Source organism: Pinus tabuliformis, chromosome 6 (genome assembly GCF_031772625.1).
Source record: "Pinus tabuliformis cultivar Carrire ecotype Pingquan chromosome 6, CPIR1, whole genome shotgun sequence".
Taxonomy (NCBI): domain Eukaryota; kingdom Viridiplantae; phylum Streptophyta; class Pinopsida; order Pinales; family Pinaceae; genus Pinus; species Pinus tabuliformis.
In genome coordinates, this window is record NC_142292.1 from 491,396,648 (window position 1) to 491,540,826 (window position 144,179).

Sequence of the window (144,179 nt, forward strand, 5' to 3'; positions counted from 1 at the left end):
AGGTCACCAATCATTTTGGTGAAAAAGAAAGATGGCTCGTGGAGAATGTGCATTGATTACTGAGCACTGAATAAAATAACGATAAAAAGTCGTTATCCCCTTCCTCGCATAGATGATCTTTTAGATCAATTGAAGGAAGCTGTTTATTTCACCACGCTGGATTTGCACAGTGGATACCATCAGGTCAGAGTTGCAGAACAAGATGCATGGAAGACTGCTTTCAAAACAAAGCAGGGATTGTATGAATGGCTGGTAATGCCTTTTGGCTTGACCAATGCCCCTGCTACTTTCATGAGATTAATGAATGATGTACTCAGACCTTTTCTTGATGATTTTGTTATTGTGTATCTGGTTGACATTCTGATTTTTAGTAAAACGTGGGAAGAACATTTAAAGCATGTTAAGCAGACATTAGATGTTTTGGAAAGAGAAAAACTTTATGTTAAACTCTCAAAATGTGAATTTGGCTAAACCTCGCTAAATTATTTGGGTAATATAGTAGGGGGAGGTGAATTGAAAATAGATCCCTCTAAAGTGGCAGTCATTGTAAACTGGCATAAACCCAAGTCTGCTATAGAAGTGAGAAGCTTCTTAGGAGCAACACAGTATTGGAGGAAGTTCATTTCAAACTTTTCCTCAATTGCAGCTCCCTTATATGCTTTGACAGGATTGAACAAGGTGTTTCAGTCGGGAGGCAAACAACAAAAAGCCTTCGACACCTTGAAAGACAAAATTAATACAACACCTGTACTAGCACTGCCAGATCTACAAAGACCATTTGAGATACAAACTGATGCCAATGACTATGCCATGGGAGCAGTGTTGACACGGCACGGTAAACCCATATGTTATCATTCTAAGACTTTTAATCTTGTAGTAGTTAACTATCCTACCTATGATAAAGAATTGTATGCATTAGTTCAGAGTGTGAAAAAGTGGAAACATTATTTAATGGGCAAAGAAACAGTAATACATACTGATCATCAGCCACTTCAATATCTACACTCCCAAACTAAGTTGCAACAATCAAGACATTATAGATGGATGGGTTTTCTACAATAGTTTCATTTAGTCATCAGATATAAAAAGGGCATACATAACAAGGTTGCAGACATGTTATCTAGACCCATTATAAATGCATCTACCATCCTTAAGCATAATTCTGTACTACATGAAAGCTACATAGAACAATATGCTCAAGACGTGGACTTTAAAGATGTATATGCAACTTTGAGTCAAGGCAAGAGAGTAGAAGAATTGGACTATCATGTGAAGGACTGACTCTTATATCATTGTGGGAAACTCTGCATTCCACAAACTGAGAGAGCAAAGATAATTAGGGAAGCACACACTTCTCTGATATCAGGTCACTTTGGGATAAGTAAAACAGTTGCACATCTGTAAAGGTTCTGTTATTGGCCAAAGATGAATGAGACAGTTTCTAGATATGTAAAGGGGTGTGCTATGTGTGCTAAAGCAAGCCTAGCAACAGAAAACTAGGCTTGTACACTCCATTGCCAGTGCCCTCTCACCCTTGGGAGAGCATTTCCATGGATTTTGTTGGAGCACTGCCCAAATCTAGGAAAGGTCATGATTATCTATATGTTATTGTGGATAGGTTCAGCAAAATGTGTATTTTGATACCCTGTAGTAAATAGATTATAGCTGAACAAACTAAAAAATTATTCTTTGAACATGTATGGGTTCATTTTGGATTACCCACTTCTATTATATCTGATCGAGACACCCGATTTGTGGGGAAGTTTTGGTCCAGTCTGTGGGAACTAATGGAAACCAAATTAAAGAAACGCACAACTTTTCATCCACAAACAGATGGCCAGACAGAAGTAGTAAATAGGACAGTGATCCAGTTACTGAGAGGATATTGCAGCAAACATCCTAAGCTTTGGAATGAGCACTTGTGCTAAGTGCAGCATGCTTACAATAGAGCCAAACACTCTTCTACACAGAGATCTCCTTTTGAGACCTGCTTTGGTTTCATACCAAGGTCTCCCTTGGATTTTGTCTTTGGTAAAGATACCATGGTTGATGGACATAGTGGTGTGGACAAAGCAACTAGGTTCATTGAATAGGTCCAGGAGATCCACCAGACAGTACAGGAACAACTGGAAAAGAGCCAGGCCAAGTACAAGGCTAGGCATGATAAGCATCGGATGGAGCATAGTTTTCAAGTTGGGGACCAAGTCTGGCTGTATATCAGCAAGGACAGGATGCAAGGTGAAGGTAAGAAGCTAAAACCTATCAGGTATGGACCCTTCAGGATACTTGAGAAGATTGGTGAAAATGCTTTTCGCCTTGATCTGCCAGCTTACATGCACATCTACTCAGTCGTGAACGCAAATTGCTTGAGATTGTTTGAACCTTCAATGATTGAGGACCCTGAAGAGCAGAGTCAATTGCCTTTTGTTGATGATCTACTACCGGAATATCTTAATGAGCTGCAGGAAGATACAGTGTTGGACAGAAAGGTAAGGACGACGCGTAGTGGACAGGTGGAATACCTCAAAATTGGGCTTAAAGGTTCGAAGCCAAGCAATGCGAAGTGGATTGAGATTGGACAAGTGAGACAACAATTTCCTCACTTAGTCGATGCTTAAAAGAAAACCAACTTTTGGTGGTCCAAAAGCTTTTCAGTTGGGAGGCCATGATCCGAATCGGATCCATAAACGACTGTCATAGAACCGTGACTAAAACAGGTCGAACAAATCCTCGAAGAATCCAAAACAGCAATCGAAAACACCTTGAACCAGTGGCCATGGCAGCCGGCATGGAACGACGAGGACCTCGGTCAAAGCGCGTTGACTGAGGCCCATGGAGACTGCACAGGAGGTCAAAATAGCCCCTGGGAGCCCCGGAATGGAAAAGGCGCTGGTTTTCGATGTAACGCGCATCGTTGGGCAAACAGGGCCGAAATGGTAGGGCTTAAGCATTCGGTCACATCGGGGAGCCAGGGACCACGAGCGGAAAAAGGAAAAAGCGCCAATGTACAATGTTGGGACCCACGGCCTGGAAACCGATGGTTTGATCGGGATGCCCTCGAACGATAAGAGGTTTTGGAGAAAGCATAGCGATCACAATCAACAATCGACGCGTGGCAGCGGAGGAGAGAGAAAAACCGCCACGATCGCTCGTTATCGGTCGAGCAAGTCAACCGTGCTCGACGTGCGAATGACGTTGGATCTGGAGGAGCCTAGATCAGATGACTGAGATTGCGCTCGATAGACAGAGCGAAATTGACAAGGGATAAAGCCACGATTTAAGAGGATTTGGAATCCGTTGAACGCCACAGTGGAGAAAGCAACGAATCAACAAGCGGGCTGGCGCAGTTCCAGTGGAGACACGTGGCTACTTCCTGAGCGTTATGCTGACGCCGAGCAGGGAATTCCAAGCACACATGCGACAGGTGAATCGACGCAGGAAGAAGAGGAAACGAACAGGCCGAGGGTCGAATGACTAAAGCCATGAACGGAGGCAGTGGAATGGGGGATTAGAGATCCGAAGGGAGATTCAGATCGAGGAGTCCAAGTGACCAAGAGAGACAGTGAACAATGAACCCGAAGAGGAGCACTGAGCACAGAGAGCAGTAAAGCCAGGCAGAGGAGACAGAGGGCCGAGCTGACCACAGGCAGCATCGAGCACCAAAGAGCTTGAAGAATCAAGCCTTGCCATAGAGGAATCTGTCCGGATTGAGCATCACAATTGGCTCCTTCCATTGTAGACCAAGAGTCACAGAGCGGGTAGGAAGAACAAGAGTCTGTGTACTCCAAGTGGCTTGGGGAATCCAAGAACCACCCTGCCAAGCAAACTCTGCTTCAGGAGAACTCATGTTGAGTCCCTGTATTGTAATTTCTCTACTCAAAGACATAATAAAACAAGGCCACCACTGAAGCTGGACCGGAGACACAGCCCTGGAGAATAAGGTGAACTCCTTATTAAAAAATTGCTTTTGTCTTTGTGTTTGCTTACTGCATTTCTCTGCTGTCTTTCCATTCAAAATGTCTGTGTATTGGCAATTTGATCGATCCGTTGTTTCAATAACACAAAACACACACACCAACACATGCGTCTGTAATACCTTCTGTTAAATAAATCTTTACTGAGGTCACTCATAGGGTGATTATCAGATCACTCCAAGAAAGCAAGGAACTCCAGGTATGAAGAATCAAATGTTGTTAACAATAAGAAAAAGGAGTATTATCTTATATTGACCCTCTCCATTGCCTCTCCACCAGACACTTTGAGGAATTGGCTAATTGATAGTGGTGCCTCAAGGCACTTCATCAAATACAAGGAAGCTCTCTCTAATTTGATAGAAAAGGAGACAAACTTGGAGATCATCCTTGGAGACGATGCCACCTATCCCGTGAAGGGAGTAAGGGAGTAGGGAATGTTAACCTTCAATTGAATCAAGGTAACACTATTCATTTACAAGAAGTATTATATGTACCTGATCTCAAGAAGAACTCGATGTCCATTTCGGTAATGGAAAACAAAGGATTCAAGGTGGCATTCATCGATGGAAAGGTACGTGTTTGGAAAAGAAATTTTAAATATGCTTTTACTCTTGGGTTTAGGGTTGACACTTTTTATCAAGTTGGAAGAAGTCCATTGGGATACATGTTTTGCGACACATCTCCACAATCTGAACTATGGCATCGGAGGTTTGCCCATCTTCATTATAAGGCCCTACCCGTATGGCCAAGTTCAAAGTAGAGCATGAAGGTGTATGTTCGGGATGTGCCAAAGGAAAACTCACAAGGGGACCATTCCCCTCAAGTAATAGCAAGACCACAAATATATTGCAATTGATCCACTTCGACATATCTGGTATTATGCCCGTAAACTCTTTGGTTGGATACTTATATTATCTTACCTTTATGAATTATTATTCTCGTAAGACCTGAATCTACTTCTTGAAGAAGAAGGATGAAGTGTTCACCTGGTTCCGACACTTCAAAGCCTTGATTGAAAACCAATCCGAGAAGAAAATCAAGATATTGAGCACTGATAATGGGACCGAGTACTAATCTAATGAATTCCAAGATTATTGCAGAGAAGCTGGCATTAAGAGGGAGAATACAATGCCATACACTCCCGAGAAAAATGGTGTGGTTGAAAGGAAGAATCACACTATTGTAGAAGTTGTTTGTGCCATGCTTCATGATCAAAGGCTTTCGGAGTTCCTATGGGATGAAGCTGCTAATACCGCTGTATATGTTCAAAACTGATGCCCTCATCAAGCATTGGACTTCAAGACTCTCGAAGAAATGTTCACTAGTAAGAAACTCAATGTCTCTCATTTTAGAATTTTCGGAAGCCCCGTATATTTTCATGTGCCAAAAGAGAAAAGAAGCAAATTGGGTGCATCTGGGAAGAAAGGAGTCTTTGTGGGCTATAGTGAAAATTTTAAGGGATATAGAATTTATGTCCCTGCTCAAAGGGAAGTTGAGATAAGTCATGATGTCACCTTCGATGAAGATATGGCCCTCAGAAATATCAACAACCTTCTTATCCCAAGGAAGGACAAAGAAGCTGACATCAGAAAACAGGGTGCAAAAGAAGATGAAACAATGTCGGATATTGATGAACCTATGGATCCTATTGATCCTCCTCCTCAAGAGCCCTCTTCCTCCAAGAGGAGACCCTCATGGCTTAGGCAAACTCTCGAAGATGCCAAGAGACATATTGCACCAAGGGGGACTTTTCGTGAAAGCAAGAAGCTGAACAGGTATCAAGGATACTTAACCGTCATGAGCACTATCATTCAGAATGAGCCTTCATCATTTGAAGAAGCCGTAAAGAAACAAGTATGGAAGGATGCTATGAATGACGAATACGATTCAATTATGAAAAATGATGTCTGGGATGTGGTCTATAGACCCCAGGAAAAATCGGTTGTCACCTCTAAGTGGCTCTACAAAATCAAGCATGGAGCTAATGGAATTGCATAAAAGTGCAAGGCTCACTTTGTTGCTCAAGGCTTCTCTCAAAAGGAAGGTGTATATTATGATGAGATATTTTCACCTATTGCCCGATACACCACCATCCACTTGATCATAGCCCTTGCTGCCTCGCAAAGATGGAACCTACATTAGATGGATGTCAAGACCGCTTTCTTGCATGGTTCGATCAAAGAGGAAGTCTATCTGGAACAACCCAAGGGGTTTGAGGTTCATGACCGTGAATCTCATGTACGCAGGTTGAAGAAAGCTCTCTTTGGTTTGAAGCAAGCACCCCAGGCTTGGTATGAGAGGAATGATAACTATGTGAGGAAGCTGAGATTCACTAGAAGTGAAGTCGATCCGAACCTTTACTTTATGGTTGAAAATGATAAACCTCTTATTCTATTACTTTATGTGGACGACCTCTTTTTGACAGGTGCAAACTTTCTCATTCACAAATGTAAGAGGGAGTTGGCTTCTGAATTTGAGATGAAGGACTTAGGACCGATGCGCTACTTCCTAGGGTTGGAGGTCTGGCAAAAGATAAGTGAAATTTTCCTATCTCAAGGAAAATATGTTGTGAAGATATTGGAAATATTTGGGATGGTAGACTGCAAGCCTGTGACTACCCCGATGGAACTTAACTTTAAAAAGTTATGTGGCACTGCTGTCGGACCTGAATTGGGAAATGCTTCTGAGTATTGTCAACTCATAGGAGCACTGATGTTCTTGGTGAACTCCCATCCGGACATATGTTTTACAGTTAACACATTTAGCTAATATATGGTTGAGCCTCATCATATACATTGGATTGGTGCCAAGAATATTCTGAGATATCTTTGGGGCACAATCACTCGTGGACTAAGATATACTGTCGGAGATGTGAGGCTGCATGGTTATTCTGATGTTGATTGGGCTGACAGTTTGGTGGATCGCAAGAGCACTTCTGGATGTTGTTTTTCTTTGGGTTCTGCTTCGATATCCTGGATGAGCAGGAAGTAAAAATCGGTTGCCTTGAGCACTGCTGAGGCCGAATACATAGCTGCGAGTATGGCCTCCTGTGAAGTTGTCTAGTTGAGGAAGCTCTTCAGTGAGATATTTGGACATGTGTTGGATACCACTGCGATCCTCTGTGACAACCAGAGTGGGATCCGATTATCAAAGAATCTTGTGTTTCATGATCGCTCCAAGCATATAGATATCAGGTACCACTTTATCTGGGATATGGTACAACGAGGAGCAATAAGGCTCCCTCACATTGGGACTGATGAGCAGGTCTTGATATTCTGACAAAGCCCCCGGGGAAGGTCAAGATCTTGGCCTTCCGAGAATGGCCTGGAGTCGTGGAGAGACCCTCTTATGAGGGTCTTGTATGATATGGACATTGAGCTCTGAGAGCTCCGGGGGGCTTGGGGTACTTCTTGGAGCGATGAGTAACCATAGGGTGAGTGGTTCAACCTTCCTCGAGTGGTTCAACCTTCCCCTGTGATACCCTGTGGCGACATGTAGGCATGATGAGTGGTTCATCCTTCTCTTGCTGAGACATCCTACCCATGCAGTCTAGGACTCATGGGAAGTATCTCTCATCTGGTCAATGAGTAGGGAAATGAGGATAGGGACCATAGTATTATTGATGGACGCATCGTGTACTACCGTACTCCCTATGATAAGATGAACGATATTGTTCTGGGATCAATTGGAACCGACTTCGGGTCAGTAAGAGTGGTATGAGACACTCTCTTTTGATTGGAACTGACTTCAGGTCAGTGAGAGTGGTATGAGACACTCTCTTTTATTTGGGACTGACTTCGGGTCAGTAAGAGTGGTATGAGACACTCTCTTTTGATTGGAACTGACTTTGGGTCAGTAAGAGTGGTATGAGACACTCTCTTTTATTTGGGACTAACTTTGGGTCAGTAGAGAATGGTATGATACATTCTCGATCACTTATTCTTCTTCATAGTTCAGCAGAGCAGAGCAGTGCATTGATGACAGAGATAGTACAGATTGGCGGATGGAGTTCTCCCTAGTTGAGAGGGAGTGTTAAAATTGGCAAGTAGGGCCAAACTCCACATGGGTCATCTTATTTATGACAATTGCTATTTTTCTTGGATTCCTCTCTCCGAGAGGTGTAGAATTCATCTAAAGATCATCTGATTCCAACATGTACAAATGAAGTTATGAATTTATTTTGATTATGGACAAATTGTCAAGGTCAACCATCAGAATTATGTAGGCTTAGAAGCCCAACAGTCACATCTATTCATTCTCAACGTTTTTTATAAATTCATGATGCCTGAGCCTCATTTTGACACACTCATTCACTCACATATCTCTCTCTCCTCATCTGATTGGGTACACATTTCTAGGCAGTTTTCTCTTTCACACGTGCGAAGGAAAGAAGGGAAAATTCTGTTTGTTGCGTTGACCAATGTTGACCAAGCTGCTGGGAGGCTATTTGACTGCGTTGACTTGATGTGTTGACCTTTTTTGACTTTTGTTTGGGTGAGAAATCTTTGTCCTAATACGTCGTAGATCTGGGCACAAAAACCGAGGCACTTTGACCTTTTTTTTGACCAGGGTTGATTGTACTAGGGCTGGCCATAGGGTTGAATTTCGTTGACCAGTTTTGACTAGACTTTTTTTGAACTGTTTTGGGCTGATTAGACTTGTTGTTGGAGGCTGAAGTTGACTGGGTTTGACCACGCTGAATTGAGGAAGTATTCTACCCTATTGACCAGCGCTGACTTTTTTGGTTAGGGTTTTTTTGCTTCTGTCATAAATTATCAGATTTGTAAATTGTACTATCTCTCTCTCTACTGAACTATTGAAGAATATAAGAAGAATTGATCAAGGGTTTCCCCACATTGGGGTTTGTCCCTGGTTGGTGCCACATCTTGTGACCCCCTGTCTTGGTTTGTCTTCTACTGTTTATGTTTATGTTCTATCTGCATTTTACTATCATGTTGATGTGATTGCTAAACTAGATATTGATATTGGGCGAAAAAATAAATTGAAGTAAAATTTCTCTAAAGCATAGAACATACCATTGTTGCCTAAAATTTACAATCATCCTAAAACCTATCTTAAGTGTCGCACTTGTCGTATTTTGTCATGAGGTGGTCACACAGAGGGAAATGCTTTGTTTACGTTTTTCGATGATCTATGTTGTCGTGTCTACAAAGTATGCTAAGTGTGTCACCACAATCAAGGGTCATCTCGGTTCATCACCTATCTCGCACTTAGCTATTTTCGGAAAATCTTCCCAACCGAGCAACTTAGCTTCACTTGGCCCTCATTGAACTACGCACTGCGCAGTCTCAACCCTCTAAGTTGTGACCTTGCTGCTTTGAACTGCGCAATGCACAATCCCTGTCCTCCAGGGTTGTTGCTCTGCGCAATTCTTGAGCCAAACTCCTGATCTTGACCTCCAAAATTACGCAGTTGTGTATCCCAGTCTGTCTTGAACTGTTCACTTTGCATCTTTAACCCTCAAGTTTTTCCCTTGTCTACTGGAACTACGCAATGCGCAAAAGCCCAACCTCCCTTCACACCCAAAACTGTGCAGATGCTTCTCTTAGTGTCCTTTCCCTCACGTAGACCTCACTTCCTCCTGAAACTGCGCAGTTTGTCCTCCCAGAGCCCCATCTCGCAACCTCCACTGCCTGCTTGAACTACGCAAATTTTTCCCTCAGTGGGCACTGCGCAATATTATCTCTTAGTCCAGCCTAGTCACTAAGCCTTCCCCCTTGATCTTTTACTAGTTCTGGCTCAGTCAATGGATTATCACACAACATCTTACACTAGAGGTTTATCAGACTGATATCGTCTTGTCATGAGTGGATTGCAGATACAGGTATTCTACCATGCTATAGCAAGATGATGAAGGAGGACATGATATATGACACTTAAGGAGCTGAGGAGAAAAGATAATCATCAGATAAGAAGACCAAGGAACCTTGGGGTATGATAGAAGATCAGAGATTAGGACCGCATGAAGACTCCATGTTATTCACAACCCTTTCGAGGGTAGGTACGAAGAACAAATCACATATTTGTGTTTATGAGTTTCAAGGGCTCATCTTTGTGTTTATGAGTTTTCCTAACCATATAAATACCTGTCACACTCATTTACAAAGTTTTGAGTGTTGTCGCACAAGTGTTGTCACAGTCGTCATGAAGCGTATCTTAGATGCCGCACTTGTCGTAACTAGTCATGGAGTGGTCACACACATGCAATTGTATTGTTTATATGTCATGGGTGATCTATGTTGTTGAGTTGTCAAGTATTCTAAGTGTTAGATCGTTGTCGAAGCCTTAACACTTCACACATCAATTCCATTGGTCAAACACTTAGTCATTTCTAAAGAGGCTCCCTGGCCCTTCAACTTGACTCAACCCAACTTGTCTGGACTGCGCACTATGCAGTGCTATTCCTCTAGAAGTGACCTTGGATCTTGAATCTGCATAGTGCGCAGTTCCTTCCTCTCATGGCTGCTGCATTGCGCAATTCCTGAGCCCTAGACCCAACCTTCACCTCCAAAATTATGTAATCTTCTCAGACAACTTGGCCTAAACTGCGCATTGTGCAAGGACAAACATCAAGCTACCTCCATGTGCTCCTGAATTGCGCAATCCTGTAGAATACTAGCCTCCCTTCACCTTCGGAACTGCGCAAAATATTCTCCCAAGGGTCATTCCCCTCAGCTTGACCCACTGTCTCTCAAAATTGCATAGAGATTCTCCCTCAACCCAGCGTGAACTGTGCATTGCACATTTCTAGGCCTTAAGCCTCAGCCCTGGTTGTTGGGACTACACAATGTGTAGTCACTAAGCCTCCCTTCCCTACTTGTAGCTCGCTTTCGGTTCAGTCCCTGGACCAGAATGTATCATCTTAGGCTAGGAGGTTTTCGGGTTGATGTCGTCTCGTCATGTGTGAATTGTAGATACAGGAACCTGGCGGGATGATGAAGAAGGAGATGAAGGAGGAAGACATGCAGAATACATTCTTGTCGCTGAGCATGCAAGCTAATCTATCAAGGCAAAAGGACACCAACTCGCTACCACAACCCAAGAATTGGGATCATTGAAGAGCCATGAGGAGGTGGAAGACAAGAGTATTCTCAAGAAAACATCATTCACATCAGCAACAATGACTTGACATTGCCACATCACCAAGTAGTCCATGTTAGTAGTATCATGTCATGTCATGTCATGAGTGGTCATATGCTACATCACTATTGTGGACAATGTACATTGTATTCAAATATATTGTAAAGTGGAAGTCCGAAGGACACACATGACTATGGAGAGTCATGTAAGTTGAAAACTCGTAGGAAGTTGAACATTCATGAGGGTAGTCAAAGAGTCACAAAGGGGAAGCATCACCCCTTGGTTATATATACCCCCTCATTGTATGAGCAAAAGATTTTTTCACCTTGGCTCCTTCCGCAAGGCATTAGAGAGATTAGCTAGTTCTTTGAGGAGCAAGGAGTGGCTCCAATGTTCCACTATTGGGGCTAGTGATGTACATTGTAAACATGTGTCTAAGAACTGTTTCTTATAAACAGAAGCCTTTTAAGGCCAACACGTTCTTCATGCATGGATTATGAATGTTTGTAAGACTATTATGTAGACGTTTGTAATTCATGTTTGCTTTCACATGTACTAAGATAGTTGAACTATTTCGGTTATTTTAGTACTTATCTTCTTGAGAATGTGTTGTAATGGTTTTTATTGTTGTCCCATCCTTGTGGAATATTCTGTGGGATAATAGACAAATCATTCCCTGTTTGTTGGTTGTCAAGACCGTCACATCCATTGTGGACTATTCTGTTGGATGTTAGACGGATCCTTCTGGTTCATGTGTGTCTCTTCCTGGGTGGTACTATTACCTCCCACTTAGAGGCTCACTTCCCCCCCCCTTTACAGTGGAAGAAATTTGACATTGTTGCAACTGCACACTCACTAGGCACACCTCCCTTGCTGTTCGAAGACACCACTGCATCACTCTCCTGTGCTGACAGCTAGAGCCAAGGAAAATCTGTAAGGATTTGGCAATCGGGCCTTTATACTGGATGAGACTCCTACAATAAACGATGTGAGGTCTGATTGGGACTTCATATCGGGGAGATCCCCTTGGTCGGCAGATTTCCAGAATCGTCAACAAAATGTTGCTAGAAGGAGGGCCAGACGACAGATTGTGCCCGTTGAGTCTGACTTGAATCTCTTATTCAAAATGGATCTTTCCCAAATCATAATCCCAGGATATTTTTATAAAGAGCTTAATTGTACCATCCCTACAGAAGTTATTCATAATCTGTTTGAATTTAAGTTCGATGGTGAGAGTGAATCAACTTTTCATGAACATTTGTTTCAAGTTGTCTGTCTTTGTCTTTCTAACAAAATACGTTGCAAAGATGTCATGGCTAGATTACTCACCCTCACATCTGAATCTCGTGTTAATCGATGGTGTCATACATTACCCATTCATTCGGCCAGTTTGCCAAGAAGCTTCATAAAGCCTTCGATAAGTATAACTACCGAGATGTTTGTGGAAGAATCAATGTTTTAAGAATGAAGCCTGATGAATCAGTTGAGGATTTTTCTGATCGATTCCTTCACTTCTGTTATCAAATTCATGGAAAACATCTGAACTGGGTTTTCTTGAAACATGAGTTTGAGTGCTTGGTTCTTGTCTCTTCTTACGGTGAACCTGAACCCCCTGATTTTTCTGCTTCCCCAACTCTTGTGGATCATGAAACACCACTAATTTTAGAGGAGTAATTTACTGGTTCTTTTGTTCTTTTCCCTCCTCCTTTTCTAGTTCCGATAGGGGTGCCTCTCTGTGATAAATAGGCAAATCAAATCCCCAATCCATCTTCTCATTCTTCTTCTATTTCTCATGATGCAGATTCAATGGAGAAAATTCCAGAATGGCGCATGAAGCCTACGGTGACGACTGACTCCTCCGTTTCGCAAGATGTTGTCACCATGCACAACTCTAGTCTCCAAGTTGATCTTGATTTTTTCTATCCTCTATCATCTACAAACCATGACTCTTTGTACCATGATCTACTTGAGAAATCTGTTCCACCAGCTAATCTTTCAAACTCTCTTGATTTTCGCATTGCTGGTTCAAATTGTGATTAGGTACAAGGTAGTCACTCTACATAGGCAGAGGAGCAGGAAGGTGAAGGTGCTTTGAATCTTTCTTACGTTTTTGAAGATCGTTCATGTCAAGATGGTGCGCTTCTGTTCTTGGATGATTGTCAATCTGCCATTCTCGGTAGTAAACCAAATGCAATCAATTCTTTCAATCAACTCCCAACCTTGGGCAGTAATTATTCCAATGATGATGACTCTATTGTTGTATGTCATGTCGAATGCCCAAGCACATCATATGATCTTTCAGTTTCTCATGAAGGTTTTAATTTAGATCTAGAATCTGGTTCGGTCAAAGAAGATGTTCATATCAAAACTTCCTCTTCATATCACTATCCCTTGTGTCTTGTCATTTGCAATGCATCTACTTGCGACAAATATACTCCATGCTCTTTAGTTTCTTTAGCCGATGAGTTATCCCCTCGATTGACACCAGGGCGTGAGGTTGTCCATGATGAAATTGTAAATAGTCAAATCATAAAGTACCATTCCCAACCCTCACCATCTCTTCTCCTGCATGAAGACAACTCTTCAAATCAGTTTGATCACGAGATTTCATTGATTCATTTATCTATGAATCTCCGATCAGAAGAATCTTGTGACTTGAGTAATCTGGTTGTTGAATTTGGAAAATTCGTAAAATCAGTGACAAAGATGGTTGCTATCTAGTGAGCAGTGGATTTATGGAAACCAGTAAAAACAACTATCCTCAAACCATGCATGATCTAGTTCAAGCTTTAAAATGAAATTCTACAATCCTGGAATGTTCCGGGACCTGCCAGGGAGTTGAGAAACTTCAACTTCCGTTGATGGTTATGTCAGGATTTCCCGACCCTGGTAAGCCCCTCGTACTAAGTCAGATCTGGTTTCTCTCGCACAATCCGTCTCTCTGCGTGGTTTCACTCGTTGTAAATTTCCTTGTGAAAAGTGTTTGGTATTCTAGGTGTGGCCTTTCAAATTTTCAAGATTTTACTTCTAATTGAATTCAAGAATCTGTCATAGTTCATTCATCTTCGTGCAAATCTCTTGCATCAATCTTGGGTTGGGAATGTGCATCTCTCATAGAGTCATGGAATTGCGAAGTTGATCATTCCAAGGACTATCTTTGCCCGAAGGAATCATGCTTATCGAATTCAACCCTTAATGGTCAGCTCTTGGGTCTTCTTGTGAATTTTATGTTGCAAATATGTCCTTTCATCGCACCAGAAATCCTCCTGAGTAATAATGAATGCATAAGTTGTTGCATGAATCAAGTTCTTCTCCGTTCACCATGTCCCAATTGGTCGCATGTATTTGTGATGTTTCCATCCTTTTTAAAGTCTTTTGATGACTACGATGTGTGTACAATTTATCACCAATTGTAGGAAAATGGTCTGACATATTTGGCTCGCAAGGAACTTGGTTTGATTGTTCAGGGCATTCGCGAGACTGTTCAAAATGTTTTTCTTTGTTTATTGCAAATTGGGAATCTGATGCTTTAATAAGCTTATATGATCATCTTTCTGTCTTTGGTGACTGTCATTCAGCTTATCATTTTCCCATTTGCTCATCTAATGACAGTTGTTTCACACTCCTTGATCTTCATTGTTCAACGTCTCTCTATTCATATTTTTGTCAAGGAGACAAGGTACTTTAGCCTTCATTGATGGTTATGATAGGTCCTCACTGTCTTGGCATGACAACTGAGTATGATCAGATCTATTTTTCCTTACAAGATTTCCATCGTGATCCCACTCCTCTAATTGAAAATTCACATTTTCCAAGGTTTCGGGGTTTTCAAGAGGGCCATTATGAATTTTACGATCCAATCACTGAATGGCTGGAACAATCTTACTTGGCGAGCTTTGTAGCAAACAAAAAGTTTCGATCTTTCCTTGCGCTTGCTAAGGAGCTCGATGTAGATGAAGAAACATCCACAAGAAGCTTCTAAGGTTTGTTGAAAAATGTTATTCATCGAAAATGTAAGAATGAAAATTGGATGAAAGTAGTGGTTGTGACACATCTTTCTGCTGATAGGCAAGACCTTCCTTTTCTTGTGCAAGTTATTCAATTTCTTATCTTTTCTGTTGCACATTTCTTTATATCTGTTTTAACTGTTTGTATCTATGTGAATGCAGGCCAGGAACAACCATGTTGGCTTCACTGAAAATTTCATTATACGTGACCCCGACCTTCTAGCTGTTAGGTTAGCAGTAGGATTATCTACATCCTAGTTTTCCCTCTCTTGCACTCATTCTACACTCATTCCCTGTAGTCTGTCCTCGTTTTTCTTATTCTAGTTCTACATCATGTTTGCTTTAACCATTTTGTTATCTTGTCTTCTGGTTTTGTTTCCTTTTTGTGTGTTTTCTTTCTTTTCGTCTTGTTTTATTTCTTGTTGAGTTTCTCCTTTTGTTTTTATCATGCAAATAAGTGTTGTGTCTGTACCTATTTTCGCTTCTTAGTATGTGTGTGGCTGAACTATAAAGAGCCTTGTGACACTTCAACATTTGGCTAGCCTTCTATCTGTCTTCCTTGTTTTGGTTACACCTTTTGGCTGATGAAGCTCCGGTGGAAAATACGTTCCATCTGTAAGGAGAGTTTTGGCTCAACCACCAACCCACGTCTAGTACGGAAAACCTCATGCTTATACTCGGTTTTTCTGCGTTGGTGTTCTCAAGTTTATCCAACTAGTAGAAACGAAGAAGGGGAAACTCTAAACGAGCAAACCTAAATTAGATGTATCTATATGATTCTCTGAAGGAACAACCTCTTCTGTTCTCAATAAGTTGGGATCCCTCTTCCGCCCCAAAATAAATAAGTGTCAATGCATAGTTCTCTTTAAATAAATAAATAAAGGTGAAAGAAGAGAAATGCTTCCTGCACAGAGAGGTGAAGCAAGCAACTCTGCTAGGGTACTGTCCAGACTCGCTAGCAGTAGAACAATGTTTGTGTTCCTGCGTGACTCTGTTGGGGTACTGTCCAAACCTGCTAGCGGTGGAGTAGCACCAAAGATGAAAAATTATACTTTGAAAATCTTAAGCTCGCGAGCTACATTATCCTTCCCAACTGGAAACATTGTGATTATGTTGAACCTTATGTTGTGTTCGACTGAGAAGGCATATAGGGGACCATGCCTGTTCATGGGATAAGTGGGAAGGCCAAGGTAATCTGCACGATGAATCAATACTCCTTGAAGAACCAAGGCCCTACACAAAAGAAGTTAACCAAGATAGAGAAGTTGGAGTTCAACCAATGTGTCACCAAGTGTTGTAGCTGCTGCAACACCCTCCAAAATTTTGGCTTACACTCAAATTTCAGAGCCTTCCTTGGTCTTTTACATTGTTGTTGCAAACACTAGAGCTCATTTCATGAGCTTTCTTGCAGTTCTTTGGTCCCTTTTGCATGTTGGGTTAACTGTCGTCTTTTGGCATGTTTGACTGTCATACAATGTTTGCAAGCCTTTTTTGATGGTTTTGAAGGTCAATCTTTGTGTATATGAGTTGTCCCAACCATGTAAACATATGTCGCATCCATACACAAAGTCTTGAGCACTGTCGCACAAGTGTCGTCATGGTCGTCCTAAAGCCTATCTTAAGTGTCACACTTATCGTATCTTGTCATGAGGCAGTCACACAGAGGGAAATGCTTTGTTTACATGTTCTGATGATCTATGTTGTCGTGTCGTCAAAGTATGCTAAGTGTGTGACCAAAATCAAGGTTCATCACCTATTCCACACTTAGCCATTTTCGGAAAATCTTCTCAATCAAGCAACTTAGCTTCGCTAGGCCTCGACTCAACTGCGCACTACGCAGTCTCAACCCTCTAACTTGTGACCTTGCTGCTTGGAATTGTGCAATGCGCAGTCCCTGTCCTCCAAGGCTGTTAATCTGCACAATTCCTGAGCCCAACTCCCGATCTCGACCTCCATGATTGCGCAATTATGTCTCCCTGTCTTCCTTGAACTATGCACTTCGCATATTCAACTCTCAAGATTTTCCCTTGTCTACTGGAAATGCACAATGTGCAAAAGCCAAACCTCTGTTGACACCCAAAACTGCGCAGATGCTTCTCCTAGTGTCCTTTCCCTCAACTAGACCTCACTTCCTCCTAAAACTACGCAGTTTGTCCTCCCAGGGCCCCATCCTGCAACCTCCATTGCCTACTTGAACTACGCAAATTTTTCCCTCAGTGGGCACTGCGCAATCTTATCCCTCAGTCCAACCCAGTCACTAAGCCTTCCCCTTGACCTACAACTAGTTCCGGCTCAGTCAATGGATTATCACACAACATCTTAGACTAGGGGTTTATCAGACTGATATCATCTTGTCATGAGTGGATTGCAGATACATGAATTCTACCATGCTATGGCAAGATGATGAAGGAGGACATGCTATATGACACTTAAGGAGCTGAGGAGAAAAGATAATCATCAGATAAGAAGACCAAGGAACTCTGGGGTATAATAGAAGATCGGAGATTAGGACCGCATGAAGACTCCATGTTATTAACAACCCTTTGGAGGGTAGGTATGAAGAACAAAGCACGTATTTCATGACATTGAATGCACCTCTTAGTGTAGTATGAAGGACAACTTATCACTGTCATATCATCATGTCTTCAATGACATATATGGTCACAAACACTGAAAGTCATTCTAGGTGTTTTCTCTAAGTGTTTTGCTTCCTTTTGCAAGATAGGAAAGATGTCATCTTTTCGCATGTCGGTTGTCATGCTTTATGCATAAGCTCATTCTAGTGGTTTCAAGGGCCCATCTTTGTGTTTATGAGTTTTCCTAACCATATAAACACCTTTCACACTCATTCACAAAGTTTTGAGTGATGTCGCACAAGTGTCGTCACGGTGGTCATGAAGTGTATCTTAGATGTCGCACTTGTCGTAACTAGTCATGGAGAGGTCACACACATGCAATTGTATTGTTTATATGTCATGAATGATCTATGTTGTTGAGTCGCCAAGTATTCTAGGTGTTAGATCATTGTCGAAGCCTTATCACTTCACACATCAGTCCCATTGGTCAAACACTTAGTCGTTTCCGAAGAGGCTCCCTCACCTTTCAACTTGACTTAACTCAACCTGTATGGACTGCGCACTATGCAGTCCCAGTCCTCCAGTAGTGACCATGACCCTTGCATTAGGGGAGTTTTGAGGTTTAAAATGTGCCACCTAAAGAAATTATAAAATAATAGTGGAAATAATAAAATAAGACTATATTACATCATCAAATTTTAGAGGGAAAAAAGAGAAAACTATTTTTTCAACTTTTATTTTCAACTTATCTCCCTATGGGTTTACTCAAATTTCTAGTGGCAACACTCGTTGGATGCATAATTTGATTCCTCATCCAAAGAGTACCCATGTTGCATACTTTCGTTGGACCCTGCTATACGAAAAATGAGAAATACATGAAAAACATGATTGCAATCACGTTTTTCATGTATTCTTATTTTTCGTGTAGTTGGGTCAATCAAAAGTATGCAACATGGGTACTCCTTGGATGAGGAATTAGATTTTGCATCCAACGAGTACTCCCATTCGAAATTTGAGTAAAACCTTAGGGAGATAAGTTAAAAATACGAGTTGAAAAAGTAGTTTTATTATTTTATTATTTTTTAATATTTTTATTTTTTTTACTCCAAAAATAGTGAATCATCCTCCATGGTTGACATCATCATCTTGAATCCTATTGGTTCTTATAAAGTTTATTTTGGTTGTACATTTTTCTTAGGAGGCCCATTTTAGATCTCAAAATTCCCCTAATGAATCTGTGTAATGCGCAGTTCCTTCCTCCCAAGGCTGCCGCACTGTGCAATTCTGGATCCCAAGACCCAACCTTCACCTCAATAATTACACAATCTTCTCAGACAAGCTGGCCTAAACTGTGCATTGCGTAAGCACAAGCATCAAGCTACCTCCCTGTATTCCCGAACTGCGCAATCCCGTAGAAGACCAGCCTCCCTTCACCTCTAGAACTACGCAAAATCTTCTCCCAAGGGTTGTTCCCCTCAGCCTGACCCACTGTCTCTCAAAACTCTGCAGAGATTGTCCCTCAGCCTAGCCTGAACTGGACATTGCGCAGTTCCAAGCCTCAAGCCTCAACCCTGGGTACTGGGACTGCGCACCCTTCCCAACTTGTAACTCAGTTCCGGCTCAGTCCCTGGACCAGAATGCACCATCTTAGGCTAGGAGGTTTTCAGGCTGATGTCGTCTCGTCATGAGTGAATTGCAGATATAGGAACCTAGCGAGATGATGAAGAAGTAGATGAAGGAGGAAGACATGCAAAAGACATTCTTGTAGCTGAGCATGCAAGTTGAGCTATCAATGCAAAAAGACACCAACTCGCGACCACAACCCAAGACTTGAGACCATTGAAGATTTTTGTCACCAAGCCATAAGGAGGTGGAAGACGAGTATTCTCAAGTAAACATCATTCAAAACAACCACAATGACTTGACATTGCCACATCACGAAGCGGTCCATGTCAGTGGTCTCATGTCATGTCATGAGTGGTTATATGCCATATCATTATTGTGGACCATGTACGTTATGTTCAAATGTATTGTAATAACAATGTAAATTTTGAAACAGAGACTGATACTGTTACCCGTTTTGTAGAGATAGCAAAAAAGTGACCCGATTTCGAAAATGGGTGATGCAGAACACACATGTTTTTTTTAGAGCATAGTTTTTGGCACTTTCATTTTTTTTATGTACATTGCGTTTTAGAATGGTAGTGATTTTCATGCTGATTTAAAAAAGTGGTTATTTTGCATCAGACCCTTTTTAAAAGACCTATTTTTTGATTTTAAATTTTCTAATGTATGAAATGTAAATAATTATTTCGTAACCCTTTTTTTAAAAGACCTATTTTTTGACTTTAAATTTTCTAATGTATGAAATGTAAATAATTATTTCGTAAATTTAATAATTTTGGAAGTGGTCTTCTTCTTCATATTTTCTAGTTTTTATTTATTTATTTTTGTAGTGGGGTTTTTATTGATTTGCATATTTAAAGAAGAAGGTCGATATTTTGCATTTTCGATATTCTACATATTTATACATCGTTAATTAAATTTTCAATCCACATGAAATAATTGTCTCTAAAAAACAAATATAAAAATATATATAAAAAAGACAAAAAAAAAAAAAAAAAAAAAAGTTAAAAAAAATTATCTCATAAACCATAAAAGAATTTGGATATATATATATATATATATATATATATATAAAATTAAGTAAGTAAATATTGAGAAATAAAAAAAAATATTAGCAAAAACTAAGAAAAAAAAATAAAAATAAAAACAAACTAGTTTAAAAAAAAAATAGAAAAATAACGAAAAAAATTTAAAAAACTAGTAAAATTAATATTAAAAAAAAAACAAAAAATGTAAAAAAAAATTATCTCACAAACCATAAAATACTTTTGAAAAAAGAAACAAATTGAAATATATATATATATATATATAGATTCGCAAAAAAAAAAAAAAAAACATTAGCAAAAACTGGGAAAAAAATAAAAATAAAAACAAACTAGTTTTAAAAAAATAGAAAATTGACAAAAAAATTAAAAAACTAGTAAAATTAATATTAAAAAAAACAAAAATAAATTAAAATATAAAAAAAAACCAAAAAAATGCTTATTTTTTATTAAAAAAAGAAAAAATGCAATTAATTTTTATTAAATATACATATTTTATTTAAAAATAAATAAATAATTTTATTTTTTTTAAACAATCTTTTCTTTTATTAAAAAAATTAATTTTTTTAAAACAATTATTATTATTATTATTATTTTTTAATTTAAAAATACAAATTATTAAGACTACATTTTATATTTTCAAAAAAAATAAAATTAAACCTACATTTTATATTAATTTTTTTTTTTTTTTTTAAATTTACATTTTTTTAAACAATTTTTTATTTATCTAAAAATACAAATCATAAAAAATATTTTAATTTTCTTAAAATAAATTTAATTTTTTAAATTAAAATTATTATTATTATTATTATTTTAAGTTAATGTAAAAAATAATAATAATAATAATAATTTTTAATCATAAATATGTTTATTAAAAATGTTTTTATTAAATATCTATTAATAATTTAAAAGAATATATTAAACATTTTTTTTTAAACAATTTTTTATTTTTTATTTGAAAAATAAAAAATTCATTAAATAATTTTAATAAAAATTATTAAATTTTAATTGATGATGATGATGATGATGATGATGATGATGATGATGATGATGATGATGATGATGATGATGATGGTTAACGTCCGCTGAGACCAAATAATGATCTATCAGACCTAAAAAGACAAATTATTTATTTTGATTTAAGATTTTATTCCTATGCTCAAAAAGCTTGGAGAGAAGCCTCCCGAGTTCACTATAATTTTGGCATTGTAAAAGGCTAGGAAGGTCAGTATTGTAACAAAGGTTGTGAAATTGAGATCTAATGTGGTTGTATGCAGGGCACTCTAAGAGGAAGTAGTTTTCATCCTCAATGCTCCTATTCTCACAAATATGGCAGATCCTTTCCATCCATGGCGTTTTAGGAACTGCCCAGCGGCCAGTTTCACTATGGAGCTCATGAGAATTCGTTCTAATCTTTGCTATATTAATTTCCTTCTTTGAGCTAGTTAGAATAGAGAGATACTTTTGATCTTCAAGGGTGGGGTTGATGACCTTCTTATAATAACTTAATTTTCTTTTAGACGCTAAATCATTCTCACACCACAATTTTTCTTTGAACTTAGAAGTAACAATATCTTTAATGTTATTTATGTTTTGCAAAGCATCATTCTCATTGATCTCCCAATAGTTTGGCCAGGCCCTTGTGTCCTTATGCCATCCTCGGTTAAGCCTTAGGTGGTTTTGGCTGGAATTTAAAGCTAGCTTAGGAAGTCTATGATTGTCTATGTTATTGAGCTTGTGCTTGTACAACAGAAACCTGCGCATAGCTAGGCTCTCAATAGGAGAAAGACCTGCTTCTATAAGGAGAATAGGATAGGGTGTATTACTTTTAATTTTCAGGTTATAAGTTATAAAACGCTTCTGGATTTGCTCAATCTTCCTCCATGATTCTCTGGAGATGCTGCAGCCCCAAACTTCACAACCATATAAGATAACAGGAGTGACTAAAGTTTCAAAGAGGAACTTCTTTTTATAAAACAATTTTAATAAAAACTAAAGTTTAAATAATTTTAATAAAAATTAAATTATTTAAAAATTTATTTAAAAATGTTAATAAAAATTAAATTAAATTAAATTAAATTTTATTTATTTATTTTAAATAAAATAAAAAAAATTTGGCCCCCGGCTTGCACGCAGGCTCTGGCCCTCGGCCGCGCCACCACCGGGCGACGGGAGGGCCGTGGGGCGATTCCCGGAATCGTCCCACGGCCCTCTCGCCGCCCGGTGGTGGCGCGGCCGGGGGCCAGTTTTTTTTTTATTATTATTTTTTTTAATAAAAACAAAATTTATAAACAAAAATTAAAATTTAATTTTTATTAAAATATTTTAATAATTTAATTTTTATTAACATTGTTTAATAAATTAAAATTTAATAATTTTTATTAACACTGTTTAATGATTTTTTTTTTCAAATAAAAAAAAATTACGTTTAAAAAAAAAATTATTTAATTTTTTTTTGTTTGTTTTTAAACAAATAATGAAAATTTAATAAAAAAAATTATTTATTTATTTTTTAAAATCAAAAAGACATTATTTTGTAAGTTGAAAATGTTCTTTAATTTTTTTAATTGGAAAAAACCTATATTTTTAAAATTTTGATATTTTTTTTAATAATTTGAGCTTATTTTTGTCTTTTTAGTTTTTTCTAAATGTTTTTAATATTGATTTTACTAGTTTTTAATTCTATTTTTTTTGTTAATTTTCTATTTTTGTTTAATCTAGTTTGTTTTTTATTATTTTTTTTTGCTAGTTTTTGTTAATGATTTTTTTAATCTTTATATTTTTACTTACTTAATTTTTTAATTGTTTTTTTCCGAATTCTTTTATGGTTTCTGAAACAATTTGTTTTTTAAACATTTTTTGTTTATTTCTTGTCTCATATATATGTATTTTTACATTTATTTTTTTAAGTAATCATCGTTTTAATCTTAATTTCACTAGTTTTTAATTTTTTTTTGGTTAATTTTCATTTTTTTTTGTAAATCTAGTTTGTTTTTAATTTTCATTTTTTTTTGTAAATCTAGTTTGTTTTTAATTTTCATTTTTTTTTTAGTTTTTTGTTAATGTTTTTTTAAATTTTCTATTTTTACCTACTTAATTTTATAATTTTTTTTAATGTGTTTTTTTTCTTTTCCCAAATTTTTTTATGGTTTACATATTTGTTTTTTTTTTTTTTTTCAATATGTTTTTTTACTATTTATTTGTTTATAATTTGTAATTTTTTTCTAGTTTTTTAATTCTTATTTTTTATAGGTTAATTTTGTTTTTTGTTTTTTTTTTTTTTTTTGCATTTTACATTTTTATGATTGATTTTTATTTTTGATGTTTGATTTTTTTTGTTTTTTGTTTTTGTTTTTTAATTTTTATTTTATGTTTTGTTTTTAGTATATATTTTTATTTATGTTTTGTTATTTTTATTTTTTATTTTTTTGTTTTGTGTTTTTTCATTGTTTTAATTTTAATTTTTATTATTATTATTATTTTTTTGAAATTTTAATGTTTTTCGGGGTCATGATAAAATATTTTATGCTATTATTTCGAAATGTTGAAATTTCACCTTTGAAAAAAAAAATGTTATCCCAACATCAACACTTTTCGTTTTGAGGGTGTTTTTTGCACAAAATTTACCATTGAGAAAAAAAAAATGTTATTCGAACATCAACACTTTGTTTTGAGGGTGTTTTTTGGACAATTTTTGAACAAAAAATTGGTTTTCACCGCCATTTTTAAAACATGTTGAAAATTTACCCTCGAAAAAAAAATGTGTTATTCCAGCATCAACACTTTTCGTTTTTAACATTGTTTTTGATTTTTTTCGGGGTTTTTTGGCCAGAGTTCCCGTTTTGAGTTTATAGTTCCCGTTTCAAAGTTTACATTGTTTAATGTGGAAGTCCAAAATACGCACATGAATATGGAGAGTCATGTAAGTTGAAAAGCCATAGGAAGTTGAATAGTCATGAGGGTAGTCAAAGAGTCACAAAGGGGAAGCATCACCCCTTAGTTATATATACCCCCTTATTATATGAAGAAATGACTTTTTCACCTTGGCTTCGCCCGTAAGGCATTAAAGAGATCAGCTAGTTCTTTGAGGAGCAAGGAGTGGCTCCAATGTCCCACTATTGGGGCTAGTGATGTACATTGTAAACATGTGTCTCAGAACTTTTGCTTAATAGCATAACCCTTTTAAGACCAACATGTTCTTTATGCATGGACTATGAATTTTTGTAAGACTATTTTGTGGACGTTTGTATTTCATGTGTGCTTTCACATGTACTAAGATAGTTGAACTATTTTGGCTATTTTAGTGCTTATCTTATTGAGAATGTGTTGTAATGGTTGTTATTGTTAACCCATCCTTGTGGATTAGTCTGCGGGATATTAGACGTATCTTTCCCTATTTGTTGGTTGTAAAGACCATTGCATCCGTTGTGAACTATTTTGCTGGATGTTAGATGGATCCTTCTGGTTCATGTGTGTCTCTTCTTGGGTGGTCCTATTACCTCTCACTTAGGGGCTCACTTTTCTGCCCCCTTTGTAGTAGAAGAACCTTGACACAGTTGCAACTGCACACTCACCAAGCACACCTCGCTTACTTTTCAAAGACACCATTGCATTACTCTCCTGTGCTGATAGCTAGATCCAAGACAAATCTTCAAGGATTTGGAAATTAGGCCTTTATACCTGATGGGACTCCTACACCAAATGGTGTGTTGTCTGGTTGTGACTTCATATCGAGGAGATCCCCTTGGTTGAAGAATTTCCAACAACATCAACAAAACCTCCACATGATCCTTGTTACACAGTAATTTGTCACTGCCTTCATCCCAGTATTCCTACTGTGTCATGAGTCCAAAGTCAATCATGCTCATGCTCTCTGATGTTGCCAAATGACCCACTTTTCCGAAGGTTTCTGCCTCATCGTGTCTATTGGCTAAATAAACGCGCTGATGAGTGCTCCAAAATAGTCCAAAAGCGCTGCCATCGGGGAAGTACACGTGATTCCCGCGATGGTCGAATTTCATGTGCCAGTGCAACTATTGCTTGTAGTTTCCCGCGATGACATGACTATCTCCATTATGTAATAGCGATGTCAGCACGTCAGACCAGTTATGCGCCTGCGATGATCCAGTTTGGGCGAGTTTGTTCCAACAGTCGGCCTTCCAGATGGCTCCAGACCTGGTTGTTGGCCTTGTTTATGTCGCCCTCCTTTCTTTGGCATGGATGTTTCGTCATTTGTGCTACCTTCCTCGGAGATAAGCTCATCCTCCCACCATTAATGGAGACCCCTTCTCCTATTTAAACTCTCACCATTGCTATGAGCTGCTAGTTTTTGGATAGTTTGGAATTCTTAGTCTTTGGAGTGTTGTTGATAGTACTGTGAGATTGCTAGATAGCTGGTGTGAGTGTGACAAGTGTGGGTTTGTTGAGAGCTTGAGGAAGGTTGTGAAATGCTTTTGATCTTGTGTAAAACTTGTGAGTGAGAGAGACTTGTGTATTGGGAGATCCACTTTCAAGAGTGAATGCTTGAAGAACATGCTGGCTGGACCCTCTTGAGAAGGTTTGTGACGTCAAGACCTTGGTTGTAAGCTTACTCTATTTCATATTTAATGCAATCAATGATGTTTTCCTATGTCTTGTATGTAATGTACTAGATAGCTCATGACTTCTTGACTTTGTGGGTAAATAGATCATTGTTGTTCGGGTTACGTGCTTTGTTGTATTTCCTTTGCATTGTTTCAGGTTGATTACTCATTAGGAGAAGGAAACAGAAGCTGGAGCAGCGCAACAGAACTCCATCGACCACCGGTTGAGGTAGGCCTCCAACTTGAACTATTTAAGGAGAATTGTTGTTGATTTGTCCTTGTTTGTGACTAGACCCACTCTAGGGCTAGAGGGGTTGCCTCTGTCCGCAGAGAGAACAATTTCCTGCATCACAAATTGGCGACTCTATTGGGGAGCTGGCCTTTGTTTTTTTTTGTTTACTCTTACCTTGAGTTTTTGTTTTGGTCTCTTTTGGAGTTTGGGAACTAGTTATCTGTTTTCTGAGTTTCCTGGCCTGATCTGGGAAATGTCCTTATTTGCTTAAAGATTGATTGTTTTTGATTTGGGAGTTTTTGGCTCGCCTGTTGCTGTTTTGAACATCATCGCGTTTTTTAATTTAACAGTCGTGCTATCATCGCGTCACCCTTTTTGTAATATCCTGTCCATCACGTTATTACACCTAACAGTCGCGACGGTTCTGTATATCGGACCATCGCGGAAAAGGCGTGTACTTCTGCGCTGACGTCGCTTTGTTGCTGCGTATTGTTCTTTATCAACGCTTTATTGCCAGTGTATTGCCCACGCTGATTGCTGTAGAATTGAATTTTTTCAATTCTGCCTCCTGAATCTGTCAGTCTTGCTAGCCCCTTGCTGTTCTCACTTGTTTGATGACTTGTTTTTCACTGTTTAAAGGTTGAAGCACTCTCTTGTGAGCTTTGTTGAGCGAATCTTGTCTTTTCTTGCTTTGTGACCTAGTTTTATTGTTTCAAGTTCTTTGGATCAGTTTTGCTTGGTTGCTTGTTTGCAAAGATTCGTTTGCTGCTTACTGTTGGTTTGATCGAACCTCCCCCTTTGCTTACTTTGGGTTGATTGTTTAGTGATTGTTATTGGACCAATCTTGGCATTGTTTCGATTTCTCTTCACTACCCGGACATAGATTACGATTGTTTGGATCAACCGTTTTTCCACATTTGTTTGTTGCTTATTGGTTTCTTTAGATTAGAGGCATCAAATCAAAAAGATTGCATTTCATTTTAGCATGTGAAAGTGAAAGTAAATTTGCATTTCAAGTTGCATATTGAAAAGCGAATGATTAGATCTCTCATTAGTAGTATCCGTGCACTTTAAGAATTGATGTCTGCTTGCATTGAGTGACTGTTTTTTGCCTTGGTTTTCTTGGTTTGGGAATGATCTCTCTACTCTCCCATAGGTAGGTGTTCATCAAAGAAAAAGGATATTTCATTCATTCTAGCTGCATCCTAGGTTGTTGTTATATACATACGGTAAGGCCTGAAAATTGAAACATAATACAAGATCAACTCTAAAATGAATTGAATAAATCTAACAACGCATTGGAACATAACACACACATTTAGAGGTCTAGGCTAGATACGTGCTCCAGCGTCGTTAAACCTAGTCACTTTTGTTTCCACTCAAGGTTGGGTGATTCCTCCTTCTGTGATTCAATAGTGGTCTAGTACGGAATTGTGCTCCCACGTACCGTCGAGTATATGGGGAGACCCCACTAGGTTATCATCCTTTATCCATAGGAAGCCGTGTCTGCCGCCTTACAAGCTGTAATGCACCGAACACAGCATTCGGGAAGATTGACTGCCGTACGGAAAGTCCTTGGTTTTCATATGACTGCCAAGGTGTATATGCACTTTTACGGATTTGTTTGGTAAACCTTTTTGCCTAGTTCTCCAGAGTAGTCACTTTCATTCCTTTTCGGACTCCCTAAAAGAAAAGGTCCATCTGAGCACTTGTCACTTCAGGCTCATTAAATATTCAAAGGCGACTAGAGTCATCTTTTCTCGACTCTTTAAAGATGAAAAGGTCAAGTTTTGTTCCTGTGTCTTAAAATTTATTCGGCCACAATTCACATTTGCCCGGTTAGATCTTGTTTGCGTTAGCTTGAGTAGGGTTCTTTCTCGTTTTCGATGGCAACATTCCCCGAGTCTACCAGCCAAGGTTTTCCCTCAGATGGAAATCCTGGGCCATTTCCTTCTTTTGGAAATGCCGGTGCTCCGTATATGGCAACATTATCGTTGCCTGGGATAACCATCGGTTTGCCCGTATGGTTGTTTTCAACCTCTGTGGTCCCGAGTGCTATGACTCCTGTTCCACCGTCTCCTTCATCCAAACCAAGACATGTTGAATCCAAGGTTGAGCCTACGCCTTCTTCCCCTATTTCCTCCTCCTCCTCTCCTCCTTCGCCTGGTGAAAGTTTCACGTTAAGTAACCAGGAGCCTAAGAAGAAGAAGAAGAAGATGAAGAAGAAGAAGAAGGCTGATAAATCCAAGGCCACCTGTGCAGTTACTGCTCCGAGTCCATCCTAGGTCAAATCACCTTCTGCTACTCTGCGGAAGGTTAAGTTTCCTTGTAAATTATGCAAGGGTGACCATCTTCTTTGTGATTGTCCTGGCATTCCAAGGATCCTAGAAGTATGGTCTCATGATCTGGCTCGCCCCTCATCGTCCTCTGAAGCTCAAGGCGATGCTATCCTAGCAACTGGCAACGGTAAGAAGAAAGGGAAGATTCGATTCCCCTGTAGGCTATGTGAAGGCAACCATCCCCTTCACCTTTGTCCGCTCATGGATGAAGCTTCCGCTATTTTGGAAAGTATTACGACTTCTTCACCCCAACTTCCCATTGGTTATTAGAGGCTCTCTTCAGACCCTCCCTCCATTAACAAAGAGATTGAATTAGATTCTTCTCTTGTCCATCCTCCTCCTTCCGAGCTTGGCTGTGCTAAGCCTGTTCTAGACCAACCATTGGTTGGAAAGAGTGTCAACTTGGGTTCACCCCCCGGTGATCACTCTGTCTCGGAAGAGCATCATGCTCATGTTCTCCTCGTCTCATCAGATTCTCCAGAATCCGAAAACGACTCTCCTATCCTAGCTGATCTGGGGAGTCCTTCTCCGGTTCCTGTAGCGCATGGGGGCAATCATACGATTCCTCCACTAAGTAGTTTGGCTGTCACTTTCGATTGGAGTCACCTGACTGCTTTCCGCCTTCCATCCTATGTGCCTTTCGAGATTACAGTATACGCCTACGATAAGGCGGTACCTGGCACTGTCTTGGATGAGGGTGCGTCTGTCAGTCTTATGCCTTCCACTACTTGGCAAGCTTTGGGCTCCCCACAGCTTGTGCCAGTTACACAGAATCTGTTGGCATTCGACGGAGAACCTTGTCAACCTCTCGGTATCCTCCCAAAGTTTCCTGTTACTTTGGGGGGCAAAACCGTCTATATAGACGCCATGGTTGTCCAAGGTGAAAATTTCAGTCTTCTCCTTGGCTGTGATTATATTTATGCCATGGAGGCCCTCGTTTCTTCCCTTTTCCATGTGGTTTGTTTTCCACACGAAGGAAGAATAGTGACTATAGATCAATTATTGTTCTTTAGTCCCCCGGTGCCTCCTGCGTAGCAAACATTCCCTCTCGATTCTTGCTCGCCAACAGTACCTTCTTTGCCACAAGTCCATTATGTGGCTACCCATTCCGTCTCCGCATCTGCTGCTGATCATGCAGATGGTCTCGTACATCATGTACTGGGGGCATTGGAACCCGATCTGTCACTGGTGCATCATGACATGTATTCCTCCTAGAGTGCATCTCTTCCATCCCACGAAGACCTCTTAGGAGCCATGTTCTTGTGTGGCCCATGAAAAGGAGTGCCGAGGATAGTTCTGATCTTGTGTCGACCTCGTTAGAAAATGAAACAAGGTGTACGAGGATAGTTTGTTCCTATGTCAACCTCGTTAAAAAATGAAACAAGGAGTCTTGAGGAAAGTTCTTGATCTTATGTCAACCTCGTTAAAAAATGAAACAAGGGTTATGAGGATAGTTCTTTTTCATTGTGTCAACCTCATTAAAAAATGCAACCACTCCCTGTCCAAATCGAGTCTTTGTTTAAGATCTCGTAAAATCCAAGTCGAGTCTTTCCAAGATCTCGAAAGTGAACCTTCATTCCATCCACCTCGTTGAATGTAATGAAGCTTGGGGGGCATGTACCTCGATTTGCGTCATTATGCTGGGGGCATGCGAAATCATAACAAGCATAGTTTTTCGTTTCAAGCTTGTGTAAACATGAAACCGAATCCAAGCAGAGTTCTCCATGGTTCAAGCTTGTGTAAAAATGAACCCATACCTGATCTACACCTCGTGATTGCCATTGTTATCCGCTAAATTCTGCTAGATGAGCCTTGGTTGTTTCATTCCATTGCTACCATCTCTTTGGCCGATCATATGCTCTCACTTGGTTGGTTTTCCTTTCTTGAGGAACCGCATCGATGAGTGGTTTTATTAGCCAGCCTCTTGACCATTACATGTTTTGAGCAGTTCCACCATTGCCGGAACCAGTTGCTACCCTTTATACCACTCGTTCCTCTAGGACGAGTCTCCTTTAAGCTCTTTTCTGACTCGTAAAAGATGAAAAGATTGCCGAGTATTTTTCCCTTTTTGACTCGTTAAAGAGAATAAAAATGGAGGTCTGCTTTCAACTCTTTTCCGACCGTTTAAAGATGAAAAGATAGCCGAATTGTTCCTCTTGACTCGTTAAAAGAAATAAGAGGCGGTTGCCTTTCAGCTCTTTTCCGACCGTTTAAAGATGAAAATATTGCCGAGTTATTCCTCTTGACTCATTAAAAAGAAACAAGAGGCGGTCACCTTTAAGCTCTTTTCCGACCGTTTAAACACAAAAAGATTTCCGGGCCTTTGTTGTTTCAAGCTCGTTATCAGTTACGAAACGACGTGCTTCCAACCGCTTTTCTACTTTTCGGGTCGAAGTCACTAGTTATGAAAAGTACTCCTCCATCGTAATGGTCGGGCAGTTCTTTCGAGTATCGTTTTATACTTTTTCGGGCTCGAGAGACACAAATTTACGAAAAAGGACCCCCCTGGAGTTTTCTTTTCCGTGTCTTTTTCAAACTCTCTAAACATGAAAAAGACTTCAAGTTTTACCTATGTCGGACTCGTTAAACCCTGACGACATTGGAATCGTCACCATGACAAGACTCGAGCTTTTCCTTCCTAGGGCTCGTTAAATTATTACTAGGTTGGACTCAATAACAGGTTTATCATTGATTGTCTATGGCAGCTAGTCACTCTTGAACATTGACACTTTTGCTTCTTATCGGGTTGGGACATCCATACATCGTCATTTGGCCTTCCGCGGGTTTGGGTTATCATTCTAGCCTCATTCCATTCGATTCATGCTGTCTCCTTCGAGCCTCTGACCCCTTGGTGCCTGAATGCTGCCACCCCCCTCGGAGTCGTATCGCCGACATGTTCAAGAGTATAATCCTTCTACAATTTACACCCTCGTCTTCTCCTTTGATACTCTGTTTCGCCATCTACCCTTTGTTCCTTATCTTGTGTCGTTGATGGGGGAACATTATGGCCCTCCTACGACGAGTCGTCTCCTGTCGACATCAGCTCATTATCCAGGAGATTGACCTAGAGATCCCCTTTGGTACCTTAGAGCTTGCATACCTCAATGGCAAGTTCTTCGCACCTGACGGTCTACTTTCATCATTGGTCGTCGATTGGGTGATTCCACAAGTGTTCGACTTCAGCTCCTTTTTCACACTTCGTGGATTGTGCTTGACGGTACCTTGAGAGCCATTGACATTATTGGTGGTTTCTCTCGCGCTTGTTAACGGTTTTCATCATTGGCCGGTAATCAAGCGATTTTCTATCATGCTCGACCTCAGCACATCTATTCACATGTTAGGATTTGTACTTTGATCGGATGGGTTGAAGACCCCGAACTCAGATTACACATGTTAGGGCTGCGTGGATTGGTTTTATGATTACATGACTCATTGATGGATGGCTGCGACCATACCTTGATCATCATCATGGTCTCATTAGCTGGATGGCTGCGTCCATACCACAGACCTATTTCGTATGTCTTTTGGATGGTTGCGCCCGTGCCTAGACTACATGTACTTCATTATCAGAGATATCAGTTGTACTTGCGTGCAAGCTCTTCCAGATGGTGTTCCAGTTCAGTCAGTTTCGTAAAGAATTTCACCCCTCTCTCTCTCTCGGGCTTCATACTTTAGGGGGCATCTGTTACACAGTAATTTGTCACTGCCTTCATCCCAGTCTTCCTACTGTGTCATGAGTCCAAAGTGATTCATGCTCATGCTCTCTGATGTTGCCAAATGACCCACTTTTCCAAAGGTTTCTGCCTCATCGCGTCTGTTGGCTAAATAAACGCGCTGATGAGCGCTCCAAAACAATCCAAAAGCGCTGCCATCGCGGAAGTACACGTGATTCCCGTGATGGTCGAATTTCATGTGCCAGCGCAACTATTGCTTGTAGTTTCCCGCGATGACATGACTATCTCCATTATGTAATAGCGATGTCAGCGCGACAGACCAGTTATGTGCCTGCGATGATCCAGTTTGGGCGAGTTTGTTCCAACAGTTGGCCTTCCAGATGGCTCCAGACCTGGTTGTTGGCCTTGTTTATGTTGCCCTCCTTTCTTTGGCATGGCTGTTCCATCATTTGTGCTATCTTCCTTGGAGATAAGCTCATCCTCCCACCATTAATGGAGACTCATTCTCCTATTTAAACTCTCACCATTGCTATGAGCTGCTAGTTTTTGGATAGTTTGGAATTCTTAGTCTTTGGAGTGTTGCTGATAGTATTGTGAGTTTGCTAGATAGCTGGTGTGAGTGTGACAAGTGTGGGTTTGTTGAGAGCTTGAGGAAGGTTGTGAAGTGCTTTTGATCTTGTGTAAAACTTGTGAGTGAGAGAGACTTGTGTATTGGGAGATCCACTTTCAAGAGTGAATGCTTGAAGAACATGCTAGCTGGACCCTCCTAAGAAGGCTTGTGACGTCAAGACGTTGGTTGTAAGCTTACTCTATTTCATATTTAATGCAATCAATGATGTTTTCCTATGTCTCGTATGTAATGTACTAGATAGCTCATGACTTCTTGACTTTGTGGGTAAATAGATCATTGTTGTTCTGGTTACGTGCTTTGTTGTATTTCATTTGCGTTGTTTCAGGTTGATTACTCATTAGGATAAGGAAACGGAAGCTGAAGCAGCGCAACGGAACTCCATCGACCACCGGTTGAGGTAGGCCTCCAACTTGAACTATTTAAGGAGAATTGTTGTTGATTTGTCCTTGTTTGTGACTAGACCCACTCTAGGGCTAGAGGGGTTGCCTCTATCCGCAGAGGGAACACTTTCCTGCATCAAAATCCTAAACATCTATTCGAGTTTTCTCAAGCCATCTCGACCTCCTTCTAATAAAACTAGAAGGTGACTCTTGCGACTCCTCCTGATCTAAGGATTGCCAGGTAACTGTTGCTAGTGTTGTTGGCCTCTCCTCAATGTTAGGAACCTTTCACTCTTGACCATCTGCTGCAATTTTTATGGTATCAAGTGACTTCCTTAAGCCTATGCGTTCCTCAAATCTCACATCCCTACTCACCAAAACATTCCCTTGTGATGGAATGTACATACTGTATCCCTTGGAAGTATAATTGCACTCAACAGAAACGCCCCACCTCTGTTCACTCTTGTCAACATCACCTAGGAGTCTTGTCTCCCAAGACCTTGTGAGGACTCCTATTGTGAATATATATTGTTGTATTGCATACTTTTTCTCATAGGAATATGGGTATATATTGATCATGGATCATGAATTTAACAACCATGACGATGGCCTTATTCTTCCTCTCAACAAGTCCATTCTATTGTGGGTATGTCAACTCACCCCCATTGTTTGATCTAAGGACTTTGATCTTCTTCCCACTCTAGTTTTCCATGAGATATTTGAACTCCCAAAACTGATTGAATACCTCATCCCTAGTCTTGGTGAAGTAGATCCATGTCCTTATGGAATTATCATCTATAAAGGTCACATAATAGTTGTACCCACTCAAGGAATCTATTGACATAGGGCCACACACGTTAGAATGTACTAGATACAAAAAATAATTGGACGTAGAATCATTGCTTGGGAAAGTAGTCTTGGCATACTTGCCAAGTGTACACCCTTTGCAAACACTCTACTGCTTCATTCTAAACCGAGGAAGCCAAATTGCAATCTCTTGTAATATAGGCAAAGCTCTGTGATGCACATTAGAGAAATTTTGAGGTTTCAAATGGTTCTCAAAACAAAAATGTACAACCAAAATCAAATTTATAAGAACCAATAGGATTCAAGATGATGATGTCAACCATGGGGGATGATTCATCATTTTTGGAGTAAAAAAGTAAAAAGATTAGAAAAATAAAAAACTATTTTTTCAACTCGTATTTTCAACTTATCTCTCTATGGTTTTACTCACATTTGGAGCAAAAGTACTCATTAGATGCAAAATTTAATTCTTCATCCAAGGAGTACTCGTTAGATGTAAAATTTAATTCCTCATCCAAGGAGTACTCATGTTGCATACTTTCGATGGACCCTGGTACACAAAAATGAGAAATACATTAAAAACGTGATTGCAAACATATTTTTTTCATGTAGTAGGTTCCATTAGAAGTATGCAACATGGGCACTCCTTGGATGAAGAATTAAATTATGCATCCAATAAGTGCTCCTGCTCGAAATTTGAGTAAACTTGTAGGGAGATAAGTTGAAAAAATAGTGTTTTTTTTTTCTTCTCAAATTTGATGATGTAATATTAATCTTATTTGATTATTTCCACTATTATTTCATAATATCCTTAGGAGTCCCATTTTAGACCTCAAAATTTCTCTAATGAATGTTCCCATCCACTCGTACCACAACTCGAACATTTTGTCATTGTCATGAATTGAGGCATGTACTAGTTGACTCTTCAACATGTACAAGTTCCTTTCTATCCTTCCAATCACCCAACCTATGCTCGAATCGGAAGATCTCAATCTGGAAAGTACCTATCCCCCTTTGAGGAAAACCTCACACCTCTTGTCCTATGTGGCTGAGACCACTAAAATGTTCTTGGTCAATCTTGGAACATACAATACCTCTATCACCTCCAAGGGCTCTCATGACTCTAGTTGAAATTGGATAGTTCCAACCCCCTCTGTTGCACACTTGGCATTATTTCCAAGCTCCACATGCAGATTTGAGTCTCTCTTTGAAATGTTGGTGAACAAATCTTGTGATCCCATCATGTGACAAGAAGCACCACTTTCTACGAATCACACACCCTTGGCTATGGTTCTAGAAAGGCAAGATACCAATGATAACTCCTTATCAAACTTGGTGGAAAACTCAATAATATGTGAATTTGTTGAAGCTACTACATGTGCATTCCCCTTTCCGTTCTTCTGGTTCAGACATTGACCTGCATGGTGGCCAAATTTGTGACATTCAAAACACTTAACTTTTCTCATGTCCTTTTTCCCATCCTCACAAGCTCCTCTTGAAATTTCAACTTGCTGGAAAAGATTTGCCCTTGGTTATTTTTGACCCTAGGAAATCTAAGCTCTTACTCTTGCAATTTGGCCTCCTCTTTTCTACTTGTACAACACCTTGTGCACTAGAGAAATCAACCTCTCTGTCCTAGGCCATATGGGCCCCTTCACAAGCCTTCACTGGAACTCAGTCTTTGAATTTTTCATGTTGAAATATTCTTACTGCACACTTTTCTTCTTGTCTTCAGTTTTGAGTCTCCCACTCTTGAGAAAAGTGCTATCTCAATGAAATCAATGTGTCTTCTTCCTCTCCCTTAGACTCCTTTTATAAGTTCTTATTCAGCGAGATCTCATACTGTAGATCTCCTAAGTGATGAATGGCTATGATTAAATCATAAGTCTCACTTGAGATCAATGGTTGAGACCAGATCTAAGATCACTTTAATAATTAAATTATTTATCCTTGGAAATGTAGCTCGATATGAAAAATTAATTAATGTGCTTTTCCTAAGTTAGACTTAGGAAAGAAACCATAATAATCACTTATTACTCATTAGCCAACACCTAAAGAGGATTTTGGATACCTTTTGCATACACACCTAGCCTATGTAGAAGCACTTGTCAATATCTGACCATCAACATACTCGGCCCTGAACTCGTCACGTGCTAAGACTTATCCAGACTCGACAAGACTTTCTCAGACTCTCCTTCATTATATTTTGCGTTTTTTGTATTTTCCAAGTCTTTGTTGAGTCATAGCCCGGGGATTCCTCGACTAGCTAAGTCTTTACCGAGTTTGAGTGTGTCAACTTTAATTGACATATAATTAGGATGGAATTTAGGGAACCATGGGGTTATAAAAGTCTTAGTATTTCCTTAAACAAGTGGTCTCTTAAACACTTTTTGATAATCCCCATAATTGTAAAATTGAACAATAAATGGCCTTTAAATCAAGAGATATCTAACAATTTTGTCCATAGTTTGAAAATCCATTGGTGCATTCTGATGAAGGAGGAAAATACCCATTAAAGTTGCAAATACTAACATCTGATTGAACATTGAAAGGTGATTGCGACCTCTAATGTTGGGACCTCCACCAATGACACTTTTTCTTTTCTCATTCTAAATGTACTATAAAGAGGAGGGATTGAAGCAACTTGGCATATTTATTTCTAATTGCATATGTAAAAGATGTTGGTTTTGAAGATGAAGGCATCCACCACTCCATGCAATTGCAACACCAAAATAAGGGTTGAATATTTACCTATGCTATAGATAGATAGTGGAGTTTAGTCCTCAAGTTGAGTAATTCCATACATTAAATGTTGCTAATCCATGGGAATCATTTGTGAGATCTCCGAATTATACTTTAATCTATGAAATAATCAATGAAGTTCACCCACAAGCTTAAGGATTTCTCGGGGAGGGACTTAACCTTTATATGGAATTTTTCTTTGGAAATTATTATTTGAACTTCTACCTTGGAAACAATATATGCACCAAGCACTTGTTGATGATCCGAATTGGATCCTTGCAAAAATAGTTTTGTAAGCTTTATAATAAACATTTAATTGTTTTTGGCAAAGTTGAGGAAATATCCAAAAGTTGAAACAAGCCATTCTGATGGTTGGCGTTCCAAGGAAGCCCATTATAAATGAACATTGTGATGAAGAAGGTCATTCAATGGAAAATAAGAGAGGAAAGACCATGGGGAAATGAGGAAGGGAAGGTCTAGAGAGGATAGATTTAACATGTTGTCAACTTAAAGATTGTAGGATGTGTGAGACATTGTGGCTAGCCACATGTGAGAAAATATTGTTATTGAGTTTAGTCCATCTATAAATTTGTTTCTACTAGCTAGTGGCAATGCATAAGGTTTTCTATGCATAGTTCATCTTTTTTTCTTATCAATGCCTCTTAATGAAAATCCCCTATAACCTAGTTTTCTTCTTAATTAGGTTTCTAAGGACACCTTGGAGTAAATATTTGCTGTTATGGCACTTTATTCTATGGTTATGTTTGTTCATCTTGTTGGATTGTTGGGTTTATAGTAATGCCTATGCACTATTTAATTTATCTATATTAGTACAAATCCTAGATCCACTATCACATTTCTACCTTGAACTCTATTTGCTAGGCATAAGAAATTGCTTGTGCATGTGTCCTTTACATGTTACATGATCAACATGTTAATTGGCTTATTTTCTGGTTCATATATGAACATTGCTTTCTTTGATCATTTTATCATGACTATCTATATTTTCTCATTCAAGAATAAAGAAAAAAAATATATCTTTGTAAAGGATTTGTGTTAGCAAAATGGATAATCCATAAGCTAATAATTTATGGATCATATTGGTACCATAGTAGGTTTCGAAGACTTGGTGAAGACGTGTCTGGTAAACACCCACAACATGTACCAAAATAGTGGAGATGCATTACTGCCAAAACTATTGTGTAGGCAAAACCCTAAAATGGTAGGAATATTTCATGAAGAACATGATAGGGAGGGTTTAGAAGCTGTGTTTGCTCAGCTAGAGCAGATAATTACTACCTTGGTAGAATTGGTAACACAATTATTGGGGGAGGACAAGGAAGCAAACTTACTAGAGATTGAGCACAAAGAAGATAGGGTTGATCGAGCAGGTTCCACATGTGAGGAGCTTAGTGTTGGGGGTAAAAATAGTACTTTTCGTTCATCCTCCAATTTTCTTTTGGAAGTTGAAGGAAATCTTGAAATACCCATTTTTGATGGACAAGTTAATTCTCAATTCTTAAACTGTTTTTTGAAACAAATGGAAGTTTATTTTGGCCTTCATCAAATCCAAGAAACATAATAGATTATTGAATTGTTAGTTTAAACAAATGGATGTTTATTTTGGCCTTTATCAAATCCTAAAAACATAACATTGTTTTTTTCTCACTTGAAGATAATTGGACATGCTTTTTTGTGGTCCGAGAGCTTTGTGGATGCATTGAGGATAGGCAAGAAGCCCATGATTATGATTTGGGAGGATTTCAAGGCATTTCCTAAGTAACAATTTTATCCCATAGGTTACGAAGACGAGCAACTCCTGAAATGGTAGTACCTTTGACAAGAATAGGGACAAGGGGTAAAAAACAACACTTCTGAATTTAGGAGGCAAGCTATCAAGTTGGGTATATCTTTGGAAGAACTAGGGGTGGTGGTGAAGTACCTTGGAGGACCTTTCAGGGATATCTAAAGGCAGTTGTAGATTCTTAGTGTGAAAAACATAGATGAGGCAAGAAAGAAGGATTTCTATAAGAAGGCCAGATTCAAATAAGTGGCAAGAATGTTAGACTCCAAGAAGTGGCAAGAAGGTCGACTAGAACAAGAAGAAACCAACAAGAGAAAATACAAGAAGATTATAGCCAGAGTTGAGAAAGTGAGGGATCCTATTATGCATTGCAAATGTTGTGACGTGGCGGGAACATGAAAGAGACGTGTTGGAAACTTCATTAGAAATTGTAGGCAAAGTGGTTGAGTCCAAGATGAAAGCTAAGCAACTACAAAGACAAAAGATGTGGTATAAAATGTCTCTAATTTGGGCGAAGCCATAGTTTGCACTACATTGTGGCAGTGAAAGGCAATTGGAGATAATTATGCACTATTCTGAATCAAAGTTCAAGTGAAGACTAAGAAGGAAAATGCTTTGTTTTACAATGATTCTTAATATGATCTGATTTCAAAACATTAGTTGATGAGCTTGGTCTAAAAACTTATGATCTAGTTCAACCAAAATCACTAGCATGGTTGCAAAGGAAATATGCTATGAGAATCACCAGGAGATGTAAAGTCAAGTTTGTCATTATTGTTGGCTATGTTGATGAGATAGAATTAAAGTTGCACCATTAGATGCCTATGGAGTGATGTTTGGTAGTCCATATTTGTGGGATATGGATGCTATCACTTCTTTTGAGGATGAAAAAACATATTTTGTCAAAGCACAACTCCTCTAGCAATAAAACAAGGATAGACAAGTAGGCAACAATCAACCTTCTCTATGATGGGATGGTTGACATGGAAAAAAAAATGGAGGCCATGTGCTTTCCATCTCCTAAACAATCCCAACATTTGGATACCAAAATCCTACAAATGGGGAGGTGTGATTTGAATTGGATCCATGCTAAAATCTCTTTGCAAACTTTCTAACAAGCGTTGAATTGTGTTTTTGGCAAAGTTGACGAAATATCCAAAAATTTACTTGGAAGTTGAGACAAACCATTGCAATGGTTGGCCTTTGAAGCAAACCCATCAAAAATGAAGGTTGTGATGATGAAGGGCATTCAATGGATGAGAAGAGAGGAGAGACTAAGAGGAAATGAAGAAGGGAAATTCTAGAGAGGAGAGCTCTAAGAGGTGGTTATCTCAAACATCAAAGGATAGAGGAGACATTGTGCCTAGCCACGCATGAGCAAAGATTGTTGTTGAGTTCAATCCATCTATAAATTTGTTTCTGTTAGCGAGTGAAAATGCATAAGGTTTTATATGCATAATTCACCTTTTCTTTCTTATCAATTCCTCTTAATGAAAATCCCCTAAACCTAGTTTTCTTCTTAGTTGGGTTTCCAAGGACATCTCAAAGTAAATCTCTACTGTTATGTGATGTGACTAGGCACTTTATTTTGGTTGTTATGCTTTTTTTTGTTACCATCTGGTTGTATTGTCGGGTTTTTATTAATTCTTGTGCACTATTTAATTTACTCATAAAAGGGAAAATCCCATATCGACTATCACATTTCTAACTTGACCTTTGTTCGTTGGGCACAAGAAACTGCACGTGCATGTGTCCTTTATGCACTGTAGGGTTAATGTGTTAATTGGCTTGTTTGATGATGTATATCTAAACATCATTTGCTTTGACTATTTTATCACAAATATCTATATTTTTCACATTCAAGAACAAAGAACAAAATTTATTTCCTTATGGGATTCATGTTGACGAAATAGATATGCCACGGGCCTACCATTTATGAATAAATGGAATAATGCTTTCTTCAAAGAATTTTGTTGAATAATTTCCATGAACCCTTTACAGTACCCTTCTGGTTCAATAAACAATTTGTATTAAAGTTGATTGGAAGATTTGGTGGTCTCGTCATCAGACCACCTGAACACACTAGAAGATTTATTGGCTTGTAAAGCATGAGTGCTTTTTCATCAGTGGGACTTGTACACATTGGTTATGTAGCCATTAACAAAGGCTTAGTTGGATGTTGTGATTATGGTATTTGGATTGGTTGCAATAATTTAGTATTTCAACTAGAAAATATCCTTGCATCTCTACTCATTGTTGGCCCTACAAAGGTTGGTAACCTTGGATCTAGGTGCATCCATTTTGGGAGTGTGCATTTCCATTGCCAAAGGAATTCACTTCAACCTCATGAACATTCTTTGTCTTCAGATACCCTATGACATATTCACCATTACAATACCCAAAGCCCTAGAAATGAGGATTCAAGGATGTATTGTGGTTTGAAGGACTCAATTAGTTACATGACACAACTAACATAGTAGCTTAATCATTTTTACAATACCTTATAGGTCACTTACCATAGTTTATTGAGGCTCTTCAATGCAATTGTTTAAATTGTCTTTTTGACTTTTCATCTTGATTTGAATCACAAAGCTCTTTTAACTCATCTCTTTATTCCCAAGGAAAACCTTGCCAGAAACATAAAGGATGCTTCTCCACAGTAGTGGATGGCATCTCTAGTAACCTGGTTAGCATAAACTAGTGCACTTATCCGAAGGTGATTTGAATTGAGCATTTGTCAACACAAAACTAGACAAATGTCTAACAACATTGACAATAATCGGTTGAGCTAACTTTGTAGGCTCCTTCAACTCATCTTGAGTTTCATTATAGTAGAATTCTTTGTACTTCTTGTTGATTCAACTTTTTCACATTACAAAGCACTTAAATTTAATGTTAATTTCAACTTGCTTTTCATTCTTGACCCTATGGACATTGATCAACTTGACTGAACTCTCTTGAATATAGATCACATATTTACTATATACAATAAGTTATTTTTGGCATATATATATATATATATATATATATATATATATATATATATATATATATATAATGTTGGAAATACTGAGAGGGGGGTGAATCAATATTTCTTAGCAATTAACATTTTTTAATCTTTTTTTCAGATCATTAGTTAATCTTTAGTTATTATTATTGTTCTTCTTCAGATGATCATAAACAATAATCAATAGTAGACAACACCATACAACAATGTAGAAAGATAAAACAGAGGACACAAAGATTTTAGGTGGAAAACCCTCTCCAGGTCAAAAACCATTGAATGCTTCTTTAGTAATTGTCTTCTCCTTGTTAAAAGAAAATTGATTACATCAAGATTTTAGCTATAAATGAAGGAGGAATCAACCCCCTAATTCACAAGCTACAACCTGTAGGATGCTACTAGACCCTAATATCCTGTTGCAACCAAAAGGGTGCCCCAATTCCCTGTGATCAGGCCATAACCTAATTAGTGCCCCAACACTTTTTATTAGATACTGTCAAAAAGGATGCTCCACTGCCCTGTTAGTTTATCAGCCACAACTAAATGGACGCCACAACGCCCTGTGCAAGCCAAAACTTACCCTAACACCACATTGGCACCCTAAAGTTTTCTTAGGCCACAACTTGAAGGTGAGTCCAATCACTTGTCTTGATGAGCCAGAAGACCACGTTTCACAATTTTCAGACTAGATCCCTTGTACTCTGAATCAATGTAGAATAACTATAAGAAACATGTAGAATAAATGTTGAATCCTGGTAGCCATTGATCACTGTTCCCACAAACTGATCACTGCACAAAGCTACACATTAAGCTGTGACTGCACACTGCAAAATTGTTGGCTACCACTGAATGTCATTTCTCATGAATGAATAGTCACTAATGCACAACCACTGTCATCATCGTATTAGGCTGCACTTGATGCTACAACCATCGGGTATCAAGCTTCACTTGATGCTAAAACCATCGGGTACTACTATAGAATAATGACACAATCCAAGGTACCTCAGGTCATCCCGATGATCTGCAATCAATGCTCTCAAACCCTGTCCCCGGAGAGCTACGAGCATGTCTTTTCATTGTTGATTATTGGTCATATACTACTATCCATCTTTACGTCAATACAACAAAGTGATATGTCTTCACAGACCTGCTACCATGTAAAGTTGTGTCATTATGGTAATACACCCTCTAGATCATCACTAAAAGATATCTAGTCAAATCCTAGGTCATCATAGTAGTAGGTCTATGTCATGCGTTACTGCTAAGTCATGTCAAGTCAAATTTAAGGTGTCAATTTATATCTATATCTATATCTATATCTATCTCTCTCTCTCTCTCTCTCTCTCTCTATATATATATATATATATTTATTTATTTATTTATCAGGTCTATGAGTCAACTCAAATCATGTTTATATGTCAAGACACATCAAGGTTTGATACTCACTTCAATTCATTGCTAAGAATCCCTGTCTAAGGTGACTATAGGTACACCACATTATTGTCAATTTACAAGGTACATAATTATTGTCATAAAAAATTAATAGTCAACATACATAGTTAATGCACATGTCTATGTGTCAAGTCAATTTTCATATTTTAGTGTCAAGCCTCTATCCCGTGTCAGGTCACTGTGTCAAGTGTTACATTACTGCTGCTTGTCAAGTCAAAAACCAAACAATAATAATTAATTACCACCTAATTATATTATGAATTCTTCACACTCAAGTATCTCAAGAGTCACTATTTCTTGTTAAGTTTGTATGACAAACCATATCTTCGAGTTACACCGCTATCACATCACACAAATCACACAATTACTTGTAGTGTGGACTAACGATCAATACCTTTGCTGAACAAACTAGTTGTTCTAAGGTGAACTATCTTGCATTGATGTAGGTTTCTTTCTTTAAATGTTGATGACACTTTGATCCACAATCCAAGATTGCAATGATGCACAAGCTTGCTACTCAACCATGGTAAAAGACACAATACAAAGCCTTTGTTAAGGAGTTTGCAATCCCTAACTTATTTTCTAACCAAAGGCTTAACAACGATCTAAATACAAACTTTAACAAGGGTTAAACATGCCCATAACAGCGTTGCCTTTAGAGGAGGGCCAAAATATGAAAAACAAACCATAGATCTCTTAAATGAGTATAAAATAGCCACAAAGCTTTAGATCATTAATTGATTTGTGTGAGACTGAGTAATTATTTAATGAATGTGCTTCAAAAATGTTCCATATATATATATATATATTTGAGAGACTAAATTCAGATATTCCACAGTGTTCATCTTTTACTTGTCGACGTTTCAAGTCTAGACCAAGACTCATCATCAGGACTGATCTATAGAGAAGTGAAAAGTGCGTGATAAATATGGTATAGGTGGGCTGTCAAGTTGGTAAGCCGACCATCTGAATATTTTAATTTTACTTTGTTATAATGAAATTTTTATAATTAATTCTTGTATTTTATCAGATTATATTTATTATTGAATGTATTATTTTCTATGTGTTCTTATTTTTTTTTTTTTTTATCGTTAATACTATGCTATTTCTATTATTTACATTAACAAGTGAAAACAGTTACAGCCAAGAGTTCATGTCGCCAGAGGCCAAGGATGGCACTCTGGATTGATAGTGCTCAAAAAAACTACCCGCGCAGGGGCAACCTCATCGAAACTGAACGCCCACGCAGGGGCAACACCATTGAGACCAAATACCCATGCAAGGGCACCATAACTGAGAGAGAAAAGGAAGTCCTTCATCGATATCCCTCGCGAGGGCGTGGACAAACACAGAACTATGTAATTATCAAGCCAAACAAAGACACCCACGACATACATTGAGCATTTGTAATAAGAGTAACAGTTCACAAAAAAACCTGAGCATTGTCTGAGGGCAGGAGCTTGATTGAGCGGACTCCTATTCGTCCGACTCTTCTTCATAAATCCAGTACTCGCCTTCCGGGGGAGGTCCCCAATCAACCTTGGCCTTGCCTGAAGCAGACGCCGGTTGAGTCGATGGTGGAACGACCTCCGGCTCAGGGTGTTCCTCTGTCCTTCCCTCGGCAGCCCTGGAGCTTTCAGCATGATGAACTTGGGCGCGGGGTTGCTCCCCAACCTCCTCTTTCGGTTCCTCCAAGAATAGGACCGAGACATGAGCATTAATGTTAGAATTGCCCTGGGCGCTGCTGAAGGAGAATACCGCTGTTCCAAACGCGGGTAGCGGGGCATAGCTCGAATCTGGAGTCCTGGCGTCCATAAACTGGTTCGACTGAATGGGGTGTGCTTCAGCCACTTGGTGGCACAGACAACGGCAACAGCTTGAGGGTGGATTGGCAACCGGGGGGCGTGAAGTTCCGCCTCTTCCTGAGCCTCGACGGCTAATGAGTCGCTGTCTTGGCCGAACCATGTTTTCCTTAATGTCCGATGAGCGTAACAGAGCAGGGGAGAAGGATATGGAGGGTGTGAAACCGCCTTCACCCACCCTTGCAGCCTTGTATCCTCCTCCAATTGCCGAAGGGAGCTCTTGAGCCTGAGCTCTGAGAGCTGACGTCCAGAAACCCAATTCCAGAATTTGAACTCAATCCGATGCATAACATTCCATATTCTTGTCATTTTTATGCTGTGCTGGTCTGCCTCGATCCTTGTATGCCATAACTCCCCTCTGAAATAGTTAATGAAGCTCAGACCCGGCAATGAATTGCCGTCCCCTCGCACCTTTGCTCTCACGCTTGCCATCCAGGGCGGCGGAGTGCAGTTAATAACCCTTCCATACTTGAGGCCGCCCATGGTTACCAGGTGGCGTACCCTCCGTCTCGATCGTGTCACCCGCATCCGGGTTATGTGTTCTTAATTTTATTAAAGAGATTCTTTTTAATTTATTGTATTTTAATTAAATATAATTATTTTTGTTTTTAAATTTTTATTCTTAATTGTCAATTATGTTTAACTTAATTAATTAATTTTTTTAAGCTGATGTTTGTTGATTTTACATTTGTGCAATGTTAATTAGGTTCAATTATTATACCTGTAATAAGTTTTTTTATATATTTTTAATTATAATATTATTATAATTGTAATTACAAAGGTATGTATTGTTTTTCTTAATCATGAATAATTGCTTAACCTAATAGAATTTTTGTTAATGTTCATTGGTTATAAGCTTATGTTCTCTTTAACCCTTTTCTATGTTAATTAGGTTTTATTATTATTAATGTAATAAGTTTTTTATTATTTTTAATTTTGTTGTTCATTAAAAATGCAAAATTAGTTTTATATTGTTTTATTTAATTAATTTAATTAATTTTAAAAGCTATATTTTAAACTAGATTCAAAATCCTTAAGTGTTAGAGTTAATGGATTATTGTTAATGTATTTTGAGTAGGGTTTTATTTTTGTTTAAAGTGAAGTCTAGATATATTAAGATGCAAATGCAATATTTCTTATAATTCTTTATGATGTTTTAGGTTATGTGAGGGATTTGTTTTGACTTCTAGAGGGTGGGTAAGATGAGGGGAGGAAGGGGTATGTGAAAGGGTGGGATAATTTATTCATTAGTGGTAAGCAGAGAGGTCCAATTTTTACTAATTTCCAAGCCTCCATCCCTATTAAGGTTACGTGGGTGTTTTATGATTTCAATTGCCTCGCGAACTTTCCGCTTGAAATGGTGTTTTTCATTAGCAATGACTTTAGTGTCCTCAAGGCATATATGATGGTTTGTTTTACCTGCATGCTCAGCTAAAACTGAAGAGCGAGTTCTTTCTTTACGGATATCTACACTATGTTCTTTGAGCCTAATCCTGACTGACCTGCCTGTTTCCCCTATATATTGTTCTCCACAAGAGCAGTTGATGATATAAACACCTTTCTGTTGTAGTTGTTCTTGGCTTTCCTTTACCAATTTCATTCTTTGTTTGATAGTTGTCAAACAAAGGTGATCAAACAGAGGCTTAAGGACTAGTGAAAGTCAACTCATGAAAATGGATCACAAAACATGCCATAAAAGTCTTCAATCCTTCTCCAAAAATCTCATCTTGGTCTTAAAAATAATTTATAAAGGCTCAGAAATTTCCTGGAGTATCCAGTGCATATCCTTGAAAGAATAATTCTGACTTAAAAAATTTCAAAGGTTTTTCAAGAGACCAAGAGTTTCAAGGATAATAAGACGGCAAGACTTCAAGCATCTGTCTGAATGCCCACAACAAGAGAAATAACTAGGGAGGCTATTAGGCCAAGGTCAATTTTTAAAAGATAATCCCACAATGCCTTTAGGGACTAGCCCAGAACTTGAACTCCACTAAATACCATAAAGGAAAAACTCTCTAGTAGATGCATAGGTCCTAAAGGATTTTTGTTGTCACAGAGGTTTATTTACACAGTTCCGAAGGTAAAAAGAGTTGGAAGATTATCAATAGATTAGCCCAAACATTTCATAAAAATGAGCCTACCTCTTCACTACCCTAAAGTGTTGTTCATGTTCCCTAGGAAGTATGAATAATTCTGCCTCAAGGGTCTTCTTACAAAGCCGAAAATATCAGAGGAGCTATTTTAGAATTAGGCAAAGGAACCATTGAATATTTAGGGGTGATTATGAGGATAGATTGGAGTTCTTTTATAGTGTTAATAAGGCGCTCCAATAACGTAATTGTTGGAGTTTTCTTTAGAGAAATAAATTCCTTAATGATGTTTAAATTGATTTGATAAGTGTTATTAAGTGGTTTTCTTATTTTGTAAGGAGAGTATGTGGTTGAGAGATGTTTTAAATCTCTTTTTATAGAGTTCTTATGGATAGACAAGGGCTTCCATAGGATAACCATTAGAGGATCTTTAGGAAGGTAAATGTATTTTTTGTTTTTGTTTTGTTTAAGTAAGCCCACAAACCCTTTTGGATTAGATTATAGTTTTCTTAGAAACCAAGACTTTTAGAAACTAACCCTTACTAACAATTTAAAATTTGTCTAGAAATATTTTCAATTCCACTAGAAATTTGAAATCAATGATTGGCTTAGTGCATATGGTCTTACCTAGGTTGTGAAGTTAGTGATTGGTTTATTGTCTTTCGTTCTTCAATTTATGTAACTTATACGTGTTAATATTAAAATGATAAACAATGTCATATATTTACCATTGTAGGAGGATGTTTCATGTCACTACCCCTTGGGGTTTTAGCCCAAAAATTGGGGTCACTAACTTGTATTGCAAATATCTCTCAAACCAAGAGGTCTCTTGAGGCGTACCACATATCAGCATAAACATATTTTTGAGGAGAATCTAATGACATAGATCTCCAACCAAAACTCAATGATTTTTCCTACCAAAAACCCTCGACAAAGTTGGGGTACATCCTTAGTCTAGGGAACCCAAACCCTAGGACTTGGGTTTGCAACCATCCAACAATATAACTGCCATATTGATGTAAAATAACAATTACTAAGAAGCGTTCATTAACCATTTGACATCAATGACTGGTGTTTTTGGTCAAAGTCAAACCCATTCAACTCCATGGGTTGACATTAATGACAATACCATCCAACAATCTCCCCCTTTGTCATTGATGGAAACACACATACTCCCACTGTGAGTACAACTCCCCCTGCCTTCATGCTTCACCTCCTTCTCGAGATTTCAATCTCCTTCTCAGGTTTTTCTCTCCCCCTTTGACATCAATGGAAAAGGGTTACTCCCCCTGAGAATTTGCTTGCTTCATGTGGGCCTGTTATCTTCCTGTGCTCCCCCTAATGAGAAGCCCCTTGTAATAGTATATCAATGACGATACCTGTGGACCTGTGTCTTGTATGTGCTTCCTTTGAAGAGAAACCTTCCTTTGTGAACTTGTAATCCTTCAACTGTTCAGAAGCTTCTATCTTGTCCGTGTTGTCTATCTGTCAACGGTAGACATGTGCCACATACTGCTAAATAGACTCCCTTCTTCAAAATTTAAGAGTCGACGAGCCAAATTCTTCAAAATAGTGTATCATCTAACAAACCATCTTGACTTGAGTCATTAACCAAAGCAACTACTGATTCCTTACGACCTGTTATGAACCCTGAAAGCATAATTGTTGAAACCTTCTTTCCTTCTTGCTTTTCTTGCTCATCCTGTACCTGTGCATCTTGTATCTGTTTTCTTTTCCAAACCTTCTTATTCTCGTCGTCAAGCTTTTCGTTCATGGTTGATTTCATCTTGTACTTGCAGTAACAAGCTATGTGTCCATAGTTATGACATTTGTAACATTCAATGTCATCCATAGAAGATTCTATTTGGTATCTATCTCGTGATCTTGCAAACTTGCCTCTAGGGTTTTGCGGATAATGATTGTACCTGTCAAAAACTTCACATTCCCTAGCCATATGTCCATAATTAGCACACAAAAAGCAATAACCATTAAATAAATGTGCATACCTGAATGATTCATTCGAATGCAATGGTCCTTAATAGTTGTACATGTCAACAACTTTACAATCCCTAGCCATATGTCCATAGTTAGCACATGAAAAACAATAACCATTAAATAAACGAACATACCTGGAAGATTTTGCATTCTTCTTTGGAGGTAATGTTGTAGTCCGTTGTTGTCCTTTGTTCTTGACTGCTTTGGTCTTATTTTTTGGAGTTGCAACATTCTTTTTTGACTTTTCACTTGATCAAATTCCTTCTTAGGATCATCTTGCGAAGATGTGGAGCTTGAACTTTCATCAATTGGAGCTTTACCAGCTTTAGTTGCCTTCATTTTTGCTTCTTCATCTGTCTTATCTTGTAAGTGTTCTTTTTGCAATCTCTTGAGTTTGTTGTTCTCATCAAGCGCTACATCAAGTTCTTTTTGAAACCATCTTTTCAAGATCTCCCTTTTTTTCTACCTCCTCAACTTGTAGCTTGAGAAGAGTGGTCTTCTCTACTTCTATGTTGAGAACCTGTATCTGTTCCTTTTGCTTCTCATTTTCAATCTCGAGCCTGCTCATTTCTGTTGAAGATGTTTCTAATTCCTTTTGATTTTGGTCAACTGCGGATATGGATCTTTCATCACATTCCTTCCTTTCAATTTGTGCTTCCTGCATCTGTTGTTTGAGTCTATTAATCTCTGCACAGGATGTGTCGAGTTCTTGTTGCTTTTGTTGGACTTCTCCCTTGAGGTCTTATGTCTCTGTATTTTTTAATTCTTCCAATTGTAATCGAAGACTGCTAATGATCTTCCTTGATTCTTCATTTTTCTTGTTGAGTTCTTTTGTTGTTTCCAATTCTGCTTCCAAAAGTCTTCTTTTCCTTTTGATTTTTTAGTTACTTTATCACCTTCATCACTTGATTTTGAAACTCTGTCTTACTCATTTCTCCAATTTATTCATCCTAATCAGAAGGATCTGAATCATCTTGACCTGATTTCTTTGTTGAATAGAAACTATGAAGCTTTTCCCAAAGAGCTTTAGCTGTTGAACATTGACCAACTTTTGTTATCTGCATCAAAATTAGGGGTTGGTACACAATACTCACTTTCTTGAGCTTTGTTGTAACTGTACCTTCCTTTGAAATCCTTCCAACTTGATTTTTGACTTTCCCATGTCTATGCTCTGAAAATTTCCTTCCAGCGGTTAGTCTGTTACTGAAGGAACCAAGCTTTGATACCAATTGTTGGAAATACTGAGAGGGGGGTGAATAATATTTCTTAGCAATTAGCACTTTTTAATATTTTTTCAGAGCATTAGTTAATCTTCAGTTATTATTATTGTTCTTATTCAGATGATCATAAATAATAATCAATAGTAGACAACACCATACAACAACGCACAAAGATAAAACAGAGGAAACAAAGAGTTTAGGTGGAAAACCCCCTCCTGGTCAAAAACCACCTAATGCTTCTTTAGTAATTATCTTCTCCTTCTTAAAAGAAAATTGATTACATCAAGATTTTAGCTACAATTGAGGGAGGCATCACCCCTATAATTCATAGGCTACAACCTGTAGGATGCTACTAGACCCTAATATCCTGTTGCAACCAGAAGGGTTCCCTAACGCCCTGTAGATAAGGCCACAACCTAATGAGTGCCCCAACACTCTGTTTACCAGCTGCTGTCAGAAAGGATGCTTCGTTGCCCTGTTAGTTTATCAGCCACAACTGAATGGATGCCACAACGCCCTGTGCAAGCCACAACTTTCCCTAGCACCACCTTGCCACCCTGAAGTGTTCTCAGGCCACAATCTGAAGGTGACTCCAATCACCCACCTTGATGAGCTAGAAGACCACGTTTCAAAATTTTTAGACTAGATCCCCTGTACTCTGAATCAATGTAGAATAACTATAAGAAAGATGTAGAATAAATGTCGAATCCTGGTAGCCACTGATCATTATTCCCACAAACTGATCACTGCACAAAGCTACACATTAAGACTAGATCCCCTGTACTCTGAATCAATGTAGAATAACTATAAGAAAGATGTAGAATGAATGTCGAATCCCGGTAGCCACTAATCATTGTTCCCACAAACTGATCACTGCACAAAGCTACACATTAAGCTGTCATTGCACACTGCAAAATTGTTGGCTACCACCGAATGTCGTTTCTCATGAATGAATAGTCACCAATGCACAACCACTTTCATCATCGTATTAGGCTGCACTTGATGCTACAACCATCGGGTACTTCTATTGAATAATGACACAATCCAAGGTGCCTCAGGTCATCCCGATGACCTACAATCAATGCTCTCAAACCCTGTCCCCAGAGAGCTACGAGCATATGCCTTTTCACTGTTGATTACTGGTCATATACTACTATCCATCTTTACGTCAATACAACAAAGTGATATCTATCCAAATAATTTCTACCATGTAAAGTCATGTCATTATGATAGTACGCCCTCTAGATCATCACTAAAAGATATCTAGTCAAATCCTAGGTCATCATAGTCATAGGTCTATGTCATGTGTTACTGCTAAGTCACGTCAAGTCAAATTTAAGGTGTCAACCTATATCTACATATATATATATATATATATATATATATATATATATATATATATATATATATATATATATATATATATATATATATATATATATATATATATATATATATATATATATATCAGGTCTATGAGTTAACTCAAATCATGTTTATATGTCAAGACACATCAAGGTTTGATACTCACTTCAACTCATTGTTAAGAATCGCTATCTAAGGTCACTGTAGGTACACTAGATTATTGTCAGCTTACAAGTACATAATTATTGTCATAAAAAATTAATAGTCAATATACACAGTTAATGCACATGTCTATGTGCCAAATCAATTTTCATATTTTAGTGTCAAGTCTCTATCTTGTATCAGTTCACTGTGTCAAGTGTTACGTTACTGCTGCTTGTCAAGTCAAGAACCAAACACAATAGTAATTAATTACCACCTAATTTTACTATGAAGTCTCCACACTCAAGTATCTCAAGAGTCACTATTTCTTGTTAAGTTCATATCTTCAAGTTATACCACTATCACATCACACAAATCACACAGTCACCTGTAGTGTTGGACTAATGATCAATACCTTTGCTAGACAAACTACTTGTTGCAAGGTGAAATGTCTTGCATTGTTGTAGGTTGCTTTCTTTAAATGTTGATGACACTTTGATCTGCAATCCAAGATTGCAGTGATGCACAAGCTTGCTACTCAACCATGGTAAAAGACACAATACAAAGCCTTTGTTAAGGAGTTTGCAAACCCTAACTTATTTTCTAACCAGAGGCTTAACAACAATCTAAATACAAACTTTAACAAGGGTTAAACATGCCCATAACATCGTTTCCTTTAGAGTAGGACCAAAAAACAAAAAACAGATCATAGATCTCTTAAATGAGGACAAACTAGCCACAAAGATTTAGATCATTCATTGATTTGTGTGAGGCTAAGTAATTATTTAATGAGTGTGCTTCAGAAATGTTCCAAAATTTTTCTTTTTTTGAGGAATCTGAAGGTGATCAAACAGAGGCTTAAGGACCAGCGACTCATGAAAAGGATCATAAAACATGCCATAAAATTCTTTAATCCTTCTCTAATAATCTCATCTAGGTCTTAAAAATACTTTAGTAAGGCTCAAAATTTTTGCCAGAGTATCTAGTGTATATCCTTGAATGAATAATTTTGAATTAACAAATTTTAAAGGGTTTGCAAGAGATTGAGAGTTTCAAGGATAATAAGACAGAAAGACTTCAAGCATCTGTCTGAATGCCCACAACAGGAGAAACAACTAGGGAGACTATTAGGTCAAGATCAACTTTTAAAATATAATCCCACGATGCCTTTAGGGACTAGCCCAGAAATTGAACTCCACCGAATACCTTAAAGGAAAAAGTCTCTAGTAGATGCACATGTCCTAAAGGATTTTCGTTGTCACAGAGGTTTATTTACACATTTTCAAAGCTAAAAAGAGCTAGAAGACTATCAATAGATTAGCCCAAACATATCATTAAAATAAACTTACCTCTTCGTTACCCTAAAGTGTTGTTCATGTTCCTTAGGAAGTCCGAATAATTTTGCCTCAGGAGTCTTCTTGTAAGGCCGAAAATATCAGAGGAGCTATTTCAGAATTAGGCAAAGAAATTGTTGAACATTTAGGTGTGATTATGAGGATAGATTGGAGTTCTTTTATAGTGTTAATAAGGGGCTCCAATAAAGTAATCGTTGGAGTTTTCTTTAGACCAAGAAATTCCTTAATGATGTTTAAATTTATTTGATACTATGTTATTAAGTGGTTTTCTTATGCCATAAGGAGATTATGTGGTTGAGACATGTTTTAAATCTCCTTTTATAAAGTTTGTTGGAAATAATACTGAGAGGGGGGTGAATCAGTATTATCAGATCAATTATTTTATTTCCCAAACAGATTTATATATGCTACTTCAGTGAAGTGAACTAGTGTGTACATGCGACTGTGCTTAAAGAAACCAGTGTATATGCAGAGAACTTGTGATTTAGACAGTTTATCATGTGTTGAGCTTAAACCAGTATATCAGAGATTTATTAGACAGTGTAGTAAAAGCATAATAAAGCATCACACATAAGCAACACACATGAACACCAAGATTTAAGGTGGAAACCCAATGTGGGTGAAAACCACGTGCTGTTGTCATCTCTGTCTTCTTTTAATGAAAAGAAAATATGTTTACAACATTGCACTGGTGCAGATTCATACCAGTACGCAGGCTTCTACCTGCAGAAGGTTACAACCTTCTCTTGTTTTCCAGCTTCTACTAGAAGGGAGCTACAACCCCCTAGCTCTTGTACTTACTGACATGATTACTAGTACGTAGGCGCCAACCTAGAGAAGGCTACGACCTTCTTTCTTCCTCCAGGGACCACATTTCATAAATTTTCAGACTGGATGCTCCCGGTACACAACAATACACATGAAGGCCTCGTTTCATCCAATTTTCATACTGGGCCCATCAACAACATCACCATTGCAATACAACCATCAACTATATCTGCATCAATCACTGAAACTCAATCATCACTCTCTGAATCAATCAAACTCAACCAATCATTGACAACCTCTTAACCTTTGACACAACAAAATCAACCATTCATTCATACTTAATCAGCTTCAATAAATCCACTGGAACAGATATATCACTGTAGCCAGTACACAGATCTGAAACCAGAATACTGCATCATCATTCAGAACTAGCGGTAACCTTAAAAACATGCATCAGAGTGTATACGCAACTTGGAACAGCCGAACCAGCGTGTATACGTAACTTCATCAAAGCGAACCAACATATATATCTGCAAATACTTACTTATAACTTCGCTGCACTTCCCAACTTCAGACATACCCAGATCATCAAATATAAAGGATAAAACATGTGTTAGCAATCAGATTTAGCCTATCAAATCACATAATGATTAGTCATTATGAACCTGATCCATCATTAGATTTCATCACAATCAATCAATTTGAACACTGTCACCAGAATGTAGTCAACAGAACATAAAGCAAAAACCCAGAATTCTGCATCAACAACTAGAACTAACTGTAACTTCAAACATCATAGTTCATAAGGTATACACTACTTTGATGTGTCAAACCAGCGTGTATACGCGCTTTTACCAAAGCGAAACAACGTACATATTTGCAAATGCTAACTTAAAACTTCACAGACATTCCAGACTTCAGTCATACCCAGATCATATCATTTACAGAATAAGACATGCGTCAGTATTCAGATCTAGACTGTCCATGATCAAACCACATAATGATAAAACATTTAAGGCTTTATGATCCCAATCCATCAACCATCATCAACCACAAGGGTGCATCCTTAGATGAGATCAAGCAACACATCAGAAGCTCATAACCTGCATATATGATCTAACACTTCAAAAGATATTCAATACTTGCACACATTGGCCTAATGATCTTCTTCTCCTTATATACTCTGAGGCCTTTCTCAATACCTTGGACCCAATACATAGGGTCAATACCTTGGACCAAATGCCTCGGACCAATTACCTTGGACCAAAATACCTTGGATCAAATACCTTGGACCAAAAACTTGGTTTTCAAACATGTACATGGTTTTCCTCCTGTGAAAGTGCGTGTATACATTATACGCTACTTTTGTTCTGTTAAACCGCGTGTATATGCGCCTTGGACAAAGTGAACCAGCGTATACCTCTCTTTCTTCATTCTTTGGAGTCTGATCTGTAATCCTTTGCTATTGACCTGCTGCACTGTGAACTTTCATCTGAGTGAGTTTCCATCAAGGACAACACCTGTATCATAATGCCAACAATCTCCCCCTTTGGACTTAGTGGCAACAACAACACCAAGACACTCTCCCCCTTTGACATCAAGGGCAAAGGGCGGACCAATATATTCTCTCCCCTATGCTGTTTGTGCTCCCCCTAAGTACATGCTAAATTGTCTAATTGAGCTCCCCTTTGTACATGCTGAGATGCACTAAAAACGTCCATGTTCCCCCTAATCACAAGCAGAGTCTGCAAAATTATTCCCTAAAAGAGTATCATGACTCTATAACTCAACTATGTGAGTATGACATTCCTATCACCAATGACTCATACATACATTCATCTCCCAACCAAGTGGGGATATACCAATTGTTTATACATGACATAAATATAATTACATCATCCATCTTATGCAAAGTGGGGATACAAATTACATCATTTTTCCAATAGGACTCATTCAAATGTATGAGAAGACATATCACATGCTAGACTTTTACATGACTTAAGCAACAAAAGGTATAAATATCTGAAGCCATAGATGGAATCAACAACCATAATGCCAACAATGCGAGTGAAGGTTAATGCTTCCCCTGAACCTGTGCTACCTGTGCATTGTTAACAAGTCAATGATCAAGGCATATTTGTCAGTTAGATCAAAATTAATGAACAGAGCATATCAATAGACTGTGATCATCAACATCAGACAGAGCACCCATATCAAAGCCTGTCCCACTGTTTTTCTTGTCTAAAATCATATACGTTCCTTGTCCCACATAAACCCACGTGTGTACGTGACTCGACTTCATGAAACATGCGTATAATAACCTTTCTCTGAAAAAATTAGATTTAACAACAGGATGATGCAGAAATTACTCCCAGCTTTTGTCTGAAATATTCAAATGTTTCTTTGGGTAGCGGTTTAGTGAATATATCAGAAATCTGTTCTTTGGAGGGAACATACTCCAATTTGACTTTTTGTTCAAGCACTTGTTCACATAAAAAATGGTATTTGATGGGTATGTGCTTGGTCTTGGAGTGCATGACTAGATTCTTTGAAATACTGATGACACTTGTATTATCACTTAGAATGGAGATGGGAGGAGTATATGTGATCTGAATGTCTTGTAAGGTTTGCATCATCCAAAGCAGTTGTGTGCAACAAGATGCAACAACCACATATTCTGCTTTAGTTGTAGATAAAGCAATTGAACTTTGTTTCTTGCTGAACCAAGACACTAACCTGGAACCCATATAGAATGCACCACCACTAGTTATTTTTCTATCATCAACACTTCCTGCCAATCTGCATTTTTATATGCATGAAGAGTAAGATCTGTATCTCTAGGATACCATAAACCAAAGTCCTAAGTTCCTCTTCTTTTGACTGCCTGAAGGTGTGATTCCTTTGGATTTTGTTATGAAACCAGCTCACAAAAAGATAGAAAAGAGATATCAACGCCTTAGAATTCAGCCTCTTTGAGGGGGCAACCTCCTTACATTACACAAATGAACAATTCTTGGATGATACAAATGAAAAGACCTCCTTTCTATATATAGGAGTCTAAGGGGTCATAACATAATCAGAGCTGACATAACAATAATAATGTAAGGGCACAATAATAACAATAGTGGGTTTCTATGTGGCACAATAGTAACAATATGGGCACTACATGGGTACATCAATATAATAAGTGGGTTTTACTAATAACAATAAGGGGTTACACTAGTAGTATAGGGGCCTAACATGCCCCTCTCCTTCAAAAAGCGTTGTCCTCAACACTTGAGTAGTTCTTGATGCTTCTGTATAAAATTCTTGTCCTCCCATGTGGAATCTTCAGCGGGTAAGTTCTTCCACTTGATGAGATACTCTGAAATTGATCGATTTTGTAGCTGTCGGGTTCTTGTTTCTGTGATTGCTCCAGGTTCCAATATGATTTTTCCTTCCTCTTCAATTTCTGGCAATATTGTTTGAATTGGGATCTTTTGCAACTTTTGAATAAGTGGCCATACTTCTTCGTCCTTCTTCCATTCATCCCTTGCTTCATTTATCCAATCTAGTTGGATAATAGAAATAACAAAAAACAATGCTTCCACATCCTCATTGTTATAGACATTTTTGGGCACTGCAACCCCAATCATATATGTTCATAAACCAAGGGCTCCTAAGTCTCTAAAAGTGTTGTTTCACACCCTAAAGGAACAAGGTCAGCTGATTACATCATCTCCCAGAAGTTCTCCATGAAAAACTGCTCAGAACTGGTCAAGATTGGACCATCTCACCTGCTCCATGGTCAAAGTGCAATGCATCCCACCTAAATGCACACGGGAGGTGCGATGCATACTGAAAAGCCCTTCTATGGGGTGCGATGGGCGAGAGTGGACAAATGGCAGAGTCAATTTGCGAGGTGGATGATCATGGAATCTTCCAGAAACTTCTCCTGTGACACTTGCCTCTCTGAATTCGCCCAGGGATGAGTAAGAGATCATCAATCTCCAAGTGGAATCAAGAACTATCAGAGAGAGGACACTAATCAAATCTCAGAAGCTGACTCACCTCCCTGCAATCATCTATATATGGATCCCTCATCCTAGAGATCCTGAGGCTGGAATTTTGTATCTTGTAAGGAAGTGCTGTTGGTTTCTTGGTGTAACATCATAGTGTTGGGTGATCTAAGCTTTTCATGAGGTGAAGAAGGGCTTTCTTGCTGAGAGGATGAGGTTGGGTCATATCAATTGGTTGTAATCCTCTTTGCTATTCTTGATATTAATAAAGCTATTCAAGTTTTCCTCCACATTCTTGTATGATTGATGATATATGCATTTGTGTGGTCAATATATATCTGGTCCTATATTGTTTGTGATAGTAGATCTCTGTTCCTGGATAGTGTTATGCTGCTTTGATTCCACAGATGCTCTTTGAAGCTGGGTAGACGAGGAAGCGAGGGGCAAAGATCTATCAGAAGGGAGAGGAATCAAGCAAGGAACCCAGCGCAAGACATAGGTTGGTCCCCTTTGTTCCCCTCTTATCTACTTCTCATAAAGGAAAACGAAAGTATTTTTAGTTTGTTTGTTTCTAAGATAGCTACCAGTCTTAGTGGGACTAGCAGCTTTGCATAGACACTAGATTTCCCGATAACAAAATGGCGACTCCGCTGGGGAGCGAATAGCTTATTTGCTTTTCTATACTTGTTTGTTTTAGAAACTTACAGATGGAGCCTGAAGTCAAGCCAGCTAGCCTTCGAACTGCATTTTCTATGCAAGTGCAAAGTAGATCAACACTGCTTCAGTCTATCTCTGGGTTTTGTTTATAAACTGAACAATTGATCTGTAAACATCCTAATTGCCCTTGTGGTGGCTCTAGTAACCTCTTTAGATCTACCCCTGTGATTTATTTACTGATTATCACTTGCTCGGCCTAAATCCCTAAACTGTGCTGCAAACTGTGATCAAGAACTGGATCAAAAGTCTCGCATTGTACCATCGCACCCTCTCTTCAAGGATATCAGTATGCATCGCACTTCCCAAGTGCTGTAGGTGGGATGCATACTGGAATCCCTGTGTAACGGGTGCGATGGTTAGAGAAGGCTAATTTTGCCTCAAGACTTTGGTTTTTCTTCACTCTTTTCAGCTCTATTCAGGAGTTTTGTTGTCTGTAATCAGTATACCTCTGTGGAAACCCTCTTCCTTGCCATTATTCCGCCTCCATTGTGCAAAGAACTGTAAATGTTTTTATGTATTGTGAGCCATTTTCAGTTCTCTTTTACAAAGAAGTAGCGTAATTGAACCGTCGTTTCTTGATTTGGAAGTGTCGCAAGTGTCATTTTCAGTCATAGAAGAGAATCCGATTGTTCTTGATAGTCAATTACACTGTTACTCTTGTATTTGATTTGAATTAGTAGTTTTTCAAGTGTCGAAAGCAAGTTTTCAATTCCAAATCGCAAAGTGTCGTCATTGTCTTCATTTTGTCTTGAAAAGAAGCTTGTTAGTAATATCGCTTTGAAAAATAATTCAGATTTGCGCTTAGCTTTCTTTTTATCATTCACACATTAAGAAAGCTGAAAACAAATACATGCATGTGCATTCGCATTTAGACTGTTTGTTGGTTTGATTTAGGACAATGCATATAGTGTGTGCTCTCTGCTTTATGTTGAAAGAATATCATCTCTCTTTCTTTAGTAGCTAAGATTTTCATTGCAAAAGGAGGATTAAACGATTGTTTATCATCTTAGATTGCATTTTAGGAATTGTATATCTACATCACGCGGTGAACCTGAAAGGAAAATTTCTTAAAAAAGATCGACTGTAAAATAAATTTAATGAATCTAAAAATGCTTTGGAACCTAACGCACAACATTTAGAAGTCTAGGCTAGAGACGTATTCCGGCGTCGTAAAGCCTGGTAACTGTTGTTTTCATTGCTGGTTGGGTGATTCCTCCACTTTCAGACGACAAGTGCCAGTACGGACTTGTGATCCCACATACCGTCGAGTATGTACTGGGAGACCACAATAGGCTATATCCTTTATCCATAGGAAGCCGTGTCTGCCGCCCTATCGATCGCAATGCACTGAACACAACATTCGGGAAGATTAACTGCCGTACCGTAAAAAGTATTCTGCAGTTTTGCGATTGGTTTGGTAATCCCTCTGTCCAGATTTCCAGAGTAGTCTCTTTCGTTCCTTTTCAGACTCCTTAAAGGAAAAGGTCCATCTGAGCGCTTGTCACTTCAAGCTCATTAAAAATTGAAGGCGACTAGAGTCATCTTTTATTTTTTCTCGACTCTTAAAATTTGAAAAAACAAGTTGTGTCAAAGCGTCTAAAATTTATTTTAATCGGAATAAACATCACCTTTCCTACGTTGGTCTTAGGTTGAGAAAAATGGAGTCCACCAACCAAGGATTTCCCCTTGGAGGAAATCCTAGTCCTTTCTCCTCTTGGGGAGATGTTGGTGCACCCCATATGGCCACATCGTCGCTTCCAAGATTGACAATCGGCCTGCCCGTATGGCTCTTCTCGACCTCTGTCGTTCAGAACACTGTGATTCCTGAGCAATAAAGTAAGCAACTAGACGATACCAAAGCTACCCCCCCCAACCTTCTACTTCGTCAGATTCTCCCTCTCCTCCTTCCTCTTCGCTTGATGAAGCTGGTAAAGCCAAAAATCAAGTAACTAAGAAGGAGAAGAAGGTCAAGGAGAAGAAAGAGAAGAATAAGAAGGAGCCAAAGGCGAAAAGGGGAAACCAGGCATCATCTAGTGAAAATCCAGACATTGCACTGTTGAAACCTAAATCTCCATGTGTCATTTGCAAAGGATATCACTATCATCGAGATTGTCCTTGCATCCCTCGGATCTTAAGGGACTGGTCTCCTCGTTTGCATAATCCGGTGTCGACAACCTCTGATGATCATGTTGAAAGTACATCGTCAACTAGTGAAAGTGAAGTGTTGGGACAGAAAAGGAAAAGTAAATCCCCTTGTAAATTGTGTGAAAGCGATCACGCCGTCCACCATTGTCCCTTCCTAGATGAGGCTAAAAGAGTTTTGAATGATCGTCTGGTTTCACCGTTACGACTTCCTCCTGGATATAATAAACTTTTGCCGAGTCCATCACTAGTTGAAAATCTGACTGACACGCCATTGTGGTCGGTCGAAGCGTCTATCATTGAAGATAAACCATCTGAATCCACACCAGACGAAAGTCAAAAGGTCGAGGTGGCAGTTGACCCGGTCTTGCCTTCAGAGGATCCATCTTCAGATGATACAGTCACCGGAGAGAACAAGAGTGACACCGTTCAAATTATCTTCGTAAACACAGACTCCGATGAACATGGGGGCAGTCTACTCGTTCCTTTACCGCAGGAAGGAAGTTCGTCAGAGTCATATCCGGCCATCTATTCGGTCCCACCTCCAAGCAACCTAGTTGTTTCCTTCGATTGGAATCTACTAGGCAGACCCCGTTTACCGGCTAGTGTACCATTTCGAATCATTGCACAAATATACAGAATGGTCATGGCCGATACCATCATAGATGAAGGGGCTTCTGTGAGTATCCTTTCCTCAACTGCTTGGAAAGCGCTTCGTTCGCCATCGCTTTTGCATGAGATGAGAAATCTAACAGGCTTTGACAAAGGAACCAGTCGATCGTTAGGGATCCTTCCCAATGTGCCAATAACATTGAGAAGGAAAATCGTTCACATGAACGTAATGGTAGTCCAAGGACCCCTAGATTATAATCTACTCCTTGGACGCGACTATATTTATTGCATGGGAGCAATTGTCTCCTCGCTCTTTAGAGTAATGTGTTTTCCGCATGAAGGAAGAGTGGTCAAGCTCGTAGACCAGATTTCATTCCCTGACTCACACATAGCAAATAGTCAAATACCATCCCTGAATGGTCTTTTCACGCAAGGAATGTCTCATCAATCCCCAGTCCGTCCACCTGATGAGCGCGAGTGATTCAGGAGGACATGACTAAAACCCAGGGGGCATGCACCCTGGTCTATTTCGGCAGGAAAACCTCGGGCATAGAGTAGGTTTCCGCGAAGGATATATGACTGGTTGACACACCCGTCCATTTAGGAAAATGGGGTTAAACCGAAATAAGATACCTCTGTTAGAAGGTAGGTCTTTCCCGATAGAACAAATGTTTTGTCTGCAAATTGAGGGGTAACCTGGAAAAGGTAGGCCTTTCCCGATAAAACAAATGTTTTGTCTGCAAATTGAGGGGTAACCTGGAAAATCTACTTCACTATACCTGGGGGCATGAAAACCTTTTGGCATGCGAGCGAAGAGCGACCATTTATTTTTTAAATTTGTAGGTTCTCTAACCCTTTAAACTCGTAAGATTGGTCGTTTCCTAACTTGCATAAAGAAAGGATGCGGGGCAAAGCTTTGTAAGGTGCAAGCTCCATAAAAATGGCATCTTAGATGAGACATCCTTATTATACGACTGGATCGAGCAGTTTTTATGTGGAGTTCAAGCTCGTTAAAAATTAAACATAAGCAATGAGCAAATGTTTCCCCCAGAGCTTAAGCTCATTCATTAAAAAATGAACCAATTTCTGGTAAATAACCATCGTGAATGCATTATCATCAGCCTTTGAAGCCTTGGTCATGTTCTCATCATCACCTCCACTCTGTTTTTTGGCCGATCATTCACCTCCATTTGATTGTTTACCCTTTTTGAGGAACAACTGCGAAGAGTGATCCTGTTAGCCATCCTTGTGACACTGCCGTGATTGGAAAATTCCAAACCTTACCTGGAATCAGCTGCTACCCGAATTTATCACTCGTTCCTCGAAAAACGAGTCTCCTTTAAGCTCTTTTCATCTGACTCGTAAAATATGAAAAGATTGCCGAGCAATTAGCCTCTCCAGCTCGTTAAAGTGACCAGAAGTGCTATCCCTCCTCTAGATTTTAATCTTTTTGGACCTGAGGGATTATTACACAAAAAGATCGAGCGCTTGTTTTGTTCGGCTCGTTAAAATTACCGAAAATTCATCCCTTTTGTATTATTTTATACTTTTTCGGACTTAAGGGATTATGAGACGAAAAAGGATTATTGGAGTTTTCTTTACGTCCCTTTCAGACTCTCTAAAATTGAAAAGGACTGAGTTATCTTTGTCGTTAAACTCGTTAAAACCGAATAGCGACAAACTTGTCCATACAGACAAGAACGAGTTTCACTATCGCTAGGCTCATTAAAACATAGCGATGGGTTTGCCCGAAGGGCAAATTATAGAACAAACATATGTTATCCTCCTCAAGCTTGACAAAAATAAAGAGGTACTGGTCAGCAAAGACTAAGGAAAAATTGGGAAGAAAACTTGAAAAAACTTTATTGGTAGCAAGTCGCTCTTGAACATGACACTTTCACTCTGCATCCGAGTCGGGTTGGGTTGTTCCGTTCACTGGTCATATCAACATTGGTCCATCACACCATCCATATTTGGGGTTAACGCTACCAATCCATCATGTCAGTGTCGCCGGTATGTTCAAGAGAAGTCACTCAGAGAATTCACCTGTGTCTCATCCACTGCAATACATTCACGCTCCATTCTTTCATGACCGCCACCCTGAACCCTGTATCATCAGACTGTTTTCACCTCCAAAATCATTTACTCCGTTCCATGCCATAGATGTGGGATTCATTAAGGCCCTCCTACGGCGGGTCGCTTCTTGTCGACATCAGCTCATTATCCAAGAAGTCGACTTAGGGACAACCCTTTCAGTACTTTGAAGCTTGCATGCCTCAATGGCAAGTTTCTCACTTTCGGCGACAGGTTTACATCAATGGCCTTCGATTGAAAGATTTTGCGTGGTGTTCGACGCCAAGTCCCTTATTCACATCACGTGAATTGTACTGTAGTACCTTGAGGGTCATCATCATTATCGGTGATTCCTCTCACGCCTGTTAACAACTTACATCATTGGCTGGTAATCAGGCGATGTCTTTCCATGTTCGACTCCAGAGCATCTCTCACATGGATCGACTTGTACTTTCAGTGAAGATCGAACGAGATTGAAGACCCCGGATCAAGTTTCATCCTTCCAGGCTGCGATATAGATTCAGGAAAATAAAGACATCAAATGTACATCATTGCTGCACAGATAATCATCAAATCTAAGGGACGATGGCTCTACCATAATCATTAGTCTGCACATAAACGTTTGTCTGTCTTATGTACATGAAAATGAATTTATAAAGCTAAGCATGGGAATGCCCGCCTTAGCTAGATCATGAAAATATTATGAAGATAATGTATTGTATTGTATCTTATTACAGGTCGCCTTCCAACTCAAAAAAACTTCGGATCCTCATGATAAAGCATTTCACCCGACATCAAAAGATTAACGACCTCATGCTTTAGGGGGCAACTGTTATAGACATTTTTGGGCACTGCAACCCCAATCATATATGTCCATAAAACAAGGGCTCCTAAGTCCCTAAAAGTGTTGTTTCACACCCTAAAGGAACAAGGTCAGCTGATTACATCATCTCCCAGAAGTTCTCCATGAAAAACGAACTGGTCAAAATTGGACCATCTCACCTGCTCCATGGTCAAAGTGCGATGCATCCCACCTAAATGCGCACGGGAGGTGCGATGCATACTGAAAATCCCTTCTATGGGGTGCGATGGGCGAGAGTGGACAAATGGCAGAGTCAATTTGTTAGGTGGATGATCATGGAATCTTCCGGAAACTTCTCCTATGACACTTGCCTCTCTGAATTCGCCCAGGGATGAGTAAGAGATCATCAATCTCCAAGTGGAATCAAGAACTATCAGAGAGAGGACACTAATCAAATCTCAGAAGCTCAATCACCTCCCTGCAATCATCTATATATGGATCCCTCATCCCAGAGATCCAGAGGCTGGAATTTTGTATCTTGTAAGGAAGTGCTGCTGGTTTCTTGGTGTAACATCATAGTGTTGGGTGATCTAAGCTTTTCATGAGGTGAAGAAGGGCTTTCTTGCTGAGAGGATGACGCTGGGTCAGATCAATTGGTTGTAATCCTCTTTGCTATTCTTGATATTAATAAAGCTATTCACGTTTTCCTCCACATTCTTGTATGATTGATGATATATGCATTTGTGTGGTCAGTATATATCTGGTCCTATATTGTTTGTGATAGTAGATCTCTGTTCCTGGATAGTGTTATGCTGCTTTGATTCCACAGGTGCTCTTTGAAGCTGGGTAGATGAGGAAGCGAGGGGCAAAGATCTATCAGAAAGGAGAGGAATCAAGCAAGGAACCAAGCGCAAGACAGAGGTTGGTCCCCTTTGTTCCCCTCTTATCTACTTCTCATAAAGGAAAATGAAAGTAGTTTTAGTTTGTTTGTTTCTAAGATAGCTACCAGTCTTAGTGGGACTAGCAGCTCTGCATAGACACTAGATTTCCCGATAACACTCATCCTTGAAGATTCTTCCCATTCGGTAAGGTCGCCCATTTTTAAGTGCATGTAGTATTGCCAACACTTCCTTCTCATAAATAACTTGCTTGAGATGTAGCAATAAAAATACCCAATCACCTACATCAAAACATTTTTCACTACGATGTTGATCTACCTGTTGTTTCATTTGATTTTGCACCGAAGTGGCGTTATCCTTTAAAAGTTGGAGAACTTTTTGTTGATGCTCGATGTGATCTTTCACTGCTTGAACCTTTTTCTTCTTGATATGTCCTTCTATCTTGATAGTTTGAGGAGTGTGTTGTGGGGAAAAATGCCTATGCAGGACGATCCTATCCACCTAAGGTGTGACAGTGCCTTAGCAACAAACAGAGACAGCTATTCTAGTATTCTTCCTTTATGAATTAAGAATGAAGAGAGATGGATGGACTAACCGGTGTCTTTCGCTTGTCCCTCGATCCGGTTTCTCTTCTCTTTGAGAGTTCCCAGCTACTTGCCTTCTCGCTCGCCCAGCTTCAAGAGGTTTCTGCAAGATCACAAGAAGAGAACACTACACAAGACATGGATTCATATTCATAACTAGTTCAGGATTAGAAATAAACTAAACATACTAATGAAATCATACATCAAAGATACATCAGTATATAGGAGAAACCAAGATAGCTTTATTGATGAATAACAAGGTTCAGGAAGAGATACAACCCAGAGGGCTCCAATCCAGCATCTCCTTCCCAGCAAATGGAATTCCTATCTTCACCCCCTTCAAAGCATTAAGCACCCAATGATTCCAATCTCAAACCAACAACAATTCTTTGCAATAACAAAATTCCAGCCTCTAGATCTCATGGAGGAGAGATCCATATATAGATGTTTGGAGAGAGGATGAGTTAGCTTGAGATCTGACTAGTGTCCTCTCCCTCTGTCAGTTCTTGATTCCACTTGGAGGTTCTTGCTTCCACTTGGAGATTTGGAACCTCTTACTCATCACCAGTCGAATTCCCTGAGGCAAGTGTCATTGAGGAAGATTTTGGAAGCTTCCTGGGCTTTGATACCTCGTGGAATGAACTTGCCACATGTCAACTCTCGCTCAGCGCAGGTAGCCAGTGTTGCCTTTGACATTCAGCGCAGGTAGCCAGTGTTGGCTTTGACATTCAGCGCAAACAGCTAGTGGAGCCACTGAATTGATCCTGAATTGACTTGTTTTTGAGCAGTTTCTGGTGGAGAACTTCTGTGAATTGCTGTGGTTTGTTAGCCTTGTTCCTCTAGGGGTAGGAACAACATGTTTAGGGACTTTGGATCCCTTAGATTATGGACATTTCATGCTCAATGCTGTAAGGCACAAAAATGTCTATAACAGTTGCCCCCTAAAGTATGAGGCCGTTTATCGGGTGAAATGCTTTATCAGGGGGATCCGAAGTTCATCCAATGCTGGGAGGAGACCTGTAATAAGATACAGTACAATACATTATTTTTCATACTGCTTTCATGATCTAGCTGAGGCGGGCATTCCCATGCTCAGCTTTATAAATTCATTTTTCTGTACATAGAACAGACAATCGTCTGGTGGTAGACTGATAATTTTGATGAAATTATCATCCTTTGGGGTAGGATGATTATCTGCTGCAATGATGTACATGTCAATGCCTTTATCTTTCCTGAATATATATCGCAGCCCGGATGGATGAAACTAGATCTGGGGTCTTCAAACTCGTTCGATCTTCACTCTAAGTACAAGTCGATCCATGTGAGAAATGTTCTGAAGTCGAACATGGAAAGACATCGCTTGATTACCGGTAAATGAGGTAAACCATTAACAAGCGCAAGAGGAATCACCGATAATGATAATGACCCTCAAGGTACTGCAGTACAATTCACGTGGTGTGAATAAAGGACTTGGCGTCGAACACCACGCAAAATCTTTCGGTCGAAGGTCATTGATGTATACCTGTCGCCGGAAGTGAGAAACTTGCCATTGAGGCATGCAAGCTTCAAAGTACTGAAGGGGTTGTTCCTAGATCAACTTCTTGGATAATGAGCTGATGTCGACAAGAAGTGATCCGTCAAAGGAGGGCCTTAATGAATCCCACATCAGTGACACATAACGGAGCTAATGATTTTGATGGAGGTGAAAACGATCTGAGACATATGATTCAGGGTGGCGGTCATGAAAGGATGAAGGATAATGTACGGCAGTGGATGGGACACGGTTGACTTTTCTGAACGACTTCTCTTGAACATATGGCGACACTGATGCGATGGATCGGTAGCATTACCCCAAATATGGATGGTATGGCGAGACCATGGTGATGTGACCGGTGAATGAAACAACCCAACTCGATTGTGGTACGGAGGAAAAGTGTCATGTTCAAGAGCAACTTGCTACCATCAAAGTTTTCTTGAGTTTCTCCCAATTTTTCCCCAGTCATTGCTGACCAGTACCTCTTTATTTTTGTCAAGCTTGAGGAGGATAACATATGCTTGTTCTATAACCTGCCCTTCGGGCAAGCCCATCGCTATGTTTTAACGAGCCTAGCGATAGTGAAACTCGTTCTCGTCTAAAGACAAGTTTGTCGCTATTTAATGATTTTAACGAGTCTAACGACAAGGATAACTCGGTCCTTTTCATTTTTAGAGAGTCTGAAAAGGTACATAAAGTTAACTCCAAAAGTCCTTTTTCGTCATCTAATCCCTTAGGTCCGAAAAAGTATAAAACAATACAGAAGGGATGAGTTTTCGATAGTTTTAACGAGCCGAATAAAACAAGCGCTCGATCTTTTTGTGCAATAATCCCTCAGGTCCAAAAAGATTAAAATCTAGAGGAGGGATAGCACTTCCTGTCCCTTTAACGAGCTGGAAGGCCAAGGACTCGGCAATCTTTTCATATTTTACGAGTCAGATGAAAAGAGCTTAAAGAAGACTCGTCTTTTGAGGAACGAGTGATAAACAGGGTTAGCAGCTGATTCCAGGTACAGGTTGGAATTTTCCAATCACGGCAGTGTCACAAGGATGGCTAGGGAAATCACTCTTCGTAGCTGTTCCTCAAAAGGGTAAACAAACATATGGAGGTGAACGATCGGCCAATGGAAAAGTGGAGGTGACAGGCAAACACGACCAAGGCTTTAATGGTTGATGATATTACATTCACAGTGGTTATTTACCGGGATAGTTCATTTTTTAACGAGCTTAAACGCGGGTGGAAACATTTGCTTGATCTTATGTTTATTTTTTAACGAGCATGAACTATGTGCTAAAACTGCTCGGATCTTGCGTTTATTTTTTAACGAGCATGAACTGTGTGCTAAAACTGCTCGATTACCCAGTCATATGATAAGAATGTCTCAGTGAAGATGCTATTTTTTATGGAGCTTCATCTCACGAAGCTTTGCTCCGGATCCTTTCGTTATGCAAGCTTGGAAACGACTAATCCTACGAGTTTAAAGGGTTAGACCTACAGGTTTAAAGGGAAGGACCTAAAAATTTAAAAAATAAATAGCCACCCCTTGCTTGCACTCCAAAAGGTTTGCATGCCCCCAGGTATAAAGTATGATTTCAAAGTTACCCCTCAATTTGCAAGTAAAACATTTGTTCTACCAGGAAAGGCCTACCTCTTTCAGGTTACCCAAAGATTGTTCCGTTAATCTTTCAAACAAAACACTTCTTCGGCGGTGTCTACCGAGATAGACAAAGGTGAATGACCTTAGTGCCAAACACGTAACTTTGACAAGAGAATCTTATTCTAGAATAACCCTCTTCCAGCATGGGCGGGGTACAGACTAGTCATATTCTCCCGCGGAAACCTACCTTATACCCAAAGTTTTCCTGCCGAAGCAGACCAGGATGCATGCCCCCTGGGTTCCAGTCATATCCTCCCGGATTACTCGCGCTCATCAGGAGGACGGACCGTGGGTTGAGACATTTCTTGCGTGAAGAGACCATTTAGGGATGGTATACGACTATTTGCGATGCGTGATCCGGGAAATGAAAGTTGGTCCACGAGCTTGACCACTCTTCCTTCATGCGGAAAACACATTACTCTAAAGAGTGAGGAGACGATGGCTCCCATGCAACATATATAGTCTCGTCCAAGGAGTAGGTTATAATCCAAGTGTCCTTGAACGACCATCACGTTCATTTGAACAGTCTTCCCTTTCAATGTTATGGGCACATTGGGGAGGATCCCTAAAGGTCGACTGGTTCCTTTATCAAAGCCTGATAGATTTCTCATTTCAGGCAAAAGCGCTGGCGAACCAAGCGCTTTCCAAGCAATAGAGGAAAGGATACTCACAGATGCCCCCTCATCAATGATAGTGCCAACCATTACCATTCTGTATATTTGAACGATAATTCTGAATGGTATGCTTGCTGGCAACCGGGGTCTGCCTAGTTGGTTCCAGTCGAACGAGACAACTAGGTTGCTTGGTGGTGGGACCGAATAGACGGCCGGATATCGCTCTGACAAACTTCCTTCCTGCGATAAAGGAATGGGTGCATTGCCCCCGTGTTCGTCGGAGTCTGTGTTGATGAAGAGAATTTGGACGGTGTCGTCTTTATTCTCCTCTGTGATGGTATCATTCGAAGATAGAGCCTCTGAAGGAAAAACCAGGTCAACTGCCGTCTCAACCTTTTGACTTTCGTTAGGTATGGATTCAGACGGTTCATCTTCAATGATAGGTGTTTCGGCTGACCAACTGGGCGGGCCAGCCGGGTTCTCAACTAGTGAAGGACTTGGCAGGAGTTTTTGATATCCAGGAGGAAGTTGCACTAGTAAAACCGGGCGATCTTCCAAAACTCTTTTAGCCTCGTCTAAGAAGGGACAACAGTGGATGGCATGGTCGCCTTCACACAGTTTGCAGGGAAATCTAGCTTTCCCTTTCTGTCATGTGGCTTCACTTTCACTAGTTGACGGTGAGCAGTCAACATGGCTATCAGAGGTCGACGCTACCGAATTGTGCAGACGGGGAGACCAGTCCCTTAGTATCCGCGGGATGAAGGGACAATCTCTGTGGAAGTGGTCTCCCTTGCATATGACACATGGCGATTTAGGCCTAGTCAGTGCTGTGTGTGGATTTTTGTCAGACGACACTTGTTTGCCCCCAGTCGCTTTTGGCTCCTTCTTCTTCTTCTCTTTCTTCTTCTTTTCCTTCTTCTCCTTAGGAACTTGGTTTTTTGTTTTACCAGTTCCGTCAAGCGAAGAGGAAGGAGGAGAGGAAGAATTAGATGAAGTAGAAGGCTGGTGGGCAACTCTGGTCTGGTCTAACTGTTGACTCGACTGTTCAGGAATGGTGGTGTTCTGAACGAAATTGGTTGAAAAGAGCCAGACCGGCAGGCCAATTGTCAGTCCTAGAAGCGACAATGTGGCCATATGGGGCGCACCAACATCTCCCCAAGAGGAGAAGGGACTAGGATTTCCACCAAGGGGAATTCCTTGGTTGGTGTGCTCCATTTTTTCAACCTAAAGATCAACGCAGGAATAGGGGTGATTGTTCCGTTTAAAATAAATTTTAACGACGCTTTAGACACAACTTGCTTTTTCAATTTTAAAGAGTCGAGAAAAAGCTAAAGATGACTCTAGTCTCCTTCGATGTTTTAACGAACCCGAAGTGACAAATGCTCGGATGGACTTTTTCCGTTATAGAGTCTGAAAAAGGCCAAAAGGAACTGCTCTGGAGTTCTAGGCAGAGGGTGTACCAAACTTTTCGCAAAACCGCAGAATAATTTTTAGGGTACGGGCGGTCGATCTTCCTGAATGCTGTGTTCAGTGCATTGCGATCAGTAGGGCGGCCGACACGGCTTCCTAAGGATAAAGGTTTTATGCCTATAGGGGTCTCCCAATATATACACGACGGTACGTGGGAGCACAATCCGTACTGGCGCTATCGTCCCTCAGGAGGAATCACCCACCATCCACGAGATCGACAGTCACCAGGCTTTACGACGCCGGAACACGTCTCTAGCCTAGACCTCTATGTTGTGCGTTATGTTGCAAAGCGTTGTTAAGTTCATTCAATTTATTTTAGGTTGATCTTTTTAGAAGTTTGCCTTTTGAGGTTCACCACGAGATGTATGATACAATTCCTAAATGCAGTCTAAAGATGATAAGCAAGCTTTATATCTTTTCAACTTTGAAAATCCTAGCTACTAAGGGAAAAGAAAGACACCATCTTTTCTCAAAGAGCAATCAGCACACTCTAATGCACTTTTCCTAAATCAGACATGCAAACTATCAAGATGCAAATGCACAATGCAGGTGTTTGTTTTCCGCTTTCTTAGTATTGATGCCTACACAGAAAGCTTCTTGTACAACTTTGAATTTGCTTTTAAATGACAAGTACAAACAAGTTTACTTTTTCGAAATCAGAGAGGGTAGAAGAGATTACAACACTTAACGATTTTCGAAATGAATACTTGTTTCGACACTTAAAAGAGACAAACTCAAACCAATAAGCAAGAGTAAATGTATAATCAACTGTAAACAGCCAATGAACTCTCTCCTAAGATCACAATCAACAGATCTGAATCAAGGGCTACAGGATGACTATTTCACTTATGCAAAGGAAAACTATAAATGATGCCACAAACACATAAAAACACTCACAGTCTTTTTGTACAAAAGGAGGCGGAATCTAAGCAGAGAAAATGAGTTATCAGACTGGTACCTATGCTAGTTACAGGATGCAAAAATCAGAGATCAAAACAAGGCAAAACAGAGCAGAGAACCCCAGCTGCACAAGGCTAAACTGGTTCAGCGCAACCTCAACACAGGGGTTTTGACATTCAGCGCAGGTAGCCTTCACGGGACCTGCGTTGAAATGCAGAATCCCTTCACAGGGTTTGCGCTGAAGGAGAAACTCTCGTTTCTCTCTGGGTTCTGGGTCACAGATTGCTATTTAATCTACTGTTTCAGGCCAAATAAAAGCAACAAGCAAGGTGTAATCAAAGGGATGCTTTGAGGGAGTACTAAGATCTATCACAAAGGATCATCAAATCATTTGTGAGTCCATTGTTCAGATCATAGACAAGTCCAGTGATTGGATCAAAGCAGCAACTGTCTACTTTGCATCTGGGAATAGCAGATGCAGTTCGATTGTTGCTGTCGAGTCTATGAAACAAACAATGATAAAACACAAATAAAATGACTAAACAAATGTCCCCAGCGGAGTCGCCAATTTTTTGTGGGGAAAAATGCCTATGCAGGACGATCCTATCCACCTAAGGTGTGACAGTGCCTTAGCAACAAACAGAGACAGCTATTCTAGTATTCTTCCTTTATGAATTAAGAATGAAGAGAGATGGATGGACTAATCGGTGTCTTCCGCTTGTCCCTCGATCCGGTTTCTCTTCTCTTTGAGAGTTCCCAGCTACTTGCCTTCTCGCTTGCCCAGCTTCAAGAGGTTTCTGCAAGATCACAAGAAGAGAACACTACACAAGACATGGATTCATATTCATAACTAGTTCAGGATTAGAAATAAACTAAACATACTAATGCAATCATACATCAAAGATACATCAGTATATAGGAGAAACCAAGATAGCTTTATTGATGAATAACAAGGTTCAGGAAGAGATACAACCCAGAGGGCTCCAATCCAGCATCTCCTTCCCAGCAAATGGAATTCCTATCTTCACCCCCTTCAAAGCATTAAGCACCCAATGATTCCAATCTCAAACCAACAACAATTCTTTGCAATAACAAAATTCCAGCCTCTAGATCTCATGGAGGAGAGATCCATATATAGATGTTTGGAGAGAGGATGAGTCAGCTTGAGATCTGACTAGTGTCCTCTCCCTCTGTCAGTTCTTGATTCCACTTGGAGGTTCTTGCTTCCACTTGGAGTTTTGGAACCTCTTACTCATCACCAGTCGAATTCCCTGAGGCAAGTGTCATTGAGGAAGATTTTGGAAGCTTCCTGGGCTTTGACACCTCATGGAATGAACTTGCCACATGTCAACTCTCGCTCAGCGCAGGTAGCCAGTGTTGCCTTTGACATTCAGCGCAGGTAGCCAGTGTTGGCTTTGACATTCAGCGCAAACAGCTAGTGGAGCCACTGAATTGATCCTGAATTGACTTGTTTTTGAGCAGTTTCTGGTGGAGAACTTCTGTGAATTGCTGTGGTTTGTTAGCCTTGTTCCTCTAGGGGTAGGAACATGTTTAGGGACTTTGGATCCCTTAGATTATGGAAATTTCATGCTCAATGCTGTAAGGCACAAAAATGTCTATAACAGAGTGGTAATTTCGACCAATGAATTACAAGATATGGTTGGGTTTATTTCTTCTTTCTCGATGTGATCTTTCACTTCTTGCACATTTTTCTTCTTGATATGTCCTTCTGTCTTGAGAGTTTGAGGAGTGGTAATTCTTGCCAATGCTTTACAAGATATGGTCTGATTCATTTCTTCTTTCTCTAGGGTGGGGTCCTGGCGTATATCTTATTCTTTTGATGTTTCTTGATCCTTTTCTTCCTCCTCTTCATATTCTATGTAAAATAATTTCTTCTTAGCACACTTATGACCTTTAGTGTATTTGCTATCACAATTGTAACAAAGCCCTTTTTCTCTTTTTTCTTCCAATTGTTGTGGTGTAACCCTTGTAGGTTGTGGAAGGCTAGGAGAAACAACACTTCCATCTTTATAGTTGTGAGGGGTATGCTTCCTAGTTTCCATAATTTTGCTTTCCACTATGTCACAAAGCCCTTTTACCATTTCCAATTGCTATGGTGTTGGTCTAAAGAAGGTGTTGCTCTTTGTATCCTCATAATGTGCTACCATTTCCTCCGTGAAAATTGACCACGTAACAAGTTGTTTACGAGAACAAAGCCCTTCATACCATAAAAATTGATCTGGCTCTAAATATGAAGACGCAATACATACCTTTTGTAACAGTGGTACACCATGTAGATCAAAATATTGTTCCATCTGAAGTATCTAATTTACCGGATCCTTGCCGTCAAACTTCCTCATCTTGCTTTTTCTTGATTTTAGGAGCTCGATCTTGAAACGACTGTAACTCTGTACTTTCGGATCTTTAAGTTCTGAAATTGCGACCTGTAGTAGCCCTCTGTGTTCTCTTTCCAATGCCACCAGTCTGATCCAAATTGGATTCTCCAAGAAAGAGTTATGCACAATCTCCCAAGATGACCTGATTATAGACCTTTCCAGAAGAGCGAACTTGTATGAAGTGCCACGTGTCACTGTTTCGACCTTTGGCACTGAAAAATATATACAAGAAACTACAGTCTTTCCTCTTTCTGTACCTTCTTACAAAATTTCAATTTGATGCTCAGAGAGAAAGTTATGACGATTTTTCCCAGGTCACCTGTTTGGAATGTAATTCAGGAGTCTGCAAAAAGACCAACTTCCTCAGATCATATCTCCACAAATGTAGCGCGAAAAGCTCTGAAATTCGGACCCGAGGTTAAGCGCGATTTCTTCTCAAATGGGTTTTTTTTAGCTTCTGAAACGTCGTAGAAAAAAGTTGTAGCGAAAATGCCACGATGACCTGTTTGGAGCAGCAAAACCCTAGAATCCAAAGCTCTGATACCAAATGTTATGAAACCAGCTCACAAAAAGATAGAAAAGAGAGATCAACACCTTAGAATTCAACCTCTTCGAGGGGGCAACCTCCTTACATTACACAAATGAACATTTCTTGGATGATACAAATGAAAATACCTCCTTTCTATATATAGGAGTCTAAGGGGTCATAACATAATCAGAGTCGACATAACAATAATAATGTAAGGGCACAATAATAACAATAGTGGGCTTCTATGTGGCACAATAGTAACAATATGGGCACTACATGGGTACATCAATATAATAAGTGGGTTGTACTAATTAAAATAAGGGGTTACACTAGTAGTATAGGGGCCTAACAAATTTTCTTGGAATATTCCAACTATTCCTACTGCATGCATGATGTCAGGTCAGGTACCTGTTAGATAAAGCAGACTGCCAATCATGGATCTGTAAGTCGGTTGATGTACTACTGCTGATTCATCATTTGAGCTGAGACTGCATCCTGTTACCATTGGGGTACATACAGGTTTAAAATCTTCCATTCTGTACCTTTTCAAGATTTGCTTGAGATATTTGGTTTGTGAAAGAAAAATACCATCTTTATTTTGTTGAACTTGTAGACCAAGAAAATAGGTAAGTTCATCAAGCAAGGACATTTCAAATTCTTGCTGCATTACTGGAGCAAAATTCTAACTCATGGATTCTTCATTACTACCAAAAATGATATCATCAACATAAACAATGATAATTAGCAATTTATCAGTTTCAATATTTGTATATAGATTGTTATCTGCTGAACCTTTTGTAAAACCTTGTTGGTGTAGATATTTGTCAAGGCAGTAATACCAGGCCCTTGGAGCCTGTTTTAGACCATAGAGGGCCTTTTTGAGTCTGCATACAAGTTTTGCATCATTTCCAAGAATGAATCCTTCTGGATGTTCAATATAAACTTCTTCTTCTAAATCTCCATTCAGGGATGCTGATTTTACATCCATTTGGTATACTTTGAATTTTTGAAAGCTAGAAAGAGCAAGAAACATTCTTATGACTTCAAGTCTGGAAACAGGTGCAAAAGTTTCTTCAAAATCTATACCTTCTTGTTGAGCATACCCTTTACAAACAAGTCTGGCCTTGTTTCTAATGACTTCTCCATTTTCATTTAGCTTGTTTTTGAATATCCATTTAGCTCCTATAATATTTTTATCATGAGGTCTAGGAACTAATTCCCAAGTATTATTTTTTTCAATTTGCTCAAGTTCTTCATCCATGGCCTTGACCCAACATTCATCTTTGCATGCTTCTTTTTCATTTTGAGGTTCGGCGGAGGATAGTAATGCTAGATAGCTTGAGGTCCCTGTAATGGTTCTTCTTGTCTGTACACCTGCCTCTTTTTCCCCTAAAATTTGAGTTTCTGGATGATTTTTTTGAACATACCTAGACAGAGTCTTTTCTTCTACCATTATCTCTTCTTCTAGTGCTTCATTGGTTTCTTCTTCAATATGATTTTGATTTGATGAGCGAAAATAATCCCCATCTTCTTCATTGTCATAATCTTCTGTTGATTCTATCTGTTTTGGATTTTTGCATGCTTCATCAACTACAACATCAATGCTTTCAACAATTTTTCCAAGTCTTTTATTATAACAATTATATCCTTTACTTGTGGAAGAATAACCAAGAAGGATACCTTCATTTGCTCTGGGTTCAGACTTACCAAGTTTTTCATCAGTCCTTTTGATATAATATTTGCTTCCAAAAACTTTGAAGTATTTTACAGTAGGAGTCTTACCATAACAAAGTTCATGTGGAGTTTGAGTGCTGTTTACCCGAACATTTGCTTGGTTGAGAATAGTTATGGTAGCGAATGCAGCTTCACCCCAGAAGGTTGCAGGAGTTCTAGATTCATCTAGCATAGCTCGAGCCATTTGTTGAACTATTCTGTTCATTCTTTCAACCACACCATTTTGTTGAGGAGTCCTTGTGGTGGAGAATTGCCTTTTTATTCCATGTTGTTCACAAAAGTCAAAGAATTCATCCGAGGTAAATTCCCCTCCTCGATCAGATCTGAGGCATTTGATTTTTCGATCTGATTCATTTTCAACCAAAGCTTTGAAGGCTTGGAACTTTTCAAAAGCTTCATCTTTATGCTTTAGAATACCTATCCAACACATTCTGGAAAAATCATCAATGAACAAAATAAAGTGTTCTTCTCCACGAGGTGAATGTTTCCTTTATGGTCCACATAAATCAGTATGGACAAGTTCAAGAGGCTTACTAGCTGACCCTTCCCTTTCCATGAAGTGAGCTCTGGTTTGCTTGCGAATTTGACATGGTTTGCATATTGTATTTTCTGGGATGCTGATATTTGGAAGATCGCGAACAACCTTGAATCTGCATGCTTTTCTTATTTGAGAAAAGCTTAGGTGTCCCAATCTTCTATGCCACAACCAGTTTTCATCATTTTTGCTTAGATAGCACTGTTGTTGTCCTCCCTTGAGTATGTATAAGTTGTTTGGAGTTCTTTTTCCTTTGATTATGATCTCTCCTGTATCAAGCTCACAAAAAACACATCTGTTTGATCAAAACACAACTTCATTTCCTTGATCATACATTTGACTGACACTCAACAGGTTATGCTTTAAACCGTCAACATACATAATATTTCCTGCTTTAACCTTTTCTTTCAAGAAAACAGAGCCTTTACCTTTTATGACAGCAGGAGTGTCATTTCCAAATGAGATATTCTTTTCCTTTTCTAAGGCATTATATGAGTGAAGTTTTTCTTTGTCACCTGTCATGTGTTTTGAGCATCCACTATCGATGTACCACTGATTTTCTTGTCCTTATGCATACAAGGCTATACCACATCTTTCTATTTGAGGTTCTTTCCTTTTCCATGCCTTGGGATTTAATGGTGTTTTCTCCTTTTGAGATGTTTGCCGAAATTTTCTCTTGCATTCAGATTCTTCATGACCAAAGTTGTTACAGATTGAGCATTCTATTTCATTTTCAAGAGGAGAAAAATTATTATGGGAAGTTCTCTTGATCCCTATTACATTCCTTTGATTTCGTGCTTCTCTAGTCATGATGGTTTTGTAAGCAACGCATTGAGCAGCTTTGTGCCCAAAATTATGACATGAAAAACATTGCCCATTAAAGAAGTTCCTGCGACTATTGAATCTATTAACCTGGTGATTGAAGTTTCTATTGATATTCATCTTTGGAGCAAATTGAGTATGATTTTCCTGAGGTTGGTTGTGGCTTCTGTTCATCCTTGGAGTAAATTGAGTATGATTTACCTGGTGATCTGCTTTATGCCTTTGTTGACGATTGTCATACTGTTCACTGGTCTTTACTGCATCAAGATAGCTTTTGGTGGAGGTTGACGGCTTCTGAGATTGAGATGCTTCTTCAGTATAACCACGACCTATCTTTATCAGAGGAGAATGCTGAACTTTGATAATTTCATTTAAAGTTTATGATCCTTTAGAAAATCTAAGATTGAGAGATTTCGTTTTCTCAAGGTCCTTTCTTAGACCCACAATTTCACATTCTAGTTTTTCATTGTGTTTTTCTTTTTCAGCAAGTTGGTATGTCAAGGTATCTATAATCATATTCTTTTCTTCCAAACATATTTTGAGTTTAGATATTTCTTTATGAAGGTCTTCCTCTTCTAAAGCATCCCAAAAATTATCATCGTCATAAGCCATGAGAAGTCTATAATCATCATTATAAGATAAACCATCACTATCTTCTTCTAAACTATCCTAAAAATCATTGCCATCATAAGCCATGAGAATTCTGTAATCTTCTCCAGTTTCATCTTCATCATTATTAGATAAACTATCACTATCTTCATGAGTATAGTAACTCCTTTTATTCACAACTTGTTTTCTATTCCCTTTTGCATATTCCTTTCCTTTTTCATATTTATCTTTATGAGGACATTTGGCAACATAATGATCGACTCTACCACAAGAAAAGCATTTGAAAGGTAACTTACCTCTAAACCTTCTAGAACCCTATTGAAGTTTCTTGAGAAAGTTCACCACATCTTCTTCTTCTGAAATATGTCCTGATTCATTGTGTTCTTCCTTTCCTTTTGATGAGGCTTTAAATGCAGCTTCTCTCATATCTGATGGTCCTCCTTTTCTCATCTCGAAGGAAATTAGGATCCGTGAAGCTGTGTCATAGTGATATTCTACAGATCCTGTTTTTCTTCTATGGTAGACACTTTGGATTCAAATTTAGCAGACAAGGATCTCAAAAATTTCTCAACTAAGGTAACTTCCTTTATTTCTTCACCCATATTCTTCATACAATTAACAACCTCATCTATATGTAAGAAGTAACTAGCTATACTTTCATCACTATGCATCTTAAGAGTTTCATACTGAATTCTGAGAGTTTGAAGCTTAGCACGTTTTACCTGAGAGTCTCCTTCATAACTCAGAACGATTTTGTCCTATATTTCTTTGGCTAATTTGAGCTGCATGACTTTGACAAACTCTGATGGTGACAAACTTCCCAATAAAGTATTGACAACTTTGGCATTGGTTTCATATTGCTTTTTACTTGCCGTATCTGTAGGAATTACTGTTGAAAATGTATATCCTCCTTCCACAATTTCCCAGACATCCGTTCCAAGCGATTCTAGATAGGCTATGGTTCTTATTTTCCAATAAACAAAGTTGCTCCCATTGAAGATTGGCGGTCTGATGGATCCCATGCTTTCTTGATTATTCATGATGATGGATCTCCCTTCAAGTGATCAAGATTCTTCTGAAGGACCTACTCTGATACCAATTGTTGGAAATAATACTGAGAGGGGGGTGAATCAGTATTATCGTATCAATTATTTTATTTCCCAAATAGATTTATATACGCTACTTCAGTGAAGTGAACTAGCGTGTACACGCGACTGTGCTTAAAGAAACCAGCATATATGCAGAGAACTTGTGATTTAGACAGTTTATCATGTGTTGAGCTTAAACCAGTATATCAAAGATTTATTATACAGTGCAGTAAAATCAGAATAAAGCATCACACATACACAACACACATGAACACCAAGATTTAAGGTGGAAACACAATGTGGGTGAAAACCACCTGCTGCTGTCATCTCTATCTTCTTTTAATGATACGAAAATCTATTCACAACATTGCATTGGTGCAGACTCATACCAGTACATAGGCTTTTACCTGTAGAAGGTTACAAACTTCTCTCATTTTCCAGCTTCTACTGGAAGGGAGCTACAACCCTCTAGCTCTTGTACTAGCCAATATGATTACTAGTACGTAGGCACGACCTACAGAAGGCTACGACCTTCTTTCTTCCTACAAGGACCACATTTCATAAATTTTCAGACTGGATGCTCCTGGTACACAAAAATACACATGAAGGCCTCGTTTCATCCAATTTTCATATTGGGCCCATCAACAACATCATCATTGCAATACAACCATCAACTATATCTGCATCAATAACTGAAACTCAATCATCACTCTCTAAATCAATCAAACTCAACCAATCACTGACAACCTCTGAACCTCTGACACAACAGAATCAACCATTCATTCGTACTTAATCAACTTCAAAAAATCCACTGGAACAGAGAGATCATTGTAGCCAGTACACAGATCTGAAACCAGAATACTGCATCATCACTCAGAACCAGCGGTAACCTTAAAAACATGCATCAAAGTGTATACGCAACTTGGAACAGCCGAACCAGCGTGTATACGCAACTTCATCAAAGCGAACCAGAGTATAGATCTGCAAATACTTACTTAGAACTTCGTTGCACTTCCCAACTTTAGACATACCTAGATCATCAAATATAAAGGATAAAACATGTGTTAGCAATCATATCTAGCCTATAAGATCACATAAGATTAGTCATTATGAACCTGATCCATCATTAGATTTCATCACAATCAATCAATCTGAACACTGTCACCAGAATGCAGTCACCAGAACATAAAGAAAAAACCCAGAACTCTGCATCAACAACCAGAACCAACTGTAACTTCAAACATCATAGTTCATAAGGTATATGCTACTTCGATGTATCGAACCAGCATGTATACGCGCTTTTACCAAAGCGAAACAGCGTACATATTTGCAAATTCTAACTTAAAACTTCACAAACATTCCAGACTTCAGTCATACCCAGATCATATCATTTACAGAATAAGACATGTGTCAGTATTCAGATCTAGACTGTCCATGATCAAACCACATAATGATAATACATTTAAGGCTTTATGATCCCGATCCATCAACCATCATCAACCACAAGGGTGCACCCTTACATCAAATCAAGCAACGCATTAGAAGCTAATAACTTGCATATATGATCTAACACTTCAGAAGATATTCAATACTTGCATAGATTGGCCTAATGATCTTCTCCTCCTTATATACTCTTAGGATTTTCTCAATACCTTGGACGAAAACCACTTAGGACCAACACCTTGGACCCAATACCTAGGGTCAATACCTTGGACCAAATGCCTCAAACCAATTACCTTGGACCAAAATACCTTGGATCAAATACCTTGGACCAGAAACTTGGTTTTCCAACATATACGCGCTTTTCCTCCTGTGAAAGTGCATGTATACGTTATATGCTACTTTTGTTCTGTTAAACTGCGTGTATACGTGCCTTGGACAAAATGAACCATCGTATACCTCTCTTTCTTCATTCTTTGGAGTCTAATCTGTAATCCTTTGCTGTTGACTTGCTGCACTGTGAACTTTCATCTGAGTGAGTTGCCATCAAGGACAACACCTGTATCATAATGCTAACAGAGTTCTTATGGATAGGCAAGGGCTTCCATAGGATAGTCATTAGAGGATCTTTAGAAAGGTAACTGTATTTAATTTTGTTTTGTTTTGTTAAAGTAAGCCCACAACGCCTTTTGGATTAGATTATAGTTTTCTTAGAAACCAAGACCTTTTGAAATAAATGTAAAATGATGTTTTAAGGCCCTTTAAGAGATAATTTCATCCTTAAATTTAGGGAAATCCCAAAAATAAAAATTTAAAATTGTCTAGAAATATTTTCAATTCCACTAGAAATTTGAAATCAATGATTGACTTAGTGCATATGGTCTTACCTAGGTTGTGAAGTTAGTGATTGGTTTATTGTCTTTGGTTCTTCAAGTTATGTAACTTATATGTGGTGAGATTACAGTGATAAACAATTCCATATATTGAAAACTGTAGGAGGATGTGTCATGTCACTACCACTTGGGGTTTTAGCCCAGAAACTGGGGTCACCAACTTCTATTGTGAATATCTCTCAAACCAGGAGGCCTCTCAAGGCATACCACATATCAACAGAAACATATTTTTGAGGATAATCTAATGACATAGATCTCCAACCCAAACTCGATGATTTTTCCTACCAAAAACCCTCGACAAAGTTGGGGTACATCCTTAGTCCAAGGAACCCAAACCCCAGGAATTGGGTTTTCAACCATCCAACAATATAATTGCCATCTTGATGTTATATGGCAATTACTAAGAAGCATTCATTAACCATTTGACATTAATGACTGGTGTTTTTAGTCAAATTCAAACGCATTCAACTCCATGGGTTGACATCATTGACAACACCATCCAACAAATATATATATATATATATATATATATATATATATATATTCCATGAAATCTATTTATTACGAAAATCCATTGAGTACTTTCTCTGTGATTTGTAAACTATTGTGGATATTTCATTGGACACTTCGTCATAACAAATCTGATAAATATTTACTAAAATTCGAAAATCTATACTATGAGGGTTATTCTTCCTTAGAATTTATGGAATTGTTAAATTATTGTTCTTTCTTATGCATGCAATATATACCATGTGGAAAATAGAGAACAAATAGAACAATCACTTTCAAAACCATAATAACACAAGATATGACTTGGGAAACCCTTTCAGAAGAAAACCCAACTGGAAGGTGAGGTTTTTATGCTCTCTCTTTTTCTAAATGGAAACAATTCAAATAAAAAGGAGTGAGACCTATGACTTGTGGGCTGATATAGAACACACACTCTTTATTTTCTGCCCTCTCACTATCCATTCTTAGCTACTCTGCTTAACTATGGAACAATATGCACTAGAATATAATCCCTTTTCCTCCTAGTGACTAGTTATAACATAGATCAATAGCCAAGTAGAGTTTAAATTTGACCCATTCAACCCTCAACCCGACTCTTCTAGAGTCTTCTGCATCATGGTCACATGACCAACCCTTTTTCCTTCCTCTCAAATCATGGTGGACAAAACAGGAAGGTCAACTTTCAGGTCATCTCTTTCTCTTCCTGTTGTTGAAGTATACTCAAGTTCACCCCCTTTTGCACTGATTTATAGATGATCTTCTCTTCCATGTTTGAGTTGCTTTCCACCTGATTGCTCGAATTCATGGCTATGAGATTTTTGTTCTTCACATCTTTCTTCTAGGTCTTCAAGTTGAATTTTGGATGTAATTTCCAACATTTCTCCTTTGTATGACCATCATTGTTATAGTGGTTACAATAGTTGTTTGTATCTTTGCACTAGTGCGAAGTCGTCGTTTCTGTTTTGTTCTTTCCCATTTCCATTCTTTTTCTCTTCTTTGGAAGCTCCCTAGTGTTCCTTCTACTTTGAACCACTTGATTGCCCTTTTTTCTGGCATATGCTTTCTAGGTACTGAGCCTGTACATAAGCCTCAATCCAATGTTCTAGGTTTGAACAACATCATTTGCTTCTACAAATGGCAGTGTAGAGCCCCTAGATACTTGAGGAGTACGTCTAGATTGGGTTCTTGGGAGAGATACGCAACATTATTGTCATATTTCTAAATTTTGTGTGTACTTTTGTGCACTTTGCCCTTGTTTCTGCCTAAAGTAATTCCACCATATCCACTAGTTATTTGCATACCCTATAAGGTAGAATTGGGAATTTATGAGAGTTTAAAAATCATCCCACTTAGTCACTAGACATTCCCCCTCCATCCTTAGTGTTTTCGTGTGGCTTTCCGACCAGGTTAGGGCATGAACCTCTAATTTTAAAAGGAAGAAAGATTTTTTTTGTTCTTCCTCTATGTGGTGAATGTTAAAATAAACCTCTAATTGTTGTAACAAGTTATTTAATCTCAAAGCATCAATCTCACCTTGATATGGCTTGATGTCGACCTTCTCTTCCATCTTGAACAGGGTCTGTGAATGGTTCATGGAACTCAAATTGGGTTGTTATTTCTTAGGTTCTCTCTTAGACTCCTTTGGTTCTTCTCGATCCCTTGATTTCCCCTCTGATCTGACCTTTGAGTTGAAACCTTTGTCTTCTTCAATTCCAAACTTATTTTCCAGAGCTGCCATGAGGAGGTTCATATTATCACTGATATTTGTGACTTGCTCTTCTAGCATTTCAAATCTCTCCTCTATCGGGTTTCAAGGGTTATTAATAGATTCATCAACAATGGTTGAGGTTTTATGACTTTTTACTTTATTGATCTGGATCTCCTGTAACTCCCTACAATATACCCAAATAACCTTGCTATGATATCAATGTGATATGTAAGTTGTCGTGGATATTCCAATGGACAATTCATCACAACATATCTAATAAAGATTTACTGAAATATGAAAATATACACTATAAGGGTTAATTTTCGTTAGACTTGATGGATTTATTGAATTATTTTTCTTGCTTGTGCATGTAATATATAAATTGCAAAATATAGAAAACAAACAGAGCAATCACTCACAAAATCAAAATAACACAAGGTATGACCTAGGAAATCCTTTAAAGAGAAAACCCAACTATGAGGTGAGGTTGCTTTTCTCTCTCTTTCTTAGAATGGAAATGGTACAAATATAAAGGAGTGAGACTTGTGGCCATGGGATGCTATGGAACACAAACGCTCTAAGTTCTACCCTCTCTCTATCCACTCTTAGCTACTATATTCAACTATGGAACAACAAGCACTAGAATACAATTTGTTTTCCTTCTAATGGCCCAATTATAACACAACTCGATAACAAACTAGGGGTTAAATTTGACCCTTTCAACCCTCAATATGAGTTACAACTTGACTCTTCTAGTGTATTCTTCATCATGGTTACATGGCTATCCCCTTTTCCATGAGTAATAGGGCTAACGTGGCATCCTCTTGAATCGTGGTGGATAAAACATGGAGGTCAACTTTTAGGTGGCACAACTTTTGCCTACAAATTTTAATTGAGGTCATTCTTATGTTGTTGGAAAGGTATCTAAGTGTACAACAACATTGGGGGGTTTGGCACAAGAGAGAGTTTTTGGATTGCAAAAAACTTCATTAAATGTCTCAAACTACCCCTAGAAGGTTTTAAACTCCAATTTTCCAAATTAGGACCCACTAGTAAAATTGATCATGTTGTTGATTCCTCCAAATTTTGCACTCTTAAAACATCACGATGAATGACAAATAATATAATAATCCAATCCATATTACTCTGATTTCAAAGATGATACAAAAATAAACTCAATTCTTTAGAACTCAAAACCAATACAACAATATATGTGTTAAAAACATAATATATCTTTCGAAAAAATTAATAATAAATAACAAAAATAATACATCTTTTCTTAACTATTTATATTCAATTGACTAATATCATAATATATATTATAAATAAATATAAATAATAAAAATAAAAAAGATAATATAGTTATTATAATCACTCACATTCAACCCAACTGACTATTATCACAATATACTTTATAAATAAATGTAAATTTTTTTAAAAAAATATAGATTTTAAATGGCTAAAAAAGGTTGCACTTTCCAAATAATTAATTGGGAAAGTTCCAAAGGAAACTAAGAACTTAGGAGAACTATTGACTAATATCATAAGATATATTATAAATAAATGTAAATAATAAAAAGTAAAAAAGATAATACAGTTATCTTAATCACTCACATTCAACCCAATGGACTATTATCACAATATACCTTATAAATAAATGTAAAAAAAATGATGCACTTTCCAAATAATTAATGGGGAAAGTTCCAAAGGAAACTAAGAACTTAGGAGTACTATAAAGGCATGTATATGAGAATGACATTTACTCATCTACCTCAGGAAAGTTAAATTCCTCACTTTTTGTATATGAGGAAAGTCCCAAAGTGAGAGTGTGTTTTAGGAAGCAATCACACCTCAAAAGGTAATTAAACCTTGAGCATTCATTCCAATCACCCACTTTAATCCTCTTATGAATTATCTATTTGAAGGATATAATGAGGTTAAATACATACATGCAAAAGGTCTTCTTTACCAAAGAAAAATTGTGTACTACTTATTGCACCTTTGCTTATGTGCCATGTGTATAACTCCAGCTTTGTCTTCCATGGTATTAGATTTGATTTTCTTTATTGTGGAAAAATATGCATGTCACCTGTTGCACTTTTGCCTCCAACTTTGTCTTTCAGTGTTGTACTTGATTCATTTTTATTTTTCTTTCATTTTCTTGAGGTTGTATCACTGTGCCTTTGTACTGTTGTTACATGTGGCAGAATGTGGTTTGCAGCTGGATTTTGGGACCTTTACAAGGGATCCACAAATATTGTTTTGTGGAAGGTTTAGTTTCAACCTATTGTTTTTCAATTTCTTACTTTGTCAGTTTCACTCAATAGGTGCAGCAGTTGGCACTGTTAATAAACACGTGGGTATAACAATTGGCACTGTTAATAAACATGTGTTCTGCATACACTTTGGGCCTAACAATGGGTAATGTTAAGAGAGATTTTTTTGGCCTGGTTCTGTTATTAATCTTACACATCAATGGGTGATATTTTATTTTATTTATTTATTTTTAATTATAGTAAATTTGATATATGTTGGAGTAGTCTAGATTGAGAGACTTATTTTTAAAGTTTTATCAAAACATGTTAAATATGTCCCTTGTTATTTAACCCAAGTGAATGGAATAACAAACCGTGCTTCCAACTACCTGAACTACCAACCCTATACATTAATATATTTTATTTTTAACATAAATATTTGAGTTGTTTTTTAAATGTTCAAAAACCATTACAATAAAATTCATTATATTACTTGGGAAATTGAATGTGAGTGGGAAAATAACAATTATTTCTCTAAATAAATATAATTAGTTTCATTTTAATAATCCCTCTTATAATATAATAGGAAAGATTATATTTTATTTATAAATCAAAATGTTTTTGCTTTCTAGTAATTCAATTATATATATAAATTTAATAGCTTTATTAGGTTTAATTTTTTTTGTTTGTTTGTTTTTAATTAATAAACTTTTGTTGTTAAATGAAAGTTTTATATATAGAGAGACAAAGAGGTAGTTGTTACATTTACGGAAATATTTGTATCAATCTAATCTATTTGAAGAGATTACTTCCTGTGCATTCAACCACATAAAGTATTTGAGAGAAAACTTTTTAATAGCAAATATGCTTTAGCAACTAGATTGGATTGCTTGAACAAACTTTGGGAACTATTATGCAATATTTTTTAGTGATATTTTTTTAATAATTTTTTAAAATATTTTTAACAACTATTTATAGTTTTTTTTTTTTATATTTCATTTTTTAATTTAATTAATTTTAAAAATGATAAATAAGAAATAAATGTAATTTTATTATTAAAATATAAATGAAAACATAAACTATTTAATATAAAATTTTCTAAATAACCTATAAAAAGTAAATATAACTTTATTATTAAAATAAAAATGAAAATATTTTTTTAATGAATATTCTCAAGTATCATATAAGCCATCTTTATCTATTTTTGTTGACTTTTATTAAAAAAATAAAGCAAGGCCCATTTGATGTTTTAATTTTGGAGTAATCGTTCGTATATATATATATATATATATATAAAATATGTTTATTTGATGTGAGAAATTTTATAATTTTTTTAATAATTTTATATTTATGATTTTTATTTATTATTGTAATTTTTATATTCCGTTTAGAGTTTATGTATTTTTTTATTTTTATTTTTAATTATGATTAGCCACTTTCTGGTATACTTTTTTGTTTATATTTTATTATAGTTTATCTCATTTAATACTGAATGATTCTTAGCTTTTTATTTCAAATGTAATTTTTCATTTATCATTTCACCTAAAAACACAATTATGTATGTTTACTCTTTACTTATTTATCACATTGTACAATAGTTTTTATTTGCATGTCTTTTCACCTCACCATAGATTCATTGAGGCTCGATGTTGTCTTTCAACATATGAAGTACTTGTTTACATGCACCTTCACCTCAACATAAATTCACTGAGGCTTGGTGTTGTCTTTCATCTAGGTATTTAATGGTAAGGAATGTTACACACACACACACACACACGTTGGTCGATTCACCTCACCATAGATTCATTGAGGCTCGGTGTTGTCTTTCAACATATGAAGTACTTGTTTACATGCACCTTCACCTCAACATAAATTTACTGAGGCCTTGTGTTGTCTTTCATCTAGGTATTTAATGGTAGGGAATGTTACACACACACACCTTGGTCGATTCACTAGTGATATGATTTTGAATGTGTGACTTTCTAATTAATTTTGCGTCATGTTTTTTTTTTAAATGAGAGGCTCGGTGTTGTCTTTCAACATATGAAGTACTTGTTTACATGCACCTTCACCTCAACATAAATTCAATGAGGCTTGGTGTTGTCTTTCATCTAGGTATTTAATGGTAGGGAATGTTACACACACACACACACACACGCCTTGGTCGATTCACTAGTGATATGATTTTGAGTGTGTGACTTTCTAATTAATTTTTGCGTCATGTTTTAATAGCTCCATCGATATAATATTTGACACTCATTATCCTTACCTTGTCTTGCATTTGGGCTCTACAATCCTCAACATCTTATAAAAAAACATTTTTGTTATTATACATTACATTATCATCACCATTGTGCTTAATATTCTAGAAATTTAATACAACAAATTTACTTTAATGTAAACATATTCTCGCTTAACTTATGAAAGAGACAACCCTCTACGCCTATTGATCCCCAAATGCCCTCACTCATTCTTAGTGCTCCCCATCACTAACTCTTTATTTAATGGTAAAGGTGCACATTGACTTGACTTGGACGAGCGAGACCCTCTTTACACCATGATGGAATGTGTCATTCATATCAATCAAAGGGAATGGTATAAAAGGGATGAGACCTCAAAGGTAAGTTTATGTAACATCTATTCCTTTTTGTCAATACTAAGCATTTGTTATTTAGTTTACATACATGATTAATAAACATTTTGATACCTTGCAACATTGCCATGTATGATTTGTTTTGGTTGAAGGAATGGGAAAATGTAATTATAAAACCTAGATTTGCAACATAATAACAGTTTTAAGGACAACCCACATGCATATGCATATGTAATATTCTCACATACATATCACACAAAATTACAAAGGAGCTTCGCCTTATTTCTGAAGGCCATTTTCACCTTCATTTGATTTGTAGAAACTTGACTAAATATTATAGCCAAGCTTGGAGCACTTCAAGTCCCACTCATGTTGTTAGTGAGGCCCTTGTCGATTTCACTTCATTTATTGTTGGATTCACTTTGCGGTCCTTGTCAAACCAAACCTTTTTTGGCATTGGGCTTGCAACAATACATTTTTTTTCTAGGAGTGTGTAATATCATTGTTGTTCCATGTTGTAGGAACACTGTTAGTGAGTTTGTGCTATCCCATTGGAAGATGCCCAAATTATATTTGTGTATAAAAATAATCTTCATAAGGAACATTATTAAATCCCCAAGTCTACATTAGGGTTGAATTGCACAATTTTATGGTTTTGTTAATTTTGCATGTTGGCCTAGGAACTTTCTCCTTTATACCTCCTCTTCATGCAATGAAGCCTTATGAGGACGTTCTCTTCATCTAGCACATAGAAAACTACATTTGTGGCCTAAACTTACTAGATAAAAGTTTGTCTTGGTTGTTCCCTATGTTCTTTTGGATGCTTGTTATAAAGTGACTCATACAACATCAATTTTGACACTTGTTCCCCTCCAACACATCTATGTTCATAACTTTTAGCACAATTGATTGGTGTTCCTTCACATGTTGTTCCACGTTGGCTATAAAAACAACATTTGAGGCTCTAGATTGCACATTTACAAGTGTATATACTCTTACTTTTAGACTTTGTTGATTAGCTAATACAATTGAATGAGTATTAATTTTTTTTTGTTATATATAAGAATCGAAAACTGGGCCAAGCTCGTACTTGCATGACATCGAATCATTATTTACCACTACCACTATAACCTCTAGTGAACTCATATGTATCCCCATGCATAAACCACATGGTAAATGAGGGGGTATTTAAACCTCAAACAACATAATTTACATAAGAATTCATACCATGACCATCACTAATCGAGTTGCTCCCTAGGGGAAAATGAGTGTTATGTTGTTTGCGATAGGAATTGGTTGTTTTTTTGGGATTTCTAGTATAGTGAAAATTGGTTCCTTTTCAATATTAGTTACATTGTTTTTTCTAAGGGAGTAGATCTCTTTAGTTTTTTGTCATTAGAATATATTCAACAAGTATTATTGGTGTTTAAAATGTCATATGATGTCTTGACCATCCCGTCACATACCCATTGTGAGTGACATGACCTTGTTTCTTCAATGCCTTGTCAACCTCCTAAACTTTTCTTCATTGTATCCTATTGTAAATGCATTGTTGTCATGGAAGATGGATATGCATTTATACTGATGTGAATCACAACTTCCTCTGGTTCAATGGAATTTGATGATCGTTGTGCTTGACCATCAATGGTCGTATGGTGGTTTGATGTGTTAAGGATTCCTATATATCTCTGTGACCACACAACTCATGACATAGGAAATGACCCAAAAAAATGAAGGTCTATTTGATATCATGCACTTGAAAATAAATAACAATATTAGATAAGCTATTATTTGAATAATTGCCACTACCTCAATGGAAACCTAGAGGCCTGAGTAGTTCAAGGTGTTTATTTCTATACGTGGACCATGAATGTGATCTGCACGATTTTTCAATGAGGATGATGACCCATGGGAATAGACTGGGTTGGGAGTTATTGATCCAGTGAATAAACAATGGGATCAATAGAGTCAAAGTAAGAAAATGAATCAATTTGAATTGGGTCTTATCATGTTGTCATCCTTGTTTCTATCATTAATGTTTCTGATGATTTTTCCTTCACTTTTGATTAGTCTTAATCACTACCACCGCAACAACAAAGTCAATTGATGTAAGATAAACTGACGTTGTGAATGCATGCCTCACAAGGAGAGGTTCCTATGTCATTTATTATATACCCGTGAGATGCTTAGTTCAACATGCTTCTCAAGATAAGAAATTAGATCTGAAAACAACATTGGTTAAATAATAACATATGGTGAGTAACCTCACACTAGGAAAGAACTCAATATAAAACCATTATGTTATAAGGTAGGAAAAGAGATAACTATCCAAAGTCAACTCTCCACCTCACCCTGTAATACTCAAATATATGAAGCTTTGAAAACGTATCCCTTCTATGTTAACACTCTTTAGAAGGGACTTAATGCTAATATTTTTTTATTTATACACAAATTAATACTTCTTCAACCATAATTTTGCATAGCTTTCATCACACCATTTTTTGTAACTTATTTTTTATTTTAATTTATTTTTTGGAAAAAAATTCTATAATTTTATTTATGATAAAGAAAAATTACAAAGTACATATACCCTTGCGCATTTCATTGGTCTTTAACCCACAAAAAATAGGAAGTTGATTGAGTTCCTATGGCTTTTTTTTCTCAAGAAAAAGATCTAGATTTTTTTTTTATCTCCAATTTACATTTTTACAAAAATAGGATCATATTCCTTTATTAGCTTGTTTATAGTGTTGTACTATTTCCTTTTATTGTCACATACTGGCTATTATATAAGTTTTACATAAAAAATATGTGAATCGTGTATTCACCTCTATATGCTCAAATATATACAAATAAAGAGAAATAAGAAAAAAGACAGATTTTGTAATTGTGTCTATGATACTATAGTTCAAAATATTCAAGCCCAAGGGTCAAGAAGAAATTATGTTTGTGGGTTGTCTATAAACTCTAAGATTTTCCATGTGCCTTTATCGATTTCTAGTCCATCCTTTGAGAGTGTATCTGCTTCTGAGTTTCTTGACCTCTAAATATGATCAAAAGAGATGTGAGAAAAAAGTGATCTTTTTTGTGTGATTTTTGGATATATGGGCAAGAGAGTATAAATTCTTAATTGGTTGTCCCATGCATCCATTTTATAACCATAGGTGAGTCCCCATAAATATGTAAAGATGAAATTATCTTATAAAGGGCAAGTTGTATAAGGAGCTTGAGTGCAAAGAGTTCTATGTAATTGTTGGAAGCATGACCAATGTTTGAGGATAAATTGAAATAATGAGCATTTTCCAAGTAGATGATACCACCAACTCCACCCAAAGATGAGTTATTTTGAGCTACACCATCAAAAAATGCCCATAGGAAGTCCTTTTGTAATTTCAATCTTAGTGGAAGGGGCCATATGATCTATAGGTGTTCTTGTTGCCTGTGAATTTGCTAAAGCCACATTGTGTAAAGCAATCTTGATATAAGATGGCCCTTGGTTTTGAAATAGCTTCATTCATATCAATCCATATTCCTCAAGCCACTACCAAAGGGAGTGCTTTAAGTTGCGATTCAGGAGCATCTGACCACCCTTAATCAAAAGTCAAAGTCAAAGCTATGGAGAAGGAGACGTGGACAATCATGTAAACCGAGAGCAAAATTCTGTTAAAGCTAATTGATGGAATTGATAAGTCTATAGAATACTTAAGTGATGCAGGAGCATCTGGCTAACAGGGCGAAGACGGAAAGAAGGTTGACATGGTTTCTGAGAAGGACAGAGAACACGGCTCACTGGACGGACAGCGTGTCTGTCTTTATTTTTATCTGTTGTTTTTATTTTACTTTTCTGTTTAAAATGCCTAGAATAATGTAATGACTTCTAATTAGGAACAATAGTAATTAGTTAGAATCATTCGTTTCCGAACAGTTATATTACTGTTGTAAATACAAGCAAAGGAAAACGTGCTAGTTATGAATAAGTTTCAAATACGAAATAACTATTGTAACTGACAACAAAACAACTAACAACAGTTATCCAACTGTTCGAGAACAGTGATACAAAAGGAGGAAAACAAGCCCAATACGGGTTCGACTGTGAAAAAGTAATTAACAGAAAAGAATATATTCATTATTTTTCAGTGCACATACAATTCCTACGAGCGTCCTCAAATACTGTACAATTCAATGCTGTGCATTCTTTTTATGGTGTAAACATTGTTAAATTTTCACTACAGATTCTGAACCAGAACGAAAAGACAACTAATCAAACGAAGAGCCACAACGACCAGCGCAGGCCACACAGTCATAGCGTTCAGGCGTATACACTTATAACAGGTATGCAAACAAAACCATAAGAGCGGTTCCAGATTTATTTCCACATAAATTCACAGGATTATAACATAGTCATCCAAAGTCTATATAAGCATTCACATTCTCTGTTCAAAATAATTACAAGACCAACCCAGTTCGCAGACGTGGGAACTGACACGATTATAAACAAAAGCCATCAGCATAGAGTTCGAACTCATCTCTTGAAGCTACCACTAAGCTTAACAACTAAGGAACCAACGACAGACAGCGGCACAAGGCCAACGAAAACCAAACAGACCCTACAAGTCGGAAAACCCAACCAAGCACAGCTAGAACAACAGAACGATTCTACCCGTATACTGTTCGGGGCAGCCGGAAGTCCAGGCATCCAGACCAACGAACGGCTCCACCTGCACAAAGGCAAACAGAGGAAGGGTTAGGTTCCAACCACAGCAAAAACAAAAACAGAGAACTGGAACGAAGCTATTGAGTAAGATAAACAAGGGTCATTACCTGATAGGCGAGCCATAACTGTAATTTCTCACCCGGACGAACCCCTGCTCACAGAGGAGCCAGGCCATTAGTCTCAAAACCGCAACCAAAAGCACACCACTCCGTCGACCAGGCAGGCAGAACTCACACACTCACCACAGAAAATACAGAAGTTACAAGGAATCGCCAGGAGCTCGCAGAGCCAAAGACCGATTAACAATGAAAGCCAAAGGAGCGCGAACGGTGTAAAACCCCAAACCAAGGCGGGTTTTGCAAAATCCCAAGGAGGGACAATTGTCCAACAGGCAGACCATCAAGGTACCCATGCCGTAACCCAAGCAGATTAAAAATCAAATAAAATTTATTTCCAAAATCAATTACATTGTTGTTCAGATCGTAAGTACATAACACATCGGCATTTAGACGGCGGGACCACGTGGGCTGGCCCCATCAAGTGGTATCAGAGCAGCATTTTGAGAAAGTAGAAGAAGATGGAAGTACAAAGACGAGGACGTGGGAGAGGTGCACGCAGAGTAGCAGACGAAGGATTGAGAGAACAGTTGAGAATCCTTACAGCTCGCTTGGAAGCAGTAGAGGCGGGTAGGCGAAGAGACCCGGAACTTGGGGATGACAGTGAAGATGAGGCAGCAACTGTTACAGATGGGTCAGAGGAAGAAGCCCCAGAGTTAAGGCTGTTGCGATCAGTTCTGTTAGCCAGCAGCAAACCCAAACCGGAGATCCCTAACTATGATGGCAGTCTGTCCGCAGATGTCTTGCTGGATTGGATAAGCGAATTAGACAAGTATTTTGAAAATGAGGAAATCAGTGAGGATAAAAGAGTTAGATTTGCTGCAACTAAATTAAAAGGGCACGCCGCCTTATGGTGGGATAGTGTCCAAGCGGACAGGAGACGAATGAACAAGTTGCCAATAAGAAGGTGGCCAAGGATGGTGGCAAAACTGAAGGGCAGATTTTTGCCGAAGGACTACCAGGTTGAGCTTTATCGACGAGTGCAAAATTTAAGGCAGAAAGGTATGACTGTAAAGGAGTACACAGAAGAGTTTTACCGTGTAAATTTACGTGCTGGTTATACGGATGATACTCCAGAAAAAACAGCGAGGTATGTAAATGGCTTGAGGTTGGAAATATTGGACGAGATCAGTATTCTCTCTCCCCGAAATATTGAAGAAGCCTTTCAGAGTGCTGTAAAGGCTGAGGAGAAAATCAACAGGAAGCAGAACAACAGGAGAGGGAGAGGGAATGGCAGAGGACGAGGACAGTCCTACGGCAGAGGGAGAACTGCCACAAACAGCGAAGAAGGTAGCAGTTCCAGAGCTTCAGGGACAGCAGAGAAGGGAGAAAGCACTAGAGGAGGTCGGCCATATCAGCGGGGAAGAGGAAATGGTCGCGGAAGAGGGACTAATGTCCAGTGCTACAGGTGCCATAAGTGGGGGCACAGATCCTTCGAATGCCTGGAAGCTGAGCACGCTGGCCAGAGGGGAGCATTTGTTGCGCAACCTGAGGAAGCTTAAGCACAACCCCGGGAGATAGAAAACGTGGCAGAAATGGGGGAAGCTCTAATTTTGAACAAAGTGTTGTTGAAACCAGCCAAAGAGATAGCTGAACAGACCCAGCGAAAGGCGTTGTTTCGAACAGTTTGCAAATCACAGGGGAAGTGCTGTAAATTGATTATAGACAGCGGGAGTACAAACAATTTGGTTGCCACCGAAATGGTGGAAAAGCTGGGCTTGAAGCGACTTAAACACCCCACGCCTTACAAGGTGTCGTGGCTACAGAAAGGCCACCAGTTACTAGTTGATGAACAGTGCGAGGTAGAATTTCACATTGGCAAATATCACGACACGGTGGTCTGCGATATTATGCCAATGGACGTGTGCCATATACTGCTTGGGAGACTGTGGCAGTATGATCGGAAGGTGACACACGATGGGAAGACAAATTGTTATAAATTTGTGAAAGATGGGATCAAACATACGCTTGTACCCATCAAAGAGGAGGATGCAGCAGAACCGAGTGGAACAAAAACATTGTTAATTGGAGGAAAACAATTTGTGAAGCAGATTGAGGAAAATGAGGTCAATTATGCAATTGTAAGGAGGACAAGACCGATGTTGCTGAACACAGAAAAATCAGAACTGCCTGTAGAAATTCAGGAGTTGTTGAAAGAATTCCAAGACATTGTAGTTGACGATCTACCAGATAAGTTGCCTCCCAAGAGGAGTATTAGCCATCATATTGATTTTATACCTGGAGCAAGCTTGCCAAACAAGGCAGCGTATAGGATGAGTCCGAAAGACAATGAAGAAATTCGTAAACAAGTGCAGGAGTTGCTGGATAAGGGACTGATCAGAGAAAGTTTGAGCCCTTGTGCAGTACCAACAGTACTTGCACCTAAGAAGGGTGGAGAATGGCGAATGTGTACAGATTCGCGGGCTATTAATAAAATCACTATTCGATATAGATTTCCCTTACCCAGGATGGACGACATGATGGATTGTCTTAACAGAGCAGCTTATTTTACAAAGATTGATCTGAAGAGTGGTTATCATCATATCATAATTATGGAAGGAGATGAGTGGAAAACAACTTTCAAAACTAATGAAGGGCTGTACGAGTGGCTAGTCATGCCATTTGGATTGAGAAATGCTCCTAGTACCTTTATGAGATTGATGAATGAGATGTTAAAGGAATTTATTGGCAAGTTCGTGATAGTTTATCTTGATGACATTTTAATTTTCAGCAGAACAAAAAGAGAGCATCTTCAACATGTTCGAAAGGTGTTAGAGAAGTTACAGCAGAACAAACTGCTGATAAACTTAAAGAAATGCACTTTCCTGCAGAAGGAGCTGGTCTATTTGGGGTTTGTAGTTGCAGAAAATGAATTGAAAATGGACCCCGAGAAGATTGCAGCAATTATAAGTTGGCCGTCACCGAAGAGCTTATTTGAGGTACGTAGTTTCCACGGATTGGCAAGTTTTTATCGAAAATTTATTAGAAATTTCAGTGAAATCTGCGCACCAATGTTAGAGACCATCAAAAAGGCCAGTCAGCCTTTTTGTTGGACCAAGATGGCAGAAGACAGTTTTCAGCTTTTGAAGCGGAAGATCACGGAGAGGCCAATCTTGAGGCTGCCTGATTTCAATAAACTTTTTCAAGTTCGGTGTGACGCAAGTGGAACAGCTATTGGCGCTGTGCTCAGTCAGGAAGACAGACCAGTGGCATTTTTCAGTGAAAAACTAAATGAAAGCCGACAGAAATATTCCTCATATGACAAGGAATTTTATGCAGTGGTCCAAGCTTTAAAACATTGGAGGCACTACCTGCTGGGCAATGAATTTGTTTTGTTTTCTGATAATTCGGCATTGCAATACGTAATGCAGCAGCACAAGTTAAACCATAAGCACGCCAAGTGGGTAGAATACTTGCAGAGTTTCACTTTCGTGTTAAAACACATAAGTGGGCAAGCCAACAAAGTGGCAGATGCTTTGAGCAGAAGAGCCTTGCTCTTACAGGAGAGTAGCATACAGGTATTGGGATTCGAACATTTGAAAGATTTGTACCAAACCGACACAGATTTTAAGGAAGCTTTTGAAGCCTGCCAAAATCCTGTATTAAGGAATGCAAGCCCATGGTTAGACTATAATTTACAGGAAGGATTATTGTTCAGAGGTGGGCAATTATGTATCCCAGACTGTTCAATGAGGGAGAATATTGTACGGGAAAAGCATAGTGGCGGATTAGCGGGACATTTTGGCATCAACAAAACTTTGGAGCAACTCGGACATTTTTATTATTGGCCTAAAATGAGCAGGGATGTACAGAGATATGTAAACAGGTGTAAAGTCTGCCAACTGTCAAAAGGACACAGTCAGAATACTGGACTTTACACACCACTACCTGTTCCAAGCAGGCCATGGGACTCGGTCAGCATTGACTTTGTTCTCGGACTGCCTAGAACACAGCGGGGGTATGATTCAGTAATGGTGGTGGTAGATAGATTTTCAAAAATGGCTCATTTTATTCCTTGCCGGAAAACTAGTGACGCCACGTACGTGGCACACTTGTTTTTCACGGAGGTTGTTAGATTACATGGCCTACCCAGAACTATCATTTCAGACAGGGATGTAAAATTCACAGGACACTTTTGGCGCACCCTGTGGAAAAAGTTGGGCACGCAACTGAACTTCAGCTCTGCGTATCATCCGCAGACTGATGGACAAACGGAAGTGGTGAACAGAAGCTTGGGGAACTTATTACGGAGTTTAACTGGAGAAAATTCGCGGTTATGGGATCGAGCTCTCGCCCAGGCAGAATTCGCTTATAACGATTCACCCAATCGTAGCACCGGACACAGCCCATTTCAGATCTTGTATGGCATGCATCCTCGGGGAATACATGAACTGCGAGATTTGGGAAAGTTGGAACGGAGAAGCGCGGATGGGGAAGACTTTGCAGAAGCAATGAGCGAGCTTCATGAAAAAGTCAAACTAAGGTTGCAGGACAGCGTACAGAAATACAAGCAGCAAGCAGACTCAAAGCGACGAGAGGTGCATTTTAATGTTGGGGATGAGGTCCTTGCGCATCTGCGCCGGGAACGGTTTCCTAAGGGCACGTATAATAAGCTAAAATATAAGAAAATTGGTCCCTGCAAAATCCTACGTAAATTTTCAGCCAATGCTTACGAGATTCAGCTGCCACCTGACATAGGCATATCACCTATTTTCAATGTGGCGGATCTGTTCCCCTATAATGCCCAAGCAGAGGATGATAGTGTGGTACAGCCAAAACGGGACACCCAATTTGGAGATAGTTCTTGGAAGAAACAATTGCCTTCGGCCCAGTCCCATGAGATTGAAGGGATCCTCAGCACCCAGGTAGCCAAGAAGACACGTAGGAAAGAATATCTGCGTTACCTCGTCAAGTGGAGAGACCGTCCAATGGAGGACAGCTCATGGCTCGACGCGGCGCAGATACAGAAGGTTGGTTATTCGGTGGAGGAACTCATGGAACGGAGCCATGAATTTCTTTTACCCCAGGAGCCTGATGCAGGAGCATCTGGCTAACAGGGCGAAGACGGAAAGAAGGTTGACATGGTTTCTGAGAAGGACAGAGAACACGGCTCACTGGACGGACAGCGTGTCTGTCTTTATTTTTATCTGTTGTTTTTATTTTACTTTTCTGTTTAAAATGCCTAGAATAATGTAATGACTTCTAATTAGGAATAGTAGTAATTAGTTAGAATCATTCGTTTCCGAACAGTTATATTACTGTTTTAAATACAAGCAAAGGAAAACGTGCTAGTTATGAATAAGTTTCAAATACGAAATAACTATTGTAACTGACAACAAAACAACTAACAACAGTTATCCAACTGTTCGAGAACAGTGATACAAAAGGAGGAAAACAAGCCCAATATGGGTTCGACTGTGAAAAAGTAATTAACAGAAAAGAATATATTCATTATTTTTCAGTGCACATACAATTCCTACGAGCGTCCTCAAATACTGTACAATTCAATGCTGTGCATTCTTTTTATGGTGTAAACATTGTTAAATTTTCACTACAGATTCTGAACCAGAACGAAAAGACAACTAATCAAATGAAGAGCCACAACGACCAGCGTAGGCCACACAGTCATAGCGTTCAGGCGTATACACTCATAACATGTATGCAAACAAAACCATAAGAGCAGTTCCAGATTTATTTCCACATAAATTCACAGGATTATAACATAGTCATCCAAAGTCTGTATAAGCATTCACATTCTCTGTTCAAAATAATTACAAGACCAACCCAGTTCACAGACGTGGGAACTGACACGATTATAAACAAAATCCATCAGCATAGAGTTTGAACTCATCTCTTGAAGCTACCACTAAGCTTAACAACTAAGGAACCAACGACAGACAGCGGCACAAGGCCAACAAAGACCAAATAGACTCTACAAGTCAGAAAACCCAACCAAGCACAGTTAGAACAACATAACGATTCTACCCGTATACTGTTCGAGGCAGCTGGAAGTCCAGGCATCCAGACCAACGAACGGCTCCACCTGCACAAATGCAAACAGAGGAAGGGTTAGGTTCCAACCACAGCAAAAATAAAAATAGAGAACGAGAAGGAAGCTATTTAGTAAGATAAACAAGGGTCATTACCTGATAGGCGAGCCATAACTGTAATTTGTCACCCGGACGAACCCCTGCTCACAAAGGAGCCAGGCCATTAGTCTAAAAAAAAACAGCTAAAGAAAATTCCAACATAGAACGGAAGCTTACCAGGTTAAGTTGACGGAGGGATGAACAAAGCATGCCACACGACCTGTCGAATTTGGAAGCCAACGAACCAGAGCTGAAGCAAATGTCACCATGAACCTTACAACTCTCGACTAGCTGTAAACCCTTGTGAGATACGGGCAGACATTGACCAGAACACACAGAGGCAGACATTAAAGCCGAATATATACCACAGTGACAGCGAAAACACATGCAAACAAATCCCGTAATGCAAACCTTACCAGGGTTTCGCCAAGCAAACAATAGCATACAGGCCGAGACTTAGAACGACTGAGACCACGACCGCAACCAAAAGCACACCACTCCGTCGACCAGGCAGGCAGAACTCACACACTCACCACAGAAAATACAGAAGTTACAAGGAATCGCCAGGAGCTCGCAGAGCCAAAGACCGGAGTAACAATGAAAGCCAAAGGAGCGCGAACGGTGTAAAACCCCAAACCAAGGCGGGTTTTGCAAAATCCCGAGGAGGGACAGTTGTCCAACAGGCAGACCATCAAGGTACCCATGCCGTAACCCAAGCAGATTAAAAATCAAATAACATTTATTTCCAAAATCAATTACATTGTTGTTCAGATCGTAAGTACATAACACATCGGCATTTAGATGGCGGGACCACGTGGGTTGGCCCCATCATTAAGTAATTGTGATTAATCTTTCATGTATGCATAACGAAAGATTTAGGAGTTTGTTTGAACAATTTTAGGAGAATATCATGGATCTAGAATGATCCATGATTCTATAGTTATTTCTATATATTATGAACCTGCGTGTTATGTATTGTGAGATAGAGAGAGCATAGACAAAGAGTGAGAATACAATGTAGTTGAAGGAGAATTTGTGCCTAAGGCTAAAATGCCTTAGTCTGTAATTGAATTATGTATATAATAGAAATATACGTGTTATGTGGATTTTCGTTTATATGTGTATGTTTGACCTATAGTTCAGATGTATGTGTTGGAAGAGTTAAATTTCGTGTGACAGGTTATTGATTGACCATCGATCACTATAAGGATCGATGGTGATCCAATGATAAAATGAGTTAACTGTTGTATGAGTGTCGTGGGTGTGTAGATAGAGTATGGCAGAGTTAATTTGTGCTGTAAGGTAAATCCCATCATAAGTGAATAAGCGCAAAGGGAGCCGTCAGATCGTTTAGGTCGACGGATATTAATGGCGGAAGAAGAATGGCGGAGGAATATATCTGGATCATCAAATCGATAGATCTATTAGATCAATGGTGATCAACAACTGCGGGGGTAGGAGAGTACGTATTTTCTTGATCGTGGCTGAAGTTCCACACTCGCTCATAGCCATAGATCTCATATTCAACTTCTTAGATCATAGTCAACTGCGGGGGTTAAGCCTGTTTTAATCAGTGTGCTAATTGAAGTTCCACAAACTGTAGATTTGATGGCCTCTTATATCCAACGGATATCGGGTCATAAATGATTGAACTCTAATTTCGAAATCGGACCCGAACATTTATAGATCAAGGATTTATATTCCTTATCAGCTCCGTAAGGGCGGTTAAAAATCGCGCATGATCCCCATTTGATATTGCTGCTGATCGTTGGATCAAGTATGCCTTCATCAAACGGTGGAGGATCGATGATTAGTTTCGTTGATCGGTGTACCATCAACCATCAGATTGAAGGGTAAGATCAACGGTGGAGATTGAAGCCGATAAAACTTGGGCCTGAGCGGACCTGAGAAGTTTATGGATGCGGGTTTATTTTATTTGGGGTTCGGTCTTGTGCATTCAGAGTGGGATTGATGTTCGTTGGCAGATTATGTGTTAAAGCGTTGTTTGGTGATTGGTCGGATTTTTGTTAAAATCCACCAATGTAAACGCTTCCAATTTGTATAGGTGGGCCATAACCCATAGGTCTGCATATTATTTTATAAAGATGGAGCTAAACTACCTTTAAGCAGTTTTCTCTATCATCAAGTGGTATCAGAGCAGGGAAAGGTTTCATGCGAGAAAGAATATTTTGCATGCAAAAGGAGGAGGTACAATTATGTTGAAGACTGGTGTATCGTGGTCTTTACATTTTCGTATAGATAGCGGCAGCAGAAGGTGAGAAGAATGCAACAACCTAGAGCATGAAATGCTTGTATGGTTCCACAGAAGAGAGAAACAGAGAGATGCCAAAAGACTAAGCTCGAGGAGAGAAGCTTGGTGAGGTATCGTGTAGCAAAGAAGACTGTTACTACAGAGGTAGGTTACAGCTCACAGAAAGATCATGAAGGCAGTTCCATTGAGGAAGTGGGTAGAATTGTTATGGGATGAAGGAGAAGCATATGACCAGGAGGTCATAAATTTTAGTGCCTCGGGAGTCTGATGCAGGAACATCTGACCATCTTTTATCAAAATACAAAGTCAGAACTATGGAGAAGGAGACGTGGACAATCATGTAAACCAGGAGCAAAATTCTGTTAAAACATAGCTAATTAATGGAATTGATAAGTCTCTAGAAGACTTAAGTAATTGTGATTAATTTGCAATGTATGCATAACAAAAGATTTAGGAGTTTGTTTGAACGATTTTAGGAGAAGATCATGGATCTAGAATGATCCATGATTCTATAGTTACTTCTATATACTATGAACCTACGTGTTCTATATTGTGAGATAGAGAGAGCATAGACAAAGAGTGAGAATACAATGTAGTCGAAGGAGAATTTGTGCCTAAGGCTGAAATGCCTTAGCCTGTAATCAAATTATGTATATAATAGAAATGTATGTGTTATGTGGATTTTCATGTATATGTGTATGTTTTACCTATAGTTCAGATGTATGTGTTGGAAGAGGTAAATTTTCCAACGATAAAACGAGTTAACTATTGTATGAGTGTCGTGGGTGTGTAGACAGAGTATGACAGAGTTAATTTGTGTTGTAAGGTAAATCCCATCATAAGCGAACAAGCGCAGAGGGATCTGTCAGATTGTTTATATCAACGAATATTAATGGCAGAAGAAGAATGGTGGAGGAATAGATCTGGATTGTCAAATCGACAGATCTATTAAATAGACAATGATCAACAATTGCGGGGGTAGGAGAGTACGAATTTTCTTGATCATGGCTGGATTACCGCACTTGCCCATAGCCGTCAATTTCATATTCAAATTATTAGATCACAATCAACTGCGGGGGTTAAGCCTATTTTAATTAGTGTGCTAATTGAAGTCCTGCAAACCGTAGATTTGATGGCCTCTTATATCCAACGGATATCGGGTCATAAAGTGATCGAACTCTAATTTCGAAATCGGACCCGAACATTTATAGATCAAGGATTTATATTCCTTATCAGCTCCATAAGGGTGGTTAAACATCACCCATGATCCCCATCCAATATCATTGTTGACCGTTGGATCAAGTATGCCTTGATCAAACGGTGGAGGATCGGCAATTAGTTTCGTTGATCAAGTGTACCATCAATTGTCAGATTGAAGGGTAAGATCAATGGTGGAGATTGAAGTCGATAAAGCTTGGGCCTGAGCAGACCTAAGAAATTTATGGACGCGGGTTTATTTTATTTGGGATCTGGTCTTGTGCATTCAGAGTGGGACTGGCATTCGTTGGCGGATTATGTGTTAAAGCGTTGTTTGGTGATTGGTCAGGTTTTTGTTAAAATCCACCATTGTAAACACTTCCAATTTGTATAGGTGGGCCATAACCCATAGGTCCGCATATTATTTTATAAAGATGGAGCTAAACTACCTTTAGGCAGTTTTCTCCGTCATCAAGTTGTAACTTGTGATTTGATGAGATATATTCCTTTAGACAAGAATAATGGATGCCCTCTGCCAGGAAAAAGAGGGACCTTCTTGGTTTTGAATTTACTTCTAGATCATTTGAGTGAAAATACAACTAATAAATAAATGTGTAATTGCTTCAAAATTAGATAAGCGAAGAGGACATATGTTAGGCCCATGGAAAGTTACTTATCCTAAGTGGGAGCTTTATTTTGGATGAGAAGCCACATAAGGATATTTGCTTTTGGAGGAAAATTTAGTTTCCAACGTTTTTCCCCACTAAGGAGGCTCCAAAGGCCCCATCCTTTGTGCCAAAAGGATATATCCACATTTTGGAGAGTAAACCCCATCTAGGCTAGGGGCCCAGATTAAGAGGTCTTCATTCATATCAATATTGACAAGGTGGTGCTTTAGTGTTTTAGTGTAGTTTTCTCAATATTCCATAAATACCTTCGCTAGATTTAGCTCTTCATAAGTGAGCCAATATTGTTGTCCTCTCACGTAATCACTAGCAGAGATTTGGTTTATGGTATGGTAACCATCCTCGTTTAATTTCTCAACAAATGGATCTAGAATGAAGTGACTATGTGTAGAAACCAACCCTATTTTATTTATTTATCTTTTTAAATAAAACTAAAAATACAACCATGAGAAAATAGCATTGGGAACTCAAAAATTTATTAAGAACTATATAAAACATCCCTGAATTTCACTTCATTGAACATATCATCTAATTTACATATTATTAACTAAAGCCATAATGAAGTCATACAAAAGAATATTATAACAACATAGGTATCGTTCACCAGAAGACGAGATTCAAACTTGACTTGCTTCTACTTGCCTTCCTTTGTTGTCGCTCGCCTCTGAGTGTGAATGTCGATGTGCTTATTCCGAATGCAGTGACCCACTAATTGACCTCTTAGCCTACTCCTTGGGTACTCTCCTTCCCCGCGGACCCCCGAGCTGCAATGGGGTTGTACAATGGAGGAATGTATTAGCTAGTAGAGGAGAGCACTCTTTGGCTCAAGATTCCCCTCTCTAAAGTCCTCTACCTCACCAAACTCACTATAGCTCGTAGTCACTACTCTGACATAGTCTCATCCATCCAACAATAGGGTAAAGAAAAAAATTCCTTTCTCCCATGGCCTGCCCCTTATTTTATAGGAGTCCTCATAGGTGACAATTGGCATTTCAAGCATAATTAACTATTTTTGTTAATCCAATAGTTTGATTATTCACACACCCATGTGTCACTCTCTCATCAAGGATATCCAAAATTATTTACTTAAATTTTAATTTAAAAATAATATTTTTCCTCACCTCAACAAGATTCCTATTTTTTCTCGTAGTTGTCTCTTGATCCCCCTTTTATTCCTTAATTTGTGTTCATTACTTAAGTCAATTGATAAGTCACGGATTTGATCCCCTATCTACTCCCTAATTTAACTCAATTTGTCTCTTAGATGGATATTCTTATGTTGGTTGTTGCCACATGGAGGTTCTCTAAATTTCTCTAAAATTTAATTTATTAATCTTATTTTAATTCACCACCCTCTTCTCTTAATTAGGCTTAACTATTTTAGGATTAATATTTATCCTTACATTTATGTCCCTCTTTCCCCTTTTTACCTAATTAAGTTACATTATCTACCTAATGTTTTCCAACATGGGAAGGGTAGAGTTTTTAAGTTAAAATATTTTATTTCTCCCTATGATCCCTGTTACACAGTAATTTGTCACTGCCGTCCTGTCAGTCACCCTGCTGTGCCAATCACTAAGCTTCATGCCTTCTGAACTGGCCCAAAAAACCCATTTTCCTAAAGTTTTATTCACCAGCGCGTCTGTTTGCAAAATACCCGCGATGATTGGCGCTCCATAGTGTATCCCGCGCGCCGCCAGCTCGGAATGACATCACTTTTCCGCGCTGGTAGCCAGCGCGCCTTTCCCGTGTTCTTCCGCGCTGACATGACTGTCCTAGTTATGTGAACGCGGCGACATCGCGTCAGTTGCCTCATAATCCGCGTTGATCCAGTTTGGGCGAATTTGTTCAAACAACCAGCCTTCCAGATAACTCCAGGCTTGGTTGTTAGCTTTGTGAATGTCGACTCCCTTCTATGGCAGGTCTGTTCGACCCTTTGCAACCATTTCCCTCAAGGATAAGCTCATCCTTCCACCCTTTTAGGAGGCTCCTTCTCCTATATAAACTCTCACCATTACCATGAGCAGCTAGTTAGACTTAGCTTGGAATAGCTTGGATTGTACAGAGCTTGTAGTGCTCAGATTGCTGCTATAGGTTTGGTGTGCTAGGTGTGGAAGTGATTGATTGCTTAGGGAAGGTTGTTTTGTGCTATTTGTGTGAGAGAGAGAGTTGTTTGTCTTGGGAGAATCATCCTCAAAGGTGAATGCTTGAGATACATGCTGACTGGCCCCTCCTGAGAAGGTTACCGACGTCAGAACATTTGGTTGTACTCTTCTCTATTCTGATTAATAATAGATGACTGCTATTATTGTTCCATTCTCATTTGTTTATGCAATGGTTAAATGTGAATTACATCTTTTCTGACTGATGTATGGTTGCTTTTACTAGATTTCACGCTTGCGTTTGTTTCCCCCTTCGTGTGTGCAGGTATCTATTCGCGGAGATCGCGGAGGATTGTGACCAGCCGAAGCGGAGGAGAGAAGGCAACATCTCTTCGTCAAACGACAGCGCAGGAATCCAAGTAGGTGCTCTTTACCTCTTGTTTAATTGTAATTAGGAACATGCGTAGCAGCATTGTGTGATTGTTGCTAGACCCCTGCTGGGCTAGTAGGGATCGCCTCTATCCGTAGAGGGGATTTACCTCTCCAACAATTTGGCGACTCCACTGGGGACCAGCCTTTTTGTCTCTTGAGTCCACTTTTGTGTTTGGCTTTGATTGATCTCTTTTCGAGTTTTTGGGATTGTCTCTTTGCTTATGAACTTTCTGGGTATTTCTGGGAAGCATTTTTATTGTTAAAAGGCTCTTGCCTTTGGTTTGGGGAGCTTTTATTTTTGGCCTTGCTTGTTTTTGCTCTCAGCGCGTTTTAATTCCGAACAGCCGCGCTGACATCGCGACCCTGTTCGTTGGTTTTCTATCCATCGCGCCTGTACGTCTAACAGTCGCGCTGACCTCGTTTTCAGAGACAGCGCGCTTTATTCGTGTCCTTCCGCGCTGGAATCGCGGCCCCGCTTCTTTGTGGTTTTTGTCATCGCGTCTGTGTGCTTTCTTTCCGCGCTGACCTCGTTTTTCTGAGACAGCGCGCTTTATCCCTGTCATTCCGCGCTGACGTCGCAAAGTTGCTACAGGCCTCCCCCTGTCAGCGCCGAGTTGCTGAAGGCTACCCGCGCTGATCCTGTAAAATTCATTTTTGACCAAATTGGCCTCTTGAACCTCTTGCTGTGACTTTCCCTTCTTCTCTCCACCTGTCTGATGACTTGTTTTTCATTGTCTGAACTCTGAACTGCTTGATTGCGGAGCTTGGTTCCATAGGGTTCCGTTTTTGCTCAGTTCTTAAGTTTGCAAATACCTTCCCTTTTTGCTTTCGCTGCTTGGTTCGTGTTTCCATCGTTACTTTTGCAATTGCTGGATTGTGTTGGGTCTCTAGTTGACTGGTTGTGACTCTCGTCCTTCGGGTGTTCGCTTTTCTCCATTGATTTCACACTCTAGCCCTAGGACATCTAGAGGCCGTGTGTGTGTCAAGCCTACCGTAGGGATCTTGTTTGCTTGTTCGACCAGCCGATTTCAGATTTGTTTATGCACTTGTTCAGTGATTGTTGGAGTGTTTGGATTGTGTTTCTGAGTGGTTTTTCGCTTCCTCCTTGCTTGCAATCCTTGCTTGTCTTGCAAGAGCTTAGATCACATAGCTCGTGCGGAATTTTGTTTTCCTTTGATTTGGAAGCTTTGGTTGAGTGTTTTGGGAACTTTGTGTGCTTTCATTAAGTAGTTTACTTGGTGTTCCGGTTCCTCCAAATTCATTTAGGTGCTTTGTGTCATTGAAAAGAAATCAAACTAGTAGCTTTGCTTTAAAAAATTGAAAAGGAAAAGAACATTTTGTTGGTTTGCATCTTCAAAAGAAAAATTTCCTTTCTTCGCTTTAGTTGCATTAAGTTGCTTGTTTGATTGTACTTGTTTTGTTTGGTTAAAAATTCCTTGCCCTCTCGTAGCTAGAATTCATCGAACAAAACGGAATTCTTTGGCATGTAGATTGCATCTAGGTAATTGTGAGCGAACATACGATAGAGCTTGAAATCGAAACTTAATCTCAAGATCAACTGTAAAATGAACCAAATGAATCTAAAAACGCATTGGAACTAAACGCAAATATCTAGAGGTCTAGGTTAGAGACGTGTTCCGGCGTCTTTAAACATAGTCACTGTTGTTTCACATTAGGTTGGGTGATTCCTCCTTCTGTGACTCGATAGTGGTCTAACACGGACTGCGCTCCCACGTACCGTCGCGTATATAGGGAGACCCCACTAGGCTTTTATCCTTTATCCATAGGAAGCCGAGTCGGCCGCCCTACGATTCGCAATGCAGTGAACACAGCATTCACGAAGATCGACCACCCGTACCCTAAAAAGTATTCTGTGGTTTTGCGAAAAGTTTGGCACACCCTCTACCTAGAGTTCCAGAGCAGTCACTTTTGATCCTTTTCGGACTCCCTAAACGAAAAGGTGCCTGTGAGCGTCTTGTCACTTCGTGCTCATTAAACATTCGAAGGAGACTGGAGTCATCTTTTCGTCCTTTTCTCGACTCCTGAAACATGAAAAGGTCAAGTTTGGTTCTTGTGTCTTAAAATTAATTTGGCCACGATAACATCACCTATTTTAGATCTTGAGTGCGATAGTTTTGAGTAGGGTTTTGTCGTTAGTTTCCTTTAGGTTTTCTAAAGGGTCTGGTCATCCTGGCTGACCCATCAACTCCCGGTCTAAGTGAACAAGGTTCTCCATCCTCTGTTGCCCCAGAGGTACCAGTTGTAAGCGGTACTCTTCCCATTGTTCCGAGTATCCAGCCTATCAACGTACGTGCCCCAGGCGACGAAGATTACATAGAGGATTGGAATCCCATCTGGGAGCCCGATTATACCCCCCGTACCCCTCTCGGTATGTCGTCTCCAATGTCTTCTTCCCACATGGATGAGACAGCTTCCAGCACCGGTGAGACACCCGTGGTCACAGACATCGAGACCCCGATCCCGGCTTCCTCTCCCCTCCCTCCACGATATCAATCAGTGAGGGATAGGTATGCCGCTAGAACGACTTCTACAACTATATGGGATCCTAGTCTTGTTGCCTCCACTGGGCCTTTTGTTTCGCAGCCCCTTAGTACACCCCTTACGACAGGGCTTAACACGCCCGTCACCTCAGTTCCCACTCAACCTACTGTCTGTGTAGCACGTTCGACTCCGGTCGTCAGTGCTGTACCGGTTTCCTCGTCTGAAAACCCTCAAGCTGGTTCCTTTGTTGGTGGAATTTCAGGATCAGGACCGTATGATGCTTTTGGGGAACCCATAACGGACCCAGATTACGAAGGTCCCTTCTTTTTCTATGATGAAAACGGTGAGTTCCTTGAGAGCATCTCAGGCCTCCCTCATCGCCCTTTCGAAGAAAACGAGGAACCCTTGAATGTCACGTACGATCACGCTACTCATATGTTCAAAGGGAACCGGGATCCTCCTAGGCAGCCCATAGGACCACCCAATCAAGGCCAGCCATTCTACTTGCAAACCCCCCAGGGGCAACCACTTTATGGCCCGCCTGACCCAGGACAATCTGGGGGCCCACAAGGTCAACCTTACCAGGAACAACCCATGGGCATTGGAGGTCCGCCATATCCATATCAAAATCAACCCACTGGACAACCAGAGCAACCTTCTTATCAACAAGGCCAACTCGGTTTCCAGCAAGGGTACCCCTCTGGACAAACTGGCTCAGTTTACAATCCTCCAAATCAACCAGTAGTCCAGCAAGGGTATCCTCTTGGGCAGGGTGGACAACCCTATGTACAACAGGGCCAACCTACCGCCCAGTCTGGTCAATTCCCTGGGCAGGGTGGACAACCCTATGTTCAACAGGGCCAACCTACCCCTCAAATCACTCATCCTTCTGGGCAAGGGGGGCAACCTGCTATACAGCAAGGCCAACCCTCTGCTCAGCCCATACACCAAGGAGGGCAGCCTGCCGTACAGCAAGCCCAGCCCTCTTCTCAAGCTGGTCACGCTGGGGGACAAACGGGCCAACCGTCTATACAGCCAAATCAACCCGTTGTCCACCCTCATCGTCAACCTGGACAAGCTGGCCAACCTCGGCGTCAACCAGCTATCCAGCCAATTCGACCACCCGTTCCGCAAAGACAACCCTTGGTGGCACATGGACAACCTGGTGCCCAGCACGGCTACCCTGCTGGCCAACCAGGTCCATCTCGAATCCGACCAAGTCAACCTTCGGGACATATGGTTCAACCCCAGCCGGTTCAAGGACATTACTCTGGGCCTCAAACTCAAACAGGTTATCAACCCTCGTACCAAACGCAGCCTGCCTACCAGGCTCCGTATGGGACCCAGCAGTCATCTGGCTACCAGCAGCCCCAGGGGCAAAATCAGTATGCTCCTTATCAAAATTATCAGCAACCACAGGTCACCCCTTATCAAAATTATCAATATGGCCAACCTGTCGGGCAAGCTGCTAATACATGGGGAGCTGGGGGGCAGATACAGGGACAGCCGTCCGCATATGGCCAAAATCCATACGGACAAACTCCCTATGCGCCAGGTCCTTTTGGACCAGGTCCATCGGGACAAAATTCCTACGCGCCGGGTCCTTTTGGGCCGGGCCCGTCCGGACAAAGTTCGTGGGGGCAACCCCAATCTGGGTGGAACCCTAATATCGCCTCGAATCCGCAGCCACAGATGTCCTTCAACCCGCAGCTACCATTTTTGGCAACGTTGGAACTACCTGATGTGTCCAAGTTAACAAATGACCCTATCTTGCATAATCCATATTGGCCACCGGTTCCAACCAAAATACCAGGTGACTGTCCAAAATTCGACGGCAAAGCCGGAGAGGATCCTCAGGCCCATGTAATGACTTATCACCTTTGGTGCTCATCTAACTCATGGCTTGATGATTCTATCCGACTTCGCCTCTTCCAGAGGACTCTCACTGGTTCAGCTGCTAAATGGTACATCGAACTCAATCGCGGCATGTTTTCAGATTTTAACTCGTTGGCTATGGCCTTTTTAACTCATTTTCAGTTACCCATTCGGTACGAGACTGGGACCCATCTTCTCACGTCTCTAAAACAGGATACGGCGACGCACATCTCCGATCATATACATGAATGGAGAAGGCGCCGTCGCTTGATTAAATTTTGGATCCCTGATCAACTCCTGACCGACTGGTTTACCACGTCCTTTGTCCCTAAAATTGCCAAAGATATCGCAATGGGGGCGTGTGTAACTGAGGAGCAAGCAATCGCGCGAGCTCAATACCTGGACTTAGTGTATTCTCAGTCAGGTACTTTGTATGAGTATTTGCCAGATGCCCCGAGGCCCGGACAACCCAAAGCTCCACCAAAGCCTTCTGTTGATGGAGTCATCGGTTCCGTAAATTCATCATCTAAGAAATCGACCGCGAATCCTGGGAAGCAGAAACAAAATGCCTCTAACGAGAATGCTTCTCAGAGCCAATCTATTCCTGGGAATACCTCCGAGGTAAATGCCGTTCAGTCCACCGCGGCAGACAAATCCTCGAAAGGCAAAAAGAAAGGAAAGGCCAAAGAAAAATCTGGACAGCCCAAGCAGAACCCTCCTAAACCTCCTTCCGAGGAAGGAGCCAAACGGAAGCCTAAGTATCCTTGTCTCATTTGCGAGGAGGATCACTACACCAAGGATTGCCCCAGGCGGTCCGAGGTTAGTCGGCTTTTGAAAGGTGCTCCAGGGTCCCCTGCCGTGCTTAAAGAGCCTTTCCCGTCCCAGCAGACGCATCAGGTGGCAGATCCTTCTCAATCCTCTTCCTCGTTCGGTTCTCAGGTGTTCATGGCTGGAACCATCCCCATCCATGTTACAACTCGAGCGAAAGATTATCCATCTTCAGCCGGGAAGGAGCCGGAAGTTCCCTCCAGCGCTCCTCCGTCCAGTTCTGGTCCCCTTCACATCGAACGGCCCAGCACCGAGACGATCCCCCGACCCCCTCCCAAAGGTGTACTCAGGAAGTCATCTTATAACCCCAATGCTCGTGCTGCACAGCATTATAGCATTGTCGAGGACTTAGCTCAGGCTCCGTCTGCTATGTCCGCATTAGAAGTCCTCCAGAGCTGCCCCTCCCAGAGGAAGTCCCTGCTATCAGCGATTGGTGGCATAGACCCGGCAGATTCGGATTTAATCTCTTTTGATCTCGAGGGTTTCACGCAGAGATTGCCTCACCAGGTGGCCTTCCTTATACAGGTTCTCATCAATGGCAAAACAATCCATCGTACGGTCATTGATGAAGGTGCCTCAACCTGCATCATGTCGGTTGCTTGTTGGAAGGCTATTGGTTCTCCTGCTCTGAGCCAGTCTCCTACCACCCTAGAAGCTTTCGACGGAAGAGAATCTCGTCCATATGGTATCCTCCCGCGATTGCCTATCTCTTTAGAAGGGAAAACGGTAGAAGTCGAGGTTGAAGTCGTTGACGCTAATCTCACTTACAACCTCCTCCTTGGACGAAGCTGGACATATGCCATGCAAGCCGTGGCCTCCTCTTTGTTCCGTGTCGTTCGTTTTCCCCATCAAGGGAAAATCGTCACAGTGGACCAGCTGTCCTTTTTCGCTTCCTCTTCTGAAGGGAATGTGCCATTCGTAGAGCATACCTCCAAATCGCTAGTGAGTGTGGGTGCTGGATTATTTAAAGATCCCTCCCTGATGGGAGTCTTTCCCCTCCCACCTCCAAATCTCGCCTCCGTTAACATGATCGCAGTGCGTTCCGATCCATGGGTTCTCCCTCCCTTGAATCAGGAAGACTCTTGGGGCGAGATGATGCCGTTGAGTCCCGCCGAGCTCAACTACATCGAGATAGTCGCTGCATCGGCTCCACCTCCTGAACCTGCTTTTCCAAGCAGCGTTCCCGATTCATATGACCGCTTCCCTTGGTTGGGAGGAGAGGCCACTTCGGATCCCCTGAAGGAATCATTTCCCTCCGACGAGGCTATCATTGAGACTATGTCTCCCGAGGAGCTCCCTTGGTCAGATTACCACCATCGCTCTTCATTTCTCCCTCCTCATTCGGAAATGGCCACATGTCTCGAGCGGTTTGCTTCATGTGTCCCATCTATCCCTCTCCAAACGCCTGTTCAGTTGTATCAAGTGTCTTCGGAAGGAAACATGGGTAACATTACGCAAACTCTGGCTATCGACATCTCTGTCAAAACAGGGGTTGTCGAAAATATTTATATTGGAGTCACATGCACTCCTGAGGAAATTCAACTTTATACCGATTTATTTCGTGAATTCCGTGACGTTTTCGCATGGTCTTACGAGGAAATGCCCGGCATTGACCCCAGTATCGTGGAGCACGAAATCCCTACTTATCCCGGCGCTAAGCCTGCTCGTCAGCGTTTACGCCCAGTGCACCCTCGAAAGGCTGCAGCCATCAAGGCCGAAGTTGAAAAACTCCTTCGAGCTGGTTTCATCTATGCCATTCCTCTCACGGAATGGGTATCTAATATAGTCCCTGTGAATAAAAAACAGGGTACTATTCGGGTTTGTGTTGACTATCGCGACATCAATCGCGCCTGTCCAAAAGATAACTTTCCTACGCCTTTTATTGATCAGCTTATCGACGATTGCGCAGGAAGCGAAATTTATTCATTTATGGACGGCTTCTCTGGTTACAACCAGATCAACATAGCCCCCGCAGACCAGCACAAGACTGCTTTCATTTGTCCTTGGGGCACCTTCGCTTACAAGAAGCTACCTTTCGGTCTCAAAAATGCCGGTGCCACTTTCCAGCGTGCGATGTCGTATGCTTTTCATGATATCCGACACATCGTACAGCCTTACCTGGATGACCTACCAGCTCATTCAGCTAAACGTCAAGACCATCCATCTCATTTACGCGAAATCTTTCTCCGCTGTCGACACTACCGTATTCGACTCAATCCGCATAAGTGTGTCTTCTGCGTAGAATCTGGCCGACTGCTCGGGTTTATCGTCTCCCGGGAAGGTATCCGTCTGGATCCCCTTAAGGTCGAGGCCATTTTGAATCTTCCTCCCCCTGCCTCTTTACAGCAGTTACAGAGCTTGCAAGGGAAAGCCAATTTTCTCAGACGATTCATCCCAAATTATGCCGAGGTGGCTAAGGGTTTCACGCGATTATTGAAGCGAGACACGCCCTTTCGCTGGGACGCTATCGCTCAACAATCTTTTGAGCGTCTTAAAGACCTTCTGGTCTCAGCTCCGCTCCTAAGACCTCCAAATTACCACCGTGACTACACCCTTTATTTGGCCGCCGCCGATACCACCATCGGCATGGTTTTAGTGCAAGACGACGATGATGGCACCGAGCATGTTGTATATTATCTTAGCCGCAACCTTCTGGATACGGAAACTCGCTATGCATACGTCGAGAAGTTGGCATTGGCAGCTGTCTGTGCCGTCCAACGTTTCCGTCATTACATCCTGTTGCGCACGACGACCGTGATCTCTGATTGCAACCCCATGACCTATATTTTGTCACGTCAGTTGCTGGGGGCAAATACTCAAAGTGGATCGTAATCCTCCAAGAGTTCGACTTGGAATTCACTGCAGCCAAGTCTAAGAAATCGCTGGTCTTCGCCGAACTGCTCTGCTCCTTACCATCTCAGTCTACACCATCTCGTTCAGAGGAACATATTCCGGATGAAACGCTATTTCTCATCAGCACTCTCGACCCGTGGTACGGGGACATTATCGTATATCTACAAACGTCTTCGTTTCGTCCCAACACATCGAAAGATGCTCGACGACGAATTCGTCACCAAGCTCAACCATACCGCATTTTGGGCGATACCCTGTACCGCCTCGGCGTCGATTCTGTTCTTCGCCGATGCTTAACCCTTGAGGAGGCTGAGCGAGTCTTGAATGACTGCCACTCCGGCGCTTGTGGCGGCCATATGTCCGGATATGCTACCGCTCAGAAGATCCTCCGCGCTGGTTATTTCTGGCCTTCTATCTTCAAGGATTGCATCCTTGCTGTACGTGCATGTCACGAGTGCCAGGTTTACCACCGGAAGATGCGTGCACCTGTTGCACCACTGCACCCTGTCGTAACCGTAGGTCCATTTGCAAAATGGGGCATCGATTATACGTCCTGTAACCCTCGTTCGGCCGGGGGGCATGGGTACATTATCGTTGCTGTGGATTATTTCACCAAGTGGGCCGAAGCGATGCCTACATTAAACGAAGACGGTCATACAGCGGCGCAGTTTGTATTCAACCATATTATCACTCGTTTCGGAGTCCCTCAGGCTATTGTTACAGATCACGGAAAGCATTTCCGAAATCATATGATGACGGAATTAACGACCCAGCTAGGCTTGCGCCAAGATAGTTCGTCACCGTACTATCCTCAATCGAACGGTCAAGTCGAAGCCGTGAACAAAGTTTTGATCACCATGCTTCAACGCACCGTCAATACACACAAGTCGAACTGGCATCTTATGCTTTTCCCAGCCTTGTGGGCCTACCGGACTTCTGTGAAGGATGCCACCGGTTTCACCCCGTTTCAACTGGTCTATGGACTGGAGGCTACCCTTCCCGTCGAATGCGAGATTCCTTCATTAAAATTAGCTGTCGAGTTGCTTCCCAACACCACTCCGGTGGAGGAACGGCTTCTTTACCTAGAACGGTTAGACGAGACTCGTCGTTTGGCTTCTCTGGCTATCGAAGCACAGAAGAAGAGAGTCAAGACTCACTTCGACCAGAATATTCATCCTCGTTCCTTTGTTGAGGGAGACTTAGTACTGCTCTACGATCAAGCTAAGGATAAGCTGGGGGCAGGAAAACTCGAATCCATGTGGTTAGGTCCCTACATCGTGAAAAGAGTTTTACAAAAGGGCGCATATGAGTTGATTGATTATGAAGGAAATCCTCTTGACAAGCCCCGCAACGGGCTGTATCTGAAGAAATATTATGCATAACTTCGCGCACTCACTTTGTATATACGTGTGTTTTGTGTGTTGTGCATGTTTTCGTTTTTGCCTTGGTGTGAAAGCGTGTTTGCCTCTTATTGTGTTTTCTTCTTCTTGTGCAGATGTCTAGTGCACCTTATGTTGGTTTCGCTGATGGCGCCTGCCGTAGTACTTGCAATTTGTCATCTGCGGCGTGGGTGATCTACGATCCTCACGGAGAATTGTTAGACCTTCAGGGTGTCTGCCTAGGTCGTACCACTAACAACGTTGCCGAATACAGCGCTGTAATTGAATTACTTGCCGAAGCGGTTGACCTCGGCATCCGAGAATTAGTGGTGAACCTGGACTCCCAGCTGGTCGTCCATCAACTTAACGGGCGATATTCCGTCAGAGACCAACGCATACTAAGGTTGTACCTACGTGTAAGATTGTTGGAACGGAACTTTGATTATATTACATATCAGCATATTCCGAGACGATTAAACACATTGACTGATGCATTGGCAAATCATGTGTTAGACAGACATTTGCGGAACAGATAACATCATGCAAGAAGACATAGAAAGCATAATAGAGTAAAGCATATGTAAATAAATCATTTCAAGCATAGTTTGCATATGTGTGCTTTTAAGCTTGCATTAAAAAATATAAAATTCATGGGTCATGTGTCGTGCAAATTCATACATAAGATCACAGTTGTACTGAACAATTGCATAACATAAACAAAACATCATCACATGTAACAATGATCCATCCAAAAACCGGTATGTATATATATATATATCGTGTGGCGCACTAAGGCGCTCAAAAATAAGTGTATATGTCCAAAATATCAGTACGTCTGAGTCATGTGTCTCAAAATAACAGTGGAAATAAAGCCTAGGCGACTATTCGGCTGGATGATGCTCTCTGTAGTACACAGCTGCTCGTGCTACCCGCCTCAGAAGACGGTGCACCCTGGGTTCCACCCCCACTGTATGGATCTGATGCTGTAAGGGGACCTCTTCGACCCCCTGGTAGTCAGGCACTCCCTCCAGCAACCCCTCAAGGTTGCGAGCCACAGTCTCTGATGTGTCAACCCCTGGAGGGACTAAGGCCAAAGCCCCGGCCCCCTGTCCTTCTCTCCGTGCCGTGGCAGCCAGGCCAATCGGTCTAGTGGGCCCCACATCTGCATACCATGACATTTATTAGGACATGTACATAAAAAATTCCAAAACATTACAAAACTCAAAAAAGTCAAGTGTTATACCTGCATCATCCCACTGTTCACCTGGGGGCAGCACCATATCAGGGTCATTGCGGAAATCCATACCCGCGTATGGCCAGTCCTCCACGAAGACAACCTGCTGATCTAGCCAGTCCCGGAAGAATGTCCCCCAGGCATGTGGCCGGCCGCCACCTCCGCGTGGCATGATGCGAGCCCATCGTGTGGCCCTCGTCTCCCGAGGATCCCTAGGAGCATCCACGGCCATCGTCTGCAGCCGCATGGCTGGCACTCGCTCTAGAATGAGCGGGACTAAGATAGACCCGTAGCCGAACTGTTTCGTCTCCCCGCGACGACAGTTGCTCAGCTGCCTCTTCATGTTGTTGGTCACTGCTGTGCACCAATCAAACACTGTAGGCTCAAGGCAATCAAGAGCTAGCATGAGGTGGGTCTTTGAAGCCTCGTGGTTGGCCATGCTTCCCGCTGCCCGGGTCACCATGAACAGGATGGTGCGAAGGACTATGTTTCCCACTGTGGGGATTGCTACTTTCCCACTCCTCGTCTTCTCAGCCTCCGGGCATACTCGAGCCATGAGATCATCTAGAGGACCGCCGCCGGTCGCTGTCCCTCTATGATGGGCCTCGCACCCCGGCGTGACAACCCAGTCAAAAAGAAGATATCCATGTGGTCAAATTCGATATCTTGGCCCCGGATAGTGAATTTCATATCCACCGGGTTCCATGCCCTGATCAGTAGCTCGAGAAGATCATGCTGAGCTCTTAGGCGAGGTGTGAGGAAAAATTTCATAAAACCGCAAGCCCGCATGGCATTGCAGCAATCCACATTGGCCCAAGCAGCAATATCTTCGACATCGTGCACTCTTTCCTGCCATTGGAAAGCCATTACGTCCTGCACAAACCATGAAAAGAAATTAGAAGTGCTGGCATAGGATTTTTCACGTTCAAATTGAAACAAAAAAAAAAATTCCGCGCCAGCGCGGCTGTTTTAAAAACAGCCGCGCTGGCCATGGCAGCCCTTCGTTATTTTTCGAGGTCAGCGCGGAAGAACACGGGTTTTCCGCGCTGACCCGAAGTTGGTCACGTTTTGTCCTAATTCGGCCAGCGCGGACCCGCGTGGGATATCCGCGCTGACCGAGAGCGCATCCATGCACCAAGAATTCGCCCGATTGGGCAAATTCAACCGCTAAAATTCTACCAAATATGATCAAAATGCAGGGCGAGGAGAGGAGAACCTACCTGGAAGAAGCGGCTCGCGAAATGGTGTCCGTATGGGCTGGAAATCACTCCGTCAACTTTCTGGCTTCTCCACGTCCTTCACGTCCCAAAATGGTAAAATGGTAAAAATGATCTTTCACCCCCCCCCTATTTATAGTAACAACTCATAAATATCCATATTTTTGGGTTTCTACCATCTTTTGCCATAAAATTAGCCCTAGATTTATCAAATGCATGTTTTAATATGTTTTTTTTACACATATCGAATGGATTTATGCGGGTAGTGCTCTTGTGCAGGTTCGAATAAAAGGTGAAAATCATCATGGTCCTGAAATCACTTGGTCCCAACAATGTCGTCTTTGAGCTCTTTTCCGACATAAAACAAGAAAAGATGGCCGAGCCTCCTTTCAGCTCGTTAAAGGGAACGAGAGGCGGTCATTTTAAGCTCTTTTTCAGACCGTGTAACTTAAAAGGATCGCCGGGTGTTTGTCGTTTCGCACTCGTTATGGGCCCTAAAACGACGTGTTTTCGACCGCTTTTTTACTTTTTCGGGTCAAAAGCACTATTTACGAAAAGTACTCCTCGATCGTAATGGTCGGGCGGTTCTTTCGAGCATTGTTTTATACTTTTTCGGGCTCGAGAGACACAACTGTACGAAAAAGGACCCCCCTGGAGTCTTCTTTTCTGCTGTCTTTTCAGGCTCTCTAAACAAGAAAAGACGCCGAGTTTTTCCTTTGTCAGGCTCGTTAAACACTTGATGACATCGGGTATTGTCGAAATGACACTCTTCAAGCATATGCTATCCCCGTCAAGCTTGTCATCCAAAAATAACCGGGGTACCTGCCAGAAATGGTGGGGAAAATGGAACTGTAATCATAGTCGTGTCGGCAGTATGTCGCTCTTGAACATGGCACTCTTCTGCTTCGTGTCTGGGTGGGACCATCTCATCTTGCTTTTCACTGGCCTCCGTGGGTTTGGGTTATCTTATTCGACCTCTCATCTGCCCATTGCCATTATTACTATACCCTCTGCTCATTTGATGTCAAATACTGCCAAACCCGCTACAGTGCCGCCGATATGTTCAAGAGAAGTTGACCTCTGCAATAATACAACCTCATCTGCTATCTCACACAAATCATTTTTTCCTCTGTCTCGCATCGATGATGTGGGAATCATTATGGCCCACCTTCGATCAAGGTCACTTCCTGTCGACTTCAGCTCATTATCCGGGAAGGTGACTTAGAGACTCCCTTCAGGTGCCTTAGAGCCTGCATGCCCTAATGGCAGGTTCTTCGTGTTCGACGCGAGGTTTACATCATTGGCCTCCGATCGAATGATTCCGTGGGTGTTCGACACCAGCTCATTGATTCACATGCCGCGGATTGTACCTATAGTACCTTGAGGGCCATTGTCATTATTGGTGGTACCTCTCGCGTCTGTTAACAGTTTTCATCATTGACTGGTAATCAGACGATGTTCATGCATGTTCGACTTCAACCCATGTATTCACATGCTTGAACTTGTACTTTGTTCGGATCGGGACGGAGCGCAAGACCCTGGATCCCTGTCTGTTTATGGTCCAGGTTGCGATTTTGTGGATGATCATTACATGACTCATTGATGGATGGCTGCGCCCATACCTGAATCTTCATGGATGGCTGCGACCATACCTTATCATTATTATGGTCTCTTTAGCTGGGTGGCTGCGTCCATTCCACAGACCTTTTTCGCATGTCTTTTTGGATGGCTGCGCCCATGCCTAGACTGCGTGTATTTGATTATCAGAGATATTTCGGTCCTTCCTGGTGGTGTTCCAGTTCGGCGTGTGTCGTAAAGCATTTCACCCCTCCCACTCTCTCGGTCTTCATGCTTTAGGGGGCATCTGTTACACAGTAATTTGTCACTGCCGTCCTGTCAGTCACCCTGCTGTGCCAATCACTAAGCTTCATGCCTTCTGAACTGGCCCAAAAAACCCATTTTCCTAAAGTTTTATTCACCAGCGCGTCTGTTTGCAAAATACCCGCGATGACTGGCGCTCCATAGTGTATCCCGCGCGCCGCCAGCTCGGAAGGACATCACTTTTCCGCGCTGGTAGCCAGCGCGCCTTTCCCGTGTTCTTCCGCGCTGACATGACTGTCCTAGTTATGTGAACGCGGCGACATCGCGTCAGTTGCCTCATAATCCGCGCTGATCCAGTTTGGGCGAATTTGTTCAAACAACCAGCCTTCCAGATAACTCCAGGCTTGGTTGTTAGCTTTGTGAATGTCGACTCCCTTCTATGGCATGTCTGTTCGACCCTTTGCAACCATTTCCCTCAAGGATAAGCTCATCCTTCCACCCTTTTAGGAGGCTCCTTCTCCTATATAAACTCTCACCATTACCATGAGCAGCTAGTTAGACTTAGCTTGGAATAGCTTGGATTGTACAGAGCTTGTAGTGCTCAGATTGCTGCTATAGGTTTGGTGTGCTAGGTGTGGAAGTGATTGATTGCTTAGGGAAGGTTGTTTTGTGCTATTTGTGTGAGAGAGAGAGTTGTTTGTCTTGGGAGAATCATCCTCAAAGGTGAATGCTTGAGATACATGCTGACTGGCCCCTCCTGAGAAGGTTACCGACGTCAGAACATTTGGTTGTACTCTTCTCTATTCTGATTAATAATAGATGACTGCTATTATTGTTCCATTCTCATTTGTTTATGCAATGGTTAAATGTGAATTACATCTTTTCTGACTGATGTATGGTTGCTTTTACTAGATTTCACGCTTGTGTTTGTTTCCCCCTTCGTGTGTGCAGGTATCTATTCGCGGAGATCGCGGAGGATTGTGACCAGCCGAAGCGGAGGAGCGAAGGCAACATCTCTTCGTCAAACGACAGCGCAGGAATCCAAGTAGGTGCTCTTTACCTCTTGTTTAATTGTAATTAGGAACATGCGTAGCAGCATTGTGTGATTGTTGCTAGACCCCTGCTGGGCTAGTAGGGATCGCCTCTATCCGTAGAGGGGATTTACCTCTCCAACAATCCCCTTAACCCAAGTTTTACTCTTGATTTAATTACCTCGGTTCTACCATAATTTACCACTTGATGTGAATTTACATGGTTTTCATATCTTGATTATATTTATTAATTTATTTATTTTTAATGATTTCAAGGATGCCAAGTTTGGTCATGCCCTTCAAGAACTTCCCTTGAAGTTCCAAAGGTGTCACATCTAATAGTTTATTTGTGATGCCACGGGTGCCAAGTTGGTCGTGCCCTTCAAGAAATTCCCTTGAATTTCCAAGGGTGCCACGCCACTTTCCCTTCAAGCATTCAGTGGCTACGAGGGGAAAGTATAGGTGCAATGATAGAGACCACTATCATCTCTTATGTTGCATGCTATAGTGAGACTAATGGTGTCGGGGATCAAGGAATTCGCCTTGATGTGTGGCCCCCCAGTAAAATCCTCATGAGCGACCCAACTTTGGGACCTGCCCCCATGACATCGTGATCTTCAAGGTGAAGGTGTCTCAACCTTTCCAGCCCAAGTCACAACGGAAGTGCCAGTGGGTGAGATCAGGGACACTGTCCGACCCCGTCCATGCAGTTAATTGTACAACCCCATCACCCATATGTGAGCCATTCAGATAAGAAACTAATATGTTCCTACAACCACTAACATATCATCAGAATATAGATAAACATATATAGCAGGTTTCAAAATATGTACCAACATGTCTCCAGAGGTTCTGTAATGGAAATACATACTTTTCCTTCCATTTACTTACCTCAACAAGGCGACACCTAGATTCGAACTGGGGATGGAGGATTTGCAATCCTCTGCCTTACCGCAAAGACAAAATATAAATTTTCATCAAACCAGGTGTCGTCAACTTGTCATATGCGAGTGCCTCTGATGGTTTCCATCCATACTCAATAATCATCAGTAACAAGGTTTCTCAGTGTTAGTCATTGTCATAATAGCATCATCAACATCACCTAGTCATTCGCATCATTGTTCATTGTGAACCAGAACTAATGCAAGTAGGTAACATAGGGGACACATCCATCATGGCTATCATCATCATAACATCAATGGAAACATACATATCCATCAAAGCTATCAACATCGTAACATCAATAGAAAACATACCTATCCATCAAAGCTATCATCATCATGATATCAATAGAGAACATGCATAACCATTAATGCTACAATCATCATAATACCAATAGATAACATACATAACCATTAATGCTATCTTCATCATAATATTAATGAAGAACATACATAAACATCGCAACCACTAATAATAGAGTCATGTATCTGGATCCTCAACCTGAGTTCCTCAAAGAATAAAGTGTGGGCCTTAGGGCTAAATAAATGTTAATGTTATATCACTGTGAGTCAACTAGAGTGGGGCACTACATACATCCCCTCTTAATAATAGACTTCGTCTCGAAGTCCTTGGAATAGGTAAGGACAACGGTGACGCATCTCCTTGGCATCCTCCCAAGTAGCTGAACTAGGACTATAATTGTCCCATTGGACCTTAACATGTTCCACTAACCGTCATCTAAGCTACAAAGTTCGCTAGTCTAGTATTCGAACTAGTTCAGTCATTACTGTTCCCTCTTCCGAAACCTGCAAATGACCAAAATCAATAACTTGTGAAGGATATGAAATATAATGATGCAAAACAAAAATATTAAACAAAAGATGCATATGCGCTAAATATGGAGGTAAGGCAAGCCTATATGCCATCGACCCTTTCCTTTCTAAGATTTCAAAAGGTCCCACAAACTGTGGAGACAATTTTTCTCCCTTTCCAAATCTTATAGAGATTTTTTGGGGCCTTACTCTTAGGAACACCCTATCTCCCACTTCATAACTTCAGTCTACCTGATGATCATCATCATAGCTCTTTTGTAGATCTTATGCTTCTTTTAGCCTTCCTCTAATCATAATCATTTGTTCTTCCATCTCTTGTGTTATCTCAAAGTCAGACCCTGGAAGGCTGCTGACCAAGTAGACATTAAGTAACTATTTCAAACCTACTTTAGGCTGAGGCTTAGCCTCCTCAACCTGAGAGGGCTCTCTCAAAAGGATTAATGATATGGATAATGGATTAGATGGCTAACTCTAGTAAACAAATGACAAATGAAAGAGGTTGAAATGCAATCAGAAAGTATCCATTGGGCTTATGGAGTCAACATTGCTTCAGCCTAACAATGATATCAACCTTACATAGAAGTCAGGGCATTCAGGATTCAACACATTTAGAACATACCAGCAACATATAGGACCACACAATCTATGAATATATAAAGGGAGTTAGATCACCATGAGTGATTTCTAAGTAATTACACATTCATACTACTGCAAATATTGAGAAAAGAATAATAAAACACATTTTGAGCATCGAATCCCTCTTGATTCCTGAGAAGCAAAGCCAATCTTGCATTACTAAACAAAGTCTTTACATAAAGCCAAATATCAAAGCTCTTTTGAATAATTTTCCAACCTTTTGTACATTAGATGTTCTGATATATATAGAGCTCTTTACATACTTGAGATTCCTCCTCTAGCATGAGGGGAATTCGAATTCCACCTATTATGACACCTATTGACACCTAAAACTAATTATTAAATGAAACTAATTGTTAACTGGCAGTCCTAGAAACCTAAGACAATTAGGAGTCTAACTCCTCATTATGATTAAAACAACCTTATCTAGGAATTAAAAACTCCCTATGACACCTATAACCCCATGAATTCGAATTTGATAGTGTCCATAACCCTCCACCTGGCCCTTGATGACTCATCCTTTTACTGTTCCTGGAAACTAGGAGGCTGTTCCTTGCTCTGTTCTGGCTGAAAAATGGGTCTTGAGACAGAGCTCATAACTTCTCACAAAAAACGTATTTGGAAAAACTGAAGGAATATTTTGTGAACCAATCCATGCTGAACAAAAACCTCTCTTGTTTTTTTGAAACACCTTCCCTACCTCCCAGAATGTGTCTTTGCAAAATAGGTGTAAAACAGAGAAATATGCCTGTGAAAAACTTGCACCTACAGCAGTTTCGTAGTGCAAGTTTAGTCACCCATTTCTCCCAGCTCATAATTAATTTGAATAAAATGAAAGAGGTTTTTCTATTTCAGTATGTTAGGAATAAAAACCTCTTTCAATTTCCCAAAATATTCTTTCAGTTTCTCTAGAGACCTCCTGGAAGTTGACTACCTAAAACAGTTTTTCTCCTGAAAAGGCTGCTTCAGTGATTTCGTAGCGCAAGGTTTGGTATGTGTATATGTCTTCATTGCTTGAATTTTCCTTTTTATTAGGGCTCAAACCTTCTCAAATGATCTTATTACACCTCTGTAGAAACATCCCTTTCAAAATAATCTTCTTTTTATTTCAAGGTAGATCCTCAAAAAACAAAATTGTCACCTTCAGCAATTTTGTAGCGCGCTACGAAAATACTGTGTGAGTCAAAAACACAGTTTGTTTTTTTTTTTTTTAATTGTCTTTCTTAGGATTTTTGAACAGCTTCACCTTATGCCAATAGGCCACATATATTTAACATAATTCATCCATAAACAACTTCAAAAAGGTAATGTTCTAACCAAAATTGGGTTAAGGCTCTAATCACTTACTGCCGGTTCTTTTATGCTGATATTGTCCTCCTGGTTTGCTCAATTGAATTTGTAGGTCCTCAATCTATCTCACTTACCTCTGGCTCTACCTCTTGCAACCTTCTTAAATGCCTATTCACAGGTCTTCTTGGCTTGAAAGCAAACTCTAAGATCTGGTCATCAAATTGAAGCTTTTTGGAAGATTTAACTCCTTTGGTTTTGTTCTTGTTGGCTTCAAATAGCTCTGCTTGGACCAGAGGAGTCCCTTCTATGTAGATGGTGTAGAGAAGGTCGTTCAAATTTCTCTTTGAAGCTGGGCTTTCATTAACAATCACTGTCTTCCCATTTTCCTTGGCTAATTGACTGTGACCTCCCTGGAGTTTTTTTTTTTTAGCAGCCTACCTGTTTGAATGCTTCTTCAACCTCTCTATTTCTCGTGAGAACATCTAAGCCTTCAAGCTCAGGTCTAAGACATCGACCTGATCTGTGATTCTTCCTTTCTTTAAAGATTTCTATGAAATCCCTGCAAAGAAACTTGAAGATGAACCTGCACTGTATTGTTTTGAACATTGCCTCGCTTGAATTTGAAACTAATAGCTGCCTCACTTGCAATGGATAAGGAAATCTGCCTCTCTTGATCTTCAAAGAATTCAAATTGAACACCTATCAATGTGCTCCTCATGCATGAACCCAAACCTAACTCATAACTATGAATACTTGGCTCTCTTTGAAATTTGCAACCTAAGCATACCAAGACTCCTAACGACTCTAATAATGAGAATGAATTGTTGCATGTGATAAGCATGGTTCAAGGACTGACACATGGTGATGAAAAATTAACGAATTTTGAAGGAAAAGATAGTTAGACCAGATATGGCACAAATCCCTGATTTCGTAGCGCACATAGTGTATTTTTGTGAGTTTGCGCTACGAAAACTCCTATTTGATTTTGTAGTGCATGTAATTTTTGAAACAGCCTTAACACATGACACTTTGAATAAATGTGGGACCAATGGTGGGTAAAACAAGATTTTTGACCATATTTAACAAAGGGAATAAGACTATATCCTATGTTTTAGACTCCTTAAATAAAACAATAGGAATGACTTGAACAAGACTGACTTACAACTTTGAAACCATACAAGTTGTCCAAATTGTTTTTTTTTTTTTTTTTTTTTTTTTTTTTTTTTCAGTGATAACAGTGGATCCACTTGGGATAGTGTGCCCTTGTGGTACACTAAGAACTTGCAGGTCCATTGCCTTATCCTCTTATGATAAATGGAAATTTGTTTGACAAGCATCCCCTTTAAGCTTCTTGGGCCTTCACCTCGTGCTTGAGCTTGATGATCACTGTAGGAGAAAGAAATCTATATCTACTGAAAAATGCTCAGTCAACCTTGAGCTTATTTGCATTTTCCTACCTACCTACCCTATCAATTTCAAACTTCTTTCAGCTCAATCAATGTGAAATTTCCAATTTAACCAATCATTTGTCTTATCTAATATTAGAGGCTCTTGACTGCATCTGACCTCAAAATAACCATGATAGTGAGATAACCAAATCAACTTATAATGTACTTGATCTTCATAATGCAAATGAAAATGAAATACTGGTGTGCAAAGCTTTGCCATGTATTCACTTATAGGGTCAAAGAAGACATGGTTAATTTGATGATCACCATAACACTCTACATCTTCAGATAACTGATTCTCAACCACACAAGATTCCTTTGATATGTTATCCAACTGCTTTTCTGAATGATTCTCACAAACAATGTAATTTTCCTCCTTATTATGATCATTTATTTCTGTAAGCTGCTGAGAAGTTTGACATAAAAGACCAACCTTTTCCTCTGCCTGGGGGTTATAAAAGCTATCTTTCAGTACTTTTTCTTGTTGTTTGCAATCACTTTCATACTCTTTATGATCAAAAGACTGGCAAGTTTGCTGCATCTTCTCATTCATATCAGTGGATTGAACATGGTTTTCACAAGTAATCCCCTGCTGATTTTCATGTTGCATTTCATGGGATGTTATACTTTCTTCTTGGTGTTGAAATGCATTGTTATGAAGAGCCTCTAAAATTTCTTCATCCATAAATTCATCATCATCATAACAATCCTCCAAATACTGAATAAGACTTAAAGAATGTTTACAGCAATCTTTGAGCAGCAATAAGGAAGGATGACATTCTTTATACATCTCATAGAATTCATCATGAAAATTAGCAAGCGAATATATTGAACCACTTTCCAAATTTTTATACCAAAACCATGCTTTTCCTTCTAAAGTGGTCATAAACATCCTCATGAGACAATCTTCAGGGAACTAAACCTTAAGACTGCGCGCATGCATATGAAACCTAACCAAATGACGAGCGGCATTGTCTTTCTTTTCATCTTTGAATATTGGAAGATCCGCTAACCAATCAACCTTTGGCATAGGATTTGGAAAACCAGGGATATGAGACCGATTCATAGGAGCATACCTGGCATTCATTCTTGCAATGGAACTCATCTTGTAACTTCATCAAGCTACTGATCTTCTAGCAGTGGAGTCACCTTCCAATTTATTATTTTATGTGTGGAGTCTCCAAGGTAGTTTTGCAACCTCAAAAATATGTCTGAGCTCTTGCTACCTTCAGAAGTTCAGCCTCTTAATTTCGGGAATGAATAGACTTTAGGCTCCCGGCAGATGCACCAAAATGTTATCTCAAAGTCAGACCCTGGAAGGCTGCTGACCAGGTAGACATTAAGTAACTATTTCAAACCTACTTTAGGCTGAGGCTTAGCCTCCTCAACCTGAGAGGGCTCTCTCAAAAGGATTAATGATATGGATAATGGATTAGATGGCTAACTCTAGTAAACAAATGACAAATTAAAGAGGTTGAAATACAATCAGAAACTATCCATTGGGCTTATGGAGTCAACATTGCTTCAGCCTAACAATGATATCAACCTTACATAGAAGTCAGGGCATTCAGGATTCAACACATTTAAAACATACCAGCAACATATAGGACCACACACTCTATGAATATATAAAGGGAGTTAGATCACCATGAGTGATTTCTAAGTAATTACACATTCATACTACTGCAAATATTGAGAAAAGAATAATAAAACACATTTTGAGCATCGAATCCCTCTTGGTTCCTGAGAAGCAAAGCCAATCTTGCATTACTAAACAAAGTCTTTACATAAAGCCAAATATCAAAGCTCTTTTGAATAATTTTCCAACCTTTTGTACATTAGATGTTCTGCTATATATAGAGCTCTTTACATACTTGAGATTCCTCCTCTAGCATGAGGGGAATTCGAATTCCACCTATTATGACACCTATTGACACCTAAAACTAATTATTAAATGAAACTAACTATTAACTGGCAGTCCTAGAAACCTAAGACAATTAGGAGTCTAACTCCTCATTATGATTAAAACAACCTTATCTAGGAATTAAAAACTCCCTATGACACCTATAACCCCATGAATTCGAATTTGATAGTGTTCATAACCCTCCACCTGGCCCTTGATGACTCATCCTTTTACTGTTCCTGGAAACTAGGAGGTTGTTCCTTGCTCTGTTCTGGCTGAAAAATGGGTCTTGGGACAGAGCTCATAACTCCTCACAAAAAACGTATTTGGAAAAACTGAAGGAGGCTTTTGTGAAAAAATCTATGGTGAACAAAAACCTCCCTTTTTTTTTTGAAAAAACTTCCCTACCTCCCAGAATGTGTCTTTGAAAAACAGGTGTAAAACAGAGAAATATGCCTGTGAAAAACTTGCACCTACAGCAGTTTCGTAGCGCAAGTTTAGTCACCCATTTAACCCAGATCATAATTAGTTTGAATAAAATGAAAGAGGTTTTTCTATTTCAGTATGTTAGGAAAAAAAATCTCTTTCAATTTCCCAAAATATTCTTTCAGTTGCTCTAGAGACCTCTTGGAAGTTGACTACCTAAAACAATTTTTCTCCTGAAAAAGGTTGCTTCAGTGATTTCGTAGCGCAAGGTTTGGTATGTGTATATGTCTTCATTTCTTGAATTTTAATTTTGATTAGGGCTCAAACCTTCTCAAGTGATCTTATTACACCTCTGCAGCAACATCCCTTTCAAAATAATCTTCTTTTTCTTTCAAGGTAGATCCTCAAAAAACAAAATTGTCACCTTCAGCAGTTTCGTAGCGCACTACGAAACTGCTGTGTGAGTCAAAAACATAGTTTGTTTTTTTTTTTTTTTTAATTGTCTTTCTTAGGATTTTTGAACAGCTTCACCTTATGCCAATAGGCCACATATCTTTAACATAATTCATCCATAAACAGCTTCAAAAAGGTAATGTTCTAACCAAAATTGGGTTAAGGCTCCAATCACTTACTGCCCGGTTCTTTTATGCTGAGATTGTCCTCCTGGTTTGCTCAATTGAATTTGTAGGTCCTCAATCTATCTCACTTACCTCTAGCTCTGCCTCTTGCAACCTTCTTAAATGCCTATTCACAGGCCTTCTTGGCTTGAAAACAAACTCTGAGATCTGGTCATCAAATTGAAGCTTTTTGGAAGATTTAACTCCTTTGGTTTTGTTCTTGTTGGCTTCAAATAGCTCTGCTTGGACCAGAGGAGTCTCTTCTATGTAGATGGTGTGGAGAAGGTCGTTCAAATTTCTCTTTGAAGCTGGGCTTTCATTAACAATCACTGTCTTCCCATTTTCCTTGCCTAAATCACTGTGACCTCCCTGGAGTTTTTTTTTTTTTAGCAGCCTACCTGTTTGAATGCTTCTTCAACCTCTCTATTTCTCGTGAGAACATCTAAGCCTTCAGGCTCAGGTCTAAGACATCGGCCTGATCTGTGATTCTTCCTTTCTTCAAAGATGTCTATGAAATCCCTGCAAGGAAACTTGAAGATGAACCTGCACTGTATTGTTTTGAACACTGCCTCGCTTGAATTTGAAACTAATAGTTGCCTCACTTGCAATGGATAAGGAAATCTGCCTCTCTTGATCTTCAAAGAATTCAAATTGAACACCTGTCAATGTGCTCCTCATGCATGAACCCAAACCTAACTCATAATTGTGAATACTTGGCTCTCTTTGAAATTTGCAACCTAGGCATACCAAGACTCCTAACGACTCTAATAATGAGAATGAATGGTTGCATGTGATAAGCATGGTTCAAGGACTGACACATGGTGATGAAAAATTAACGAATTTTGATGGAAAAGATAGTTAGACCAGATATGGCACAAATCCCTGATTTCGTAGCGCACATAGTGTATTTTTGTGAGTTTGCGCTACGAAAACTCCTAGTTGATTTCGTAGTGCATGTAATTTTTGAAACAACCTTAACACATGACACTTTGAATAAATGTGGGACCAATGGTGGGTAAAACAAGATTGTTGACCATATTTAACAACGGGAAGAAGACTCTATCCTATGTTTTAGACTCCTTAAATAAAACAATAGAAATGAATTGAACAAGACTGACTTACAACTTTGAAACCATACAAGTTGTCCAAATTGTTTTTTTTTTTTGAAATTTTTCAGTGATAACAATTTGCACCACTTCTAGTCCTATTAATACTCAATCCTCTAGTCGGTCGCAAATGAGAGGTGTTTTGCAAGGTATTCCATACAAGAACTCAAATGGCACCATCTTGATGGAACTCTGATAACTATTATTGTAAGAAAATTCTATGAGGGATAAAAACTCCTCCCATCTCTTTTGTTGGTCCATCACATACATCCGAATCATGTCCTCAAGGATTTGATGAGTCCTCTTTGTCTACCGATCTGTCTCAGGGTGATAAGCAGTTTTGAAGTTCAACTGGGTTCCCAAGGTGTTAGAATTGGAAACTAGGGCCAAATTCCATGTGGGTCATCTTATTTATGGCAGTTGATATTTTTCTTGGATCCCTCTCATCGAAATGTGTAGGATTGATCTAAATATCATCCAATTCCGATAAGTATTTATGAATATATGAATTTATTTTGATTATGGACAAATTGACAAGTCGGCCAACAACTTATGTAGGCTCAGAAGCCCAACAGTCATGTCTATTCAACCTCTACGTTTTAGTATAAACATAAGAGGACTTGAAGTCATTTTTCACACACAATACTCTTCATGTGATCTCCTCCTCTCCACGTCATTAGGTTTTGGTGAAGGAGAGACACTAAGAGTATACGCTAGCCTAGTATGATACCCTAGCCGTAGTATGATGCCCTAGCCACAATATGATGATCTAAGCAGCAAGGAGGAGGGCCTAATACATAGTCAAGGGAGACATCTAAACGCAGCCCTAGAGAGGAGACCTAGTTGCTGTCATAATGAAGCTATAGCTACAGCCATAGCCACAGTAAAGATATGCCCTAGCCGCAAGCTTATGAGGATACCTACACGCAGAAAAGAGGAGACTTATAAGTAGCATAAATAAGCCTCTATATGTTGTCTCAAAAGGCTCAATCCGCAGATGAGAGGAAGGCTAATATAGGCCCTAAATGAAGGCCTGAAGCCATTGTCTATTGACCCTATACGTAGCAAGAAAGAGACTCTTTATCTGCAGTCAGAAAGAGGATATATACACAGTCCTAGAGGAGACCTGTTTACGCAGCAAGGAGATATATATGGGACCTTCATCCCACTGTCTAAGAAAGCTCTAAAAGAGCCCTTGCCATAGGTCTGAAAGTCACCTAATCTATACGCTGTCTGGTCACAGTCCAAGAGGTTTATATGCAACAAGAAAAGGCACTCACACGCAGCAAAAGGGAGGCTTCTATACATAGCAATTGAGGGTACCTTAAGACGCTATAAGGAAAGACAGCTAAAAGTAATCATATCATAGCTTAGAGGATATGTCCTTATGCCACATTGTTGTAGGTGGCAACATGACTCATATGAGATCTGTTATGGGCATGTTGACATTGTTCTTGAGGGGCAGAACTACAATGAAGAAATACCCTAACCACTCACCACGTTATGCATCAAGTGACTGTGTCTGGTGCAGCTTCAGAGAGAAGGTAAATCAAGTATGTCTAAGAAGATCTCTCAGGAGAAGATTGGAAGACATTGCTGTTCAAGATAAAGATAGTTGGGTACTATGTGTAGACCTTACTTGCTACTGGGCTAGGCCACAGGCCATAGCCATAAGCATAGATTTTGTTAAGGGTTGCACAAATCAGTATTGCAATTATGGAAGTACTGAAACCTTAGCTTGGATCAAGACTGTATCAAGGAGGAGAACTGAAGTTTGATGCACTAGCTCATATAGCAGTGACATCTAGTACTGCAGCAAAATGACAGCATTCTGGAAGATGCAACATGATTGGATGCAGTATGGTTGGATGCAGTATGGTGATGGGATCACCTTGAAGAAATATGCCTTCACCTAAGTTTAGATATACAGTCCTTGTCATCAGATCTGGAACCTCATTATGTCATCTTCCTAGTGAAGATTTCTGCTCTTATCTTGTCAAGTCAAAGTGTTGACTTCTGATGTATATGTACTATCTCTCTCTCTGCTGAACTATTGAAGAACATAGAAGAAGAATTTATCAAGGGTTTCCCCACATTGGGTTTTGTCCCTGGCTAGCACCATATCTTATGTCCTCTTTTCTTGCTTGCTTGTCTTCTACGATTTATGTTTATGTTCTATATGCAGTTTACTTTAATGATGATGTGATTGCTAATCTGGAAAAGATCTTGAGCTAACTGTGAAAATTGAAATAAATTGCTCTAAGCATAGAACATACCTAAAATTAACATGGTATTAGAGCTGAGGTGAAGACAATGCCCAGGCAAGAGTGAAAGAGAAATCACCGAAGACAGTTGGGAAAGGACAAAAGGATCAGTGGATTCCTCATCCCTCTTTAAAATTCACCGAGGGTGAAGTTGAAGCAGAGAATATTATCAGAATGGTGTAGCAGAAGTTTCTGATGGGCTGCCTAAAGATCACTTAATTGGGAAGTATGGATCTAAGGGTGGAAGGAAAGGCAAATGCCTTGGTTGCAATAAGTTCGGCCATTATGCGAAGGAGTGTCTGAATGGCAGAGACACATCTCTCGATGAAGATAACAATCATTCTAGGGACATCTTCAATGATCAAAGGAATGACAGGTAATGCAGGTCATCAAGGAAATGGCCGACTCTTCAAAGAAAGCAAGGAAGCCCAGGTATGAAGAATCAAATGTTGTTAAAGAAGCGTTATCTTGTATTGGCCCTCTCCTTCAGATTATTTGGGAATCTGGCTTATTGATTGTAGTGCTTCAAGGCACTTCATCGGATAGTAGGGTGCACTCTCTAATTTGGTAGAGATGAAAGGTACGTGTTTGAAAATAGAATTTTCAAAGATTTTTTTGAGTTCATGGTTGTATCAAATTGCAGAAAGTCCACTGGGGACCATGTCCATTGACACATAGCACCGGAGGTTTGTGAGTCAGATAGTGACAGGTATGCCTAAATTCAAAAAGAGCATGAAAGTACATGTCTGAGATGTACCAAAGGAAAATCTTACAAGGGGACCATTCCCCTCATATAGCAGGTCCACAGGTTTGGAACAACCCGAGGGGTTTGAGATTGATGATCAGGAATCTCACGTATGCAGGTGGAAGAAATCCCTCTATGTCTTGAAGCAAAACTCCCTAGGCATAGTATGAGACGATTGATAGTTGTCAAATGAAGCTGAGATTCACTAAGAGTGAAGCCAATCCAAACCATTGTTTGAAGGTTGTGGATGATAGACCTCTCATACCAGCACCTTATGAGGACAACCTATTTCTAACAGATACGGACCCTCTCATTTGCATAAGTGAGAGGGAGTTGGATTCCAGATGTGGAATGATAAACTGCAAGCCTGTGACTACCTCGAGGATCTTAACTTTCAAAAGTTATATGGTAGTGATGTTGGACCAGATTTTGGAAATGCATCTGAGTTTCATAAACTCATTTGCATTGATGTTCTTGGTGAACTTCCGTCCAGACATATGTTTTGCAGTTAGCATGGTGAGCTCATATTTGGTTGAGCCTCACTGGATTGATGCCAAGAATATTTTGAGATATCTTGGGGGCACAATCTCTCATGGATTGAGATACACTGCCGGAAATATGAAACTACATGATTATTCGAATGCTGACTGGGCAGGTAGTGTGGAGGATCACTAGAGCACTTCTCAATGCTAGTTCTCTTTGAATTCTGCTTCGATATCATGGATGAGCAGGAAGTAGAAGTCGGTTGCTATAAGCACCGTCGAGACCGAATACATAGCTACGAGTATGATCTCGTGTGAAGCTGCATTGCAGAAGCTCTCAAGTGAGCTGTTTGTACACATGATGAATACCACTGTGATTCTCTGTGACAACCAAAGGTGGGATTCGATTATTGAGGAATCTTGTATTCGATGATTGCTCCTACAGATAGACATCAGATACTGCCTTATCTGGGATATGGTAAGTCGATGAGCGGGAGGCTCCACCACATTAAGACTGATGTACAAGTCACAAACATTTTGTCAAAGCCCCGAGGAAAGGTTAAATCTGTGACTTTCCCGAACAACTTGGAGTCATTGAGAGACCTTTGCAAAAAGGTCCTGCATGTTGCATACATTGAGCTCTAGGAGCTCTAGGGGGCTTGGGGTACTTACTGGAGCAACATACGACCACAGGGCGACTCACCCTCCCCTGGTGGTGGGCTATGAACAGGATGATTAGTTCTCTTGTGGGCCAGGATGATTTGTTCTCCATGGAAACTATGGAACAGGATGATTAATTCTCCTATGGGCTAAGATGATTCGCTCTCTGTGGCGACTATGGAACACGATGATTCGTTCTCCTGTGGGCCAGGATGATTTGTTCTCCGTGGCGACTATGGAATAGGATGATTAGTTCTCCTGTGGGCCAGGATGATTCTTTCTCTATGGCGATTGTGGAACAGGATGATTCGTTCTCCTGTAGGCCAGGATGATTAGTTCTTCTTGGCATCCACTAGACAGGATGATTCGTTCTCCTGTGGACAGGATGATTCATTCTCCTATCGAGGCATCCTACCCATGCAGTCTGGGACTCATGGGAAGTACCTCTCATCTAATCAATGAGTAGGGAAATGAGGATAGGGACCATAGTAGTTCTATCGATGGACGCATTGTTGTATATACCGTACTCCCTATGCTAGGATGACCTCCATTGATCTGGGATCAATGACACTGGTCTGGGACCAGTAAGAGTGGTACACACTCTGAGACTGACTTCGAGTCAGTAGAGGACTAGTCTGGGACCAATGAAAGTGGTACACACTGTGAGACTAACTTCGCGTCAGTGGAGGATGGTATGATATATCCTCGAACACTTCTTCTTCTTCATAGTTCGATCAGAGTAGAGCAGAGCATAGCCCAGCAAATCAAAGCAGATCAGTGCAGGGCACTAATGGCAGAGATAGTATAGTCGGACATATGGATCAATGGATGGACTTCTCCCTAGTTGAGAGGGAGTGTTAAAATTGGAAACTAGGGCCAAACTCCATGTGGGTCATCTTATTTATGGCAGCTGATATTTTTCTTGGATCCCTCTCATCAAGAGGTGTAGGATTGATCTAAAGATCATCTGATTCTGATAAGTATTTATGAAGATATGAATTTATTTTGATTATGGACAAATTGACAAGTCGGCCAACAACTTATGTAGGCTCAGAAGCCCAATAGTCATGTCGAGGACTTGAAGTCATTTGTCACACACATATACTCTTCATGTGATCTCTCCTCTCCATGTCTTTGGGTTTTGGTGAAGGAGAGACACTAAGAGTATACGCAGGCCTAGTATGATGCCCTAGCCGTAGATGATTCCCTAGCCATAGTATGATTCCCTAGCCACAGTATGATGATCTAAGCAGCAAGGAGGAGGGCCTAATACATAGTCAAGGGAGACATCTAAATGCAGCCCTAGAGAGGAGACCTAGTCACTGTCAATGAAGCCGTAGTTGCAGCCATAGCCGCAGTAAAGATATGCCCTAGCCGCAGGGTTATGAGGACACCTACACATAGAAAAGAGGACTTATAAGCAACATAAATAAGCCTCTATACGTTGTCTCAAAAGGCTCAATCCATAGATGAGAGGAGGGCTAATATAGGCCCTAAATGAAGGCCTAAATATGGTGTCTATTGACCCTATACGCAGCAAGAAAGAGACTCTTTATCCGCAGTCAGAAAGAGGATCTATACACAGTCCTAGAGGAGATTTATTTATGCAGCAAGGAGATATATATGGGACCTTCCATCTGCTATCTAAGAAAGCTCTAAAAGAGCCCTTGCCACAGGTCTGAAAGTCACCCAATTTGTACACTGTCTGGTCACAATCCAAGAGGTTTATATGCAGCAAGAAAAGGCACTCACAGGCAGCAAAGGGGGGGCTTCTATACATAGCAATTGAGGGTACCTTAAGACGCTCTAAGGAAAGATAGCTAAAAGTAATCATATCACAGCTTAGAGGATATGTAATTATTCCACATTGTTGTAGGTGATAGTATGACTCATTTGAGATCTGTTCTAGGCATGTTGACATTGTTCTTGAGGGGCAGAACTACAATGAAGAAATACCCTAACCAGTCACCACGTTATGCATCAAGTGATTGTGTCTGGTGCAGCTTCAGAGAGAAGGAAAATCAAGTATATCTAAGAATATCTCTCAAGAGAAGATTGGAAGACATTGTTGTTCAGGATAAAGATAGTTGGGTACTGTGTGTAGACCTTACTTGTTACTGGGATAGGCCACATGCCATAGCCATCAACATAGATTGTGTTAAGGGTTGCACAAATCAGTCTTGCAAGTATGGCAGTACTGAAACCTCAACTTGGATCATGACTGTATCAAGGATGAGAACTGAAGTTTGATGCACCAGCTCATATAGTAGTGACAACTAGTACTGCAGGAAAAGGACAACATTCTGGAAGATGCAGCATGATTGGATGCAGCATGGTTGGATGTAGTATGGTGATGGGATCACCTTGAAGAAATATGTCGTCACCTAAGTTTAGATCTGCAGTCCTTGTCATCAGATCTGCAACCTCATTATGTCATCTTCATGGTGAAGATCTCTGCTCTTATCTTGTCAAGTCAAAGTGTTGACTTCTGATGTATATGTACTATCTCTCTCTCTGTTGAACTATTGAAGAACATAGATGAAGGATTTATCAAGGGTTTCGCCACATTGGGGTTTGTCCCTGTCTAGCGCCATATCTTGTGTCCTCTTGTCTTGGCTTGTCTTCTGCGATTTATGTTTATGTTCTATCTGCAGTTTACTTTAATGATGATGTGATTGCTAATTTGGAAAAGATCTTGAGCTAACTGTGAAAATTGAAATAAATTGCTCTAAGCACAGAACATACCTAAAATTAACACAAGGCTTCTTGGTAACTGGTCCAAAACCTTCCTGTAAACACTGCTCTCCTCTCTGATATTATCTTCCTAGTCATTCCATGCAATCTCATAATCTCAGCAATAAAAACTCTGGCTATTTCTGGTGCCTTATATGTAGTCTTAAGTTGTATAAATTGGGCGCTCTTGGTCAACATGTCCACCACTACAAATATGGAATCATGTCTTCTTGAGGTCATTAGTAGTCCCACAATGAAGTCCATTGATATAACTTCCCATTTAGATTTTGGTATCTCGTGGGGTTGAAATAACCCTACTCGATGTCTGTGTTCAGTTGTTACTCACTGACACTCTAAGAATATTTCTACCAAGTTTACGATGTCCTTCTTCATCCCTTTCCAAAAGAAGAGTGGTTTTAGGTACACACTCATTTTCTTAACACTAGGGTGTGCCGTCTATACTGTGCGATGTGCTTCATTCAATATTAACTGGCATATATCTTCATTCGATGGCACATATATCCTTCCCCGAAATCATAGTAGCCCATCATTATCAAGGGAGTATTCTTCATATTTTGGGACCCTCATTTCATCCTCCCTCAAAATTTTGCTAACCTCTTGGTACCAGGTGTCTTTAAATTGTAAGTCAAGCAGTTTCTCCCTCAAATTTGTCTTTAAGGGAATCACTGAAAATATCTGAGGCCTCCTACTTATAGCATCAACCACCCTATTTACCGTTCCTTTTATGTAAGTGATATCAAAATCATATTCACTAATTAGTTCAAACCATCATCTTTGTCTTGCATTTAAGTGGATTTGAGTGAATATGTGTTGTAACCCACAATCGTCAGTCCTAATATCAAACTTCCTTCCTAGAAGGTAGTGTCTTCAAATCTTTAGTGCATAAAAAATTGCTGCCATTTCTAGATCATGGGTTCCATAGTTTTCTTCGTGGGTTCTAAGTTTCCTTAATGCATAAGATATTACTCTTCCTTCTTGCATCAATACACAACCCAACCCTTCCTTGGAGGCATCAGTGCAAACCAAAAATTCTTGTTCCCATCGACACCTTCAAAATTGGTGTTGTCGTTAATAACACCTTTAACCTTTGGAATGCCTCTTTACATATTTCATTCCAAATGGATTTCTTGTTCTTTCTTTGGAGCTAGGTAATGGGGCTTGCTATCTTTGAAAAACCTTCGATAAATCTACGATAATACCCTGCCATGCCCATGAAACTTCGTATTTCATGAACATTGATTGGTGTTGGCCATTCCATGATGGCCTTGATCTTTGCCAGGTATATTGTGATACCATCCCTAGAGATAATGTGCCCAAGATAATGAATCTTGGTTTGGTAAAAGATACACTTTGACAACTTCCCATATAATTGGTTTTCTCTAAGACATTGTAGAACTATCTTCAAGTGTTATTCATTCTCTTATGGGGTCTTTGAGTAGATCAAAATGTCATCAATAAATACTTGTACAAACTTGTATAAGTAATTTATAAATATTCCATTCATCAAACTCATGAAAACGCCCAGGGCATTTGTTAGTCCAAAGGATAAAAATACAAATTCATAATGCCCAAATCTTGTCTTAAAGGTTGTCTTCGTGATATCTTCTTCCTTGATTCTTAACTGATGATATCCCGACCTCAGATCTATCTTTGAAAACATAGTTTCCCCACTCATTTGATCAAACAAGTCATCTATCCTTGGGAGAGGGTATTGATTTTTTATCGTCACTTTGTTCAACTGGTGGTAGTCAATGCACAGTCGCCAAGACCCATCCTTCTTCTTAACAAAAATCACAGGGGCTCCCCACGGAGATATGCTAGGTCGTATTAACCCCAAGTCCAACAGTTCCTTTAATTGGATCTGCAATTCTTTTAGCTCTGGAGCCAACATACGATAAGGTGCCTTTGAAATAGGCTCAGTGCCTGGTTTAAGGTTGATGGTGAAATCAATTTCCCTTTTTGGGGGTAGTCAGGGTAGTTGTTCAGGAAATACATCCTTAAATTCAACAAGAAATGGATCTTTATCAAGGTTTTCAAAATCACCCTTATCATTTAGAGCTACCACCGAGAACATTTGACATCCCTTTCACCTATATTTCATTAGTTTTATGGAGGAGATGAAGCTTAGGGACACCCCTTGGTTCTCTCCCCTTAATGATTTTCTTTGGCTGTCATCGTCTATGAAATGTAGAATCTTGTCTTTGCAGTCTAGGAGTGCCTCATGTCATTCCAACCAATCCATTCCTATAACTACGTCATAGACTCTTAAAATGGTAGAGTACAAGGATACCTTGGTCTTACATACACCTAGGTCCACCTCACAATCCTTTACCATCCTTCCTACATTTCTTTTCATACCACATGCCATTTTTACATGTCTAAATTCATATCGTGAAATTGCTTTATGTTTAATCCTTGATAATGCATTTATATAAATAAAGGAACCAGTATCTCCTGGATCTATTAAAATGACAAAACTCATACCATCAATATTACCTGAGGTTTCCAACACAGTGGACTAGTGTTCGACCTAGCGATTGTTCACCGCTGCATGGATGTGATGGGCCTTCCCCAGATCCCCCACTGTAGTTGCATTCTTAGTTGAGTTTGTATTACCTGACTTTTGAGGGCAATCCCTCTCGTAGTGAGGACCTCCACAAGTCCAACACCCCCTCTTAGTATCTTGGCTCCTACTACCAACTAAATTGGAAGTTGGCCTGGAACTCTGCTGGAAAGAGCTAGACTGTTGGGATCGGTGCTGAGGTGGTGTGGCTTGGTGGTGTTGCATAGGTCGGTGTTGTTATGGTTGATGAGTTTGTTGAAGTCACCTGTGTGAATGCTGAGTTGGATGCATATATGGTGTTCTTTGATTTCTTGTTGATCATTTTTGATGATTAAGCACTTGACCCCTTTGCAAATTTATATGTTCCATATTGTTTCCACTTGGTACTCTTGATCTTGTTGGCCTTGTTGACTTACTAGGTCCACTACTCATGATCTCCTCCTCTGCAATATTTCCAGTTGAATTGCCTCATGCAAGGTGCGAGGCATTAAGATTCTAACCTTGGCCTGAATGTTAACATTTAATCCATACACAAATTTGTTCACCTTGAGCTTTTCTGTGTTTAAATGAGAGGCATAACGAAGTAATTCCATGAAACGAGCTTCATACTCTGGTAGTGAGCGACTCCCTCACTTTAATGCATTCAATTCATTTAGTTGCCTCTCAAGGAACTCCTCTAACAGGTAATGTTCTCTAAATTTTTCTTCAAATAGTTCCCAAGTTACTTATGATATATCCATCCCCAATTGGGTTAATAATGTCTTCCACCAAAGTAGTGTGTTTCCCTTTAGCTGGAATATACCCATCTTGGCCTTTATATTTGAGGTGTAATCTCTCAGGGTAAAGCACATAACCATGTTTTCTAACCATGCCTTTGCAGATTGACCATCCGTGGACCCCCAAAACTCTGGAAATTTTACTTTTTCCAAATCTCGACATACATCATTTCTTGTAGTGTTTTGGGGTACTTCATTTTGTATGACAGGTCCTCCATGCTCTCGTTCCAAACGATTTATTAATGCCTCAGACATGTGTTGGAACGATCTCATTAAGTTCAACACTTCTCCAACTAGTATTTGTTCTGGTGTTGTGATGTTTTCCCCATCATTGGGTGGGGAGGTAGGAGTCGGTTGTTGTGGTGGTGCCATGTTGCGCCCTTTAGTTGCCCCACTTCTTCTTGTACCTCTTCTAACCATGGTTTACCAATGAATCCTGCCACAATTTAACACAATTTTTCCTTATAAGATAAAAATAAATAAATAAAAATCAGATAAAAATCATAACCAACCTAGGTGGTTCTATAATTTACTATTATGTTTATATACTTCCAAAGGAACAATCTATGCATTTATAAATTCTTGATTATATAATTCGCCTATCAATTTCAAACATTCCAATAAGATTTAATCAAAGAATACCATCAATCTACTCAAATAGTATGCTTAGATTACATTATGTCATGTAAATGGTAGAGGTGGTTGGTAGCATTATCATGACATAAACTGAGAATGTCTTTAGTAAAAAGAGAGAGAGAATACGTTTCTAATGTTTTATGATTTTATGAGCTTAGCTATCAATAATTGTCAAAGGGATTGACCCAAATTCCAATCCAATGCACACTGCCTTATTTCTCACAATCTCTAATGAGCTTAGCTATCCACAAACACAAAATATTGGATGTTGAAATTTTCTATCCATTGTGAAATCCCGCTTATATTGGCCATATTGAATGGTGGTGACATATGCAACCACTTCACATTCAAATAGACTTTTAGGTTGAGGGGAGTTAAGTCCCATCGTATCTAGACTATGTGATAACACTGCTTGGTTTTGCATGGCGCCATTGATCTCATACTTCCATTTAACATGAAATTTTTTATTTTTATTTTTAGATACCCATAAATTATAGAACTATAAGATTAGAGTTGCTAAGATCCCACATTTTATTCAATTTTTACAAATTCTTGTGAGAAACAACATTTATCATTTTGGTCTATTTGATAGTTTAATCATCATTTTGGTCTATACTCAATATGTGATAATATTCATAAATTTTTTAATTTTTATTTTTCAAACCAAAATACTGGCCACCAAATTTGTGAAATTACATTAAAAAAAAAAAAAATCTTGTATAATTATCAAAATTTTAAGTTTAGTTAAAATTTTATATAATTATCAAAATTTTAACAAAAATCTTAAATTTTTAATATCTACCTTGACCAAAATTATCCAATACTAATTTTATTTGTCAGGATGTCCGATATTTTCCAAACTTATTAAAAATGGAACGTGAAAGAATAAAATGAATTAATAATACTATAAATAATAATAAAATAATATAATTTATATTTTATTGATTATAGAGTTCTTCATTTCTCAAAATCATTTTATATATAAATTTAAGAATATGGTTTATCTTCTTTTTTTTACAAAAAAAATTACACCTAGAATAGTTCTCAAAAGTATATCATTTTGTTCGAGATTAGACCATAAAATATGGAGACCAAATCTCCCACCTAACCCTCAAAAGGTACATCAAATTCATAAAGTGAATAAACAACTGCGAAAAAGATTGAACCAAACTAGTATCAAACAAAATGAGCATCAAACTAAAACAAGCTTCAAATGAAATGGCCTTGGAATAGCCATAAAGTGAATTGAAATTATTGAAGTGTGAATTGCATAGATATTTTGCAAGAGGATGGAAGATTGAAATGTAGAGATAGAGACATTTAGCCACATAATGTCGATTATATTTTCCAATCTGTCGATCACATTTTTGAAAAATTATGAAAAATGGGAAACACGCAAGATTGGGGTAACGAAAAAAAAAAAGATTATAAAAATATATGGTGGAAACGAAATACATATGACCTGAGTAATATATGTTGATCCCTAATTTGGAAGTTATACATTGTAAAGTTGTTTTGTATTAAAAGCACTGTAAATTCTTATTTTGTGTCAAAAGCATTATACCTATATACTATAATGCCTTACTATTTATGAAGTTAATATACTGAATCAACCTAAGTATATTATCTTCGTCTTTCATTTTCTATTTTATCCTCATTTTTGTTTTCAAACTTCAAAAATGTTTCTTGTTTTGTAAATAAATGAATTGGTGGACATATCCCTCGTCATTCCATAACCTGGACAAGCACACCCTAACATATTATTTAATCACAATGGTTAGCGGATTCACTTTTTAGTGTTCTAAGTATTTCAGAAGGTGGAATCACCATTGGGGATGGTTTCTCCAAGGATGGAGCACGAGATATGGCGATGCTCTTCAAAGAGTAAGATTACATGTCTATCCTAGACATTAACCCTTCAAATGTTTGCAGGTCTAACTTTTCTTTTTCCCCTTCTCTTTCGAAGATCTTAGAGTAGGAGACTAAGCGGGAACCGATGAGATTGTATTGGTTTTACATAAGATAACCTGAGTTCCACTGTGAATCAAGAGACAGAAAAGAGGGACAGTTGCTGAGAAGTTGTAATTTTGCTTAAAAAGTAACATTCCTAGTCACCCGCTCCAGCTTCGATATTTGCAATGGGACTTCTCCTCACAATCTTCAGTACTGCGCTATGAGCATAAACAATCAATAAGTTTAAAGTAGATTGAATACAGCTCTTCGCTCAAAATCTGGCCTGCTAGATTCATGCTGTCACAGTCATCAAGGGTTCAGTCTTCTTGAGGTTGAAAGAGGACACTATGCAATTTCTCAACAAACCAGATCTAAATTCAGTGATCTTTCTAGGCATAAATTTACAATTACGTGTTGGGATTAAACTGGTAATGACCGAGAATGTTGCAATCAAAAGCACTGAAACCTCTGCGTGAGAGAATTTCATGAAACCCTTGTGCCTATAACAATGAAACCCTCATACGTTGCCAAGTACCTACAAGACATTAAATCTCTGATTGCAAAGAAACTCCTTTATTTTTATTAAAAGAATTCATTCATATACCCAGCATTGTGTGAAGTGTTAGTCTCAAGTCTGGGTAGAAGAGGGTTTAATGAACTGCATGATATCTTTGTTGGTGATCAATAATCGACTGATATTCATAATCAAATCTTTGATAATTTGGCTATATGTCTCAAGGGAAGCTGAGTTACAAATTTTCCCTTATTTTGTTCTAACTTATGTCTTTTTCTTTGCAGTTATTTCTCTTTTTTTGGGTTTTGTTTCTACAATGCTATTACAGGATTTTTTTCAATACGTAAAGCATGAAGACTAGCCTCGAATCGCCAGTGTCTGTGAGTGCTAAGAAAGCTT

At 39.6% G+C, this 144,179-nt stretch overlaps 1 protein-coding gene across 1 annotated transcript; it reads right to left on the bottom strand.

Annotated features, from left to right (window-relative positions):
* Positions 1 to 116,810: 116,810 nt before the first annotated feature.
* On the bottom strand, positions 116,811 to 117,602 carry LOC149259468 (uncharacterized). Its single transcript, XM_089454228.1, has 2 exons — positions 117,173 to 117,602; positions 116,811 to 117,091 (listed from the first exon to the last, which is right to left on the bottom strand). The coding sequence occupies exons 1-2, from the start codon at positions 117,600 to 117,602 to the stop codon at positions 116,811 to 116,813; spliced, it is 711 nt and encodes a 236-aa protein (XP_089310354.1).
* Between the last annotated feature and the right edge of the window lie 26,577 nt (positions 117,603 to 144,179).

Bases quoted from the DNA above. Each gene is read 5' to 3' on its own strand.
- LOC149259468 (XM_089454228.1), bottom strand. From the start codon at position 117,602: ATGGCCAACCACGAGGCTTCAAAGACCCACCTCATGCTAGCTCTTGAT. The intron at 117,092-117,172 runs GTATAACACTTG...CATGGTATGCAG, and splicing joins TGAACAGTGGGATGATGCAG to ATGTGGGGCCCACTAGACCG.